Here is a 144,179-nt window from a genome sequence, read left to right as displayed (position 1 = left end):
CCTTGTTCGTGATTTTGATCTGTGCAATGTTAGTCACAGCTCGTCAGCGTGTTGTCAGAGTACTGTTTGATGAATTCCTGCAGCTCGTTGGGGAGATTTTCTTCAATCAACACAGGGATTGTGTGGGACTTATTGAGTATAGACTGGACTGTGTTAAAACTCAGGCATCTCATACGTTACTCCTTCTCGATGTCCCAAAATTTCCCTATCATTTTAGAGGGCCCACAGCCGTCTGCTAGAGCAATGACGATGCACTTGAAGACGAGGTCTGAGTCCTCCTGATCGTGAAAAGACACTCCGCTGTACGTGCTCATCGAGTCTACGAGAAAGCTCGGGTTGCATGGTAAGGGGTTTCTTTGGTCATCTCGTAGATGAGACACTTGGGCGTCCTGGCCACTGAATTAGGAGCCCAGCAATCCTGCTCGTCGACTTGTCAAATGAGATCCCGTAGCTCGCGTGTCTTGTACAGCACTTGGACAACGCTGTTGATGCTGCAATAGGTACCGTAATAGATCAAGCCAGGCATGGTTGAAGGTGGACAGAGAGATCTCGAACAGTGCAGCCAGCAGGCTCAGTAGTGTGATGGTAAGGACTGGTTTTGTAAAACTGAACATCATACGGTGTGCATTTTAGTAGCTGAATGTCGCCAAGCTCTGGAAAAGCTCTCTGAGAGATCTCACTGATCCCTGTGGGCTCAGTAGAACCATGAGGATTGTCATCCTGTAATATTCGACAGTGAATCCTTGCACAGGTCGCTGTCTTTTAACTCCAATTGTCCGCATATTATGTATACACCCCGTGTCCTCCGGGTCAAACTGACCCGCCTTCACTAAACCCCCAATGAGCACATGTGGGACAGTATGCGTGTGCACAGCCTTTGCAGATATATTTCTTACACCTGCAGCACACAGTATGTGTTTTACAGTCCTTCTTTGGTGGGACGATCTGACTCCTGGCAGATCTGGCAGGTGGCTCCTCAGATTGATCACAAGTGCTGCAGATGCTTCTGTGCGGGGGAGATGCTCCCTTCTTTCGATGAATGGAGTTACAAGTGCCTTTCCCAGCTGCTCCAGGAACACCCTCCTCTTGTTGCGCTTACGAGGCATCCAGCTAGGGTTGATCTCTCTCCATATCACAAAGGCATTGTAGGAGGAATCATCAATGATGTTGTGGAAGATGACCAGCGGCCAGCGGGCAGTCATCCTTCTGCAGCTGTATGTTCCAATCACCTTATCTATGTTGTCCACACCTCCTTTCAGCCTCTGTCTGCAGTGTGCTCAGAAGTAACACGTACTTTGGGAGGTAGGAAACTAGAGTGGTGGTGGGCTTGAAGGCAAACCTTGATGAGAAGACCTCTCTTTCCTTTGACGCAAGCAGAGCATGTGGGAGCTCAGACTTGTTCTTTTGAACCGTGCCAACCATGGTGACCTTCCTCTTCAGGAGCTGCTGTCCGAGTTCATAAGAGGTGAAGAAATTGTTACATGTGACCCCTCAGTCCCTCTGTCACATCAAGCACAACCCGCCTCCCCTGGTTCTTCTCTGGGCCTCCACTGGTCGGCTTCCCGGTGTAGACTTGCATCTTCCAAGCGTAGCTGGATTTGGCGTCGCAGGCCACTCATGACTTGATCCCATATTTTGCTGGCTTGCTGGGCATGTACTGCCGGAAAGGACAACGACCTTTGGCAAGAAGAGATTAGCATCATCGGTAATAATTTGTATCGGTGTCGGCAGAAGCAGTCACAGACGTCAGTAGTCCAAATCATATTTATAAAGCCCTTCTTACATCGGCTGATATTACATCAGCTGATGTCTCAAAGTGTTTGCGTAGAAGCCCGGTGGCTAGGAAAAAACCCTAGAAAGGACAGTACCTAGGAAGAACCCTAGATATACTACCTCTGAATGGAATCAGTTGCTCATCCACTCTCACGTCAGGCCCTGGGTTGTAAACGACTGGCAGCCGCTTGACCCACTTGTCCCAGACCTCTCTTATGGCTGCCAGTTTGTCCGTCTTGTGGGTCTCGACTCAAGGTTATTAAATCATAGCAGTCCTGCACTCTCTGCATTCCATAGACTAGCTGCAGTCTAACCTCGGGACCTGTATACACCTGCTAAGATGTGCAGCCCTATGTAGGCATGCAGGTCAGTCTCATCCATCCCTTTCCAGCTGTCTCCATATTTTCAAAACCCCTCCAGATTTGTCATGTGTCGTGGAAATGTCCTCTATTTACCAAATCATGAGAGCAAACCACACACAAGTCAGAGTTAGTTTTCACAAAGTCCATCTTTAATTATATGAGCTCACAACCCTGTGACTCAGATCAATTCAGTGTCTATCAATGAATTCTCTGAGAGTCCCTTACACATTGCAACTGAGATCCTTTATAGCAGTTCAGCTTTGTCTCCCGAACTATGTTCTTTTCTCAAACTCAGAACCATAAACAAATCCTCCATATCAACAGCCATATCTCAAATCCATCCTATCTTGACAAGATCACAGAGACACACTGACTGGCACACAGACATTGTGGAGCCAAGAGATACACGCTTGACCTCTCCCCTCTCTCCGGCCCAAGCAACTTAGTCTTGACATAGAACAGATACTGTAACCCCGCCACAGTATTATACAAACACATTCTGATGAGAAGTAACTTACAAACATATGATGAATATAAAACATCTTACCTATGTTACCAACTAATTCTGATTATTCCCCAACACATGTCCAGGATGATTGTCTCTGTTGTTGGTGTGATGAACAGGTATAATGTTGAGGCGATGTCATGAGCATGGGAAACGGCATATGTTGTGGGTCCTGGGGTCATTTCCACGACCTTATGCTCTGCCATCCTTCCCTGTTTGTGATATGCTAGGACCATTTGACAGGTCATCGCATTACAAGTTGAATAATATCATGGAGGGGATTGGTTTCACTGATTCACATGTCTGGACATGTACGAACGTGTACCAATGACCCAAGGACAGCGGGAGGATTGATCCCATTGGCGGGTCAACATGACCCAAGGACAGCGGGAGGATTTTAAACACCAGGGCGGGTCATTTTAACCCAAGGACAGCGGGAGGGTTGATCACAGTGGCGGGTCAACATCACCCGAGGGTTAAACGTATTGACTAACAAAAACATCCAGGACCCATGATGGAAGGACACATAGTGACACTCGGGAAACCAGCAGTGAGGACAGCTCCGGGGGGAATTTCTTCTCTGGTGGCCAGTTTTCACCACCAATAGAAGGACTCCCCTAACCTTAACCTCACTCTTACCCTAACCCCCACCCCTATCCCCTACCTGGACTTAAAATGGATGAAAGACATCTAAAACCAATGCACCCCAAAACCAACTCTACTAAAGTAGGCAACTATAGGGTTCTACAACCTGGGCAGATCTGTGCCCGGACCCCTCGACTCCCCCTTTCGGCAAGCGGAATGCAACCCTCCCCCCCAGGCTCTGCATTGGCTTGAAGGCATCAGATCAACCTTGTGGATTCCTTAACAAACCTAACCCTCTAACCCCAACCTAACCCTTAACCCCAAACCCTTTTCCTAATCCCCCTAACCCGAAACTAACCCGTTAACCCCCTAACATGCACCTGGATAATCACGTCATGAATTGGGATGGGCTCCTATGTCCTCATAGACACATTATGACAAAATAAAGACAGAAGCATATCCCAATTATACAGGTTCTACACATTCCATTTCTCCATGGCAATAGAATATAAACATTCTATTTGGCGCCAAACAACGCCTATAAGTCCATTCTAAGTGCAGCATATTGGACGACTCCACAGTCATTGATCATTCGTGACTTTAATAGTCATTAGTCATTCCTGTTATCTCTAGAGCATCCCGTATATCTATAGCGCTGCATTTCTTCCCCATCTTACCATGGATAGGGTTTGGTGCATTTCGGAGTTCACTTATGGTCCCACAAAGGTAATCTTAGGAGAAATTCATTTTAGCGTACTGTAAATGTCTGTACATAACAAAGCATAATTATCTTCAAAGGTATTCTGTAGAAGCAGCCTTTATTTTCAGACTCTGCAGGCCTGGAGGGAGGAAATATATTACAATAAACAGGTAAGATTCAAGACAGTTTAGAGAAGGTGGTCATAAGAGTTCTTAATATCACTTGCAAATTGTCAGGCATGAGCAGTTGTGAAATTTTGCGAGAGGCCCTTCTGAAAGCACATGATATGGTTTTTCGTGGCACGGTCTCACACCTTACCTTATCTTGTAGAAGAAGCTCATGGTCCACTATCTGCTTCTCCAGAGTCAAGGCCAGGTCCCGCCCTATGTCACCACAGAGCACATGAGCAACTGTCTGGTATCTCAGGGCAAAGAGGTGAGTACCACGTCAGCACTCACCTTCACTGCCACCAGCAGCACTCCAGGAGATGTGGGTAAAATAAACATCAGAAAACTCAGAAGCCAGGAAAGTTTAATTGATCTGTGTTTTATTTGAAGGATGTGGAAGGAAACCCTGGAGGGGGAAATGACCTCGCTCGGCTGGTAAGAGAATGAGAGTTAGAGACATACTACAAGTTAGTGAGCTCTTTAATAGCCTTTCAGCAACGAGATAGCACAGCAGAGTAAATATGTTGTGAAATTACACTAATGGGACTTCCTGTTTCATACTGCAGGCCTGGGAAGTAAACACTTGCCTAAAAATTATGGACATAGAGCACGAGGCTTTCTGCAAGCTCTGCCGCTCCATGCACCCCACCTCGCCAGCTGACATGTGAGTTCCATGTACTGCCCTGCATATGACTTGCTCCATTTATATACACATCTGGAACTACGCAGAAACAGACTAAGACAGTGTTCCCTGTGAGCACATTGCACATCGTTTAGCTTTGTCTTCTCCTTTTTGTTGATTTCGGCGATCCTAAATTCCACAGCATCGTGGAGAGAGCTGTGAGGAGCATTCTGGGCGAGCAGTCCAATGAGCCCCGTAGCAACCTGCTCAGCCCATCTCGGGTGGTGGTGCCCAGGCTCCTCCTGGCCCTGTGGCTTCAGCCAGAGGAAGGCCATTCAGAGCACCCAATCCTAATAAGCGGGAAGGCCGTAGGCATGGTGGCGGCTGTAGTGGAGAAGCTCTCCTGCATTTTAAAGGACCCTACCCCTCACATCCATTTCTCCCAGGCTGCTGCTTTTGACTCTGTGCGGTCGATCCTCGGGAGAATCAGTCAGTCCTTCTCCACGGATGACCTCCAGAGCCATTTTTATATGAGCTCTGTCTGAGCCTTTGTGGTTGGAGTGGTAATTTATCCACTGTTACAGGTGATGTTCTCTTGTACCTGTTTTCATTTCGAGGACCTGTGTCCTGTATTACTCATACAGACTTCCCAGAGCTGAGATTTAGAATTGTGCAGCTACATTGTAATGATCTAATAGGTAATTTCTTATTACATGGGATTTCCCCAGTGCCAACTTCACATGATGGCCGCTATCTACTGTCATGTGGGGCTGGATGATCGCTATGCCGATATCGCTGCTGTCCATGGTCCTGAAATATACAATCTTGGCTATTTGCATATGTACGACCATCCAAACTTGACCACGCACACATACACACACATTAATGCTAATCTCTTACACACTTTTGAACATTGCACAACCTGCAACAAGACACTGAAAGAACATTTTATTCCAAGTGTGTTTGTGTTTGAATAAAGACCCGAAGAGTGAAATCAATGTGTGGATGATTATTGGACAATGTATATGTGCTTTGCAGAAGCCTATTTTTTTTGCATTCCCTGTAGCGTGTATTTTACTGGAGAATGATCAGATTGCTTTGTTTAAACCAGAATGAAGATTTGGTCTGAGAAACTATGCCGATTATAGCAGGATAGCTTTTTTTTTTAAATAAGGCAATGTACAGTGGGGCAAAAAAGTATTTAGTCAGCCACCAATTGTGCAAGTTCTCCCACTTAAAAAAATGAGGCCTGTAATTTTCATTATAGGTACACTTCAACTATGACAGACAAAATTAGAAAAAAATCCAGAAAATCACATTTTTAGGATTTTTAATGAATTTATTTGCAAATTATGGTGGAAAATAAGTATTTGGTCACCTACAAACATGCAAGATTTCTGGCTCTCACAGACCTGTAACTTCTTCTTTAAAACATCTTGGTGTTAGGGGGCAGTATTATCATTTTTGGGAAAAAAACGTTCCCGTTTTAAACGGGATATTTTGACAGGAAAAGATGCTAGAATATGCATATAATTGACAGCTTTGGATAGAAAACACTCTAACGTTTCCAAAACTGTATAGCCAGGGCACATATTTCAGCCTTGTGGGAAAAAACGGACAAAGAGGTTTAATTCTACAAGGTATGTTGCTGATGAAATGATACAAGAGCACCCCCTAGTGGACCCCCTAGCGGTCTCCCATCCAGGTTCTAACCAGGCCTGACCCTGCTTAGCTTCCGTGATCTGACATACTTTTTTTGTAGTTTTTCTTTCATAAAAAAGTTGCAATATTTTATAAAATGCACAATACACAAAACCCAAGACTAACATAGGCAGGATAACAATTCACCCCCTATCAACTCAAATAAATAAAATACAACAAAAATGAACAATAAAAACCTAACCTAAATTCCAATCTCACAAAACAGGCATGTTGAAATCAACTCCCGAACAACTATGAAAACCAAAACGAAATAAACATACCAATACATTCAAAATTATTAGTGATTCTTTCACCATCCACCCTTGAAAACATTCCCTTCCATAACAATAAAACATATCTGTATGCTTCTTAAACAACACTACAAAAATATCCCACACCCTTCCCCTCTTCCCCTCAAAGAAAGCCTGATTCCTCCTACAAAAAAATAGCATACCTCACAAAACTCAAAACAACATTCAACAAACCCACATTAACACCCTCACATTTACCAGACACACCAAATAACACCATCCCACACAGTTTTTCAAAATATCACCCCCCCCTCCAGTTTCTATGTATCATTCCCTGTTACATCAAAAAACGGAACACTCAAGACATGAGCACAATGGCAGCTCTTCCTTTAAAGAACTCCAGGCCTCAAGAGGGCAGATAACCCAAAAACACAGGTGGAACTAAAAAATTGAGCCAGGATTTCTGGAGGAAATACTTTTACATGCGCACCTGGCAGATAAGCATGGGTATAAAATGTTTGGGCTTAGCTTTGCTTGGGTTCTCAACATACAAACAGCTCATTGTTCAACCCTAAAGATGCAACTGGTATGTAATGTTTGGAATTATTTATTATGTTGCATCCAGTGCTTAGCACAATTTACATGTTTAACTCTGGTAGGAGTGGTGACTTCTTTTGTGGATATTTTCTGACTGCAGAAGTAATTGCTTGAAGTGCTAGATTAAATTGTTTAAACGTTTACTTTATTCAAAGCCATGCTTTGTTGCTGTGTCATGCATTGTTTATTGTGTAAAATAATGCATGTTTATTCTCTGTTTAAGGTTATCAACCTTATCAACCAATTCTTATTCCCTATTCCATTCAACAAATCAACTGTTTCAACATATTCAATAAATGGCATCAAAACCATAATAAAACACTAAAAAGGAATTGAGTTCTCCCTTTGCATCCTTCACGTGTTGAGCAAGCCGTTTTCAAGTTTGGGCAGAGCTGAAATAATTAAAACACCTAGACAACTTGACATTCCCTTTACCCTAACAAAATAAATCTTATATTTTACATTTAAAGTTTCCGTATCTTTTTTACGTCCAAAGTTGGAAAAATTCCTTTCCAAACTTGTTTTTCTTTTTTCTGGCATTTAAACACCAGACCGATAGGGATATTTTCTAGGGATATTTATGTCTTGCGTTATGCTAATTATTGTCAGGCGCGGGTTTGGGAGTCACTAGAGTTAAATTGCTTTCGTTTTTCAAGCACCAGAAAAAAAGAAGTACATTTCTCTCCCAAGGCATACTGTGCCTTACTCCTAACAATAGCACCTAAACATTTTTTTTCATAAAACCCTAGCTCTGCATGGATTTTCAAATAATTCACAACATCATAGTCTGGATCAGCATCAGGCTTTTCAAGTTCATGTAACATCCTATTTCTAAGCATTTTTTTTCTTTCTGCTTATCTACATTGTTACGATTTTTAAAGTACCGAATACTCCTGTTTTTTACTTTAACTTTCACTTCCTCCCACCATAAACGCACATGCTCTTCTAACAGTACATTAGACATTTCATCCTCGATACATTCAACAATTTCCTTGAACAGACTTTCCTCCTTTAAAAGAAAAGGCATTTAAACACCAGACACCTCCATCTCCACAGCAAAACCTATTTGAAATGTCATTACTGCATGATCACTGTATGCTGTTAAGTTATGACATCTTCTGAACATGCTGTACCACATCTTCCTTTGCTAGACATAAATCAATTCTGCTTTGTTTTAATTCATTAAAACAAAGCAGCCTTCTCAAACTCTATTTAAATTTTCAGCCCTCCATATATCTACAAGATTCTCCTTATTCATTCATTTCCATAAAGCATTTCTAGACGAATCATGTCTGAAACTATCACATCGCGAGACATCCATTCTAGTACACTTCACGTTAATCTCCTACCAGTATAGTATTCTGAACAAAGTTTTTAGGTTGTTAAACATATCTCTCCTTTCGGAGTCAATGTTTGAAGCGTAAACTTTAATTAGACAAAGTGACATTTTGAACTTCAAACTCAATTACAATGAGTCTGCCATGATTATCTGCATATACTTGTTTGACTTTTTTAACCACATCATTTTTATCAAAATAGCCACTCCACAAGTTTTTTTCACATCCGTGACAACAAAAAATTAACACAGACCATCTCCTGCAAACACATGTCTGCTTTAACAGACACCAAAACCTGCTCAAATGTTCTCATATTTCTCAAACTGTTAGCGTCATGTCATTTCAAATATACTTTCTTTTTTCCAGATCCCATCACCTCCCTAGCTTTCGCCAATGACCTCTTATTTCTTCATCTGACTCATTACTTGGAATTGTGAGGGGAGCAACATTCAAGCCTTTGGTAAAATGCGCTTTAACCGTGCCATTGTCTTCAGTGGACCAAGCCCTCTCCTTGGTGTCATTTTCACACAGGCTTAAAGCTGGTTCAGGTACCTGAGAAGCACCTTGCACCATCTCTACCTGTGTATCTAATTCACCAATCATGTGCTGCTGTTCCACCTTGTCAGCAGCAGAGACTAAGACTGCATCTCGAGTATTGCCAGAAGGCATTACATACACTCCAAGTATATCTATAGCTGTCTCTGGAATCACCTGCGACACACTTTCCATATCACTCTTCCTCTCTCTCCATAGCTACACCCCCCTCATCTTCAGAAATGAGGTCCATTGTTTGCAGAAATAAGATATAATTTCCCTTACATTTACATCTGTCTTCAGATCTGCCACACCTTCTACACACATCACCGATGTTTGAACATTCTCTGGCATAATGCCCTTGTTCACCACATATGACATATAAATTCTGGACATTCCTTAAGTATGTGTCCCGGTTGAGTCCATAGTCTACATACCTTAACTTGGTTATCATGGATCACTCGGAAATATTCAAATCACTCGACTGTAGGAAATTTGGTTGAGTAAGGCAATGATTGCACACAGTCTGTAAACTTCACCTTACAAAATCTCGTCCTGTCCACAATGTCAGTTCCTGGCCACATCCACCTCTTGATTAGTGTTGTCGCATTCACTTGCCAGCCTTGTAATTTCTCATGTATTTCATCATCCGTAATATATGCGGGCAAGTTCAAAAACGACACCACAAGTTCATTGTTCCCCAGTTCTTTAGCCATGACAGCTCTTTGTTTTTAGCCCGTCTATTAGTTTTTCTTTTCCCTTCGCGTGCGACATGGTTATTTCTGTCTTTTGTTCTACATCCCAGTATCGTTCCACATACTTATTTTATTCCTCTCAGCAATTCTATTGTTATTTTTTCTTCTCCAATAATTTCCACGTTCACCGTCAGTTCTCTCTCATATTTTCTTCTACTCAACTCTTCATCTGACACTCTTTTTTTCTCTGTTGTCCATTCTCGTTGTTGTTATTCTCGATGTCGAAGCCATGGAATCCGTCCGGTTATTTTACGTAGAATCGCCCAAACAGCTCACGCCGTTGGGGGATAAAAACGCAAATATTTACAAAGAAAATAAACTACACTCCCCACACAAACTTCCGAACTTAAAGTATATTAAACCACCAAAAACAAAAACGATTTTCTCTCAAACAATCAAACACCTGCTGCTCACTCACTTCCTGAAACTTCCAAAAAGGGGCGTACTCAGGCTGGTATGGCAGTAAGCAAGAAACAATCTCTTGGTGCACTATATAAAGTATAAGTGAGTCGGAATAACAGCTGTTGCTATTTCTGTTGCTATTTCCAATTAGAAGAGCAGCTCCAACTTTGTGTCACTGAAAAAGAGGAAGAAATTGCATAGACTGTAGCCATCACTTTGTAGCACAAATCGTTGGATGAAATACAAACTAACCTTGCTTACTTATTTCAAAGCGAGGGCACATGTTTCAGCCTTGTGGGAAAAAACGGACAATGAGTTTTAATTCTAAAAAGGTAGTGTTGCTGATGAAATGATGCAAGAGCACCCCCGGGTGGACAAAAACCTTACAGCACCTGTTATTCCTGTCTCCAATCCAAATACTAACCAGGCCCAACCCTGCTTCGCTTCCGAGGTCTGACGAGATCGGGCGTATTTTTTTTTTTTTTTTTTCTTTTATTAAGGGTGAACAATTCACCCTTTTACAAAATCAAAAAAGAAAAGAAAAGAAAACCTATTAAAACCCCAATCATCCACCAAAACCAATTAATAATTAAAACCAAGTTTTCCATTCGACTTAATTTCAATAAAAGTGCTCCCCCACACAAACAATTTTTCAAAATTACATCCACCATATTTATATATTACTTCTATATCTTTCTCTAAAATACTTCTAAATAAAACCTCCACACTCACAATTTTTCCTTCATAATGTCCCAAATTCCTTCTTAGTCTTACAGCGTATCTGGCATGACTAAGAACAAAATTCATCAAATTAAAATTAAAAACTTTGCTTTTCCCAGTTAAACCAAAAAGAAACAACCTCCTCCACTCAACCCCAGCAACAATCTCTTCTCCCCAATGTTGTACTAAAATCCCCTTTAAAAACTTATGAAACTCTTCTAATCTACTACATTCAACAAAAAAGTGCATAAAATTTTCCACCCCCGTACCACAAATATCACATTCTCTTTTAACATCTCTATTTATTTGATGTAAAACCACGTTCGTAAATATCCTATTATGTTTCAATTTAAAATCATTGTCTTCACATTCTATAGAATTATATTTTACATTTACATTCTTCCATATTGATTTCACATCTATATTTGTAAACACCCTAGACCACACTTTTTCCGAAGCAGGAGTTTTTATCTCTCTTAAAATACATTTACTATAAACCATTTTAACTTTCAACCCTGACAAATCATACTTCTTCCCATTACTTTCATAATATAAAACCGGTAAACCCTTAGCTCTTGTAGCCACCTCTTTATTTATTAACACACCCCACTCCCCAGGAAGACATCCTAATATTCTCTTATACATGTTCTCCACAGTAGTTCTACTTATTTCATCATTTTCTTCATCCACGTTATCAAATATTGCCTCACATGGAAGGAACCCCGGAATGACCTCATATAAAATGTCCCCAATCTGTCTCATCCCAGCCCTCATAAAATATTTACAAAACAACATCTTATTATTGTACTGTATCTTGGGATTTAAAAAAATTGGCTGATTTAAAATATTGTCTAAAATGGTACACTCATAATAAATATTTGGTAAAAACTCCCCCCAAGCCTCAAACACTTCTCTATAAAACAAAGGTATATTACCCAACATTTCCTTTTTCATACACATCAATAAACCATTGTCCCCCATCCTCCCAGCCTCCTGCAAATACTCCTTAAAAAATCTTTTCCATCCATAATCTAATTCACCATATAAATATTTACGTACCATTTTAACTCTAATTGCTTTTTCCTCACATTTAAATCCACCAACTTCAAACCCCCCTCCTCATAACCTGCAATCAAAGTTTTAAAAGAAATTTTCGCACCTTTCCCATCCCATAAAAAATCAACTAAAATCTTATTTATTTCCGATAAAACCCATTCTGGTACGTCTAAAACATTCATGACATGAATAAAAATTGACATCAGCAAGGAATTTACAACAATTACTTTCCCTTTTAATTTCAAAGACCTTCCCCTCCACATATTTACCACCTTTCTAACTTTATTTATTACACCACTCCATGTCAGATCCCTAGCTTCCTGTTCCTTCACCCCTAAAAACACACCTAACACCTTAAAATAATCATTTACTGTTTTAAAAGGAAAAATCCCCTCATTAATCTTCCCAACATACATTATTACTGACTTCTCCATATTCACTTTTGCTCCTGAGGCTTGCTCATATACTTTAAAACACTCCATCACCCTTTTAACACTTCCCTCATCTCTAACTGTTATTGTGGTATCGTCTGCATATTGATGAATTAAACTAAAACCTCCTTGCGGAGTCTCTACACAATTTATAAAATTATCTTTTTTAAGGTATGCCGCTAAGGGTTCTACCGATAAAACATACAATAATGCTGATAAAGGGCACCCCTGTCTCACCGATCTCTCAAGAATAAAATAATCTGTTAAAACCCCATTACATTTTACTCTACTTTTTGCCTTTCTATATAATAATTTTATCCATCCTATTATTCTGTTTCCAAACCCATATTTTTCCAGTACCCTAAACATAAAATCATGTTCCACCCTGTCAAAAGCTTTATTAAAATCTATACTTAAAACAATTCCCCCTCTCTTATCGCTATTCATTTTATTTATCACATTTTTAAGTGTAATAATAGTATCAGCTATGTCTCTTCCAGGCACACTATAATTTTGTGTAGGTGCTATAATATCATTTAAAACCATCTTCATCCTATTTGCCAATATCTTAGCTAAAATCTTATAATCTGAGTTTAATAAACTAATTGGCCTATAATTCTCCAATTTTAATTTGCTCCCCTTATTTTTATATAAAATCGTTATCAGCCCTGTCACCATGGAGTCTGAAACAGTATTATTATCTTCCATATATTGATACACTTCCATTAAAATCGGTGCTAAAAAACTTTCATACATTTTATAAAACTCTGCAATTAGTCCATCTACCCCAGGACTTTTATTTATTTTTAAACCCTTAATTGCATCTTTCACTTCATCCACTGTTATCTTCCTATCACATCTTTGCTTATCCTCAACACCAATTTGCACATCCACACTACCTAAAATCTCCTTTACACACCCCTCATCCACTTCCCCTTTCTTAAATAAATCCTTATAAAAATTCTGTACGGTTTCTAATATCTCAACATAATCATTTACCACTTCACCCTTTACATTTTCTATCTCACTAATATATGATTTCGTCTGTTTAGTTTTCTCTAAACCAAGAAAAAAAGACGTACATTTCTCCCCTTCTAACACATACTTTGCCCTACTTCTAATAGATGCCCCCTTACACTTATCTATTTCACATTTGCTCAATTGTGCCTTTAAATCTAAAAACCTTTCAATATTATAAATAGGATCAATATCACATTTCCTCATTTCTTCATTCAATTTTTCTCTTAAAAAATGTTCTTCTCTTGTCATCCTACTCCTCTTCTTCCTTGCATATCTAATACTAAAACCTTTTATTTTTTTCTTTACATTTTCCCACCACTGACACTTATCATTCCCTTTTTGCTTATCCTTCATTTCATGTTCTATCAAAGATTTAAGCTGTATTCCATATTCTTCATCACCTAGATACCCTGCATTCATGCACCATATTCCTCCCCCTTTCCCTTCCTTATCTAACCCCACCGAAAATGTTAACCCAGCATGATCACTAAAAGTTGTAAAAATATAATTAATATCCTTCATAAAATTCCTTAACCCTTCATTTACTAAAACCAGATCTATCCGTGTCTGTTTCAACTCCCCTAAAACCACCTGCCTTCTAGAAAACCCTCTCTTATTCGGGTTCTCGTCTCTCCATATATCAATCAGACTGTTTTCACACATAATCTTCCTTAAAACCCCCCTTGATACGTCACTTCTAAAAATAGCTCCCCTTGACATATCTAATCTATTCATTTTAACATTAAAATCCCCAACTAAAATACAATTACCCTTGCACCATTTCCCTAATTCTAAAAATAAGCGTGTAAATATTTATAATTCTAAAAACCATATTCATATATTCAAAATTTAAAATTAAAATCCTCCCATTTATCATTATATATATGTTTCACATTCTCTACCACATCCTTCCTCAATAAAATAGCAACACCACTTGAATTCCCCCTGCCATTGTTAACAAAAATAAAATCTCCCCATATTTTTTTAACTTCAAAAATACATACATTGTCCCAATGTGTTTCTTGAAGGCATAAATTCTTCATTTTGACTATTTGAAATGTTTCCATTGTTCTTAAACCATTCAAATCAAATCAAATTTTATTTGTCACATACACATGGTTAGCAGATGTTAATGCGAGTGTAGCGAAATGCTTGTGCTTCTAGTTCCGACAATGCAGTAATAACCAACAAGTAATCTAACAATTTCAAAACTACTGTCTTATACACAGTGTAAGGGGATAAAGAATATGTACATAAAGATATATGAATGAGTGATGGTACAGAGCAACATAGGCAAGATACAGTAGATGGTATCGAGTACAGTATATACATATGAGATGAGTATGTAAACAAAGTGGCATAGTTAGTGGCTAGTGATACATGTATTACATAAGGATGCAGTAGATGATATAGAGTACAGTATATACGTATGCGATGAATAATGTAGGGTATGTAACATTATATTAGGTAGCATTGTTTAAAGTGGCTAGTGATATATTTTACATGATTTCCCATCAATTCCCATTATTAAAGTGGCTGGAGTTGAGTCAGTGTGTTGGCAGCAGCCACTCAATGTTAGTGGTGGCTGTTTAACAGTCTGATGGCCTTGAGATAGAAGCTGTTTTTCAGTCTCTTGGTCCCAGCTTTGATGCACCTGTACTGACCTCGCCTTCTGGATGATAGCGGGGTGAACAGGCAGTGGCTCGGGTGGTTGTTGTCCTTGATGATCTTTATGGCCTTCCTGTGACATCGGGTGGTGTAGGTGTCCTGGAGGGCAGGTAGTTTGCCCCCGGTGATGCGTTGTGCTGACCTCACTACCCTCTGGAGAGCCTTACGGTTGTGGGCGGAGCAGTTGCCGTACCAGGCGGTGATACAGCCCGTCAGGATGCTCTCGATTGTGCATCTATAGAAGTTTGTGTGCTTTTGGTGACAAGCCAAATTTCTTCAGCCTACTGAGGTTGAAGAAGCGCTGCTGCGCCGCCTTCGCGATGCTGTCTGTGTGGGTGGACCAATTCAGTCTGTCTGTGATGTGTACGCCGAGGAACTTAATTTACTACCCTCTCCACTGCTGTTCCATCGATGTGGATAGGGGGGTGTTCCCTTTGCTGTTTCCTGAAGTCCACAATCATCTCCTTAGTTTTGTTGACGTTGAGTGTGAGGTTATTTTCCTGACACCACACTCCGAGGGCCCTCAACTCCTCCCTGTAGGCCGTCTCGTCGTTGTTGGTAATCAAGCCTACCACTGTTGTGACGTCTTCAAACTTGATGATTGAGTTGGAGGCGTGCGTGGCCACGCAGTCGTGGGTGAACAGGGAGTACAGGAGAGGGCTCAGAACGCACCCTTATGGGGCCCCAGTGTTGAGGATCAGCGGGGTGGAGATGTTGTTACCTACCCTCACCACCTGGGGGCGGCCCGTCAGGAAGTCCAGTACCCAGTTGCACAGGGCGGGGTCGAGACACAGGGTCTCGAGCTTGATGACGAGTTTGGAGGGTAATATGGTGTTAAATACTGAGCTGTAGTCGATGAACAGCATTCTCACGTAGGTATTCCTCTTGTCCAGATGGGTTAGGGCAGTGTGCAGTGTTTAGCTCAGTTACCTTAGCTTTCTTGGGAACAGGAACAATGGTGGCCCTCCTGAAGCATGTGGGAACAGCAGACTGGGATAGGGATTGATTGAATATTTCCGTAAACACACCAGCCAGCTGGCCTGCGCATGCTCTGAGGGCGCGGCTGGGGATGCCGTCTGGGCCTGCAGCCTTGCGAGGGTTAACACGTTTAAATGTTTTACTCACCTCTGCTGCAGTGAAGGAGAGTCCGCATGCTTTGGTTGCGGGCTGTGTCAGTGGCACTGTATTGTCCTCAAAGCGGGCAAAAAAGTTATTTAGTCTGCCTGGGAGCAAGGCATCCTGGTCCGTGACTGGGCTGGTTTTCTTTTTGTAATCCGTGATTGACTGTAGACCCTGCCACATACCTCTTGTGTCTGAGCCGTTGAATTGCGATTCTACTTTGTCTCTATATTGACACTTAGCTTAGTTTGATTGCCTTGCGGAGGGAATAGCTACACTGTTTGTATTCGGTCATGTTTCCGGTCACCTTGCCTTGATTAAAAGCAGTGGTGCACGGTTTCTGGTTTGGGTATATTTTACTCGTTGCTATGGGAACGACATCTTCAACACGTTCTAATGAACTCGCTCACCGAATCAGCGTATTCGTCAATGTTGTTGTCTGACGCAATACGAAACATATCCCAGTCCACGTGATGGAAGCAGTCGGAGTGTGGAATCAGATTGGTCGGACCAGCGTTGAACAGACCTCAGCGCGGGAGCTTCTTGTTTTAGTTTCTGTTTGTAGGCAGGGAGCAACAAAATGGAGTCGTGGTCAGCTTTTCCGAAAGGAGAGCGGGAGAGGGCCTTATATGCGTCGCGGAAGTTAGAATAGCAATGATCCAAGGTTTTGCCAGCCCTGGTTGCGCAATCGATATGCTGATAAAATTTAGGGAGTCTTGTTTTCAGATTAGCCTTGTTAAAATCCCCAGCTACAATGAATGCAGCCTCAGGATATGTGGATTCCAGTTTGCAAAGGGTCAAATAAAGTTTGTTCAGAGCCATCGATGTGTCTGCTTGGGGGGGAATATATACGGCTGTGATTATAATCGAAGAGAATTCCCTTGGTAGATAATGCGGTCGACATTTGATTGTGAGGAATTCTAAATCAGGTGAACAGAAGGACTTGAGTTCCTGTATGTTGTTGTGACCACACCACGTCTCGTTAACCATAAAGCATACGCCCACGCTCTTACCAGAAAGATGTTTGTTTCTGTCTGCGCGATGCGTGGAGAAACCAGCTGGCTGCACCGACTCCGATAGCGTCTCTCCAGTGAGCCGTGAAGCAAAGAATGTTACAGTCTCTGATGTCCCTCTGGAATGCTACCCTTGCTCGGATTTCATCAACCCTGTTGTCAAGAGACTGGACATTGGTGCGAAGTATGCTAGGGAGTGGTGCGCGATGTGCCCGTCTCTGACCAGAAGACCGCTTCGTTTCCCTCTTTTACGAAGTCGTTTTTTTGGTTCGCTGGCTGGGATCCATTCCGTTGTCTTGGATGGAAGGCAGAACGCAGGATCCGCTTCGCGAAAGTCATATTCTTGGTCGTACTGATGGTGAGTTGACGCTGCTCTTATACTCATTAGTTCTTCTCGACTGTATGTAATGAAACCTAAGATGACCTGGGGTACCAATGTAAGAAATAACACGTAAAAAACAAACTGCATAGTTTCCTAGGAACGCGAAGCGAGGCCCTGATTTCGCCTGTCATAAATGTGGTGAGCAGGGGCATTACGCAAGAATGTAATGGGAGAAGAGAGCGCGGTTGTGTTGGTTGCGGTAGGAGTGTTGCGCAGTGCTCCTGTTCCCTTGGTGATGGTGCTCATGACTTGACATCACAGGTCTTCAGTGGAAATAGTGTCGTGGAGAAGAGCGAGGTGGAGGAAACTGGGGAGGAGATCGGCATGAGCGAGCAGTCCCAGGGAGAGATGGAGGGCGAAGAAGACCAGAGGAAGTCGGAGGATGAAGTAGAGACGGGGCCTTGTCCTGTAGGAAATGAGGCATCCAAGGATGGAGAGATCAGTACAAGCCTAGACGATGTGGAGTTGGAGGGCGTTCCTCGTGGAGAGGGGGGGGGGGTAGAGTGGATTGAAGAAGAAGCACATGGAGAGGCATTGGTTCCGGTTTCTGGGGGTGAAGTGGAGATCCCGACTGTGTCTGAAGTCCCGAGAGGCTCCTCTAGGGTGGTAGATTCTGCAAGGGATGACTCTTACAAACGTAAAGGGTCTGAAGAAGAGCTGACGGAGGAAGATATGGAGTATACACAATCTCTGCGGAGGGATAGTAAAAGGAACATGATAACCAAGAAGAAAAATAAGGTAAAAGATCAATCATGATGGGCTGGATTCATGCCCTCCTCTTTATATTCATAATGGTGAGTTGTATCTATCAACACCAATGGACTTCGTAGCAAAGAAAATCTAGATCTGGTGTTGGAAGCCTTCTCTGCGGACATTATGTCTTCAGGAGACTCATTGGACTGAGCTGTATATGGATAATGTAAGGCAGAGATGGAATGGACAAATGTACGTGAGTAATGGTACTGTGCGGGCATGTGGGGTAGATATTTTGTTAAACATAATGTTGTGTCTAATTTAAATGTTATGTGCTGACACTATGGGTCGAATGGTGGGAGTGGGTTTCACTTTTCAAGATGTGGAGTACCTGTTGTACAATGTATGCTCCTAATACAGATATTGAGAGCAGGGTTAGGTATATGTCTATGGGGGGATTATGTGGGAAGAACTGTCTGCTTGTTGGGGATTTTAATGTATGGATGGATAGGCTTGATGCCTCAAGTAGCGCACATTTTGGCTCTGACTCATCTCAGGGCCCGCTATTAAGGCTAATGTGGGATGAGGATTGGGTGGATATATGGAGGGAGAGGAATCCAGATAAGCGGGTGTTCTCTCGAAGACAAGTGGTGAGGGGTGAGCTCAAGCAGTCACGTATAGATTTGTGTCTCGCTCATAGAGAGGTTGCGCACTTGGTTGCGGGGGTAGAGTATTCACACATTTTTTGTGACCATGATGCTCTGCTTTTCCGGCTGGGTGCGTCAGGGGAGGGGGGGGGTTGTGGTTTCTTAATGCCAGTCTGCTGAAGGATGAGTGGTTTAAGGTAGCAGTGAAAGTGTGTGAATGACGCAGTGTCAGATCCTCTATTTGAGTGTGTGGTGGGAAGGATTAAAAGGGGAGTTCAAGCGGCTGGCAATATCCTGTGCAAGACAGACAAATGTGTTAACCTCTTACAGTGTACAATTTCCGCCTGAAGACATAACCTAACAGCCTGTAGCTCAGGCACAGAACCAAGGATATGCATATTCTTGGTACCATTTGAAAGAAAACACTCTGAAGTTTGAACATGTGAATTGAATGTAGGAGAATATAACACAATAGATCTAGTTTAGATAAAACAATGAAAAATACCATACGTTTTTTAAATGTATTTTTGTATCTTTAAAATGAACAAGATAAAACAAACATTCAGATAGGATGATGGGGACAATTTCACTGAAAAATATGAGTACTTGTACAAAGTTTCAGAATGATAACTTCCAAAATGAGTGTGCTACATGACATTTATCATGAAGTCACCCAGGTGTCCCACACAAGTAGCCCAAATGTACCCAAGTGGCCAAATTGGTGAAGGTATACATTTTGGAACAAATAACTATATACAAAATACCATATAAAAAATATATTATTAAAATATATTATTATTGATTAAAAAATATGAAAAAAATATAGAGGGGTGGGGTGAGGTGTGTATGAGAAGAGTGCTAGACGCAGTGGAGGCTAGGGTGTCGACTGATGATGTAGAGATGTGTGATGCTGATTTTACATTGGCAGAGGTTAAAGCTGCTATCTCGGGCCTGAACTTGAATAAGAGCCTGGGTTCAGATGGTCTTACTGCAGAGTTTTACCGTGAGTTTAGTGACATACTGGCCCCACCGATGCTGTGTGTGTATGGAGGAGAAGAGGGTAGTCCCTGAATCCTTAGCTATGGGTGTGTTGACTGTGTTATCTTGTTAGGGAGGATGTTCCCTCGTGGGGATCAAATCAGCGGGTAGTCAGCGGATATTTTAGAGCGTCACTGATCGTTTTTCGTTAAAATTCAAACTTTCATTAAAACACACAAGCAAGGTATTGAATTAAAGCTACACTCGTTGTGAATCTAGCCACCGAGTCAGATTTGTAAAATGCTTTTCGGCGAAAGCATGAGAAGCTATTATCTGATAGCATGTAACACCCCAAAAGACCCGTAGAGGATGTAAACAAAAATAATTAGCGTAGTCGGCGCTACACAAACCGCACAATAAAATATAAAACATTCATTACCTTTGACCATCTTCTTTCTTGGCACTCCTTGATGTCCCATAATCAATACTGGGTCTTTTTTTGGATTAAATCGGTCCATATATAGCCTAGATATCGATCTATGAAGACTGTGTGATAAACGGAAAAAATAGCGTTTCATAACGTAACGTCATTTTTAAAAGTTAAAAAGTCGACGATAAACTTTCACAAAACACTTGAAATACCTTTCTAATGCAACTTTAGGTATTACTACACGTCAATAAGCTATAAAAATCATCAGTGGGCGATGTAAATTCGATAGCCTGCCGTGTGGAAAAATGTCCGGAAAAAGACAGACAATGCCTCGGGTTGGTGGTCAGAGAGAATCGGTTCCCTTTGGTCGGATCTACCAAGAATCAATTCAGATTCAAATGAGGAGACTCTATACATCCTGTGGAAGCTGTAGGTACTGCAAGCTCGGCCCCATATATTACGGTTCACCTTTAACAATTCATGGAAGTGGCGCATGGATATTTTTTTCCATCTCCAGTGATCAGATTTTCCTGCGCTTTTCGATGAAACAGACGTTCTGTTATAGTCACAGCCGTGATTTAAACAGTTTTAGAAACGTCTGAGTGTTTTCTATCCACACATACTAATCATATGCATATACTATATTCCTGGAATGAGTAGCAGGGCGCTGAAATGTTGCGCGATTTTTAACAAAAAGCTGCGAAAATTCGCAGCATCCCAAAGATTAAACAAAGGGAAGGGGAGTAGACTGAAATTGGAGAACTACAGACCAATAACCCTTTTGAACTGACAATAAGGTGTTTGCTAAGATAATGGCCAATAGGTTGAATAAGGTGATGGGAAGCATCATAGCACCTACTCAGGCCTATGGAGTTCCGGGGCGGGATGTAGTGGACACCCTCTGCACTATCTGGGATGTAGTAAAGTAGATGGGGGAGGTGGGTGGGGCGGTGCTCTGTCTAAATCTGAATAAAGCCTTTGATCGGGTGGAGCATCGGTTCCTGATAGAGGCATTGGCAAGATTTGGGTTTGGGCCTCGTCTAAAAGAATGGGTGAAGCTTTTGTATGGGTCAGCTTCCAGTGTTGTTAAATGTAATGGTGTGCTAACTGATCCTTTTACCCTGGGCAGGTCTGTTAGGCAGGGTTGTCCATTGTCTGCATTGCTATACAGCATCTCAGAGCCTTTAGCTGCGTTTGTAAAGCATGATGGAGGAGTGCATGGAGTGGACCTCCTGGGGGGAGGCGTCAGTGTACTGCATCATTATGCTGATGATACCACCTGTACTGTGCGGGATGGAGGGAGTGTGAATTGTCTGATGAAGTGTTTTGATGTGTATGGGAGAGCTTCTGGGGCTAAGGTGAATGTAGAAAAGTCTCAAATGTTATGTGCTGATGATATTGTTATGTCTACATGTAACATTCCTTTTAAGACTTAAGGGGCATGTTAGAATTTTGGGTGTGAATATTGGGGTAGATGAGCGGGAGGCGAGGGACTTAACTTGGACAGGGGTGATTAATAAAATAAAGACGACTCTGAATTACTGGAAACAAAGGAAATTTAAAATTGAGGGGGAAAGTGGTGCTAGTGAATGCATTGTTGATGTCAAAATGTGTGTATACCTTAGGGTTTGTGGACATGCCTGTATGGGTTCTGAAGGGAATTCATAATTAGTGTCTGATTTCCTGTGGGGTGGGAAGCGGGCTCATGATAGCAGATTATGATAGGTCTGGGTTGTGATTAATAGATCTGGATGTGAAGTTAAAAGCCATGAGGGTGAAGAGAGTGCAACGGTTTTTGTATGGGGAGGAGGGTCAGGGGTGGAAGGAGTTTCAGGCATTGGTTGCATAGGAGTGGAGGTTGTGGAGACTATGGGTTGTTAATGTGTCTAAAGCCTAGCATGTATGCAGAGGTGCCTGAGTTTTATCAGGTGTTCAGGGCCTGGGCGGAGTTCTTACCGCAGGTAAGTTATGAGTGTGACTCTATTGGGGTGATTTTGAATATACCGTTTTTTCGGAACCCAGTGCTGAAATCTGAGGGAAAGATGCTGGAGAGTAAGGTAATAATGAAGGCGGGTATGATAAGACTGAGGGACTTTAGGTATGAGGTGGTTCCGGGGTTCCTGCCTGATCAGGCGATCTTAGATACTGTCTGGGGTGTATAATGAGGATGTCAGGAAAGGGGCGGTGTTGAGAATGTATGAGAGGATAAAGGAGTGTGTTCCAGGGGAGTGGGTGAGGCTGCTGGACAATCATTTGAGTAATGGAGTCTTAGAGACCTTGCCTGAGATGCAGGGATACTGGGCTCTAATTACCAATAAGTTTTTCCAGGGATGGACGTTGAGCGGTTGTGGGAGAACATGGTAGTGAGGCTCAACAGTCTTGAATGTACCCATTTTGATTTTATGTTGAGGCACAACAGTGTTTTTACCAAGGTGGTGTTACATCAGGTGGACAGGTCAGTGTCTCGTGTGTCTGTATGTAGAGATAAGGATGAAAATCTGATGCACATGATGTTTGAATGTGTTGATGTAGCTGGCTTCTATGTGAGGTTGAGGGACATGTTAGAAAGGTACTGGGGGGGGGGGACAAAATGGTGCCGTAGAGAGAACAGTGTTTCAGCGAGCTCTCGTGGCATTCATAAATTTATATTCTTACATTAATCTCCTAGCTTGAAAAAGTGGTAGAATTGGCTAAATAAGTTACCATATAAGGAGTCTTGACGACTATTTCGCAAAAATCTCCGACAACATGCCCAATAGAACTACTAAGAAGTCGACCAAAACCACCACCCCTGTGGATGTGCATGAGGAGCTAGCTAACGTTAGCGAAGCTAACACCATTGCGGATCCAGGCACAATGGACCTGGTGATTCAAAAGATGACTGATAGCATCGATTACTTTAGTAATGTTAAGATAAGAACGGTCTTGGAAGCAATAGCAGGCCATTCAGCTGAAATACAGAGCGTTGTGAAACGTGTTGTTGAGGCGGAAGGAAGAATTGCTGCAGTGGAAACTTCAACTACATCTATGGAAGCTAAGATAAAAGCACTTGAGAAACAGGTGCGCGAAATGGCGGAGCACATTGACGACTTGGATAATCGAGGACGCAGATGCAATATTCGTGTTGTGGGACTCCCGGAAAATTCTGAAGGGACACGTTCAGTAAAATTCTTTGAGGAATGGATCCCTGGCTACCTACAAATGGACACTAAGGCTGTCGTGTGAAGCTGGACAGAGCCCATCGCTCTCAAGCACGATACCCGGTCCCAATCAGCGCCCACGGCCGGTGGTTATAAAGTTCCACAACTTCACCGACAAGCAGCGCGTCATGGATGCGGCTAGAAACATCGGCTCTGATGGTAGTCAATATAAAGGTCCAAAGGTCTCATTCTTCAATGATTATTCCACAGCGGTCGTACGAAGACGCAAAGCGTTTGATGAGGCGAAGGCTCGACTCAGGAGAATGAAGATGGACTACGCACTGTTGTACCCGGCCACACTGAAGATTATGGTCAACGGATCACCTAAAAAGCTCTACACACCTGAAGAGGCTGCTGCGTTTATTGACTCTCTCGGGTAAATAACATTAAGCTGCACCTCAACAGCATTGAATAACTTTGTTTATTTTTGGTTGAATCTGATCATGAAACAGTGGTGTGAGTCCTCATGTACTCCGGCTCAGTAATATTCGTATCTTTATTATTTTTCTTGCTAAAGTAATAGCCGCTATAGCTCAAGCTGAGATATGTGTGAATCCATATTGGTGCCCAGGCTTGGTTTTAGGTGGAAGAGCCTCAATCTTCTTCTATTGATTTTCTTTTCCATATATGTAAAGGATGAGGCTATTGAGCGGCAATGCGGACTTAAGAGTCTACATTGGAGAGTTGAAATCCCCTGCATGTTAGCTAGTGGGAAAACCCCCTTTTGGATCTTTACATGTTTAGTATAGTTCGAGTTCAGGGTTCATATTTTTTGTTTATGCTCAGTGAGACAGAGGAGAGTTCAACACATGGAAAAAGGTACCACCCCACTTTTACAGTAGAATCCAGTCTGGATATTGAATGGTCAAGATACAATGGCAGATAACAGACTGCGTGTATGTACGTGGAACATTAGAGGGAGCCATAACCCCATTAAAAGGAAGAAAGTACTGTCTTTTTTTGAAAAAAGAAAATATTGATATTGCCCTGTTGCAGGAAACTCATTCGGATGATAAGGAGCACCTGAAATTACAACAAGGAGGGTTTGGTCAAGTGTTTTTCTCATCATTTACATCCAGAAGTAGAGGTGTAGCAATTCTGGTGAAAAAAAACTTACCACTTAAGGTCTTGAATTGTGTGAAAGATAAATTTGGTCGCTTTGTTATAATTAATGGTACTTTACAAGGGCAGAACATTTCCATAATGAATATTTACTTCCCCCCTGCTCACCCCCCTGATTTCCTCACCAAGGCATTTCTAGACTTCTCAGAATTAAACTCAGACATTGCAGTGGTTGGAGGAGATTTTAACTGCTTGTTGAACCCCCTTATTGATAAGTTTCCCAGTGGTATAGCTTCACTCTCTCCTCAAGCTAAGTCACTTAAAGTTATTTGTGATGATCTGGGGTATGCGGATGTCTGGAGAGCTTTTCATCCCTCCAACAGAGTTCACTTTTTTCTCTGCACCTCATGGATGTCAGACTAGAATAGATAATTTTTTTATGCCCAAGACGTCTTTGCAGTCTGTTTTATCCACTAGGATAGGAAGCATAGTCATATCTGATCATGCTGAGGTGATCCTGGACATAAAACTCAACGGGGCATTCAATCGGTCAAGACATTGGAGGTTGAACACAACCATTCTTAAAGACCATACATTCACATCATATTTTATAACAGAGTTTAAAGCATTTTTCTCTATTAACTCTCAATCAACAGATAACCCCTCGCTCCTTTGGGAGACCTGTAAAGCGTATGCCAGGGGTCTGATTATGTCATACACAGCTACTAAGAGACGGAAAAAGCGGGAAAAGCAAAAAATGTTAGAGGGTGAATTAGGAACTAAAGAGAAGGACTACATTAAAACGCCCACTCCTGCCCTATTAAAGGAAATATCAGTCATTAGATCAACGTTAGGAGAGAGTCTAACACAGGACGCTGAAAAGAAAATGAGATTTGTCAAGCAAAAGCTATATGAACATGGCGATAAGCCAGGAAAATACTTGGCATACCTAGCTAAAAAGAGGGCTGACTCTCAGTCAATTGCTACTATTACTGATTCTGATGGTAATCATTTATATGAAAATAAATTGATAAGTGACTCATTTAAGAAATTTTATACAAACCTTTATGCCTCAGAACTGCCAAACGATGCACCCAAATTATTGGAGAACTTCTTTTGTAAGATTGAGCTCCCTACTATCTCTGAAGAGCAGAGGTCCCTCCTTAATGCCCCTATTACCAAGGAAGAGATAATGTTCGCAATTAAGAATCTGCAAAATGTTAAGGCCCCAGGACCAGATGGGTTTTGTAGTGAGTTCTATAAAGAGTTCCATGGCCTGATCCTTGAGCCATTGCGTGATATGTTTAACCACTCATTTTCAAATGACCAACTCCCTCAAACGCTGAGAGAAGCCAACATTTCACTTATTCTCAAAAAGCGAAAATGTCCAGAGTCTTGTTCCTTGTACAGACCAATTTCCCTTCTGAATGTGGATAGAAAATTGCTTTCTAAAATTCTAGCCACAAGATTAGAGGACTCACTGCCACTAATTGTGAAAGGAGACCAAACTGGCTTCATTAGGGGCCGTAAGTCATGCAACAACGTCAGGCGGCTTCTTAATGTAATTCAAGCCTACCAATAAAGTGCTGTGGATGGTCTTGTGCTCTCCCTAGATGCTGAGAAAGCATTTGATCGTGTGGAGTGGTCTTACCCATTATTTGCTCTAAATAAATTTGGTCTGGGGGACAACTTTATAAAATGGGTGAAAGTTTTATATGATGATCCTCAGGCTGCTGTCCTTACTAATGGGCTACGGTCAAATAGCTTCTCTATACACAGAGGTACCAGACAGGGCTGTCCTTTATCCCCCCTGTTTGCACTCGTTATGGAACCACTGGCCGAGGCCATCAGGGTAACGCCTGCTATACAGGGGCTGCTCATTGGTGATGTTCACCATAAAATAAGCTTGTATGCTGATGATGTCCTGATATTCATCTCTTATTAATATTATTGAATTATTCAGCGAATTCTCAGGCTACAAGATTAACCTTACTAAGTCAGAGGCTATGCCACTTGGTAGCCTACACTCTGTACCTAATACTTCTCCCCCCTTCCCTTTTAAATGGTCTCCCTCAGGTTTCATGTATCTGGGTATATTTGTAACTCCTAAATTCCAGCTAATGTACAAAGTCAATTTTGTTCCCTTGTTTGATACAATAAGACAGGATCTGGAGCGCTGGAACTCTCTCCCGATTTCTTGGTTGGGTAGAATATCCCTCTTGAAAATGAACATTTTACCTAGACTACTTTACCCAATCCAAATGATCCCAGTATTACTCTCCAATAAGGTAATAAAGGATGTAAATGGATGGCTAAGTTCCTTTTATATGGAGTAAACGCAAGCCAAGACTTAAGATGGCAATATTGCAGCTGCCAAGTTCTATGGGCGGCTTGGACCTGCCCAATATCAGGTTCTAGCAATGGTGTGCCCACCTTTGTTATATTTCTGACTGGATAACAAATGATGACTCCTCTATTTGGTTAGACATTGAGACTTCTCTTTCAAAATACCCCTTACAGGATCTTTTATTTTTCAGAAGTTTCAAGTCTGTAGAAGATCACTGCAATAATCCCGTTACACTTAACACACTCAAAGTATGGAGGTCAGTTCAACGCTTCCTGGGAAGGTCCAAACTAACCTCTGCTCTTACCCCAATTCTTAACAACCCAGATTTCAGTCCAGGATTGCTGGATGCTGGCTTTAACTTATGGCTTAATAAGGGCATACGCAGGCTAAATGACTTATTTGCTGATAAGATTTTGTTGTCATTTGAGCAGATGGTCGAGAAATATCGACTCCCAAAGCAGGACTTTTTCCGCTTCCTACAAGTAAGACATTATATTCTGAAGAGCACCACCTTAATTGGTAACCCTGATGTGTCTGTCATTGAAAGAATGCTTTTTTTCCCACAAAGGAAAATGTCTAAGTCTGTTTTATGATACTTTAAGGTCCTTTTCTGCTGCCAACACACAGAGGGTGAAACAAGTGTGGGAGAAAGAATTGTCTGTTACTATTGACGAAGAGATGTGGGAGGACATTTGGAGATATGCAAAAACAATATCTATATGTAACCGTACTAGAGCAATCCAATTAAGAATAATACACAGATTGCATATATCCCCAAATCGCAGACATGCTTTTAGCCCCACTTCCTCTTCCCCTCAGTGTCTTAAATGCAAAACTGATACAGGCCCCTAACACATTGTTTATGGTCATGTACCAAAATACAAAGTTACTGGTCTGGTGTTCTGCAAGAAATTGAAAAGATCCTAGGGGTTGATCTAGAATTGGACCCAGTTTCTTTACTGTTAGGTCTCCCTAGTAGGCATGTTACTTCTGTCGGTAAAAGGAGGCTTTACAACATCCTTACCTTCGCAGCGAGGAAAAACATCCTTTTACAGTGGATTAGTGATAAGGTTCCTTCTATTAAAGATTGGCATAAGATACTATTTAAATGGGTGCCTCTGGAATATCTGACATGTACATTGCATTCTAAAACAGACCAGTTCTACAAAGTATGGGAACCTTATCGAAATTACCTAGAACCTGAGGTATCAGCTATTATGCTGCAAGGATTCTCTTAGAATGGCGGGGATCTATGTATTTCAGAACTACACTGTACGTTCCATGTGTGGAACCTAACCTCTTGGTTTAAACTGAACTTTTTTGTTTAATTTCTGTTTAAGTTTGTTTAAAATGTATGTATTGAGAGACGCAATGATGGTGATGGGGTGAGAGAAGCACCGAGCGGGAAGAGGAAAATGGTGTACGTATGTATCGGGGTGTGTGTGTGTGTGTGCGTGTATGTGTGTGTGTGTGTGTGTGTGTGCGTGTGTGTGTATATGCATGGGTATATGTGTGTATATATATATGCACGTAGATGTGTAAGTGGGTGCTGTTTTTCTTGTTTTGGTTCTGTGTGCTTTGTTTCTGTTGTTGTATCTTAATATGGGTGAAAATTGTGAAATTCCAATAAAAACACTGTTACAAAGAAAAAGAAAGGTACTGGGGAGAAGAGTTAATAGGCGGGTTGATTGGAGGTGTTTGGTATTGTTTGGAGTGGGTCAGCATGTGAGGGGGGTGAATATTGTATTATTGAATTTTATGCTGTCACATGCAAGGTATGCAGTATATATAAGGAGGAACTTGGCAAGGTTTGAGGGAAAGAGGGTGACAGTGTGGAATGTGTGAAGGTTTGGTAAGGAAGGATGTAGGATTGATGTATAGGTCTAAGAAGGAGGATTTTGGATTTATTGCTGTGGGGGAGGATGGTGGTTTGTTGTATGGTTTTGATGTGTAAAGTTTGGGAGATATCATTAAAAATATATAAATAAATAAAAAATGGTTTTGTCTTAGTTCTTATTTGATAAGGAGGTGCTTTTATCCTCTCTTTTTGTAGAATATGTATGCAATGGTGGTATAATTTTGGTTTTGGTATTTTAATTTTATAGGGGGTGAATTGTTTGCCTGCCTATGTTTAGTAATGTGTTGATTGAAATGTTTTTTGCATATTGAATGTATACACTGTAAAATAAGAATGTTTATAATAAATGTTTTTTTTAAAGTACGCCTGATCTCGGAAGCTAAGCAGGGTCGGGCCTGGTCAGCACTTGGATGGGAAACCGCCTGGGAATACCAGGTGCTGTAAGCTTTGTCCACTAGGGGGTGTTCTTGCATCATTTCATCAGCATCACTGCCTTGAAGAATTAAAACTCTGTCCATTTTTTCTAACAAGGCTGAAATATGTGCCCTCTCTTTGAAATAAGTAAGCAAGGTTAGTTTGCATTTCATCCAACGATCTGTGCTACAAAGTGATGGCTACAGTATATGCAATTTCTTCCACTTTTTGAGTGACACGAAAATGCAACATCTGTTAACCTGTTGCGTCGAGCCATCCCGGATCCGGGATCGTGAATACAGCCTTAAGCTCATTACCATAACGCAACGTTAACTATTCATGAAAATCGCAAATTAAATGAAATTAATATGCTAGCTCTCAAGCTTAGCCTTTTGTTATTAACAACACTGTCATCTCAGATTTTCAAAATATGCTTTTCAACCATTGCAAAATAAGCATTTGTGTAAAAGCTAGCGCACCTAGCGTAGCATTTAGCGTTAGCATTAGCAGGCAACATTTTCACAAATCAAATCATTCAAATAAAATCATTACCTTTGAAGAACTTCAGATGTTTTCAATGAGGAGACTCTCAGTTAGATAGCAAATGCTCAGTTTTTCCTGAAAGAATATTTGTTTAGGAGAAATCGCTCCGTTTGGTGCGTCACGTTTAGCTACGAAAAAAACCTGTATCCAGGAGTGTAATTATCCCCGCAGCTCATTAGCATAACACAACGTTAACTATTCATGAAAATCGCAAATGAAATTAATATGCTCTAGCTCTCAAGCTTAGCCTTTTGTTAACACTGTCATCTCAGATTTTCAAAATATGCTTCTCAACCATAGCAAAACAAGCATTTGTGTAACAGCTAGCGCACCTAGCGTAGCATTTAGCGTTAGCATTAGCAGGCAACATTTTCACAAAAACCAGAAAATCATTCAAAGAAAATCATTACCTTTGAAGAACTTCAGATGTTTTCAATGAGGAGACTCTCAGTTAGATAGCAAATGCTCCGTTTTTCCTGAAAGATGATTTGTTTAGGAGAAATTGCTCCATTTTGTGCGTCACGTTTGGTTACCAAAAAAAAACGAAAATTCAGTCTTCAAAACGCCGAACATTTTTCCAAATTAACTCCATAATATCGACTGAAACATGGCAAACATTGTTTAGAACCAATCCTCAAGGTGTTTTTCACATATCTCTTCGATGATATATCGTTCGTGGAAGTGTGCTTTCCCCTCTGAATCCCAGGAGAAAATGCCTGCGGCTGAAGATTACGCACCAATTTACACAAAGGACACCGGGCGGACCCGTGGTAAATGTAGTCTCTTATGGCCAATCTTCCAATGATATGCCTACAAATACGTCATAATGCTGCAGACACCTTGGAGAAACGATAGAAAGGGCAGGCTCATTCCCGGCGCATTCACATCCATATAAGGAGACAATGGAAAACAGAGCCTCAGAAATTCTGCTGATTTCCTGTTTGAGGTTTCATCTTGGTTTCGCCTGTAGCATGAGTTCTGTGGCACTCACAGCTAATATCTTTGCAGTTTTGGAAACCTTAGAGTGTTTTCTTTCAAAAGCTGCCAATTATATGCATAGTCGAGCATCTTTTCGTGACAAAATATTGCGCTTAAAACGGGCACGTTTTTTTTATCCATAAATTAAAAGAGCGCCTCCTATATCCAAGAAGTTAATCAGACTCACTTTGACTTTATATAGTGCACCAAGAGGTAGTTCCTCGCTTACGACCATACCAGCCTGAGTACGTCAGATCTCGGAATCTAAGCAGGGTCGGGCCTGGTTAGTACTTGGATGGGAGACCACTGAGGTCTACCTGTGTTGATTCTAAGCTTCCTGGAGCAGCCGGAAGTGGTTAAATTCACCCAAAAGGTATTTTGATGTACATAACCTGCAAATGTGAAAATGACTGCATTCAACCCTATGTGGATGAGTCAATTCTTAACATAAAGACTTAAAACTCAGGATTTTGTAAGAGCATACCCCAAGCAAGATATGTGTTTACTTATAGCTTCCTGTGCCAACCGGAAGTACCTTTAATTGGGTCAAAGTGTCTGTTTCGAAGGGTTAAAAAAGTCACATCTTTCCAAAACTTCATACATGTGACTAGGTAACCCTCATGAACTGTAAATCAGTAATTTCTCCCAACAAATGTCAAAGAAAAACCTCTCACACGCACAAACACACAGCAAGGATGGAGTGACAAAGTGAAGTGCTTAAAGACACACAGAGCCTACAATGGCATTTCCATCATCTCTAGGCTGTGCCGAGTTCAACGAGATGCCCCGCTTGACCGTAGCTCGCTCGGTCTAAGCACAGCGAGCATGAGATGACAATCCATCAGGCCACTATGAGGTCTACCTGTGTTGATTCTAAGCTTCCTGAAGCAACCGGAAGTGATTAAATTCACCCTAAAAGTGTTTTGATAAACATAACTTGCAATTTTGAAAATCACTCCATTCAACCCTGTGTAGATCAGTCAATTCTAAACATAAACACTGAAAACTCAGGATTCCGTAAGAGCCTACCCCGATGAGGATATGTGTTCACGTTCAGCTTCCTGTGTCAACCGGAAGTGCCTTAAAATGGTGTCATAGGTGCTGTTTCGAAGGGTTAAGTTACCTTTGCCTTCTGGGGTACAGGAACAATGTGGGAACAGCAGAATAGGATAGGGATTGATTGAATATGTCTGTAAACACTCCAGCAAGCTGGTCTGTACATGCTCTGAGGATGCGGCTAGAGATGCCGTCTGGGCAGGCAGCCTTGCGAGGGTTAATTACAACTCCACTTCATCTCTATACTGACATTTAGCTTGTTTGATTGCCTTGTGGAGTGAATAACTACACTTTATATTCTGCCATATTCTCAGTCACCTTGCCATGGTTAAATGCGGTGGTTCGCGCTTTCAGTTTCGCACGAATGCTACCATGTATCCACAGTTTCTGGTTTGGGTAGGTGTTAATAAATGTAAATCAATTGCCAGTGTTAAGGAAAAGCACCTTTAGTAAATCCGCTTTCTCTGTGAGAGCTTCCCATGTCTGGAATACACTGCCATCAGACACACACAACTGCACCACCTATCATACTTTCACAAAATGTATGAATACATGGCTAAAGGTCAATCACGTTTGTGATCATAATCCCTTGTTGTCTGTTGTCTGTAGCTTGTGAGGTGTGGAAACACTGTTGCTTTTATGAATTTTGTCTTGCTGCTTTTTGTTCTGTTGCTCTTTCTGTATGCTACATCTTGCTTGTCCTGTGTTGCTCTGTCTGTATGCTATGTCTTGCTTGTCCTGTGTTGCTCTGTCTGTATGCTATGTCTTGCTTGTCCTATGTTGCTCTGTCTGTATGCTATGTCTTGCTTGTCCTATGTTGCTCTGCGTGTGCTCACTGCTCAATGATTGTCTATATTGTAATTATTTTTAATAACCTGCCCAGGGACTGCGGTTGAAAATTAGCCTGCTGGCTAAAACCAGCACTTTTACTGAAACATTGATTAATGTGCACTGTCCCTGTAAAAATAAACTCAAACCACTCTGCCTGACCCTGAGCCTGCCTGCCGTCCTGTACCTTTGCCCCTATCTGGATTTACGACCTCTGCCTGACCTGACCCTGAACCTGCCTGCCATCCTGTACCTATGCCCCTCTGGATTTACAACCTCTGCCTGACCTGACCCTGAGCCTGCCTGCCATCCTGTACCTTTGCCCCTATCTGGATTTACGACCTCTGCCTGACCTGACTCCGAGTCTGCTTGCCATCCTGTACCTTTGCCCCTGTAATAAACATTGTTACTTCGACACGGTCTGCATCTGGGTCTTACCTAATCCTGATATAGTGTGAATACTTACTTAATGCACTGTAAATATTCAGCTCCCTGAGTCAATACATGGTAGAAACAACTTTGGCATCAATTACAACTGTGAGTCTTCATGGGTGTGGATATGTATAAAAATGAGATATTTCAGTAAATGTGCAAAAATGTCTAAAAATATGCTTTCACTTTGACATTATGGGCATTATGTGTAGATGGGTAAGAAAAACATCTATTTAATTCATTTTTAATTCAGGCTGTAACACAACAAAATGTGGAATAAGTATGAATACTTCCTGAACATACCACATTATTTAGTATACACTGAGTACCCCAAACATTAGGAACACCTTACTAATATAGAGTTTCACCGCCCCCCCCCCCTTTTGCCCACAGAACAGCCTCAATTTTTTTAGTCTAAAGCAAGAAATAGCACATACATTTTTTTAACATAATTTTTAAATCATAGTTGCATGCATCATGTAGCCAAGCCCATAGGCCTATATTTTTCAATAAGGTTTGTGTCACAAGTAAAGTTTGTATCCAAATGTTGTTTCAGAGCAATGTGAGTTTGTATTAGTCAGTATAACAATGTAACGTTATTGATCTGTCTGCTTCCCTAGCTAATTCCCTTACTTTTTACACCCTTACTTTTTACACTGACACAGTAATAAACATCCCTACAGGTTTCACTGTCATGGTGCACAGTCAGTACACAACACTGCTCATCATGTCTTAGCAGGATCAGAAGGTGACAGGCATCCCAGCAGGTCGACAGCCAGGGAAGACCAGTCTATGGAGCTCAGGTGAATGTTGCAGTGTATTAACAATGTAAGTGAATGATACAAAGTTCCATCTTGAGTTGATGGGTAGACCTACAGTAGGTACAGGACAGCAGCTTAAAGCTATAGTCTGGGATCTGGGAATATTGGTAATTTCAATAATTGAACCATCGATTCTATTATTGGATAATATAATGTAGAAATGTATACCAAGATAATTATTTGTCATGCCCCTTAGGAGGAACAGATGGTGACAGGGGTCTCAGCAGGGTTAAGCAGCTAGGGAAGACCAGTCTGTGATGAAGCCAAGGTGAATTTTTGCAGATACAACACGTATGCCGGGCGGCCATCCAACAGTGAAGGGGTCGGTGGACCAGGTGTGGGGGGAGAGAATGGACTGGTCCTTACCAGCTTGAGACAGGAGACATGAAAGGACGGACAGACCCTCATGGACCTTGGAAGCTGGAGACAATAGGTGACTGGGTTGATACGACTCAGGATCTTGAATGGTCTTATGTAGCGAGCTTCCGCGAGTTCACCTTTATGGGAAGATCACGGGTGGACAGCCACACCCTTTGAGCCGGTCAGAGGAGCCAAAGAGGTCTTTGGTGCCAGTTTTTCTGATATAGGTTTCGGACAGAGTAGCGGAGCAAAGAGGATTGCGCTCTGATCCAGGTGCGACGACGTCATCGAATGAACGCCGCCTCAGCTGATGGCACCGCCACTTCAGTCTCTTGTTCAAGAAAAACGGTGACAGTCCAGTGGATGAGTTCATCAGTGTTTTATGAGCATACCCCTCCCAGACGTGGAACTTGCTCCAGTTACTGGCCTGAGTGGAGACAAAGCAGCTGAGGAACTTCTCCAGGTCCTGGTTGGCCCATTCAGTTTTCCCATTCGAGTGAGAGTGGAACCCAGAGGAGAGACTCACCGATGCCCCCATCAGTGAAAAGAAGGCCTTCCATTACCGTGCAACAAACTGGGGCCCACAATCTGAGACAGTCCTGGGGAAGTCCGTGTAGTTGAAAGACATGGGTAATCATGAGATCAGCGGTCTTCTTCACTGAAGGCAACTTGGGTAAGGCGATGAAATGAGCTGCCTTGGAGAACCGATCGACGACCACCAGGATAGTGGTAAGCCCTTGAGATGGAGGTAACCCTGTGATAAAGTCTACAGACAGATGAAACCAGGGCCGGCTAGGGATGGGCAGAGGTTGGAGCACCCCGGCCGGTCTCTGATGTGAAGACTTGCTTTGGACACAGATGGAACAGACCGCAACAAAGGATCTCACATCCTCAAGATGTCGTCAAGGTAACAAAGACGAACCGATTCAACATAGCCCTCAGGGTATCATTGACCAATGCTTGAAAGACTGAAGGTTATGACTAAATACTCATAGTGGCCACTAGGGGTGTTAAAGGCAGTCTTCCACTCATCTCCCTCCATGAGTCTCACCAGATTGTAAGTGTTAGCAAGTTTGGTGAATGTCCTCATGGACCATGGACCAACTCCTCATGGACCCCATGGACCAACTCCAATGTGGAGGACATAAGGGGTAGGGGGTAACAATTCTTCAGCCCTCTAATCGATGCCTCCATCCTTATTACCCACGAAGAAGAAGGGGATGTGGAGGAGCGAATGAAACCTGCATCCAGCGACTCCCAGATGTAATTGTCCATGACGGCTTCTTCAGGGGTTGAGAGGGAGTAAAGATGACCCCGGAGCCACAGAAGTTTTATGGCACAGTTGTAAGGATGATGAGGGAGAAGGGTGGTGGCTTGCCTTTTACCGAAGGCCTCCCGGTGGTCGAAGTATTCGGGAGGGAGGGGGGAGAACTCTTGGTCTTCAATGGATGCAGGGGGACGCTGCAAGGCTTTTGGTTTTTTTCTTAGGCATTTAGTCTGACAGTTCTTCCCCCAGTCTAGTAGGTGTCCCGTGGACCAGGAGAATAGTAGGTTATGTAGAACTAGGCAAGGGTACCCTAGGATATCGAGGTTCTTAGGAGCAGTGATAAAAAGAAAACGAAGAGTCTCTGAATGGTTCACCCCAAGCTGCAGTAGAATGGGCTTGGTCTGATATTCCACCTGGCTGGAGTCGATTGGGCATCCATCGGGGGCTTGAATCTGCAGAGATGTAATTATGTAATTATCTTTGTAAATCTTGCTCAATTAAATTATCCTGGCTAGCCGGGGTGTAACTCTACAGCTTATCAGGGTCTACCCTTGTCCTGGCGAGCCCCGGCATTTCCCGTCAGCTCTGGGAATGTAGAACGGAGATGGCCGAGACCTCCGCATTAGAAGTAGCAGCCTTAGCGCATGTGCCTGTCACATTCCTGTGTGCTCAGACATGGGCATCCCAGCTGCACGGGCTCCTCAATGATGGCCTAGGGGAGCTTGGGGTGCTCAGGTACTTGGGTCGTGTCAAAAAGGCGCTGTCTCTAAAGGTTCTCGGATGCGGTTGTCAACCCTGATTGCACGCGTTATCAGGGACAAGGTCCTCCCCCAGTTCCCGAAAGTGATGACCAGTGCCTCAGTATTCCACCCACTCTCGGCTGCGAGTGTGCGGAACTCAATGGCGAAGTCAGCCACTGATCTGGCCCCTTGGCGGATGTTGAAAAGTCGGCTGGCCGCTTCTCGTCCGCTGACTGGGTGGTCGAAGACTCGTCGCAAACTAGGCTGTGAAGACCTCTTATGGAACGGCAGGATGGTGGCTGCTGTTCCCACACCACTGTTACCCATGCCAGGTCTTTGCCCGAGATCAGAGAGATGATGTAGGAAATCATGGACCAATCGTTCTGGAATGAGGAGGATTGTAACTTGAATACCAGAGAGAACTGAGTGAAGAATCCCTTGCATCCTCCCGAGTGGCCGTCATACTGCTCGGGGGCTGGGATCTTGGGTTCCCAGTGCATGTTCCGTGGAGGAACTACAGCGACGCCTGTAGCACTGGGCGATGAGACTTGGGCATTGGCTCCTCCTGGGATGGGGTTGTGCCATGGCTGGAGGGAATTGGTAAGTGCCTGGAGGGTCTCTGATATTTGGGAGAGGAGTTCTTCCTGCCGCCCCAGCAGTGCTCCTTGGTGGGTTATAAAATTCTTGATCCATGTTGGAGGCAGAAGCTTGCTGTGACGTGATGAGGTTTAACACAGGAGGAGAGAAGAGACCAGATGAGGAATCAGTGGTTCAGGAAAAACGTAAATACTTTACTGAGAAACGGTAACAGAACGATCACAGTAACACTGGGAATATTATAAACACTAGGGCTAGAAAAATCACATGGCAGACGTATCCAGCTTCTGCAAAGGGAAACAGAAAACACACCTGAGTGTCATTAATGTCTCTAGGACAGTCTATGCCTTCCTCTGGTGACAGGTGGAACCATGACACATGGATCTAGATCATTTTTTTTAGACCCTCTGGATTACAACTCAATTATGATGTTGTGTACTATATTACATATTATACAACAGGTCGGTCTAATCCTGAATGCTGATTGGTTAAAACCGCATTCCAGCCAGTGTCTATTCCACAAGTTACCACCGCTACCACCGTTACCACCTATACCACAAGTTACCACCGGCTAAATCTGTGACATCAAAATGCCTATTTTGTTCCATCTGTTGGAATCGGCTAAACTTTGAACATTGAGATATTAAATAAATGATAGAGAAGAAGCCTTGAATAGAAAGAGTGAGAGAGACTGAGTTTTACGTCAGAAGTTAATGGTTCTCTGTAGGAATACAGATAGCTTTGGAATGTGTTGGGTTGAGATAGGAGAGACAGATGGACATCTGTGGACTAGGGGAAGTAGGGGTTGAGGTCAGGAGGTGAGGTCAGTTCCCCTTAATTAAAACCTCTTGAAACTAGGGGGCACTATTTTTTGAAAAATAACATTCCCAAAGTAAACCGCCTATTTCTCAGGACCAGATGATAGAATATGTATATAATTGACAGCTTAGGATAGAAAACACTCTAAAGTTTCCAAAACTGTCAAAATATTGTCTGTGAGTATAACAGAACTGATATTGCAGGCGAAACCCTGAGGAAAATCCAATCAGGAAGTGCCTCTTATTTTGAAACCGTTGTGTTCGTATGCACCCCTATTGGCCATTGAAAGGGATAGGAACGAGATTCCTTTTTCTACGTATTCCCGAAGGTGTCTACAGCATTTTGACGTAGTTTCACGCCTTTATGTTGAAGAATGAGCGTAAACGACTACATTGTGTGAGTGGCCAGCTGAGGGCTCTCAGTGATTCTTGCGTAAAAGACAGAGGTGGTCATTTTTCCTCTCGCTCCTACTGAAAAGCCAATTGTCCCGGTTGATATATAATCGAATAGATATTTGAAAAACACCTTGAGGATTGATTATAAAAAACATTTGCCATGTTTCTTTGTAATATTATGGATAGAATTTTGAATTTTTTTCCGCGTTGTCGTGACCGCTATTTCCGTTGGATTTCTCAACATAACGTGACCAACAAACGGAGGTATTTTGGGTATAAAAATAATATTTATGGAACAAAAGGAACATTTGCTGTCTAACTGGGGGTCTCGTGAGTGAAAACATCCGAAGATCATCAAAGGAATACGGTTATTTTGATTGCTTTTCTGATTTGTGACCAAGCGTCCTGCAGCTAGCTGGACATAATGCTATGCTAGGCTATCGATAAACTTACAAACGCTTGTCTTGCTTTGGCTGTAAAGCATAATTTCAAAATCTGAGATGACAGGGTGATTAACAAAAGGCTAAGCTGTGTTTCACTATGTTTCACTTGTGATTTCATGAATAGGAATATTTTCTAGTAATATTTTTGGACCGTTGCGCTGTGCTAATTAGTGTAGTTGATGACAATTCTCCCGGATCCGGGATGGGTAGTTCCAAAAGGTTTTAAGGCATTCAAGACGTTTTGGCTTGAGATATTGACGATACAACAATGCAACAAATACATTGATCATCTCAGCAAGGCTTTACCCATGGTTGTGGAGCTGGGGGGGAAGTGCAGCTAAAATGTTGTTTAAATAAACATCTACATTTTGAATGTCTTTTTTTCTCATTATTGTATTAATGAAAGCATAAATATGTTGATGAAGAACTGTTGGGGCCAGATTGGGGGATTTTCACACCTACAGCAGCCGGCCTATGAAGAGTTGTGCGTCAATTCATAAACCATGTGTCATGGAATCTCTTCCCAACTATTTATATGGCTGTATGGCATTTTGCGGTTGCATGGAAGTTAGAAATGTAACATTTTAGAGAACTTAAGCATCGAATACATTGCAAATTGGGGGATTTTCACACCTACATTAGCATGGCTGTGAAGAGTCTATTGTTTGCATGATGGGCTACACCTGCTACAGTACTACAGTACACTTGTGAAAATCAACAGCGTCCAGCTGTCCATCACTACTGTAAATAAAAACACAGCATCTTGTTTACATCTTGTTTACGTTCTTTATTGTAACCACAATGTCACAAATAATTTGTATCTATCTTTTCAATTACTTTTATAGTTTGGGATTTACAAATGTGCGCTTTTCATGTTATTTTTAGTAAGTAATATGCTACAGTCCAGTTACAGCTTGTTCTGATCAAGTAGAAGCAAAAAAATAATTTTTTTTAGGGTGTGTGTGCAGGACAGAGGAATAGCAATTATTACACTATTGTTCAGGAGGAACGGTAAATTGAGTGTCAATTCATAAACAATGTGCCATCAAATCTCTTCCGAACTATTTTGCAATCTATATGGCTCTCCTCCAATAATTACATTTAGAGGATTGGAGGATTCTAAATTGATATCTAAGGGGCTGTGACGATCGTCTGAAGAAGTAGACCAAGGTGCAGCATGGTAAGTGTTCATGATCTTTAATACTCAGAACACCAAACAAAAGGCATAACGAACGTCACGTTCTGAAGGCTTCACTGAGCTAACAAAAAACAAGATCCCAAAACATAGGTGGGAAAACAGGCTACCTAAGTATGATTCCCAATCAGAGGCAACGATAGACAGCTGCCTCTGATTGGGAACCACACTCAGCCAAAACCAAAGAAATACAAAACATAGAATGCCCACCCCACATCACACCCTGACCTCACCAAATAGAGAAATAAAACAGCTCACTAAGGTCAGAGCGTGACAGGGGCATTTTTTGTTAGGGAAAATCTGATCTGTGAGAAAATCTAAGGGGATTTTATATAATTATAATGCAGGGTTGATAATAATAATAATTGTTTTGCTTAAAAAAAGAACAATATTTTGGAGATTATTTCATTTTCAAATAACTGAAAGTGAGCGACTGTAATTTGAATGAAAGGAAAAAGGCCATTCTTGAACATGGGGTGAGACATTCTTACTGATTTGTAAATAAAGCCAGTTTGTTATTTAGATTTCTTTATGTCTGTTTTTAGAGAGAGAGAAACCAAAACCCCACCATGCCTATTTTTTGGACAAGGACATCCTGACCGGCTAAACCCTCCCCTAACCCAGACGACGCTGGGCCAATTGTATGTCGCCTCATGGGTCTCCAAGTCGTGGATGGCACAGTTATCGAACCAGCGTCTGTAGCAACGCAGTTTGTACTACGATGCAATGTCTTAGACCACTGCGCCACTCGGGAGGCCTCTTCCACAAAATGTTTTATGCTGATCAATTGCCTTGCACAAAGTATCAAAATACAGAGAGGTGTTTTTGGGACCATATCGTGTTATTTGTCCTCCTAATAGCCCTTCAAACAACTGTTTGAAAACATTAACAATATTTTGGAGATTATTTCATTTTCAAATAACCAAAAGTTGTTGGCTGTACTAGAGAATTTAAAACCTTTTTTGTAAGAACATAGTATATAGGATTGATTTTAAGAAATGTAGCTTGATTAATATTATGGTGTTTCTATTCCAAGAAAAACAAAAAAACCCTCAGGGTTTCCGGAAAATATGGTGTTGTACGATGTGACCTTTATTTAACATGGCATGTCAGTTAAGAACAAATTCTTATTTACAATGAAGCCTACACCGGCCAAACCTGGACAATGCGGGGCCAATTGTGCGCCACCCTATGGGACTTCCAATCACGGCCGGTTGTGATACAGCCGACCTAAGTAAGAAATACATTTGACGATACAATTTTCCCCCAACCCTCCTTCTTGGCAAGAATCTATTCTCCTGCTAATAGCCCATAACGTCACCGGTCGGGAGTAGGCTACAGTACTACAGTAAGAGCAAAATAGTCCTAACATTTCCATACCCTATTTGTAGTCTAACCAGTACCCAAACGGCTAGCTAGTTGCTATCCGTGTGACTATTGGCTTACGTCGGTCCAGGAGCAAACTTCAATTATTCAGGAGCTAGCCAGCTGAAGAGTTCTATCAACCACTCCTGGGCTACAATCACTTATCCGGACCCGTTTTACTGCCGATGCGGAGCCCCACCGGGCCTTCACGACTGTGCTACCGACGTTATCTGCACGAGGGCGTTATCCAACTGGCTCCTCCATCGCGACGTTACCTGAACAGCCATCTGCGGCTCGCTAATCGTTAGCTGTCTTATCGGCTGCTATCTGAACATTTTCTACACAATTTTTCTTGGGTCACTATAACTATATCTATTTTGCCAATTGGATTGATCCCCTCTACCACACAGAACCCCACTAACCTACTAACGGAAATACACAAAGTGGCTAAAAACAGAACACTGTCCTACGCTAGCTTGCTACCGATGGCCCGGCTAGCTGTCTGAATCTCCGTTACCCCAACCAACCTCACTACTCACTGGACCCTTATGATCACTCGACTAAGCATGCCTCTCCTCAATGTCAATATGCCTTGTCCATTGCTGTTCTGGGTAGTGTTTATTGGCTTATTTCACTATCAAGCCTCTGCTCATATTACCTTATCCAACCTTTCAGTTCCACCAACCACACATGCGATGACATCAACAGGTTTCAATGATGTTTCTAGAGACAATATCTCTCTCATCATCACTCAATACCTAGGTTTACCTCCACTGTATTCACATCCTACCATACCTTTGTCCGTACATTATACCTTGAAGCTATTTTATCGCTCCCAGAAACCTCCTTTTGCTCTCTATTCCGGACGTTCTAAACGATCAATTCTCATAGCTTTTAGCCGTACCCTTATCCTACTCCTCCTCTGTTCCTCTGGTGATATAGAGGTGAATCCAGGCCCTGCAGTGCCTAGCTCCACTCCTATTCCCGAGGCGCTCTCTTTTGATGACCATAATAACCGTAATAGCCTTGGTTTCATGCATGTTATTAACATTAGAAGCCTCCTCCCTAAGCTTGTTTTATGCACTGCTTTAGCACACTCTGCAAACCCGGATGTTCTAGCCGTGTCTGAATCCTGGCTTAGGAAGACCACCAAAAATTCTGAAATCTCCATTCCGAACTACAATATTTTCAGACAAGAGAGAACGGCCAAAGGGGGCGGTGTTGCAATCTACTGCAGAGAGAGCCTGCAGAGTTCTGTCCTACTATCCAGGTCTGTACCCAAACAATTTGAACTTCGACTTTTAAAAATCATCCTCTCTAAAAACAAGTGTCTCACTGTTGCCACCTACTATAGACCACCCTCCGCCCCCAGCTGTGCTCTGGACACCATATGTGAACTGATTGCCCCCCTTCTATCTTCAGAGTTCGTGCTGCTAGGCGACCTAAACTGGAACATGCTTAACACCCCAGCCATCCTACAATATAATCTTGATGTCCTCAATCTCACACAAATTATCAATGAACCTACCAGGTACCACCCCAAAGCCGTAAACACGGGCACCCTCATCATCCTAACCAACTTGCTCTCTAAATACACCTCTGCTGTTTTCAACCAAGACCTCAGCGATCACTGCCTCATTGCCTGCATCCGTAATGGGTCAGCAGTCAAACGACCTCTACTCATCACTGTCAAACGCTCCCTAAAACACTTCAGCGAGCAGGTCTTTCTAATCGACCTGGCCGGGGTATCCTGGAAGGACATTGACCTCATCCCGCCAGTAGAGGATGCCTGTTTTTTTTTAAATGCCTTCCTCACCATATTAAATAAGCATGCCCCTTTCAAGAAATGTAGAACCAGGAACAGATATAGCCCCTGGTTCTCTCCAGACCTGACTGCCCTTAACCAACACAAAAACAACCTATGGCGTTCTGCATTAGCATCGAACAGCCCCCGTGATAGAGTCAAACTTTTCAGGGAAGCTAGAAACTAATACACACAAGCAGTTAGAAAAGCCAAGGCTAGCTTTTTCAAACAGAAATTTGTTTCCTGCAACACAAACTCAAAAAAGTTCTGGGACACTGTAAAGTCCATGGAGAATAAGAACACCTCCTCCCAGCTGCCCACTGCACTGAGGATAGGAAACACTGTCACCACTGATAAATCCACTATAATTGAGAATTTCAATAGGTATTTTTCTACGGCTGGCCATGCTTTCCACCTGGCTACTCCTACCCCCCACAGCAACTCGCCCAAGCCTTCCCGATTTCTCCTTCTCCCAAATCGAGTCAGCTGATATTCTGAAAGAGCTGCAAAATCTGGACCCCGACAAATCAGCCGGGCTAGACAATCTGGACCCTTTCTTTCTAAAATTATCTGCCGAAATTGTTGCAACCCCTATTACTAGCAAGTTCAACCTCTCTTTCGTGTCATCTGAGATTCCCAAAGATTGGAAAGCAGCTGCGGTCATCCTCTCTTCAAAGGGGGGGACACTCTTGACCCAAACTGCTACAGACCTATATCTATCCTACCCTGCCTTTCTAAAGTCTTCGAAAGCCAAGTCAACAAACAGATTACCAACCATTTCGAATCCCACCATACCTTCTCCGCTATGCAATCTGGTTTCAGAGCTGGTCATGGGTGCACCTCAGCCATGCTCAAGGTCCTAAATGATATGTTAACCGCCATCGTTAAGAATACTATATAATAATAATATATAATATAACTTTTTGAAGTTTTTGTCTAAAATTATGCGGGACCTGCACGAGCGTTTGGATATGTGTGCCTAACGCGGTAACAAAAGTAGCTACTTGGACATAAATAATGGACATTATCAAACAAATCAAGCATTTATTGTGTAACTAGGATTCCTGGGATTGCAGTCTGATGAAGATCATCAAAGGTAAGGGAATATTTCCAATGTGATTTCTGGTTTCTGTTGACTCCAACATGGTGGTTAATGTTATTTATTTTCTGAGTGCCGTCTCAGATTATTGCATGGTTTGCTTTTTCCGTAAAGGTTTGAAATCTAACACAGCAGTTGCATTAAGGAGAGGTATATCTATAATTACATGTGTATAACTTGTATTATCATCTACATTTATGATGAGTATTTCTGTTGAATCGATGCGGCTATGCAAAATCACTGGATGTTTTTGGAACTAGTGAACGTAACGCGCCAATGTAAACTCAGATTTCTTTTATATAAATATGAACTTTATCAAACAAAACGTATATGTATTGTGTAACATGAAGTCCTATGAGTGTCATCTGATGAGGTTAGTGATTGATTTTATCTCTTTGTGACTCCTCTCTTTGGCTAGAAAAATGGCTGAGTTTTTCTTTGGCTTGGTGGTGACCTAACATAATCATTTGTGGTGCTTTCGCTGTAAAGCCTATTTGAAATCTGACACTGTGGTGGGATTAACAACAAGATTACATTTAAAACGGTATAAGATACATGTATGTTTGAGGAATTTTAATTATGAGATTTCTGTTGTTTTGAAGTTGGCGCCCTGCACTTTCACTGGATGTTGTTATATCATCCCGTTAATGGGATTGCAGCCCTAAGAAGTTGTTAACCAGTTCATCTTTGCTTGTAGGCTTGGCAGAGTTACTGATGAATGTTTTCAGTTGATGTCAAACAAGTTCAATCGTGTTTCAATCAGGAGATATATACATGTAAAAAATATTTTTAGATACACTGTAGGCCTACTGTAGGTGTTGTAGGTCTTTTATTTATTGATATTGCTACATGAAGTTCTACTTACTCTGTTGGCGTCTTGAACCAGTTTATGCCCTCATCTGCAATGCAAACCCGGGTGGCTGTGTGTTTTGGGTCTGTCTGCATTTGAAGAAGAAAATAAGACATTAAGCCTAACAGCCAAAAATACTAGAAATATACATGTAAATAAGCCTCAACATAACAAAATATTGATATAATCCTACCTTGAAAAAAACGGTCCCGGAAACACCTCTCTGATATAGAGTCCAGCATATCTCTTGATGATTTCTTCCTCAATGAAATATCGAGCCATGATACCTGAAAAAGGCGGCAACAGTGAATTATTGTGGAACACATAGTGTAGGCTACTTTTGTAAACTTACCACTAAAAATCAAATATGGTCACTCGTGACCAGGTAACCCCCCACACATGGACTTTGAGGGGATGCTTGGGACTCGGCTTTCATGATCTTCTTCCTTTTTTTCGGTAGCAATTTTGAGCAAATTGCTCAAGGGCCATGGTTGATTCGTCTGTGAAGATGACGTCAATTAATGTCTCACCAGCTTTGATCCATGCCTGGGCCTGCAGGATGCGAAGGTCTTTGTTTGACATTCGAATCATTGGGTCGAAACTACAGAACAGTACAAAACAAGAGAAATGTGCTAGCGCTAGCGTCCCACCTGGACAACATCCAGTGAGATTACAGAGCTCTAAATTCAAAAACAGAAATACTCATTATAAAAATTCAGAAAAGATACAACTATTTTACATTGGTTTAAAGATTAACTTCTTGTGAATCCAACCACTGTGTCAGATTTCAAAAAAGCTTTACGGCGAAAGCATACCTAACGATTATTTGAGAACATAGCCCAGCAGACAAATCATTACAAACAGTAACCAGCCAAGTAGAAGAGTTACACAAGTCAGAAATAGAGATAAAATTAATCCCTTACCTTTGATGATCTTCATATGGTTGCACTCAGAAGACTTTCATTTATTCAATAAATATTCCTTTTGTTCGATAAAGTCTCTCTTTATATCCAAAAACCTCAATTTTGTTTGCATACAAAAGAATTCAAATTGTATCCGTAAAGTTCATAGAAACATGTCAAATGATGTTTATATTCAATCCTCAGGTTGTTTTTAGCCTAAATAATCTATAATATTTAAACCGGACAATAACATCGTCAATATAAAAGGTAAACAAGAAAGGCACTCTCTCTGGTGGCGCGCATGAAAAAGATATGTGACACGGCAGGGTCCATTCATTCAGACTGCTCTTACTCCCTCATTTATAGGAATACAAGCCTGAAACCATTTCTAAAGACTGTTGACATCTAGTGGAAGGCATAGGAACTGCAATTTGAGTCCTAAATCAACGGATACTGTAACGGCATTGAATCGGAAAAAATTTATAAAAAATGAAATTCTTTCTCAGTTTTTCGTCTGCCAAATCAGTTCTGTTATACTCACAGACAGGTTTTGAAACCTTAGAGTGTTTTCAATCCAAATCTACTAATTATATGCACATCCTAACTTCTGGGACTGAGTAGAAAGCTGTTAAATTTGGGCATGCTTTTCATCCAAAATTCTAAATGCTGCCCCCTACCCTAGAGAATTTAATGTTCTGAAAATAATAATATATACATATTAAATGTCTTACTGAGCATTCTCGTAAATCCACGCAAGTTTCTTCACCTGTCTTCTGTCCTTTGACTGTGATTACAGCGATGTTGAGATGTGATGCCAGCAGATTACAAATGGCCTTTGCCGAGCGCTCATCATCTTCATTCGTCAGTGAGTTGATCCCTTGAATAGTCTTGCTGGAAATGGAATACAATGTAAAAATGTGCAACATGCAGTAAAGACCAGCAGTCGGTTTATTTTTAGCATTATTAAGCCTACTTGTAGTATGGTAGCCTACTGTACCTGTTCATATTCCTGGGATTTCGCATTTGCCGTAACACAGGCATCTGATGATAGTGTTTGCCAATAGCACTGTCCGTGACCAAAATCCCCAAGTCTACCAGTATTTTTGAAATGTAGATTTTCCATTCCTCCTGAAAGCCCTAATCTGCTCACTTAATTAAATAGAGATCCTGGTCAAATCGAAATCGAATCAAATCAAATTGTATTTGTCACATGTGCCGAATACAACAGGTGTAGACCTTACAGTGAAATGCTTACTTACAAGCCCTTAACCAACAATGCAGTTTCAAGAAAATACCCCCCCAAAAGTAAGGGATAAGAATAAGAAATAATTAAAGAGCAGCAGTAAATAACAATAGTGGGGCTATATACAGGGGATACCGGTACAGAGTCAATGTGTGGGAGCACCGGTGTTAAGGTAATTGAGGTAATATGTACATGTAGGTAGAGTTATTAAAGTGACTATCCATAGGTAATAACAGGGAGTAGCAGCAGCGTAGAAGGGGGGAGTCAATGCAAATAGTCTGGGTAGATGTTGATTAGATTTTCAGGAGTCAGGACTCTTATGGCTTGGGGGTAGAAGCTGTTTAGAAGCCTCTTGGACCTAGACTTGGTGCTCCAGTACCTCTTGCCGTGTGGTAGCAGAGAGAACAGTCCATGACTAGGGTGGCTGGAGTCTTTGAAAATTTGTAGGGTCTCGTGAGCTCGTGTCACTGGGCAGCTCGTGGCTGTGATTCCCTTTGTAGTCTGTAAAAATTTGCAAGCCCTGCCACAACTGACGAGCGTCGGAGTCATTGTAGTACGATTCAATCTTAGTCCTGTATTGACGCTTGGTCTGTTTGATGGTTCGGTGGAAGGCATAGCGGGATTTCTTAGAAGCTTCCGGGTTAGAGTCCTACTCCTTGATAGCGGCATCTCTACCCTTTAACTCAGTGTGGATATTGCCTGTAATCCATGGCTTGTGGTATGTATGCACAGTCACTGTGGGGACGACGTCATCGATGCACTTAATTAGCCAGTGACTGATGTGGTGTACTCCTCAATGCCATCGGAGGTATCCCGGAACATATTCCAGTCTGTGCTAGCAAAACAGTACTGTAGCTTAGCATCTGCTTCATCTCATCACTTTCTTAATGACCGAGTCACTGGTGTTTCCTGCTTTAGTTTTTGCTTGTAAGCCAGAATCAGGTTAGGATTATGGTCAGATTTGCCAAATGGATGGCGAGGGAGAGCTTTGTACGTGGAGTAAAGGTAGTCTAGAGTTTTTTCCCTCTGGTTGCATATTTAACATGCTGATAGAAATTAGGTAAAACTGATTTGAGTTTACCTGCATTAAAGTTCCCGGCCACTAGGAGCGCCGCCTCTGGATGAGCGTTTTCCTGTTTGCTTATGGCCATATTCAGCTCATTGAGTGAGGTATTAGTGCCAGCATCGGTCTGCGGTGGTATGTAGACAGCAGGTGAAACAGATCAAGGTGTGACACCTTATTCCGCGTACTATGTCCTTGTTAGTACAAAATTCATGGAATTCATAAAGTAAATAGTTACTTAATACTTAGGATAGAATTCCTTATTAGTCGTACATAGATTGCATGAAAATTGACTGAATTGAAACTCACACACCGGAGAATTCAGATGCCCTTGCTGTTCTTTTACAAGACTAAAGTTGAAATTTGTGTTTACCTGAATTGTGGCTACACATTTACTGTCAGTTTTTTCAGACACACAATGTGGTGGAAATTGTAATCAAGTGAGAGAGACTTTGTCATTTCTTCAAACAATCATCTTTATTTAATATCGATTAATTATTGCAATAATGAACCTGGTCAACCTCACATTCTGAAGTGTGTTGCCGAGAGCTCCACGAGCAGAACTAAAGCACAGCATTTTATGGCAAAGTCAAACAACAGATTTGCAGAATTATACAAAGGTACATTGTGATATCAAGCAACAGACAGCAAGATTTACATCTGTTGACCAAATACTTATTTTCCACCATAATTTGCAAATAAATTCATTAAAAATCCTACAATGTGATTTTCTGGACTTTTTTTCTCATTTCGTCTGTCATAGTTGAAGTGTACCTATGATGACAATTACAGGCCTCTCTCATATTTTTAAGTGGGAGAACTTGCACAATTGGTGGCTCACTAAATACTTTTTTGCCCCACTGGACATGCACACACACCTCTTTGAATACTTGTTTAATTTTTTGAAACATTGTTATAACACACATACATTACCTGTCATGTTCTTTCCTGTACTTGAGTACTTATTAAATTCAAAATGTTTCATAGTCAGTTGTTTCATCTGTTTATTAGTGTCTCATTTAGACTTAAACTCCTTATTTCCTCCCTACACAATTGCAGATCTAAGACAAGATGAAAGTAAAAACCCATTCTAGTTCTAATTCTTTTTTTTCCACCTGCATTTTGTCAGACCAGTGAAGATGGTGGTAAACTGTACTATTTGTATGAACGCTAGGTTACCTTTTCCCATTGTTATCATACTAATTGTATGTCATATAACCTTAATTAGAGCTCTTGCTCACCTGATGTACCATGCCAGGTGTGTATAATACGGATGTTAATGGGAGAAGGAAGGTGTTAAGGTGTGGTCTTTACTCCAAAATTTCACTTAATATAACTTCCAATTGAAGAGAGACTATGAGATGCCCTCTGCAGGTAGTTGTGGAGAACACGTGACCTTCACGCAGACATCGGCATTTGAGGGGCTGAGACGAAGCACTCTCCGATACATTTTCCACCGGGCTGCCAGAATCCCAAAGGCACATTAAACAACTAACCTTGCCCTAGACAGTCGTTTGTTGAAGATCCTTACAGACCTTGGTAATTGCAGCTGGCATCTCATGGGATTGGGTTTCAAAGGGAAGACCACGTCGCCGACAAAGACGTTGGGAATGGGTCCCAGGTCTTCAGCCCATGGAGTGATACAGGTGGTGGACTCTCCAGGGTGCCATCCTGAAGTGCCTGGCCAAAGGCAGAGTCCCGGGGGGTCCCGCCATCACTTCCCTTGCCGTAAGCACCGACATCAATGTCATGAAAACAGTAAATGGAATCCACACACTATCAACAAGGCAGGTCCTAGTTTTGTCGCACCTGGACTACGGTTCAGTGGGGTGGTCAGGTGCCACAAACAGGGACTTAGGAAAATTGCAATTGGCTCAGCATGGCTGGCCCTTGTATGTCCACAGAGAATAATAATATGCATGTCAATCTCTCCTGGCTCAAAGTGGAGGAGAGATTGACTTCATCACAACTTGTATTTAGCAGTGAAGCAACACAAACATAGGCACAGACACATACATACACACACACACACACAATAACATACTCACTATACACACATGTACACATGGATTTTGTGTTGTAGATATGGAGTAGGGGCCTGAGGGCACACACTTAGTGTGTTGTGAAATCTGTTATGAATGTACTGTAATGTTTTAAAAATTGTATAACTGCCTTTATTTTGCCGGACCCCAGGAAATGTAGCTGCTGCCTTGGATCCATAATAAATACAAATAGAATATTCTATCTACTCATATAGCTACCTCACTATTGTTTATTAGGCTCTACTGATTATATTGTAATAGTCATCAACAGTCATGAACAATACCTTGAACAGTACAATTCAGTCTATGACTGTACCAATAAACTAGACAAGGATGACTACTCTTAAAAAGGTGATATCTAGAACCTAAAAGGGTTCTCTGGCTGTCCCCATAGGAGAACCCTTTGAATAACCTTAATGGTTGTACAGTCGTCTCAAATAAAACTGTAAAGGACCTCGGCGTTACTCTGGACCCTGATCTCTCTTTTGAAGAACATATCAAGACCATTTCAAGGACAGCTTTTTTCCATCTACGTAACATTACAAAAATCTGAAACTTTCTGTCCAAAAATGATGCAGAAAAATTAATCCATGCTTTTGTCACTTCTAGGTTAGACTACTGCAATGCTCTACTTTCCGGCTACCCGGATAAAGCACTAAATAAACTTCAGTTGGTGCTAAATACGGCTGCTAGAATCCTGACTACAACCAAAAAATGTGATCATATTACTCCAGTGCTAGCCTCTCTACACTGGCTTCCTGTCAAAGCAAGGGCTGATTTCAAGGTTTTACTGCTAACCTACAAAGCATTACATGGGCTTGCTCCTACCTATCTCTCTGATTTGGTCCTGCCGTACATACCTATACGTACGCTACGGTCACAAGACGCAGGCCTCCTAATTGTCCCTAGAATTTCTAAGCATACAGCTGGAGGCAGGGCTTTCTCCTATAGAGCTCCATTTTTATGGAACGGTCTGCCTACCCATGTCAGAGACACAAACTCGGTCTCAACCTTTTAGTCTTTACTGAAGACTCATCTCTTCAGTGGGTCATATGATTGAGTGTAGTCTGGCCCAGGAGTGGGAAGGTGAACGGAAAGGCTCTGGAGCACCAAACCGCCCTTGCTGTCTCTGCCTGGCCGGTTCCCCTCTTTCCACTGGGATTCTCTGCCTCTAACCCTATTACAGGGGCTGAGTCACTGGCTTACTGGGGCTCTCTCATGCCGTCCCTGGAAGGGGTGCGTCACCTGAGTGGGTTGATTCACTGATGTGGTCATCCTGTCTGGGTTGGCGCCCCCCTTGGGTTGTGCCATGGCACATTTCATTCCAAAACTATGCATGTTGGAGGGAAATTATATTATAGGCTGTCACAATAAATAATATGTATACTACTTGGCAAATAAATTAATAAAACATTAAAAGAAATTCAGCTGTCTAAACTTTTTTGTTATGTAATCTCACTATTTCTGTACTGGATATGTGTGCTACAAAAGTTCAACATTCACATTTTGCTACTTTCTGATGCATTCGATAAATCCAACATATGCACCACATAGAACGCAATGCAACTGCCTCTGCAACGCAATGCTGAAAGGCAAACGCAGCGTTCCATTGGAAATGAAAGTACTTCTGCTGTACCAAAACAAATAAAACAGTCGGTGTGTTCAAGGTATCAGTCTTTTCACCCTCCTATCTTTCCATCCAATCCCCCTCCCTTAACCAAACACAGTACCATATAGAGTCATGACTACATGGAACTCTATTCCACATCAGGTAACTGATGCAACTGATTTAAAACCAGATAAAAATACACCTTATGGAACAGTGGGGACTGTGATGCAACACAAACATAGGCACGGAGGAGATGGGTGGCGTTTTAAGGACTCCTAACCAATTGGACAATTGTGTGTGTTTTTTTCGCATTATTTGTAACTTATTTTGTACATTTCTGCCAAAAAGAGCTTCTGGATATCAGGACAGCGATTACCCACCTCGTACTGGACAAAGAATTTTTCTTTAACGAGTCGTCCACAAAGGATTTACTACAAACACCCGACAAGTTCCATTTGCATGAGAAAGAAACTGAGATATCGGGGACGTAGGTCGGGGTGCCATGTAAGGACCCGACGGCGAGTGGGTAATCTGCCTCTACCATCAGTCCTATTAGCCAACGTAAAAAAATCATTGGATAACAAAATAGACGAGCTACGATCATGAATATCCTACCAACGGGACATTACAAACTGTAATATCTTATGTTTCATCGAGTTGTGGCTGAAAGACAACACGGATAACATACAGCTGGCGGGGTTTACGCTGCCTCGGCAATATAGAACAGCTGACTCCGGTACGACAAGGGGTGGCGGTCTGTGTATATTTGTAAACAACAGCCGGTCACGAAATCTAATATTAAGGAAGTCTCAAAGTGTTGCTCGCCTGAGGTAGAGTATCTCATGATAAGCTGTAGACCACACTATTGACCAAGAGAGTTTTCATCTATATTTTTCGTAACTGTACATTTACCACCACAAACCGATGCTGGCACTAAGACCGCACTCAATGAGCTGTATATGGTCATAAGCAAACAGGAAAACGCTCATCCAGAGGCGGTGCTCCTAGTGGCCGGGGACTTTAATGCAATCAACTCTGTTTTACCACATTTGTACCAGCATGTTAAATGTGCAACCGGAGGAAGAAAAACTCTACCCACCTTTACTCCACACCCTGAAACGTGTACAAAGCTCTCCTCGCCCAAATCTGACCATAATTCTATCCTCCTGATTCCCGCTTACAAGCAAAAACTAAAGCAGGAAGAACCAGTGACTCATTCACTATAGAAGTGATCTGATGATGCAGACTCTAAGCTACAGGACTGTTTTGCTAGCACAGACTGGAATACGTTCCGGAATTATTCCGATAGCATTGAGGAGTACACCACATCAGTCACTGGCTTCATCAATAAGTGCATCGATGGAGTCGTCCCTACAGTGACCGTTCGTACATTTCCCAACCACAAGTCATGGATTACGGGCAACATCCACACTGAGCTAAAGGGTGGAGCTGCAGCTTTCAAGAAGTGGGACTCTAACCCGGACGCTTATTTTTAATTTTATTTTTTATTTCACCTTTATTTAACCAGGTAGGCTAGTTGAGAACAAGTTCTCATTTACAACTGTGGCCTGGCCAAGATGAAGCATAGCAGTGTGAACAGACAACAACACAGAGTTACACATGGAGTAAACAATAAACAAGTCAATAACACAGTAGAAAAAAAAGAGAAAAAAAAACATTTAAAAAAAGAGTCTATATACATTGTGTGCAAAAGGCATGAGGAGGTAGGCGAATAATTACAATTTAGCAGATTAACACTGGAGTGATAAATGATCAGATGGTCATGTGCATGTAGAGATACTGGTGTGCAAAAGAGCAGAAAGTAAATAAATAAAAACAGTAAGAAATCCAGCTACGCCCTCCGATGAACCATCAAACAGGCAAAGTATCAGGACTAAGATTGAATCGTACTACACAGGCTCCGGCGCTCATTGGATGTGGCAGGGCTTGCAAACTATTACTATTACCACAAAGGAAAGCACAGACGTGAGCTGTCCAGTGACACAAGCCTACTAGACGAGCTAAATTACTTCAATGCTTCGAGGCAAGCAACACTGAAGCATGCATGAGAGAATCAACTATTCCAGATGACTGTGTGATCACGCTCTCCGTAGCTGACATAGATAATACCTTTAAACAGGTCAAGACGGATGACCAGGACGGCCAGACGGATTACCAGGAAGTGTATTCCCGAGCATGCGTTGACCAACTGGCAAGTGTCTTCACTGATATTTCCAACCTGTCCATGACAGAGTCTGTAATACCAACATGTTTCAAGCAAACCACTATAGTCCCTGTGCCTAAGAACACTAAGGTAACTTGCCTAAATGACTTCTGACCCGTAGCACTCAAGTCTGTAGCCATTAAAGTGCTTTGAAAAGCTGATCATGGCTCACATCAACACCATCATCCCTGTAACCCTAGACCCACTCTAATTTGCATACCACCCCAACAGATCAAGAGATGAAGCAATCTCTATTGCACTCCACACTGTTCTTTCCCACCTGGACAAAAGGTACACCTACATGAGAATGCTATTCATTGGCTACAGCTCAGCGTTCAACAGCATAGTTTTCTCAAAGCTCATTACTAAGCTAAGGACCCTGGGACTAAACATCTCCCTTTGCAACTGGATCCTGGACCTCCTGACAGGCCTCCTCCAGGTGGTAAGGATAGGTAACAACACATCTGCCATGCTGATCCTCAACACGGGGGCCCCTCAGGGGTGCGTGCTCAGTCCCCTCCTGTACTCCCTGTCCACCCCCATGACTGCATGGCCAGGAACAACTCTAACGCCATCATTAAGATTTCCGACGACACAACTGTGGTAGGCCTGATCACCGACAACAGCCTATAGGGAGGAGGTCAGAGACCTGGCCTCAACCTGATCAAGACAAAGGAGATGATTGCACTTGCTTGACTGACTACAGGAAAAGGAGGACTGAGCACTGGATTCTCATCAACGGGGCATAGATGTGGCAGCAATGGAGCAGGTTTAGAGCTTCAAGTTTTAAGGTGTCCACCACCAATCAACCATCATGGTCCAAACACACTAAGACGGTTTTGAAGAGAGCACGGCAAAGCCTATTCCCCCTCAGGAGACTGAAAAGATTTTGCATGGGTCTTCAGATCATCTAAAAGTTCTACAGCTACACCATCGAGAGCATCCTGACCGGTTGCATCACAGCCTGGTACGGCAACTGCTTGGTCCGACTGCAAGGTACTACAGAGGGTAGTGCGTACAGCCCAGTACATCACTGGGGCAAAGCTTCCTGCCATCCTGGACCTCTATACCAGGTGGTGTCAGAGGAATCGCCTAAAAATTGTTATAGACCCTATCCACCATAGTCATAGACTATACGGAGCGGCAAGTCTAGGTCCAAAACACTTCTTAACATCTTCTACCTCCAACCCATAAGACTTCTGAACAGCTAGTCAAATGTCTACCCAGACTATTTGCATTGTCCCCCCCCCACCACCTCTTTTACTGGAGCAACAAACCGCCCTTGCTGTCTCTGACTGGCCGGTTCCCCTGTTTCCACTGGGATTCTCTGCCTCTAACCCTATTACAAGGGCCGAGTCACTGGCTTACTGGTGCTCTTCCATGCCGTCCCTAAGATGGGTGCGTCACTTGAGTGGGTTGAGTCACTGACGTGGTCTTCCTGTCTTGGTTGCCCCCCTTGGGTTGTGCTGTGGCGGAGATCTTTGTGGGCTATACTTGGCCTTGTCTCAGGATGGTAAGTTGGTGGTTGAAGATATCCCTCTAGTGGTGTGGGGGCTGTGCTTTGGCAAAGTGGGTGGGGTTATATCCTGCCTGTTTGGCCCTGTCTGGAGGTATCATCGGATGGGGCCACAGTGTCTCCTGACCCCTCCTGTCTCGGCCTCCAGTATTTATGCTGCAGTAGTTTATGTGTTGGGGGGCTAGGATCAGCCTATCTGGAGTATTTCTCCTGTCTTATCCGGTGTCCCGTGTGAATTTAAGTATGCTCTCTCTAATTCTCTCTTTCTCTATTACTTTCCCTCTCTCAGAGGACCTGAGCCCTAGGACCATGCCTCAGGACTACCTGGCATGATGACTCCGTGCTGGTGCTCCAGTTTCAACTGTTCTGCCTGCGGCTATGGAACTCTGACCTGTTCACCGGATGTGCTACCTGTCCCAGGCCTGCTGTTTTCAACTCTCTAGAGACAGCAGGAGAGGTAGAGATACTCTCAATGATCGGCTATGAAAAGCCAACTGACATTTACTCCTGAGGTGCTGACCTGTTGCACCCTCGACAACTACTGTGATTATTATTATTTGACACTGCTGGTCATCTATGAACATTTGAACATCTTGGCCATGTTCTGTTATAATCTCCACCCGGCACAGCCAGAAGAGGACTGGCTACCCCTCATAGCCTGGTTCCTCTCTAGGTTTCTTCCTAGGTTTTTCCTAACCACCGTGCTTCTACACCTGCATTGCTTGCTGTTTGGGGTTTTAGGCTGGGTTTCTGTACAGCACTTTGAGATATCAGCTGATCTAAGAAGGGCTATATAAATACATGTGATTTCACGCTGTTGCTACTCTCTGTTTATTATCTATGCATATATTACCTCAATTACCTTGACTAACCTGTGCCCCCGCACATTGACTCAGTACTCCCCCCCCCCTGTATATAGCCTTGCTATTGTTATTTTACTGCTGCTCTTTAATTATTTGTTATTTTAATTTTTTACTTCTCTATTTTTACTGAATACTTAATTTTTTCTTAAAGCTTTATTGTTGGTTAAGGGCTCGTAAATAAGCATTTCACTGCCAATTACAGCACCTGTTGTATTTGGCGCATTTGACGAATACAATTTGATTTGAGACACATACATACACACACATGATAACATATGCACTATACACACATACACATGCATTGTAGATATGTGATAGTGGAGTATGGGCCTGAGGGCATACACTTAGTGTGTTGTGAATTCTGTAATTAATGTATTGTAATGTTTTTAAAATTGTATAACTACCTTATTTGTCTGGACCCCAGGAAGAGTAACTGCTGCCTTGGAAGCAGCTAATTGGGATCCATAATTAATACAAACACAAATCATAATAGCTTGCAAACGGAGTTTGAATAAGACATCCGATTACTACTTTACAGTTAGAACAGCTGGTTTTATTATAGCTAATAAATAACATAAAACAAATGCATGTTTTTTATTTATTTTTATTTTTATCAATAAACAGAAGAGGAATAGTCACATGCAAACAAGCATACATAAACTATTTACATTGCCAGGATTCCTAAACAAAGTTTTAATTGCCTTTTTGTATTTCATTTTAGTTAGTGTTGCCATATTGTTACAATTAATTTATAAAGTGAAAAAAGTTAGGTCTCGAATTAGACCATTTGCATTTGTGAATATGAAATGTACCTACTATTATTAGCAGTTGAATGAAATATTCTACATCTTTATCAATGTCAGAATTTCTGAAATAAATCATATCAAAACCATGAAACTGTTGCAATGCGTTCGGCATCACACACTCCATCTGATTGGTCGAGTAGAATTGACTCTGTGGCTGTGGTAACTAGAGACGGCTCCCCGGTTCATGTTTTCTAGCAGGCGTTGCATTGTTGTACTTGCTCCCAAATGGATTTTGCTGGTAAGGATTTCGTTGTTTGTTTTGAACATTTGTCTTAAGCAGTTGTATGTAGTTAGCTAACCAGCAACATAACGTTAGCTGGAACGGAGGTCATGAAATAGCTAGCTAGCTACGTTAACGTAGTTAGCTAACCGGTACATAATGAATCAATGTACTAGTAGCTTGCAGCTAGCCAAATCCCAAAAGCGAACTGCTGCTAGCCAGCAGGCCCAGTTAACTGTGTTGTGATCTAGTTTTCTAATTGTATTGCGCCGTGTAATGACAGTTTACCACCAATTGGTGTTTTGGTGATCTCTTAATATTCAACTTCGCTTGCTTGCGCGGTATTATGCAAGCTCGTCAATGTCTTATTCGATAGGCAGCGAAGGCCTCGTACTCCTTAGCCGATCGAATAAATGATTGAATCGCTTTTGCCAGATACTAGTTGGCTAAATCTTTTGTAGCAGCAGGAATGGTCTAATTAGTTATTGCTAAAGCATGTACCGTAACTATGGTGTTCACTAACGTTAGCCCGTTGGTGTTGGTTTCTCATCAACAGTTAAGCCAGCTAACGCTAGCTTACCTACCTGTCATGATGTTCATGATAACAAGCAGCTTGCTATTGAACGCTGGACCTTGTAATAAGCTATAAGTAACCACATTATCACTACTGCTTGAAACAGAGTTACAACGCCCGTGACAACGGCAGTATTCTACATTGAGCTACAATGTTGTTAGACTAAGCTTCGGACACACCGACAGCATCATCTGGATATGCAACAAAAGTTCAACATATACCTTCTGCTGCCCTTTCTGTCAAGCCGTTTTCGCATACAGTTTGTATTGACCACACCGAATGCACTGCATGTGCAACGCAATGCTGCATGGAAAACGCAGCGTTTTCTTGGGTATGAATGTAATGCTGGTGTACCAAAATACAATGACACTGTCGGTGTGTTGGAAGTGAGCACCGTGGCACCACGACCTTTTCCCGAACGTCCTACTCCGGTTGTGAAGCATTGTTCTGCTTCACAACGCCTGCTTCGCTATAGCTGTCAATAAGACATGCCTACGTTAACCTTGTTATGTACCTCGCAGAGTTGCCTCACGTAGCTAATTATTAACATGGTTACGACTCCTTTGTGAGTACGCTCACTGTTTGCCCGGGTACACGTTTTGGCGATGGCTGGCGCATACCAATCAAACGGTAAACATTTTCTGGTCATGGTTAACCATATTTGTTTTTTAAAAATGGTGTAAAGACAACAAAAAACGTGTCCCAGTCCTCTCTTTCAAGATGTGGCCGATTTTAAACATTTTATAATTAAGAAATAACCGAATAACCAACGATTTGTGGTTTCTTGTTAATTTGATATGCGTCGAAATCTGTTCATTCATAGACATCGAATTGAGCGAATGCTGAGCAGGTTCACTGAGTTGCAAATCAAATGGATAGGTCTAGCTCATTGATTTGTAGATCTGAAGCAGTTGCTACCTCAGATGAGCCTAGCAAGTGTCACAAATTAGTTATGTAGTACCCACAGAAGGCCACAGGGAGGAGCAAGAGCTAGCTGTTTTTTGCCTTAAAAAACCTGATCCCACGCTTAACCTATATTAGCCTCAACCATAGGTTTCACCTATTTTAGACTTAACCACTAATTTTAGGGTTAGGATTATACAATAGGGATAACCTAGAACATTTATAGAAAATATTTTAGAACTAATATTATGTTATTAAATACCATTATAGTACTAAATAGCATTGATTGTTATTTAAAAAAAAAATCAACCTATGTAAGCATTTTGCCGTTTTTTTGTTATTAGTTATTTTAGGATATTTATTATTGCAAAGCAGAACACTTGATAAACAACCCACATTTGCTTTATTTTTTAAATGTGGTTTGAATTGGGTGTGACCTAGTAACCACTATGTGAAAGTCCAGAAATTGGCGTGGGGCAGGGTTGAGACTGATCTCGGGAATTACTAAGAAAAATACCCTTTATTTCTCTGCTGCCTCACCAATGTCTTTATGTGAATTAATAACTTTTAATTGCTAAATATTTCCAATAGATGGCAGCATAAAATCACAAAGTATCAGTTATAATTTAGGCTATGAGCAGCAATATGATTGACATAAAATAGCATGCAACTAAATACTATATGTCCCATGATTTTCTAGAAGGGTCACCCATTGCTTTACAGTTAGCTATTTGTGCGAGAAGGCAGAGCGTCTCGAAGCTGATTGATGAATTTGACAAATGTTCTAGAACAATACATTTCTCGACCAGAGGTGACTGAATTAATGTTCAGGATTATTGATTATCGTTATTGAAATAGTAATCAAGTTTAATTTCAAAACATGAGCATGAAAATAGGTAATAATAAACGTTAATCATCATCATAATAATTCACAGTAATCTGTTAAAAGGGTGTTTTGGTCCTTCATCTTGAGTTAGCTGTGTGGAAGGGACAGAAAAAAGTGTTTGAGTTGTTCTGTGAGTGGGGGGGTGTATTCAGGGAGAACTGGTCATATAAAATCTCATTAGTGATCTTATGCTGCCATCTATTGGAATTCAGCAATTGCAACAACAAAAAAATTAAAAGAGATTACATCATGCAACCCGAAGCCCCTCCCTTGCACAAGAAGGCTGAGTGGTTGCTGTCGGCAAGATCTTGAGTTGGCTACTTGCATGAGAAGGCAGAGCTGCTCGATGCCTTTTCCTCGCTTTGGCATCAAACCAGGTTGAATAAACAATGAACGCTATCAGCAATGACGTTCATTCACGGACGGTCCAGATTATCAATACATAACATACAGATTAACAATACATAAAATTCTGAAAACTTGTTTTATCCATAAACAGTCTTGCATTTTAATTGATAAACTCATCATTACTGCCGGGCTATCCAGGCTGTATCACATCCAGCCGTGATTGGGATTCCCATAGGGCGGCGCACAATTGGCCCAGCTTCGTCCAGGTTTGGCCGTGTTAAGCCATCATTGTAAATAAGAATGTGTTCTTAACTGACCTGCCTAGTTAAATAAAGGTAGCAGTCAATAGCCGATTGGCCCTGGGTATTTGTTTTGCATACTGTAAGGTAGGGGTTCCCAAACATTTTATAGTCCCGTACCCCTTCAAACATTCAACCTCCAGTTCCTACCCCCTCTAGCACCAGGGTCAGCGCACTCTCAAATGTTGTTTTTTTGCAATCATTGTAAGCCTGCCACACACACTATACGATACATTTATTAAACATAATAATGAGTGTGAGGTTTTGTCACAACAAACAAACCAATTCTTAATTTGGCTGCCTCTCCTTCCAGTTCTCTGCTGCCAATGACTGGAACGAACTACAAAAATCTCTGAAACTGGAAACACTTATCTCCCTCACTAGCTTTAAGCACCAACTGTCAGAGCAGCTCACAGATTACTGCACCTGCACATAGCTCATCTATAATTTAGCCCAAACAACTACCTCTTTCCCTACTGTATTTATTTATTTAATTATTTTGCTCCTTTGCACCCCATTATTTCTATATCTACTTTGCACATTCTTCCTCTGCAAATCAACCATTCCAGTGTTTTACATGCTATATTGTATTTACTTCACCACCATGGCCTTTTTTTTTTTTGTTGCCTTTACCTCCCTTATCTCACCTCACTTGCATATAGACTTATTTTTCGACTGTATTATTGACTGTGTTTGTTTTACTCCATGTGTAACTCTGTGTTGTTGTATGTGTCGAACTGCTTTGCTTTATATTGGCCAGGTCGAAATTGTAAATGAGAACTTGTTCTCAAAGTGCCTACCTGGTTAAATAAAGGTGAAATAAATAAACAACCTGGCATGTGGGAAGTGACAAGCTCTTATAGGACCAGGGCACAAATAATAATCAATCATTTTGCTCTTTATTGCGCCATCTTACATATAAAAGCTTATTTGTTCATCGAAAATTGTGAATAACTTACCACAGGTTATTGAGAAGGTTGTGCTTGAAAGGATGCACATAACTCTGCAATGCTGGGTTGTATTGGAGAGAGTCTGTCTTAAATCATTTTCCACACAGAGTCTATGCCTGTATTTAGTTTTCATGCTAGTGAGGGCCGAAAATCCACTCTCACATAGGTACGTGGTTGAACGGGATAACAAATCCAGTTGTTTTTGTCATCCGTTTTGGGAAAGTACCTGCGTAATAAACCACCCAACTCACTCTGGTTCTTTGCTATATCACATTTGACATTGTACGTAAGCTTGAGTTCAAGAGCTCCAACTTCTTAATCAAAGCCTCAATTTTGTTTCACACATTGAATATAGTTGCGGAGAGTCCCTGTAATCCTAGATTCAGATCATTCAGGTAGGCCAGTTGTGTGAGAAACTCGTCATCATGCAAGCGTTCAGACAAGTGAAAATTATGGTCAGTGAAGAAAACTTTAAGCTCATCTCTCAATTTAAAAAAAAGTCTCAATACTTTGCCCCTTGATAACCAGCGCACTTCTGTATTTTGTAAAAGCGTTACATGGTCGCTGCCCATATCATTGCATAGTGCAGAAAATACACAAGAGTTCAGGGGCCTTGCTTTAACAAAGTTAACCATTTTCACTGTAGTGTCCAAAATGTCTTTCAAGCTGATAGGCATTCCCTTGGCAGCAAGAGCCTCTCCGTGGATGCTGCAGTGTACCAAAGTGGCGTCGGGAGCCACTGCTTGCACGCTCGTTACCACTCCAATATGTCTCCCTGTCATGGCTTTTGCGCCATCAATACAGATACCAACATGAGCATGAGCAGGAGTTTGGCTACATACGGGCCGTTAGTAGAATTCCCGTGAGAGAGTAACTTTTAATGTGATTGGATGTTAATTATTTGACTAGGCTACCTGTATTTGATATTGTGTTGTTATTTCGCCGAACACTAGATGTGTCACGCTCTGGTCTAAGTATTTTGTGTTTTTCTTCATGTATTGGGTCAGGCCAGGGTGTGGCATGGGGTTTTTGTATTGTGGTGTGTTTTGTCTTGGGGTTTTGGTGTGTATTGTAACGGTTTTGACTTGAGGTTATTATTTATAGGGGTGCCAGGTAGGTTGTGCCTACCAGAGAAAACATTGGTTTCTCCTTTTAGTTTGGGTGGGAATGAGTCCCATCTGGTCCGTCAAGTCTACACCAATACAAAGGACTTATGTAAAAGTCAGGATGGAAATAAACTTTTCATAAACCCTTAAAACATTGGAAAGAACTTCAAAAACAACTATATTCTTTTGCGTGGGTGGTATTAGCAACAACAATGATTACACACATATAATAATATCACAATGAGTTCTGGTTCCTCCAGAAATGTCCTGTACCTCGGGCCTAAAAAAAGAGTCCAGCCCGGTAAAGGAGTTCAGTGAACTCAAGTGACTTTTGTCACGCAATGTTTGTCCGTTCATTCCGTGTAGCGTAAGCCCAGTATTAAACATACAATTATTTTACCACAGAACTTTAAAGCGTATCAACTCTTACTAAGTCCTCAACTACAACTAACTACATAAATCACAGTATACATCACATCAAAACAAATGAAATACCGTATACAAAAAGGTGGTAGTCAGTCGGTCAGTCAGACAATCCAATCCGCCAATAGATCTCCAGCGGAGAAAGGCCACGAAGAACGGAGAGGTGTAGTCCACGGACGCAAAGAGTGGATCTGATCCTGGGTAAACTCTCTTAGGCTACAAAACACACGTTTAACGGCAACAAAACAAACGGAATAGAGAAGCTTCGGCACTGAGGGTTGAACACATCCTCATTCACGTCTCCATCACAACCCCACTTGCGCAGCTGATGCTGGCTATTTAATTGGGAATTAAAGGGAAAGCGCCCTATTGGAAGGAGCTGCACTGAGACGGTTCAGAATAATTCAGGGCCGTCACAGTATGTATTGGGATTGTAGCTAGTGGGGTTATCTAGCAAAGTCTATGGCTGTCTGGAGTGGTTCTCAATCAGAGGCAGGTGTTTATCGTTGTCTCTGATTGGGAACCATATTTAGGCAGCCATATTCTTTGAGTTTGTCGTGGGTGATTGTCCTTAGTGTCCTTGTTCCGATCTCTTTATTTATTTACACAAGTATAGGCTGTTTCGGTTTTCGTTACGTTCTTAGTTTTGTAGTGTTTTGTGTTTATTTCGTGTTTCACGTTGTTCATTAAACATGGATCGCAATCTACACGCTGCATTTTGGTCCGACAATCCTTCACCACAAGAGAACCGTAACAAGATGGTTGAATTTTTGGGGGGCATTGAAACAAGGCTACTCAGGCAAGAAAAAAACTGTATAGCAACAAACAAATGTATAGCCCCGTTGGAAAATATAAATGGACTGTTTGAAAATGTGAAGATAAAATGCAAGACCGAAGATGCACCCCACATGTCCCTATGGGCTTTAGAGAAGCTTGGCGCTGGCACGTTGCCTTCAGAGGGTCAGGTAGGGTTGCAAAGGATCGGAAACTTTCCGGGTAAATTTTAGAAATGTTTTAGAATGTTGTGAATTTTGCTTAAATTCATAAAAAAATTAGTTTATACCAGTGAACCTTTTTTGTGGGATACACATAAGGAAATTTATTGTGGCATATTTTGGTTAAACTATCCCCTAGTGATGCACCGATATGACATATTTGGCCAACACCGATATCCAGTATTTTCCTTGCCAGCAAAACCCAATACCGAAAACCGATATTTAAAATTTTAGCGGTCTTTTAAGCATACTAGTACAATTAAATAGTTAACACACACACATGGACTCAGCGGTCTAAGGCACTGCATCTCAGTGCAAGAGGCGTCACTTCAGTCCCTGGTTCGAATCCAGGCGTGATTGGTAGTCCCATAGTGCAGCGCACAGTTGGCCCAGCATCGTCCGGGCCATCATTGTAAATAAGAATTTGTTCTTGCCTCGTTAAATATAGGTTACACACACACACCACACTGAGTTATTTTGTTGGCATTTATTGATGTCCCCATTACCGGTAAAACATAATCAAAACCTATTTATTTCACTTACTTGCTGTGCTGTTTCGTTGTTCATTTGTTCAGTCGTTTCATTCTCAACCAGTATTTCTATGGAACGCCGTTTGGGTCTTTGCATGTCAAAAGATCAAATAAGCTTGTTGGCCAAACAGGACCTGAATATGACTGCACGTCACATAATAATTTAATGTATTTATACATTTCTTACATAGTTATTACATATTGATTATCACTCATATTTCATGTGTCACATTGATTCATCGATACATATGCTATGATGCTGGTAAAGTTGTCTCGAGCACCTACAGTGATGGTCTTAAAAAAAGCTAGCTAGCTCATGGATGCAAACAATGTTCTTCCCCAAAAACGTAGAAAAACAACATAATCTGTTTCAATAGCTATATCGCTATTGTGTCTTATTAATGGTGGTTGGACCCATATATGGGAAGCTAACAGTGGACTTTGCGATTAGCCTTCAAAATAAAAGTATGGCATAATTTTACTATTTGTTTTCATTTGCATCACTGTCAATGACATACGTTTATTTTGAAGGCAAACTGCAAATTCCACTATTGTGCCTAATCCTTATTGTGGCTAGCTTCACAACACAACCCGGTCCGGTCGAGCCTCATTAGACAGATGAAGCTAGCTGGCTGCTTATAACGTTAGCTTTGGGCAACAGGGTTAAGTAGCTGGTTAGATTTTCTGGTGCATGTGTTGCGCATCTCGGAATGGTGAGTACAATCAGTGTGGGCTTGGGGGGAGGCCATTGTGGGCTTGTGGGAGGCCATTGCCTAGTCTTGTGGGTGTCCTTGGACATGCACCTGCATTATGAATGCATGTCTATTATTTTTTCTATCGTCGCTATGGTTACGCCCAATATAATCTATGCCCTGGAGTATGTGCCAAGAAGGGGAGGAGAAACCAAGTAAAAATGGTTGTAGACAGACTAGAAGTAAGATTAGAAACAATAGTGGCAGAATGCTAAAAGATGTGGATCATTTATATAAAGAGGAGTGACTATGTATGTTGTGTCAAACTTGTACTGTATATAAAGTGATCTTTGAGTTTGGGACTGGCATGGACCAGCTCGGCTTGTTACTTTGTAATAAAGTCTATATTGAATTCACAGGCTCCGGTATTTTTAAGAAGTATTTCCACGACACACCCCTCAACGAGATTCTACAAGAGTACAGACACAAGGGACAACAGACACACCGGTCTCTACATTGCAGATGAGCTGAAAACAGTCATCAATGACCTTGGACCACAGAAGGTATTTGCAATGGTGACCGGCAATGCTGCGAACATGAAGGCTGCTTGGTCTAAAGTGGAGGAGTCCTACCCTCACATCACACCCATTGGCTGTGCTGCTCATGCATTGAATCTGCTCCTCAAGGACATCATGGCACGGAAAACAATGGATGCACTCTACAAGAGAGCCAAGGAAATGGTTAGGTACAGTGGGGCAAAAAAATATTTAGTCAGCCACAAATTGTGCAAGTTCTCCCACTTAAAAAGATGAGAGAGGCCTGTAATTTTCATCATAGGTACACTTCAACTATGACAGACCAAATGAGAAAAAAAATCCAGAAAATCACATTGTAGGATTTTTAATGAATTTATCTGCAAATTAATGTGGAAAATAAACTTTTACTTATCTCAATACTTTGTTATATACCCTTTGTTGGCAATGACAGAGGTCAAACGTTTTCTGTAAGTCTTCACAAGGTTTTCACACACTGTTGCTGGTATTTTGGCCCATTCCTCCATGCAGATCTCCTCTAGAGCAGTGATGTTTTGGGGCTGTTGCTGGGCAACACGGACTTTCAACTCCCTCCAAAGATTTTCTATGGGGTTGAGATCTCGAGACTGACTAGGCCACTCCAGGACCTTGAAATGCTTCTTACGAAGCCACTCCTTCGTTGCCCGGGCGGTGTGTTTGGGATCATTGTCATGCTGAAAGACCCAGCCACGTTTCATCTTCAATGCCCTTGCTGATGGAAGGAGGTTTTCACTCAAAATCTCACAATACATGGCCCCATTCTTTCTTTCCTATACACGGATCAGTCGTCCTGGTCCCTTTGCAGAAAAACTGCCACAAAGCATGATGTTTTCACCCCCATGCTTCACAGTAGGTATAGTGTTCTTTGGATGCAACTCAGCATTCTTCGTCCTCCAAACACGACAAGTTGAGTTTTTACTAAAAAGTTATATTTTGGTTTCATCTGACCATATGACATTCTCCCAATCTTCTTCTGGATCATCCAAATGCTCTCTAGCAAACTTTAGATGGGCCTGGACATGTACTGGTTTAAGCAGGGGGACACGTCTGGCACTGAAGGATTTGAGTCCCTGGCGGCGTAGTGTGTTTACTGATGGTAGGCTTTGTTACTTTGGTCCCAGTTCTCTGTAGGTCATTCACTAGGTCCCCCCGTGTGGTTCTGGGATTTTTGCTCACCGTTCTTGTGATCATTTTGACCCCACGGGGTGAGATCTTGCGTGGAGCCCCAGATCGAGGGAGATTATCAGTGGTCTTGTATGTCTTCCATTTCCTAATTTTTTTAATTTATTTTTTATTTCACCTTTATTTAACCAGGTAGGCTAGTTGAGAACAAGTTCTCATTTACAACTGCGACCTGGCCAAGGTAAAGCATAGCAGTGTGAGCAGACAACACAGAGTTACACATGGAATAAACAATTAACAAGTCAATAACACAGTAGAAAACAAAGGGGGAGTCTATATACAATGTGTGCAAAAGGCATGAGGAGGTAGACGAATAGTTACAATTTTGCAGATTAACACTGGAGTGATAAATGATCAGACGGTCATGTACAGGTAGAGATATTGGTGTGCAAAAGAGCAGAAAAGTAAGTAAATAAAAACAGTATGGGGATGAGGTAGGTGAAAATGGGTGGGCTATTTACCAATAGACTATGTACAGCTGCAGCGATCGGTTAGCTGCTCAGATAGCTGATGTTTGAAGTTGGTGAGGGAGATAAAAGTCTCCAACTTCAGCGATTTTTGCAATTCGTTCCAGTCACAGGCAGCAGAGTACTGGAACGAAAGGCGGCCAAATGAGGTGTTGGCTTTAGGGATGATCAGTGAGATACACCTGCTGGAGCGCGTGCTACGGATGGGTGTTGCCATCGTGACCAGTGAACTGAGATAAGGCGGAGCTTTACCTAGCATGGACTTGTAGATGACCTGGAGCCAGTGCGTCTGGCGACGAATATGTAGCGAGGGCCAGCCGACTAGAGCATACAAGTCGCAGTGGTGGGTGGTATAAGGTGCTTTAGTGACAAAACGGATGGCACTGTGATATACTGCATCCAGTTTGCTGAGTAGAGTGTTGGAAGCCATTTTGTAGATGACATCGCCGAAGTCGAGGATTGGTAGGATAGTCAGTTTTACTAGGGTAAGCTTGGCGGCGTGAGTGAAGGAGGCTTTGTTGCGGAATAGAAAGCCGACTCTTGATTTGATTTTTGATTGGAGATGTTTGATATGAGTCTGGAAGGAGAGTTTGCAGTCTAGCCAGACACCTAGGTACTTATAGATGTCCACATATTCAAGGTCGGAACCATCCAGGGTGGTGATGCTAGTCGGGCATGCGGGTGCAGGCAGCGATCGGTTGAAAAGCATGCATTTGGTTTTACTAGCGTTTAAGAGCAGTTGGAGGCCACGGAAGGAGTGTTGTATGGCATTGAAGCTTGTTTGGAGGTTAGATAGCACAGTGTCCAATGACGGGCCGAAAGTATATAGAATGGTGTCGTCTGCGTAAAGGTGGATCAGGGAATCGGCCGCAGCAAGAGCAACATCATTGATATACACAGAGAAAAGAGTCGGCCCGAGAATTGAACCCTGTGGCACCCCCATAGAGACTGCCAGAGGACCGGACAGCATGCCCTCCGATTTGACACACTGAACTCTGTCTGCAAAGTAATTGGTGAACCAGGCAAGGCAGTCATCCGAAAAACCGAGGCTACTGAGTCTGCCGATGAGAATATGGTGATTGACAGAGTCGAAAGCCTTGGCAAGGTCAATGAAGACGGCTGCACAGTACTGTCTTTTATCGATGGCGGTTATGATATCGTTTAGTACCTTGAGTGTGGCTGAGGTGCACCCGTGACCGGCTCGGAAGCCAGATTGCACAGCGGAGAAGGTACGGTGGGATTCGAGATGGTCAGTGACCTGTTTGTTGACTTGGCTTTCGAAGACCTTAGATAGGCAGGGCAGGATGGATATAGGTCTGTAACAGTTTGGGCCAGGGTGTCTCCCCCTTTGAAGAGGGGGATGACTGCGGCAGCTTTCCAATCCTAATAATTGCTCCCACAGTTGATTTCTTCAAACCAAGCTGCTTACCTATTGCAGATTCAGTCTTCCCAGCCTGGTGCAGGTCTACAATTTTGTTTCTGGTGTCCTTTGACAGCTCTTTGGTCTTGGCCATAGTGGAGTTTGGAGTGTGATTGTTTGAGGTTGTGGACAGGTGTCTTTTATACTGATAACAAGTTCAAACCGGTGCCATTAATACAGGTAACGAGTGGAGGACAGAGGAGCCTCTTAAAGAAGAAGTTACAGGTCTGTGAGAGCCAGAAATCATGCTTGTTTGTAGGTGACCAAATACTTATTTTCCACCATAATTTGCAAATAAATTCATTAAAAATCTTACAATGTGATTTTCAGGATTTGTTTCTTCTCATTTTGTCTGTCATAGTTGAAGTGTACCTATGATGAAATTACAGTCCTCATCTTTTTAAGTGGGTGAACTTGCACAATTGGTGGCTGACTAAATACTTTTTTGCCCCAGTGTATGTCATCAAGTTATAGCAGCAATCTACCTCACCACGCAAAGTGAGAAGAATAAAAGCACCACATTGAAGCTGCCCAGCAACACCCGTTGGGGTGGAGGGGAAGGAGTCTCCAAGAAATGGCCATATCACAGTCTGCCGATATGGACAGCCACATCAAGAGGATCCTCCTGGATGATGTATTTTGGGAGAGAGTGGTAAGCAGCCTGAAATTCCTGAAACCTATAGCAGTAGCCATTGCACGGCTTGAGGTAGACAATGCCACCCTCTCTGATGTTCAGAGTCTGCTTGCAGATGTAAGAGAAGAAATACGTACTGCCCTGTCCACTTCACTGTGGCTCCAAGCAGAGGAAACTGCAGTTCTGAAAAACATCAAAAAGTGTGACGATTTCTGCCTGAAGCCCATACACGCCGCAAGCGTACATGTTGGAACCCAAGTATACGGGCAAGAGCATCCTGTCTGGTGCAGAGATCAACAAGGACTATGGTGTCATCACTACTGTGTCTCGTCACCTTGGCCTGGATGAGGGCAAGGTTCTTGGCAGTCTGGCAAAGTACACTTCCAAGCAAGGGCTTTGGGATGGAGATGCAATATGGCAGTCATGCCAACATATCTCATCAGCCATCTTGTGGAAGAGACTTTGTGAATCTGAGGCTCTTTCCCCTGTTGCCTCCATCATTCTCCAAATCCCATCAACATCAGCCGCCTCAGAGCGCAACTGGTCCTTGTTTGGGAACACGCATACCAAAGCATGCAACAGGCAGACCAAATCAAGGGTTGAAAGATTGGTGGCCATCCGGGCAAATTTGAGGCTTTTTGAGCCTGACAACGAGCCATCCTCAACAAGGTTGGAAGGTGGCAGTGAAGATGAGGTGTGTCTGATGTTCAAGAGGTGGACATTGAGGAGGTCCAGGGAGAAGACATGGAAGACAACCAAGACTTTAGTTTGTAGACTATCATTTTATAGATCTATGTTGAAAACATTTTTGGGAGATGCGATGCATAATTCAATATTCCCTTTTGTTGTGAAATCATCCCATGTGAAGAGTTAACTCATTTAATTAAAGTTCTATTCGTTACTAAAAAAAAAAAAATTATTGGAAGGATTTAATAATTTGGATTTATGTCTACTTATGATAAGGTAAAAGGTTTATGTTTCTGTCTGCATATGATATGGTAAATATATCCAATGCAAAAAAAAACATTACATTTAAATGATAGTAATTTGCATATATTTCCATTAATTCCAATATATTCTTGTTAATTCCCACGGAAAATGTCCACCTCTGAATATTCCCCAAAATGTGCAAGCCTACGGGCGGATGCAGGTATGTCGCCTAATATTCGATAGAGATGGCCGCCTCGCTTCGCGTTCCTAGGAAACTATGCAGTATTTAGTTTTTTTTTTACGTGTTATTTCTTACATTGGTACCCCAGGTAATCTTAGGTTTCATTACATACAGTCGTGAAGAATATAAAAGCAACGTCAACTCCCCGTCATTGCGACAAGGAATATGACTTTCGCGAAACGGATCCTGTGTTCTGCCTTCCACCCAGGACAAAGGAATGGATCCCAGCCGGCGACTCAAAGCAACGACGTCGTAAAAGAGGCAAACAAAGCGGTCTTCTGGTCAGTCTCCGGAGACGGGCACATCGCGCACTACTCCCTAGCATACTACTCGCTAATGTCCAGTCTCTTGACAACAGGGTTGATGAAATCCGAGCAAGGGTAGCATTCCAGAGAGACATCAGAGACTGTAACGTTCTTTGCTTCACGGAAACATGGCTCACTTGAGAGACGCTAACGGAGTCGGTGCAGCCAGCTGTTTTTTTTCACGCATCACGCCGACAGAAACAACCATCTTTCTGGTAAGAAGAGGGGCGGGGGGGGGTATGCCTTAAGATTAACGAGACGACGTGTGATCATAACAACATACAGGAACTCAAGTCCTTCTGTTCACCTGACTTAGAGTTCCTCACAATCAAATGTCGTCCGCATTATCTACCAAGGGAATTCTCTTCGATTATAATCACAGCCGTATATATTCCCCCCACAAGCAGACACATCGATGGCTCTGAACAAACTTTATTTGAGTCTTTGCAAACCACATATCCTGAGGCTGCATTCATTGTAGCTGGGGATTTTAACAAGGCTAATCTGAAAACAAGACTCCCTAAATTGTATCATCATATCGATTGTGCAACCAGGGCTGGTAAAACCCTGGATCATTGCTATTCTAACTTCCGCGACGCATATAAGGCCCTTCCCCACCCTCCTTTTGGAAAAGCTGACCACGACTTTTCATTTTGTTGCTCCCTGCCCTACAGACAGAAACTAAAACAAGAAGCTCACGTGCTCAGGTCTGTTCAACGCTGGTCCGACCAATCTGATTCCACACTCCAAGACTGCTTCCATCACGTGGACTGGGATATGTTTCGTATTGCGTCAGACAACAACAGTGACGAATACGCTGATTCGGTGAGCGAGTTCATTAGAAAGTGCATTGATGATGTCGTTCCCATAGCAACAATTAAAACATTCCCAAACCAGAAACCGTGGATTGATGGCAGCATTCGCGTGAAACTGAAAGCGCGAACCACTGCTTTTAACCAGGGCAAGATGACCGGAAACGTGAATACAAACAGTGTAGCTATTCCCTCCGCAAGGCAATCAAACAAGCTAAGCATCAGTATAGAGACCAAGTAGAGTCGCAATTCAACGGCGCAGACACGAGGTATGTGGCAGGGTCTACAGTCAATCATGGATTACAAAAAGAAAACCAGCCCCGTCACGGACCAGGATGTCTTGCTCCCAGACAGACTAAATAACTTTTTGGCCCGCTTTGAGGACAATACAGTGCCACTGACACGGCCCGCAATCAAAACCTGCGGTCTCTCCTTCACTGCAGCCACCGTGAGTAAAACATTTAAACGTGTTAACCCTCGCAAGGCTGCAGGCCCAGACGGCATCCCCAGCCGCGTCCTCCGAGCATGCGCAGACCAGCTGGCTGGTGTGTTTACGGACATATTCAATCAATCCTTATCTCAGTCTGCTGTTCCCACATGCTTCAAGAGGGCCACCATTGTCCCTGTTCCCAAGAAAGCTAAGGTAACTGAGCTAAACGACTACCGCCCCGTAGCACTCACTTCCGTCATCATGAAGTGCTTTGAGAGACTAGTCAAGGACCATATCACCTCCACCCTACCTGACACCCTAGACCCACTCCAATTTGCTTACCGCCCAAATAGGTCCACAGACGACGCAATCGCAACCACACTGCCCTAACCCATCTGGACAAGAGGAATACCTACTGTGGGACAAAAAGTATTTAGTCAGCCACCAATTGTGCAAGTTCTCCCACTTAAAAAGATGAGTGGCCTGTAATTTTCATCATAGGTACACTTCAACTATGACAGACAAAATGAGAAAATAAAATCACATTGTAGGATTTTTTATGAATTTATTTGCAAATTATGGTGGAAAATAAGTATTTGGTCACCTACAAACTAGTAAGATTTCTGGCTCTCACAGACCTGTAACTTCTTTAAGAGGCTCCTCTGTCCTCCACTCGTTACCTGTATTAATGGCACCTGTTTGAACTTGTTATCAGTATAAAAGACACCTGTCCACAACCTCAAACAGTCACACTCCAAACTCCACTATGGCCAAGACCAAAGAGCTGTCAAAGGACACCAGAAACAAAATTGTAGACCTGCACCAGGCTGGGAAGACTGAATCTACAATAGGTAAGCAGCTTGGTTTGAAGAAATCAACTGTGGGAGCAATTATTAGGAAATGGAAGACATACAAGACCACTTAATCTCCCTCGATCTGGGGCTCCACGCAAGATCTCACCCCGTGGGGTCAAAATGATCACAAGAACGGTGAGCAAAAATCCCAGAACCACACGGGGGGACCTAGTGAATGACCTACAGAGAACTGGGACCAAAATAACAAAGCCTACCATCAGTAACACACTACGCCGCCAGGGACTCAAATCCTGCAGTGCCAGACGTGTCCCCCTGCTTAAGCCAGTACATGTCCAGGCCCGTCTGAAGTTTGCTAGAGAGCATTTATGATGATCCAGAAGAAGATTGCGAGAATGTCATATGGTCAGATGAAACCAAAATATAACTTTTTGGTAAAAACTGGTTGTGTTTGGAGGACAAAGTATGCTGAGTTCCATCCAAAGAACACCATACCTACTGTGAAGCATGGGGGTGGAAACATCATGCTTTGGGGCTGTTTCTCTGCAAAGGGACTGATCCGTGTATAGGAAAGAAAGAATGGGGCCATGTATCGTGAGATTTTGAGTGAAAACCTCCTTCCATCAGCAAGGGCATTGAAGATGAAACGTGGCTGGGTCTTTCAGCATGACAATGATCCCAAACACACCGCCCGGGCAACGAAGGAGTGGCTTCGTAAGAAGACCTGAACCCAATAGAAATTCTTTGCAGGGAGCTGAAAGTCCGTATTGCCCAGCGACAGCCCCGAAACCTGAAGGATCTGGAGAAGGTCTGTATGGAGGAGTTGGCCAAAATCCCTGCTGCAGTGTGTGCAAACCTGGTCAAAAACTACAGGAAACGCATGATCTCTGTAATTGCAAACAAAGGTTTCTGTACCAAGTATTAACCATGTGTATGTGACAAATAAATTTGCTTTGATTTGTTACTTTTATTTGGGCTGCAATTTCTGAGGCTGTTAACTCTCTAATGAACTTATCCTCTGCGTCAGAGAACTCTGGTTCTTCCTTTCCTGTGGCGGTCCTCATGAGTCAGTTTCATCATAGCACTTGATGGTTTTTGCGACTGCACTTGAAGAAACTTTCAAAGTTGTTGACATTTTCCGTATTGACTGACCTTCATGTCTTAAAGTAATGAAGGACTGTTGTTTATTTTTGCTTATTTGAGCAGTTCTTGCCATAATATGGATTTAGCCCTACTTGGTAAAATACCATCTTCTGTCCTTGTCACAACACAACTGATGGGCACAAATGCAATAAGAAGGAAAGCAATTCCACAAAATAACTTTTAAGAAGGCACACCTGTTAATTGTAATGCATTCCAGGGTGCAAAGCTGTCATCAAGGCAAAGGGTGGCTACTTTTAAGAATCTCAAATATAACGTACATTTTTATTTGTTTAACATGTCTTCATTATTATTCTACAATGTAGAATAGTAAAGATAAAGAAAAACCTTTTGAATGAGTAGGTGTTCTAAAACTGTTGACTGGTGCTGAAGATTGACACTTATGTTCTTTCCATTGAAAAACATGACATTTCATGGATTTACATGTAATTGATCACATACAATATTTGTCTCAATTGGGCATATCTTTAGAAGTAAAGTTATCTTTTGGTTCTACAGCATAAACGGTTCCAGTCTTCCCCACGCCAGTCCCACTAAGAGGGGTGGATGGCACATCAACACCCCCCATCAGAGCTTCCCCAGTGGACAGCAGTCCCAGATGGGGACCCTGACTCAGATTCTGACCAGGACTCTGGAGTTGGAGAGGATGCTGGTGTTCACTGGCAGGAGGGAGTTGGAGAGCGGGATTTCAACATCTTTGTTGCCTTTCGGGGAAACATGGATGACGAGGACTTCCAAGAGAAACTTGACAACATACTTAACAGGATGCCTAGTATGCTTGAATTGGGTTAGTAATGGTTGGTGATGTGGTGCACCGTTCTAACTGGCTAAACACTTTCCAACTTTTGAATGTATTATGAAAGTAAAATGTTGAAAGTCATGATTTCAAAGCTCTGTATTATTTATATACTGATAAGAACAGTGATATTGAGGTATTGTACTCCTACCACTCCCCCCTCATCACCGAACTCTCATCCTCTTTCTTCATGTCTACCTATCCCTCTCCAGACTCAGAGAGACTGCAGCTCCAGCATGTGGAGCCATGGAACAGTGTGCGAGTCACCTTTAACATTCCTCGGGACGCGGCAGAGCGCCTCAGGCTGCTGGCCCAGAACAACCAGCAGCAGCTCCGAGACCTGGGCATCCTCTCTGTACAGATAGAGGGTATGTACAGTACCAAATAGCAGCAGCCATGGGTATGGTCAGGCCCAAAAACTATTGTTTATTTTATAGTAAGCATCCTGAAAAGTACTTAGATTGTTGTTAATATTTTTATTTACATTTTTCATCCAGGTGAAGGAGCCATAAACGTGGCCATTGGGCAGAATAGAGGTCAGGAGGTCAGGGTAAATGGACCAATTGGTCCGTCCGGTCAGATGAGGATGGATTTGGGATTCCCGGGACAAGCAAGCCCAGGTGATTTGGGGCAGTACAGTGACAAGTTGAACTCTATGCATTGATTGATCGACTTTTAGTTGTTAATATAAACCAACTCCCATACCAATCTCTTGTAGGAGGCATGAGAATGAGCAACCCGTCGATGGTACCCCCTTGCCCCAGTATGTCTGGACAGGCCATGGTTCCCGGCAGCAGTGGACAGATGCACCCCAGAGCCGCCAGACCCCCCTCACAGACTGGTGAGGTCATATGCTCATTCACACATCAACACATCATATGCTCATTAACTCATTCACACATCCAAAATATGTGCAACATGTTCAAAGGTATTGACCATATACGTTTTTACCCTTCCTTCAGATGCGATGGGCCCAATGATGTCGTTGCAGCAGCAGCTTCAGCATCCTCAGGCTGGCCCCTATGGCCAAGGACCCATACCCCCCCAGGCAGCTCACCACATGCAGGTACACAATCACTAATGGAGCTCAACAATAACCATGCATTATAATCACTATCAATACTACCAATTAATGCAAGGATTAAATGTATCAGGAGTTGACTGTATTTATAAAGGCTGTATTTTGACCACAGACCATGCAGGTGGGGAGGCAACTCAACCCGGCTGCCCTCCATCAGCTGCAGCAACAGCAGCAGCAGGCCCAGCAACAAGCCCAGCTCTCCCAGCTTGGTGGCCCCCGTCCCCCCTTCAACACCTCTGGCCAGATGCCTGTACCCTCCGGCTGGAACCAGCTCCCCTCAGGGGTCCTCCAGCCGCCGCCAGCCCAGGGAGGACCCATGGGCTCAGCCTGGAGGAAGGCCCCTTCCCAAGCTCAGATGACTCAACGTCCCCCCTCCCTGGCTATGGTCCAGACCCCCAGCCACCCTCCACCTCCGTACCCATTTGGTAGCCAGCAGGCTGGCCAGGTGTTTAATGCTATGGTGCAGGGGCAGCTCCAGCAGCAGCCAGGGGCTGGTCAGTTTGCAGCCCCCCAGCCTAAAGGTCCCCAGGGTGGGCCTGGAGGGGTGGCAGGACCCCTTAGACCTCCACCACCTCTGCCTCCTTCAGCAGGGCCTCAGGGAAACCTCACAGCCAAGTCTCCTGGGTCTTCACCTTCCCTCTTCCAGCAGGGTTCTCCAGGGACTCCTCCCATGATGGGGCAGGGTCAGGCCCAGCTGGGACCGAGACCTATGACCCCACAAGGTTTCTCTCAAGGGGTAGGCTCACCGGGCAGGGCGATACTGGGACAGCAGGGTAACCTGCAGCAAGGGTTCATGGTAATGCCCCAAAATGGGCAGGCTGGACCTCCGGTTCATCAAGGAGGAATGGGAGGTAAGAAATTGAACTACTGCTGATGACTACAAATGATGCATTCACTTTCACAGTGTAGGTTTGTTCCATGGTCACAAATGATCTCCTGATGCATTGCCTTATTAGTTAGAATTACTTATTAGTTAGTAACACAATTCATTCAGAAATCAAAGTAATATTCAGACAGTTAGCTAATCCAAGTTTATCATTTTAAAAGTCTAATTGATCATTAGAAAACCATTTTGCAATTATGTTAGCACAGCTGAACATTTTTGTTCTCATTAAAGAAGCAAATAAACTCTCCTTCTTTAAACTATTTGAGTATCTGGAGCATCAGCATTTGTGAGTTAGATAACAGGCTAAAAAAGGCCAGAAACAAAGACCTTTCTTATTAAACTCGTCAGTCTATTCTCATTCTGAGAAATAAAGGGTAATCCATGCGAGAAACTGAAGATCTTGTACAACGCTGTGTACTACTCCCTTCACAGAACAGCGCAAACTGGCTTCAACCAGAATAGAAAGAGTGGGAGGCCCCGGTGCACAACTGAGCAAGAGGACATTAGTGTTTAGTTTGAGAAACAAGACGCCTCACAAGTCCTCAACTGGCAGTTTCATTAAATGTACCCGCAAAACACCAGTCTCAACGTCAACAGTGAAGAGGCGACTCCGGGATACTGACCTAGACAGAGTTGCAAAGAAAAAGCCATATCTCATAGTCAGTCTGGCCAATAAAAAGAAAAGACACTGGACAGAGGAAGATTGGAAAAAAGTGTTTTGGACATACAAATCTAAGTTTGAGGATCACAAAGAAGAACATTCGTGAGACACAGAAAAAGTTTAAAGATGCTGGAGGAGTGCTTGACGCAACTAAGCATGGAGGGAATGTGATGGTCTGGGGAGTTTTGCTGGTGGTAAAGTGGGAGATTTTTACAGGGTAAAGGGATCTTGAAGAAGGAAGGCTATCACTCTTTTTTCAATGCCATGCCATACCCTGTGGACGGAGCTTAATTTGAGGCAATTTTTTCCTACAACAGGACATTGACCCAAAGCACAGCTCCAAACTATTTATTTATTTATTTATTTATCTGTTATTTTACCAGGTAAGTTAACTGAGAACACGTTCTCATTTGCAGCAACGACCTGAGGAATAGTTACAGGGGAGAGGAGGGGGATGAATGAGCCAATTGTAAACTGGGGATTATTAGGTGACCGGGATGGTTTGAGGGCCAGATTGGGAATTTAGCCAGGACACCGGGGTTAACACCCCTACTCTTACGATAAGTGCCATGGGATCTTTAATGACCTCAGAGAGTCAGGACACCTGTTTAATGTCCCATCTGAAAGACAGCACCCTACACAGGGCAGGGCATTGGGATATTTTTTTAGACCAGAGGAAAGAGTGCCTCCTACTGGCCCTCCAACACCACTTCCAGCAGCATCTGGTCTCCCATCCAGGAACTGAACAGGACCAATTTGATTGATTAACTATTTAGGGAAGAAGCAGTCGGCTGGTATTCTGTCTATAATGGAGTGTCCAGCACAGTGACCGGATCTCAACCCTATTGAACTGTTGTGGGAGCAGCTTGACCATAAGAAGTGCTTCAGTAAGCATGGGGTGACATCTCTTCAGATTACCTCAACAAAATGACAATTAGAATGCAAAAGGTCTGGAAGGCTGTAATTGCTGCAAATGAAGGATTCTTTGACGAAAGCACTTTGATGGACAATTATTATTTGTAACCTTGTCAACATCTTGACTATATTTCCTGTTCATTTTGCAACTCATTTCATGTATGGTTTCTTGGAAAAGGACATTTCTAAGTGACCACAAACTTTTGAACGGTAGTGAGAGAAAAAGCCCTAGCAGGGTCGTTCAATGTGATTTCAATCACTTTTTGACTGCACACCGTTACATTTTTTATTTTAATCTAAATTTTAACTTCCAATTGCTACCACAAAGATGGCCTCCGGTCCGCACACGGTTGACTGTTAATTTAAATGGTCATGTCTATTCTATTATCTATATTTCTATGATTTAATTTGGAAGATTGACAGTGTAATTTACCGTTTGAAAGTTGAAATGCCAATGCTTTTCCCATTTTAGTGCATTTATCAGCCAAAACTTGACACCCACCCTCTATTCAAGAGCATGCTTTGTCTCAACCGCGGGCAGGCACAACCCAAACACCTCAGATTATGTAAAATGGGTTATCAGCTACAATGTATACGAAAAAAAAGTTAATAATGACAGATTTTTTTTATATAATTGATGTTGAAAGTTTTATATATACAGTTGAAGTCGGAAGTTTACATACCGTAAGGGAACATTTTGACATTTGCCATATGGTTAGTGAGAAAGTCCACATTTCTAATGTACTGTCCTTTACTAGACGTCCGAAAACGTTTGTAAAATTCGCGGACGGCGTCGGGCCGTGCGACAGGGCCGGATCCTCCAGGAAGTCATCAAACGAACTCTCTCGGACATTCGGTTTCCGTTTTATAAAATAATCAAATTTTGGTCAATTTTCCACTGTCCCGGTAAATCCCACAAGCGGGCGAATGGAATCATATTGCAAATGTACAAAACATCACGAATAACGATGTGGCCTTATCTCCTAAACGGAAAGTATTTCAAAGCCGAAACTTGGTGTGCATAGGTTTGGCATAATGGGCAGTTGGCCCAGAACAAGATGGCGTCTAGGCCACAACAGTTTTTGAGCTATGGCCATTTTTCTGGGATTAAAGGTCCAAAATGAAAATAAAGCAATCATTTTTCTGCTTCACGTCAAAGTAATGGAACCTACGGTGTCAATAAAAAAAGAACCAGCCATTTATCTATCGTCATTTAAGAGAAATCGTACAATGTCAAATTCGTGATGATCAAAAAAATATATATATATTTTTTAAACAGATCCAGTTGCAGCGTGTTCATACGAATCTTTTTAAAGTGTGCTCTGCGAGATTTCTGTGATTTTCTGAAATAACACACACTCACTAAACCCTCTGTAAATAAGTCAGTTCTTAACATAGACTTAAATCTCAAAATTCTATAATTGCCTTCCCCAAGGAGGATATGTGTCACTTTCAGCTTCCTGTGTAAACCGGAAGTGCCTTAAAATGGTGTCATAGGTGCTGTTTCGAAGGGTTAAAAAGGTCAGATCTTTTCAAAACTTCATATGTGTGATTAGGCAACCCTCATGAACTGTAAGTCAGTCATTTCTCCCAACAGATGTCAAAGAAAAGGCAAGGATGGAGTGACAAAGTGCGGTGCTTAAAGACGCACAGAGCCTGCAATGGCATTTCCATATTCTCTAGGCCGTGCCGAGTTCAACAAGATGCCCCGCTTGACCGTAGCTCGCTCTGAGTGAGGTCCTCCCGATCTGTGCAAGCCTAACCTTGACTGTGTGGCATTAACCCTTAACAGTTAATCAGGGTTTTTTGATCTCACAGATTACAATGACACCTCTCCCCATAGTAATACATTGCCTGCTCCTCTAAAGTCAACCTGAAGCCTATATGGGTTATGAATGCCTTATGAACCGGTCTTCAATGACAGTCCATCAGGACACTATGAGGTCTACCTGTGTTGATTCTAAGCTTCCTGAAGCAACCCGGAAGTGGTTAAAATCACCCTAAAAGTGTTTTTCCATACCCAACCATCAGTTTGTGATAAATAGTGCATTCAACCCTGTGTAAATCGGTCAGTTCTTAACTTAAACACTTAAAATTTAGGATTCTGTAATCTTATGTTCTGTTTACTTATAGCTTCCTGTGCCAACCGGAAGTTCCTTAAATTATGTCATAGGGGCTGTTTCAAAGGGTTAAAAAGGTTAGATCTTTTCAAAACTTCATATGTGTGATAGGCAACCCCCATAAACTGTAAATTAGTCATTTCTCCCATAAAATTTCCAAGAAAAAATCCCACACACACACACACACAGCTAGGACAGAGGGACACAGTGTGGTGTGTAGAGACAGACAGTGCCTGCAATAGTTACCTTTGTTCAAACTAAAAAAGAACCGTCTGACCTAGAGTTCTGAAACTTTAGAAACCTGTTCTAGACCTCAGGTCGATAGTGCGTGGTGAGTTACTTGGCTCTAGAAGGTTCTCGGACCGAAAAACAGCCTCGTACATTTGCAATGACTTCAATTTATTTTGACCATTACGAAAATGACGAAATTTAGAAAAGTGTCAAAAACGCAAGACTAGGTTCATTGACACCGGCTCGGCCCATAGAGACGGACCCCAACGTTGCTGTCAGATAGCTCATTCAATGACCCCGTAGCAAGGCATGGAAAAAAGTGGATTTTCAGCACCAATTAGGGTCTTGCTCGGGCACCAAATGACCTATCGAGCTGAAACTTGGGATTTGGGGTCGCCTCACATAGGCCTACACATAATGTCAGAATTGGACCTGCAGCTAGAACGTAACTACGTGTTTTATGTTTTTATTATGGTTTGAACAGAAGGTGCTGTGAATTTTGGGCCAGCTCTGAAGTATTTGATAGTTGGCTTCTAAACGAGTTGGAAAAAGTGGGTGTGGTGTCAGAATGATATCTAATTGACTGATGGACAGTGACTTGCTGGTTACTTTTGTCAATTTGCAATATGTTTAAACAGTGAGGGACCATCACCAAAGTGACATTCTGAAATCAACCCCAACGAGTGATGAAGAGGAACCAGAATCATTGCCCAGCCATCCTGAGTTCATCTGGCCAGTCAATTTTGCCTTCCTGCAGGATTTTTGAGCATGCCAAATTTGTGATGGCAAATGGACATAACATCCTGCTTTGGCATTTTCAAATCTTTTATATTGCATTGGGACATTTCTTATGGCATTTGGCCCAAAAAAAGTGACTTTTGACTTCCTATGAAATGATATTGCAAATGGACAAACATATACCTTGTGCACAAGTGTGTATATAAATATATATATATTTTTAAATGATGATAATAAAATATGACTAAAGTATGTTGATACAGCTCTTATACATGTGTAATTGACACACAATTTGAAAGAATTTCAAAAAACGGTCCAGAAAGCACTTTTTTAAGGGGGTGATAAGTTTTTCAAAATGTTACTTTTGGATGTTGACTTGTATTACATTTGCAATATGAAAATCCACGGTGGAGCGCACTCGAAATCTGTTGGATTTTTAAAGTGTTACACTTGGCATTTGCCAAAAACTTTGAATGAAACGACGCCGAATTGAGTGGTATTGGACACCGTGTATATGGTTTGTCCAGTGCCAATGACTTCCCATTCATTTTTGTACATTTCAGGGGAGGTGTTCCCTTACATACGCTTAGGTTGGAGTCATTAAAACTACCTTTTCAACCAATCCACACATTTCTTGTTAACAAACTATAGTTTTGGCAAGTCGGTTAGGACATCTACTTTGTGCATGACACAAGTCATTTTTCCAACAATTGTTTACATACAGTGAATTACAAGTGAAATAATCTGTATCTCAATTCCAGTTGGACAGAAATTTGTGAAATGCTATGGTGCAGGGAATTTTTACAAGGATTAAATGTCAGGAATTGTGAAACTGAGTTTAAATGTATTTGGCTAAGGTATGTAAACTTCCGACTTAAACTATATACAGTGGGGCAAAAAAGTATTTAGTCAGCCACCAATTGTGCAAGTTCTCCCAGTAATTTTCATCATAGGTGCCCTTCAACCATGACAGGCAAAAGGAGAAAAAAATCCAGAAAATCACATTGTAGGATTTTTAATAAATGTATTTGCAAATTATGGTGGAAAATAAGTATTTTGGCACTTACAAACAAGCAAGATTTCTGGCTCTCACAGACCTGTAACTTCTTCTTTAAAACCTGTTATGGCTGCGATCCCTGTACAGGGACCAACATCAGGGGATCGCAGCCATAATAAGAGGCTCCTCTGTCCTCCACTCGTTACCTGTATTAATGGCACCTGTTTGAACTTGTTATCAGTATAAAAGACACCTGTCCACAACCTCAAACAGTCACACTCCAAACTCCACTATGGCCAAGACCAAAGAGCTGTCAAAGGACACCAGAAACAAAATTGTAGACCTGCACTAGGCTGGGAAGACTGAATCTGCAATAGGTAAGCAGCTTGGTTTGAAGAAATCAACTGTGGGAGCAATTATTAGGAAATGGAAGACATAAATGACCACTGATAATCCCCCTCGATCTGGGCCTCCACGCAAGATCTCACCCCGTGGGGTCAAAATGATCACAAGAACGGTGAGCAAAAATCCCAGAACCACACGGGGGGACCGAGTGAATGACCTGCAGAGAGCTGGGACCAAAGTAACAAAACCTACCATCAGCAAGGGCATTGAAGATGAAACGTGGCTGGGTCTTTCAGCATGACAATGATCCCAAACACACCGCCCGGGCAACGAAGGAGTGGCTTCGTAAGAAGCATTTCAAGGTCCTGGAGTGGCCTAGCCAGTCTCCAGATCTCAACCCCATAGAAAATCTTTGGAGGGAGTTGAAAGTCCGTGTTGCCCAGCAGCAGCCCCAAAACATCACTGCTCTAGAGGAGATCTGCATGGAGGAATGGGCCGAAATACCAGCAACAGTGTGTGAAAACCTTGTGAAGACTTACAGAAAACGTTTGACCTTTGTCATTGCCAACAAAGGCTATATAACAAAGTATTGAGAGAAACTTTTGTTATTGACCAAATACTTATTTTCCACCATAATTTGCAAATAAATTCATTAAAAATCCTACAATGTGATTTTCTGGATTTGTCTTCTTATTTTATCTGTCATAGTTGAAGTGTACCTATGATGAAAATTGCAGGCCTGTCTCATCTTGTTAAGTGGGAGAACTTGCACAATTGGTGGCTGACTAAATACTTTTTTGCCCCACTGTGTGTATGTGTATATATATATACTGCTCAAAAAAAATAAAGGGAACACTTAAACAACACAATGTAACTCCAAGTCAATCACACTTCTGTGAAATCAAACTGTCCACTTAGGAAGCAACACTGATTGACAATAAATTTCACATGCTGTTGTGCAAATGGAATAGACAACAGGTGGAAATTATAGGCAATTAGCAAGACACCCCCAATAAAGGAGTGGTTCTGCAGGTGGGGACCACTTCTCAGTTCCTATGCTTCCTGGCTGATGTTTTGGTCACTTTTGAATGCTGGCGGTGCTTTCACTCTAGTGGTAGCATGAGACGGAGTCTACAACCCACACAAGTGGCTCAGATAGTGAAGCTCATCCGGGATGGCACATCAATGCGAGCTGTGGCAAGAAGTTTTGCTGTGTCTGTCAGCGTAGTGTCCAGAGCATGGAGGCGCTACCAGGAGACAGGCCAGAACATCAGGAGACGTGGAGGAGGGCAACAACCCAGCAGCAGGACCGCTACCTCCGCCAGATCCCTGCAAAATTACCTCCAGCAGGCCACAAATGTGCATGTGTCTGCTCAAACGGTCAGAAACAGACTCCATGAGGGTGGTATGAGGGCCCAATGTCCACAGGTGAGGGTTGTGCTTACAGCCCAACACCGTGCAGCATGTTTGGCATTTGCCAGAGAACACCAAGATTGGCAAATTCCCCACTGGCGCCCTGTGCTCTTCACAGATGAAAGCAGGTTCACACTGAGCACATGTGACAGATGTTATAGTCTGGAGACGCTGTGGAGAACGTTCTGCTGCCTGCAACATCCTCCAGCAGGAACGGTTTGGCGGTGGGTCAGTCATGGTGTGGGGTGGCATTCCTCCATGTGCTCGCCAGAGGTACTGCTATTAGGTACCTGACTGCTATTAGGTACCGAGATGAGATCCTCAGACCCCTTGTGAGACCATATGCTGGTGCCGTTGGCCCTGGGTTCATCCTAATGCAAGACAATGCTAGACCTCATGTGGCTGGAGTGTGTCAGCAGTTCCTGCAAGAGGAAGGCATTGATGCTATGGACTGGCCCGCCCGTTCCCCAGACCTGAATCCAATTGAGCACATCTGGGACATCATGTCTCGCTCCATCCACCAACGCCTTTGCACCACAGACTGTCCAGGAGTTGGCGGATGCTTTAGTCCAGGTCTGGGAGGAGATCCCTCAGGAGACCATCCGCCACCTCATCAGGAGCATGCCCAGGTGTTGTAGGGAGGTCATACAGGCACGTGGAGGCCACACACACTACTGAGCCTCATTTTGACTTGTTTTAAGGACATTACATCAAAGTTGGATCAGCCTGTAGTGTGGTTTTCCACTTTAATTTTGAGTGTGACTCCAAATCCAGACCTCCATGGGTTGATAAATTTGATTTCTATTGATAATTTTTGTGTGATTTTGTTGTCAGCACATTCAACTATGTAAAGAAAAAAGTATTTAATAAGAATATTTCATTCATTCAGATCTAGGATGTGTTATTTTAGTGTTCCCTTTATTTTTTTGAGCAGTGTATTATACACAGTTCAAGTCGAAAGTTTACATACACCTTAGCCAAATACATTTAAACTCAGTTTTTCCCAAACCTTTACATTTTATCCTACTAATAATTCCCTGTTTTAGGTCAGTTAGGATCGCCACTTCATTTTAAGAATGTGAAATGTCAGCATAATAGAGTGATTTATTTCAGCTTGTATTATATTTTATTTCTTTCATCACATTCCCAGTGGTTCAGAAGTTTACATACACTCAATTAGTATTTGGGTAAATTGTTTAACTTGGGTCAAACGTTTCAGGTAGCCTTCCACAAGCTTCCCACAATAAGTTGGGTGAATTTTGGCCCATTCCTCCCGACAGGGCTGTGGTAACTGAGTCAGGTGTGTAGGCCTCCTTGCTCGCACACACTTTTTCAGTTCTGCCCACAAATTTTTTATAGGATTGAGGTCAGGGCTTTGTGATGGCCACTCCAATACCTTGACATGGTTGTCCTTAAGCCATTTTGCCACAACTTTGGAAGTATGCTTGGCGTTATTGTCCATTTGGAAGAACCATTTGGCCAAACAGTTCTATTTTGGTTCATCAGACCAGCGGACATTTCCCCAAAAAGTATGATCTTTGTCCCCATGTGCAGTTGCAAACTGTAGTCTGGCTTTTTTATGGCGGTTTTGGAGTAGTGTCTTCTTCCTTGCTGAGCGGCCTTTCGGGTTATGTCGATATAGGACTCGTTTTACTGTGGATCTAGATACTTTTGTTCCTGTTTCCTCCAGCATCTTCACAAGGTCCTTTTTTGCTGTTCTGGGATTGATTTGCACTTTTCGCACCACAGTACGTTCATCTCTAAGAGACAGAACACATCTCCTTCCTGAGCGGTATGACGGCTGCGTTGTCCCATGGTGTTTATACTTGCGTACTATTGTTTGTACAGATGAACGTGATACCTTCTGATACCTTCTGAGGTCTTGGCTGATTTCTTTTGATTTTCCCATGATGTCAAGCAAAGAGGCACTGAGTTTGAAGGTAGGCCTTGAAATACATCCACAGGTACACATCCAACTGACTCAAATTATTTCAATTAGCCTATCAGAAGCATCTAAAGCCATGACATCATTTTCTGGTCTATTACAAGCTGTTTAACTTCTCTCGGATATGTGGGACGGTAGCGTCCCATCTTGCCAGTGAAATTGAAGGACGCCAAATCAAAACAACAGAAATCCCATAATTAAAATTCCTCAAACATACAAGTATTATACACCATTTTAAAGATAAACTTCTTGCAAATCCAGCCACAGTGTCCGATTTCAAATAGGCTTTACGGCAAAAGCACACCAAACGATTATGTTAGGTCAGCACCTAGTAGAAAAAAATCTGATCTGTAGCCATTCTTGTGACTATTGTGACTTTGCCATTGTAATTGTTTGTAAACTTGTGTAGTTAAATTAATCTATGATCGTATGCTAACCATTTGTTTTTTGTATGCTGCTTTGTATGACATTTTAATATTTGATTATTAACCAATGATATTAGGCCACTCTTGGCCATGATTACAGACACCTGTGTCTTTTGACACTATATAAACGAGTCATCCCGCAGTGTTTGTGATTATACCCTGATGAAGACAGCTTGGCTGTCAAAACGTTGGTATTACATTTTTGCATCTGAGCTCTTAGAGTGTGCGGCTCTCTTTTATTTTCAGGTCAGCACCTAGTCACAGAAAACCATACAGCCATTTTCCAGCCAAGGAGAGGGCTCACAAAAGACAGAAATAGCGTTAAAATGAATCACTAACCTTTGATGATCTTCACCGGATGGCACTCACAGGACTTCATGTTACACAAATGTGTGTTTTGGTTCGATAAAGTTAATCTTTATGTCCAAAAACCTCATTTGAAATTGGTGTGTTATGTTTAGAAATGCATTGTCTCAAACAAACATCTGGTGAAAGTGCAGAGAACCACATCAAATGACAGAAATACTCATAATAAACATTGATGAATGACACAAGTGTTATGCATGGAATTATAGATAAACTTCTCCTTAATTCAACCGCTGTGTCAGATTTCAAAAAGGCTTTATGGCGAAAGGATACCTTGCGATTTATATTAGGTCAGCACCTAGCCACAGAAAAAACATACAGCCTATTTCCAAAGAAGGAGAGGTGTCAGAAATAGCGTTATAAATATTCACTTACCTTTGATGATCTTGATCGGAATGCACTCCCAGGAATCCCAGTTCCACCATAAATGTTTTGTTTTGTTCTATAAAGTCCATTTATGTCCAAATACATCCTTTTTGTTTGCGCGTTTAGCCCAGTAATCCAAATGTTCAATGCGCGATCACTTAGTTCTGACGAAAAGTTTAAAAAGTTATATTACAGTTCGTAGAAACATGTCAAACGATGTATAGAATCGATCTTTAGGATGTTTTATCATAAATCTTCAATAATGTTTCAACCGAACAATTAAAAGGAACGCAGCTACCTCTCACGGGCGAGCGCATGATTTAGCTCATGGCATTCTGCCAGACACCTGACTCAAACAGCTCTCATTCGCTCCCCCTCACAATAGAAGCCTGAAACAAGGTTCTAAAGACTGTTGGCATCTAGTGGAAGCCTTGGGAAGTGCAATATGACCCCATAGACACTGTATATTCGATTGGCAATGACTTGAAAAACTACAAACCTCAGATATCCCAATTTCTGGTTGGATTTTTTTCTCAGGGTTTTGCCTGCCATATGAGTTCTGTTATACTCACAAACTTCAGTGTGTTTCCTAACCAAATCTACTAATTATATGCATATTCTAGCTTTTGAGCCTGAGTAGCAGGCAGTTTACTCTGAGCACCTTATTATCCAAGCTACTCAATACTGCCCCCCAGTCCCAAAGAAGTTAAAGGCACAGTCAATTTAGTGTATGTAATCTTCTGACCCACTGGATTTGTGATACAGTGAATTATAAGTGAAATAATCTCTCTGTAAACAATTGTTAGAAAAATGACTTGTTTCGTTCACAAAACAGATGTCCTAACCGACTTGCCAAAACTATAGTTTGTTAATAAGAAATGTGGTGGAGTGGTTGAAAAACAAGTTTTAATGACTTCAACCTAAGTGTATGTAAACTTCTGACTTCAGCTGTGTGTGTGTGTGTGTATATATATATATATATATATATATATATATATATTTTTTCTTCAGGAAATTATTCTTTATTCAGGAAATTTTCTAGTTTATTCTTTGTAAGCTTTTAAATTATGTCAAACTCTATCGTTGTATCTTTTCCAGTGCTGAAGACATGGATGTCTCATATACCATGAGTGGGGTATGCAAAAAGGTTCAACTTTGGGCACCTCTATCTCTTGAATGTTTTGGCATTCAGGTCCAAAAAGTTACTTTCTGACCACTGGGCGAGTATGTATGGAGAGTTTAGTTAAAATCAAAAGAGGTGTTGTCAAAAAGTGATTAAAATCAAGTGGACTAACTCAGCAGACAATACAGTGATATGATTTAATCTGTATCAGGCCAACTTCAGTGTCATTCTCTTATGATCTGAATTCAGGAGCCCAGTCATCAGCCTCCACCCCCAACAACATGCAAGGTCCGTGCCACTCCCAGCCCAATGTCATGGGCCTCCACGGTGGCATGGCCGGCCAGCCCCCAGGCACCACCTCAGGCCCCAGTATGGGCCAGCCCAGCCTCCAGAACCAGATGATGGGCCTCCAGGGCCAACCTGTGTCCTCGTCCCCCAGCCAGATGGTCCAGGGTGGGGGTCCGGGGCAAACGGTCCTCTCCAGACCCCTCAACCCAGGGCAGAGAGGAGGCATGACCCCACCCAAGCAGCTGGTGCCCCAGCAGGGCCAGGGGGTGATGCACAGCCAGGTGGTTGGAGGGCAGGGGCACCAGGCGATGCTCCTACAACAGCATCATCAGCAGCAACAACAGCAAAACTCCATGATGGAACAGATGCAAGGAAACAAACATGCGTTTGGAGTGAAAGGTCAAGCTGGGGTCATGCGGGGTCCGTCTCCTAACGGGCCCGGTAACATGTCTCAGTTCCAGCAAGCTCAGGTGGGCCAACAACAGCAGCAGCAGCAAATGGCTCAGCTCCAACAACAGCAGCAGCAACATCAGCTACAACAACATCAACAGATGACCCAGCAGCAGCCCCAACAGGTATTCCATTTCTTTAAAAAAAAATGTTATTTGCATTGTGGCAATAGGTGGAAAACCCCATTTCCCTGTGATGGGAAATATTGTTTCACTTGCTCATTCCTAAATTTGTTCAGGTCCCCATGGGTGGCAACCCAAACCAGGTCATGGGTATGCACAGTCAGATGAGACTCCCCAGTGGTCATCCTCTGGTCCAGCAGCAGCTACAGCAGCAGCAGCTCCAACAACAGAAACAACAACAAGCCATTCTACAAAAGCAGCAACAACAGGCGACACAGCAACACCCACACGCTCTCGGAGACCCCAGTGGCTGTACAGGCGACATGGGCAGTGTCCAACAGATGCTCCAGGACATACAGGGTCAGCAACAGCAGCAAGGCATGACAGGAATTGGAGCACCCCAGCACATGCAGGTGGGCAACGGCCACTTCCCGGGTCACGGGATGAACTTCAATCCCCAGTTCGGGGGTCAAATGCCTTTGAGTGGGTTGTGCGCTCAGGCAGGGGGATTTCCAGTGAACAAGGACGTGACGCTCACCAGTCCTCTCCTGGTCAACCTGCTCCAGAGTGACATCTCGGCTAGTCAGTTTGGACCTGGGGGGAAGCAGGGGGCTGGAGGACCTGGCCAGGCCAAACCCAAGAAGAAGAAACCACCACGCAAGAAGAAGCCCAAAGTAGGGGAGGGACAGCAGCCGATGGAGGGGCTAGGGTAAGGAGCTGAATGTTATTGAAATCTTAAGCTATATCCACACAAAGTATTTGGTATTGGACATGGTTAGTCATTTGAGGTATTATTTTCTTCTACCCAGGGGTCTGGATGTGGGTGTTGGCCTGGAGGACCCAGAGCTGCCAGCACTGAGTGGGGAACAGGGGGTGGGCATGGACCATTCTGGACCCAAACTTTCAGACTTCACCAACAGGCCTGCAGGTATGCAATGTTCATGATTCTTGGTTTGCTCACTCACACTTGTATCTTTTAGTTGAGTGGCTTCTTATCATTCCTTTTTTCTCATGTCAGGTTTCCCAGGTCAGCCTGGAGACCAGAGAGTCCTACAGCAGGTGCCTATGCAGTTCATGCAGCAGCATCAACAACAGCAGCATATACAGCAGCAGCAGCATCAGCAGCAGCTGCAACAACAGCAGCTACAGCAACAACAGCAAATGCAACAACAGCAGCAACAGATGCAACAGCAGATGCAGGGAATGCAAGTTCCTCCAGGACAGCAACAGGGGGTGGCTGGAGCTCTGGGTCAGACTCAAGGCCAGCCACAGATGCACCCTCATCATCTACAACAACAACAAAAGCAGCAACAACCACACCATCAACAGCAGCAGCAGCAACAACAGGTACCATCGACTGCGTGTGTGTCGTCACGACACATTTTCCATGATAACTATGGATTATATAGCTAATTTGTTCCGGTTGTGTTATAGCAGCAGATGGTCATGAAGATGCAGCAGGAGCAGGCTAAAAACCGGATGCCCCTCCATCCAGGTGGGCAGAACCCCCCCAGGGGCATGATGAACCCCGGGGAGGCCCAGAGGATGCCTGGCACCCAGCAGGGCAACATACCCGTCATGATCAACCTCCAGGGGCACGGAGGAGTGCCCCCCTCCCCAGACAAACCCAGAGGGATGCCCCTCATGGTCAACCCACAGGTTGGACACAATCTGATAGATGTTTGAATTATATCATATTTATTATTGTCTTGTTAATATTCTATGCCTGTTAATTCCCTGGGGTGTGTGTATATCATCTATCCCTACCTATGTAGATGACTGGGGCAGCCCGGCAGATGTCTCACCCTGAGGCAGGGCCTGGTTCCCAAGGAACGGGGGCTGAGGAGGCCCCTGGAGGTCCCAACTCACTGCAGGACAGATCTGGAGGCCAGGAGATGGGGATGCAGTCTGGGAATGGAGCCCAACAGTTGGTGGTGAACCAGGGCACAAACGCCCACATGATGAAGCAGGGCCCCAGCCCCTCGCCCATGCCCCAGCACCCTGGAGCCAGTCCCCAGCAACAGATGCCCCCTCAGCCCCTGCAGGGTGGCCCCATGCCTGGCCTCCACTTCCCTAACGTTGCCACCACCTCCCAGAGCTCCAGGCCCAAAACACCCAACCGGGCCAGTCCCAGGCCCTACCACCACCCTCTCACACCTACCAACCGTCCTCCAAGCACTGAGCCCTCTGAGATCAACCTCTCCCCTGAGAGGCTGAACGCCTCCATTGCAGGCCTGTTTCCCCCCAAGATCAACATCCCTCTGCCACCCAGGCAGCCCAACCTCAGCCGGGGCTTTGAACAGCAGGGTGGGCTCAACCCCACCACTCTCAAAGCCATAGGGCAGGCCCCTCCCAGCCTAACTATGTCCAGCAACAATGGAAGTGGTGGAGGTAACTCTGGTCAGCAGTCTTTCCCTATAGGCAGTGGAGCGGCCAACTTGGGCCAAGGGAAACAGGACAAGCAGTCTGGAGGAGGGCAGGCTAAAAGGGCCAGTCCCAGTAACAGCCGCAGATCCAGCCCTGCCTCCAGCCGCAAATCCACTACCCCCAGCCCGGGGAGGCAGAAGGGGGCTAAGATTGCCCTAACCTCCCCTCACCAGCAACACATGGTCAACCCCCAGACAGGGCAGACCATGATGTTGAGCCCTACCCCAGTGCCTCCTAGCCCGGTCTCACTCGCGGTTGGGGTGGGCCTGGATGCCCATCAGATCCAGAGCCCCTTCCAAGGGTTCCAGGATAACACAGCTGAGATGCCCAGGGAAGGGCAGGGAATGGCAGGTGTAGAGCAGCGGCAGATGCCTCAGCCTTTGAGGGAGCTCTCTGCCCCCCGGATGGCTAGCCTTCGTGTCCCAACTCCTCAGGAGGCTAAAGCTGGGCTTGAGCGCACAATGGTAGCAGGGGAGAGGCAGCCTGTACAGATGGCTCCTCAGCAGGAGTTTGTATCTGTATATGAGGCCTCTCCTGCTCTCAGGGATGTTCCTACCTCCCTTAACCAGCTACTGGATAACGCAGCCACCCCCAGCGTGCCTGCCAGGCCCACTCAGAGTGCTCCAGCTGGGGATTCTGTCTACAAGGAGAGCACTAAAGCCTCCATAGATCAAGAGAACCCATCCAGTGCTTTTCAGAGCTTGGAAGTGGGGGATACTGCTGTTGCTACTACTGGTGCTGCTGTGAACGAGCCAGAAGCTAAACCCAAGCCCAGCCCAACCCCCCGCCCCAAACTCCCAAATCCAGCCAGTAGTCCTATTCTGCAGCCTAAAGGAAGCCCCAATCTTAATGTGAATCACAGCCCTAGCCCCAATCTAAACTCGACTGCTAGCCCCAACCCTACTCTAAACCCTGCTCCTAGTCTTCGTGTCAATGTGGGCGCTAGCCCCAACACAGCCACAGTCAGTCATAGTTGTCCCAGCCTCAATGTTTCCCCCAGGCCAAACTCTAACTCAAACCCTGCAGTTAGTCCCAAATTAATCCCCAGCCCTAAACCCCTGGCCAGTGTCTCCACAGTCCTGCAGATCCCTGCGTCCTCTCCCACCATCTCCCCCAACCAGATAACCGTGTTTGTCACCTCCAACCCTATCAGTTCCACCCCTCAGGCCCCCCCAGCCATCGTCTCCACTATGGTGGCCATGCCCAGTAAGAACATCAGAGCACAGCAGCTCAGCCAGCAGACCACTGCCCCCCGGCCCCAATTCATTACCACGCCTGTGTTTATTAATACTGGTACCCCAATCTTCCAGGTCCCCGCTGCGTCTGTGGCCCCCAACACCACAATGGTGTCCCAGCCAATCACCATGGTAGGGCCCATAAAGGTGTCCACAACTAATATCCAGCTCACCACCGCTCCAACCCAGGCCCAAGCCCCAGGCTCTGCCTGGACCCAGGCTTCTGTGGTCAGTGTGGCTGGCACCCAGCCTGCCCGAACGCTAGTTGAGCAGGTCCAGATGGCCAGTAGACAGGCTTCCCCTGTTAGTAACTTGCCTCCTCCCCAGCAGCAAAGCCCTACCACTCCCAAACCAGAGACCTCTACCTCACCAGTTGGGCAGCCTTCCCGCCGTCCAAGCCCCTATCCCACAGCCTCTACGTTTGCCTCGTCTCCCTTCCAGCAGCCCCTAGGGTCCCCCTTTCCATGCTCCCCCTCCTTGGCTGCCCAGGGCAAGCCTTTCCAGGCTCCTGGCTCTGTACCAGTGAGCAGTCCACCAGATTCCCAGCAGGTTTCTAAGGAATGGCCAGCCCAGACTTTAGGGTTGGCTTACCAGCACCAGACAGGTCTGAACGCTGGGGGTGTGCCCATTCATACATCCCCTGCATCTCTCACCCAGACTGAGGCCACAGTGTCTGGAGCACAGACTCGGACTACTTCTGCTGCTGCTCCGAAAGCCACCACTCCTCCACCTTTTCATGCTCAACCTGCTACACCAGCCCAGTCCCTTGTTCCTGCCCCAGCCTCTAAACCTACCACCCCTCCGCCAGTCTCAGTCCCTGTCACCACCCCAATCACTACTACTGCCCCTGTTCCTACCACTGCTACATTTCTCCCTGATCCGGCTCCTCCTTCAGCCCCAGTCCCGATACCAAATCTGTCCCCATCTACATCTCCTGTTGTTGCCACCACTGGACCCTCCAACCCCCCCAGGGACTCCTCAGCCATATCCTCCCCAGCCATATCCTCCCCAGCGGCCCTTACCCCTACTGTGGCTCAGCCTGTCCCCACAGCCATGGAGCCTCCAAGCCAGCCAGCCCCACCAGAGGCCACAGCACCTTCGGAGAATACCCAGATCACCCCAGGTACATATCAATCAATCCATGATTGAGTAACTTATCCCCCACATATCGACCTTTCAGTGATAATAACAACCTCCACCATCTCCTTCCTCCCAGTGTCAATCCAACCTGAAGCTCTACAGCAAGAGGAGCCTTCTGCTACTGAAAATACTGGTAAGTACTGTCACACTAACTGATCTATAACAAAATGGTGGATGTTCCGGACCCTTTATGTAATGACATGGCAATGACATAATATGACTTGGTAACCGAGTACAAATGGAATATATGCAAAGATGGTGGTATATCTAGAGGGCACCATAAAATGTAACAACTACAGCATAGAAGCACAAGTTACACTACATGAACAAAAGTATGCATTTACCTGCTCGTCAAACATCTCATTCCAAAATCATGGGCATTAATATGGAGTTGGTCCCCCCTTTGCTGCTATAACAGCCTGGGAAGGCTTTCCACTAAGGTGTTCGATGGGGTTGAGGTCAGGGCTCTGTGCAGGCCAGTCATGTTCTTCCAGACTAATCTCAACAAACCATTTTAGTATGGACCTCGCTTTGTGCATGCTGAAGTGAGATAGGGCCTTCCAACTTTGTGGCAACAGTTTGGGGAAGCACAGAATTGTCTAGAATGTAATTGTATGCAGGTAGCGTTCTCTTGGCATCCCCCAAACCCAGATTCGTCCATTGGACTCCCAGATGGTGAAGCGTGATTCATCACTCCAGAGAACCCGTTTCCACTGCTCCAGAGTCCAATGGCGGCAAGCTTTACACCACTCCAGTTGACAAGTTGCATTGACCATGTTGATCTTAGGCTTGTGTGCGGCTGCTCGGCCATGGAAACCCATTTCATGAAGCTCCAGACTAACAGTTCTTGTGCTGACGTTGCTTCCAGAGGCAGTTTGGAACTCGGTAGTGAGCGTTGCAACCGAGGACAGATGTTTTTTACGTACTTCTGCAGTCGGCGGTCCCGTTCTCTGAGCTTGTGTGGCCTACCACTTCACGGCTGAGCCGTTGTTGCGCCTAGACATTTCTACTTCACAATAACAGCACTTACAGTTGACTAGGGCAGCTCTAGCATGGCAGAAATTTGACAAACCTACTTTTTGGAAAGGTGGTATTGTATCACAGAGCCACATTGAAAGTCAATTGAGCTCTTCAGTAAGGCCATTCTACTGCCAATGTTTGTATAAAACATTATATGGCTGTGTGCTTGATTTTACATACCTGTCAGCAACGTGTGTAGCTTAAATAGCCGAATCCACTAAAGTGAAGGGGTGTCCACATACTTTTGTATATACAGTATTAAATAATGTTATAGTCTGAGACCAAATCTGAAAATGGTTTTGTTATAAGATACTTGTACAGGTCTTGGACCATGCTTTTATATGATGCACTGTATGCCGTGAACATAGCATGCATCTTGTGATATTTAGTAACTTTTTTGTTTGTCTTTTTTTCCTTCTACAGCAGAAGAAGTTGCCACTGTGACTGAACAAGGGTGAGGTTCTCAAGACATTTCAGACAAACAAAATGTCAGTATGAAAGAAATAATTGTCATGCCAGAGGTAATTGGGTTATTCCATTGCCTGTAAAAGGTTACTTCACTATTCTTTAAGTATTTGTTAGTAATTGGCCTAGTCTACAGTAAGTGCCATGTTTGTAAACAGAAATGCTTTGCCATTTGTAACTACTGAAACTCAGGGAGTTCATTTGGTTGGGCGGTGGGAGGAAAATCGATGAGCCACTTGTTAAACTACATGACCAAAGGTATGTGGACACCTCGACGGTTCTGTTCTCTGAGCTTGTGTGGCCTACCTCTTTGCGGCTGAGCTGTTGTTGCTCCTAGAAGTTTCTACTTCACAATATTAGCACTTACAGTTGACAGGGGCAGCTCTAGCAGGGCAGAAATATGACGAACTGACTTGTTGCAAAGGTGGCATCCTATGACAGTGCCACTTCTACTATTTTGAAAAGTTTGCTGTATAAAGTATTTTGGAAAGTTCTCGGTAGCTACCTAGCGTCTTATGTTGGATCCCACGACGTAGTTGGCATCAGTTGCTGGGACTGCTTGTATCTTTCCAGTGATACTGCCGACCAAGGACGGGTCTGAGGAGCTATTTGGAGTCGCAGCTAGCCTAACTGCTAGATAGCTGGACATCAACCTAGCGAGGTGTTCTTGAACGCAGCCTGCGACCTGGTTAGCCATTGTGGCTGGGACTGCGGATTGTCCCGGGTTTGTGGCTGTCTAGAGCCTTGCTGTTTGTTGTTTTCAATTTTCTCTGTGACCTGCCCTGTCTGGAAAAGTGAGGAGTAACAGCCTAACATATGTTGCTAGCTACCATGACAAAGACCAAAGCCGGCGGCTGTACCATTGAGGACAGTGCCATTGGTGTCTCTCTATCACGCGAGAGTGATCTTTTAAACAAACAAAAAGAGACCTACAAGGAGTTACAACAAAAAGAAAATAGCTTAAAGTTTTTTGTCCAAATACTGGTGGATTCTACTAATAAAAGAATGGACGACCTGATGAACAGTTTGCAGTTCTCCCAGGGTCAGCTCAACGAGTTGAAACAGGAGAATGGCAAGATGGCAGCAGTCTGTAAGTCATTGAGAGAGGACATCAGTCCTGTGTGTGAATCCATGATAGTCTGATTTATCTGTTATCATGTTATCTTGAGGGACAATCAAGGCGAAACAACATGGTTGTGGACGGAATTGCAGAATCTCCACCTGAGACCTACCTGGGTGGAGTCTTGAGGACAAAGTGAGGGAAATGATCTCTGAGAAATTGAAGATGGACCACATGAAGATTGAGGTGGAGCGTGTCCACAGGACTGGAAAACCCACTACCGGCCCTGGTGATAGGCCCAGGCCGATAGTGGTCAAGTTCCTGAGGTTCAAGAACAAGGTAGCTGTTCTGGAAAGAGCCAAGAACTTGAGAGGAATGCATATCTTAACCAGGACTATCCTGAAGCTGTGCGCCAGAAGAGGAAAGAACTGATCCCAGTCATGATAGCTGCCAGAGCGCGTGGGGACATTGCGTACATCCGCTATGACAGGCTCATTGTCCACCCTCCCTCCCAGAAGCCTGGAAGGGATGAGAGCCAAGCCTATGGGTTCGTAGCCTCAACCCCGCAACACACGCACACCAATTGATTAATGGAATGTATATATGTGCTGAATGTATATTTTTTTTCTCTTGCTTTGTCTGCTCTTTTCAATAGTATGTCTATCTCTGTTAAGCTACCCAGGAAAGGGCTGAAAATAGCCCATATTAATATATGTAGCCTTAGAAATAAGGTTCAGGAAATCAATAACTTGCTAACATCAGATAACATTCATATATTAGTCATTTATGAGACTCACTTAGTTAATTTATTTGATGATACAGCAGTAGCAATACAAGGATACAACATTTATAGAAGAGACAAGAATTATTATGGGGGAGGTGTTGCCGTATATACACTGCTCAAAAAAATAAAGGGAACACTAAAATAACACATCCTAGATCTGAATGAATGAAATATTCTTATTAAATACTTTTTTCTTTACATAGTTGAATGTGCTGACAACAAAATCACACAAATTATCAATGAAAATCACATTTATCAACTCATGGAGGTCTGGATTTGGAGTCACACTCAAAATTAAAGTGGAAAACCACATTACAGGCTGATCCAACTTTGATGTAATGTCCTTAAAACAAGTCAAAATGAGGCTCAGTAGTGTGTGTGGCCTCCACGTGCCTGTATGACCTCCCTACAATGCCTAGGCATGCTCCTGATGAGGTGGCGGATGGTCTCCTGAGGGATCTCCTCCCAGACCTGGACTAAAGCATCCGCCAACTCCTGGACAGTCTGTGGTGCAACATGGCATTGGTGGATGGAGCGAGACATGATGTCCCAGATGTGCTCAATTGGATTCAGGTCTGGGGAACGGGCGGGCCAGTCCATAGCATCAATGCCTTCCTCTTGCAGGAACTGCTGACACACTCCAGCCATATGAGGTCTAGCATTGTCTTGCATTAGGAGGAACCCAGGGCCAACCGCACCAGCATATGGTCTCCCAAGGGGTCTGAGGATCTCATATCGGTACCTAATGGCAGTCAGGCTACCTCTGGTGAGCACATGGAGGGCTGTGAGGCCCCCCAAAGAAATGCCACCCCCACACCATGACTGACCCACCGCCAAACCGGTCATGCTGGTGGATGTTGCAGGCAGCAGAACGTTCTCCACGGCGTCTCCAGACTCTGTCACGTCTGTCATGTGCTCAGTGTGAACCTGCTTTCATCTGTGAAGAGCACAGGGCGCCAGTGGTGAATTTGCCAATCTTGAGGTTCTCTGGCAAATGCCAAACGTCCTGCACGGTGTTTGGCTGTAAGCACAACCCCCATCTGTGGACTTGGGGCCCTCATACCACCCTCATGGAGTCTGTTTTTGACCGTTTGAGCAGACACATGCACATTTGTGGCCTGCTCGAGGTCATTTTGTAGGGATCTGGCAGTGCTCCTCCTTGCACAAAGACAGAGGTAGCGGTCCTGCTGCTGGGATGTTGCCCTCCTACGGCCTCCTCCACGTCTCCTGATGTACTGGCTTGTCTCCTGGTAGCGCCTCCATGCTCTGGACACTACGCTGACAGACACAGCAAACCTTCTTGCCACATCTCGCATTGATGTGCCATCCTGGATGAGCTGCACTACCTGAGCCACTTGTGTGGGTTGTAGACTCCGTCTCATGCTACCACTAGAGTGAAAGCACCGCCAGCATTCAAAAGTGACCAAATCATCAGCCAGGAAGCATAGGAACTGAGAAGTGGTCTGTGGTCACCACCTGCAGAACCACTCCTTTATTGGGGGTGTCTTGCTAATTGCCTATAATTTCCACCTGCTGTCTATTCCATTTGCACAACAACATGTGACATTTATTGTCAATCAGTGTTGCTTCCTAAGTGGACAGTTTGATTTCACAGAAGTGTGATTGACTTGGAGTTACATTGTGTTGTTTAAGTGTTCCCTTTATTTTTTTGAGCAGTGTATTCAGAGCCATATCCCTGTAATGCTTAGAGAAGATCTTATTAATCAACCTACCAGGGTGTTTACACACAATACAGGAACAAGATCATATATAAGATATATATATACAAGATATAAAATAGTGTATCATACAAAAGATTTTGCTGTGACTCTTGTGGATTATGTTAAAAACATTTGTTGGTCTGATATGATTTTTAAGCATCCAGATGCTGCACTCGATGAATTTATGAAATTGCTTCTTCCAATTATTGATAAACATGCACCGGTTAAGAAACATACTGTTAAGGCTCCATGGATTGATGAGGAAAATGCAAAATGAGAAATGATGTGACTGAACTCAACAAAAAAGAAGAAACTGTATTATGAAGATCAGTGATATAAAAAATGATTGATAAAAAACTTTGAAGTACTTTAAATAATATTAATGGCAGAAAGACAAATTCAGCTCCATCTTTCATCGAATCAGATGGCTTATTCATCACAAAACCATTTGATGATGGCAATTATTCAAATGATTACTTCATTGGCAAATCAACCGTATTCATACATTAAAAAAAACAAATAATTAAAGAAAACCATTACAAGTTTGAATTTTGTAAAGTTAGTGTGGGAGAGGTGGATTTTTTTGTTGTTGTTAATGATCAATAATGACAAACCTCTTGGCATTGACAACTTAGATGGAAAGCTACTGAGGATGGTAGCTGACTATATCCACTCCTATCTGTCATTTTTAATATGAGCCTAGAGGAAAGTCTTTGTCTTCAGGCCTGGAGGGAAGCTAAAGTAATTCCGCTACCTAAGAGTGGTCTTTACTCATTCTAACAGCAGACCTATAAGCTTGCTGCCAGCTTTTAGCAAACTGTTGGAAAAAACAACAACATTTCAGCATGCTTATAGAGAAGGGCACTCAACATGTACTGCACTGACACAAATGACTGATGATTGGTTGAAAGAAATTGATATGAAGATTGTGGGAGCTGTACTGTTAGATTTCAGTGCAGCCTTTGATATTATTCACCATAACCTGTTTTTGAAAACACATAATTAAGTGCTATGGCTTTTCAACCTCAGCTCTGAATCCACGATATGGTAATCTATCTAATAGAACTCAAAGGTTCTGATGCATGCCAGTCTCTCTTGGCTAAGAGTTGAGGAGAGACTGGATTGCATTACTTTTTCATTTTATAAGAAACATTGATGTGTTAAATCACAAATTGATTGGATAGTCAATTTACACACTGCTCTGACACACACACTTATCCCACCAGACATGCCACCAGGGGTCTTTTCATAGTCTCCAAATCCAGAACAAATTCAAGAAAACATACAGTATTATATAGAGCCCTTATTGCATGGAACTTCAATCCATCTCATATTGCTCAAATAAACAACAAACATGGTTTCAAAAAACAGATAAAGCAACACCTCACTGCACAACTTCTTTCCCCTATTTGACCCAGATAGTTTATATGTATGCATTGTAGGCTACGTGTGCCTTTTTTTTTATGAATGTGGTTCTTCTCTAATGATGTTCTGTATTATGTAATTCTGTATTATGTTTTGTGGGGACCCCAGGAAGAGTAGCTGCTGATTTTGCAACAGCTAATGGGGATCCCAATCAAATACCAAATACGTTGAAAGTCACTGAGCTCTTCAGTAAGGCCATTCTACTGCCAATGATTGTCTATGGAGATTGCATGGCTGTGTGCTCAATTGTCAGCAACGGGTGTGGATGAAATAGCCGAAGCCATTCATTTGAAGGGGTGTCCACATACTTTTGTGTATGTGTGTATATATATATATATATCGTGCATGTATGCTTAGCATGTAAATTATATCCAAACGTCAAAAGACGACAAGTACTACCACGGCATAAGAACTGACTGCTAATTGAGTATGAATATGGCTATGTCTGATGATTTCTTTCTTCTGGAGATGATTGTCACTAAGAGTATGTTGGGGGAATAAAAACATTTTTGTTAAGCATTATCACAGTTTAGTTGACTGCTGTTTTTCCACTTCTATCACAGATGGGCAAAGAAAAGAAAGACACCCGTTAACTTAGTCTCAAGGTATGTATTTACACGTGAGCACTGCCAGGACGCACGCAGCAGCCCTGTCGTGTCCACCATTTTGTTATCTATCGGATACTATTTACGGTGAAGACGGACAGTATCTGTGGTGGACAGGCTCCGCGAGTGGCGCTAAGGCACTGCATCGCAGTGCTTTGGGCGTCCCTACAGACCCTGGTTCGATTCCAGGCTGTATCACAACCGGCCGTGATTTCCCATAAGGTGGCGCACAATTGGCCTAGCGTCATCTGGGTTTGGCCGTGGTAGGCCATCATTGTAAATAAGAATTTGTTCTTAACTGACTTGCCTAGTTAAAGGTTAAATAAAAAAATAGATGAGGAAAGCCCAGTCCGAAGCGATTTTCCCAACTTGAAGGAATACCGGAGCGATATTCCAACTTTTACTGAGTAGCTACGGAAGTTTCTTCTTTTATCTTTGTAACTGACCTCTCCTGCTTCTCTTTTCTATCTCCTCTGCTGTGTCTCTTGCTCTGTTTTCTGTCGGGCATCTATCAGGGCTGCCGTGGAGAAGTCGAAGGGTCCTAGCAGACGGAGCTCACGGGCCGACAAGGAGGTGGAGGAGGAGACTGTGGCAGACAGCATGCAGAGGAAGAGACCGGCCAGGCCAGGAGCCGGTGCTGCTGCTAAAGGTACACGCCCATGCACGCGGACTTGATTTAGAGCACAAACACTCTCTCATACACAACTTACTCTTACATATAGTTTACGCTTTTATTGTAAAGGGATTTGTCTCATCAAACATGTCCCACTCTCTCTCCTCTGTGTCCTTTCAGAAACGGGTGCCAGCCCTACCCAGGCTAAGAGAAGGAAGTCTAAATGACCACAGTAGTGAAACCCTGTGATCTGAACTGTAAATGTATTTTTCTTTGTCAATCATTTGATGAGCTTCTTTTCTCCAGGATTACACATTTTTGATGGTGAAAATAACCATGTACAGATAATTGTTTGAAAAATAATTGTTGATGTTTTGTCCCTGCTATCATGTGAGGTTGTAGCTTGTGTGTGTGTGTGTGTGTGTGTTTAATTAATTATGTGAAGACTGATAATAAAACTTGACTCAATTGTATAATTATGTTGTAAAACTTCATTAAATTTTCTACTACTTTTTTTTTTTAAATGGTTTAATGTGCTGTACTTCCAAAGTTGTACTGTGATATTCTGTGAAAGTTGGCTGCATTAATTGTTTCATATACCGTTTTAACATGGTTCAATGCTGTCACCTTTTGCATTGCAGGCTGAAAATGGAGTATTTACTGTAGTTCAGAAAGTGATCCTATTTCTCATCGGTTTCCATGTTTCGAACATGACCTTACCAGAAATCAGTGAATTACAACTGTTTTAGAGAAGAACCATGTAGGACAGTAGGCAACATTATTTTAATAAATTTGAGTATGCACAGTGACCAGAAATTCGGACCCAGTGCGCAACGATTCCAGTCTATCCAGACGACTCCATCAACCTCATCTTCTGACCTTGGGCGTCTGTCTTGTGTATGCTTTACAAGCAACCTCATCTTCTGACCTTGGGCGTCTGTCTTGTGTATGCTTTACAAGCAAACCTCATCTTCTGACCTTGGGCGTCTGTCTTGTGTATGCTTTACAAGCAAACCTCATCTTCTGACCTTGGGCGTCTGTCTTGTGTATGCTTTACAAGCAAACCTCATCTTCTGACCTTGGGCGTCTGTCTTGTGTATGCTTTACAAGCAACCTCATCTTCTGACCTTGGGCGTCTGTCTTGTGTATGCTTTACAAGCAACCTCATCTTCTGACCTTGGGCGTCTGTCTTGTGTATGCTTTACAAGCAAATTGACAATGAGCAGAGATCATGGTCAAAGAGACTCACAGGTAGTGTTATTATGCTTTATAATTTTTATATTTAGTAGGCTAGATAGTTATTTGAATTGTGACAATTGGTTTTGTTGACTATATAATGACATGGCATTTTTAATATGTTCACATGGATACAATCGATATGTAAATAAAGTTGAATTAGTTGTCATTCAGGAAGCAACTTCATTTCAAATGCGCTAGCGATCGCTGTGCTTCATGTAGAATTGTTCTTATTTCTCTGTCTGAATCTTGACATTCTCCTTTCTACTGGCATACATAACATATTTGTATTTATTCTGTACAGTTTGCAGGTCAGTTCTGAGCCTCGAGCCAATGGTAAATTGTCTTTTGATGTAGATTTATAATATTTATCATGGTTTTGCTTTTGTTCCTCTCATTATCTTCGTCCGTCTATTGTTCGTTTTTCAAAGGACAGATGGCAAAGCTGTGTTCAAATACCCATACTATAGTGTATACTACATACTTAATGAGAATATATTACATGTTATAAATTCATTTTAGGGTGGGTTCGTAAATTCACTCTGGCTATCTACTCTAACTTCAGAGCACTCTTGTCTGAGTGTGCCAGAGCACAGAATAACTGATGAATTTACGAATGCTCAACACCCGTTGAATAGGGCCAGTGTCACTAAACGTCGGCAAAAAAAAACTAATAAAATGTTGCCCACCAACACACTTAGTCACCAACGTCCTGGGTGCGTTTGTAAATTCAATCTGGGGTGCCAGAGTGCCTTCTCGGTGTTTGTAAATTCAGAGAGTTGTCAGATTGTCCGTTGGTAAATCCAGAGCGCCCATTGGTATAAACCTAATGGTGTAAACCTGAACAAAACACATGTCCATGGCCGATTTTAAACAGCCAGAAGACATTTTTTAAATAAACCTTTTCTGACGATTTGTTTCTAAATGGCAGCTGGGTAATTTGATTTGCGTCAATCCGTTTTTCCGTATGCATCGAATTGAGTGAATGCTGCGCAGGTTCACCGATTTGCAAACCAACTGTATTCGTCTCTAGCTCATTGATTTGTAGATCTGATGCAGTTTCTACCTCAGATTATCAGCCGAGCAAAAATCGCAAATGAGTTGTACACAGAATGCCACTGGGAGGAGCAAGAGAGCTATAACTATAGCTACAACTCTCAGGTCAATGAAGGTGTGGATGAAAGACCACCAGATCAAGACCCTGTCATGGCCAGCCCAATCTCCAGACCTGAACCCCATTGAAAACCTCTGAAATGTGATCAAGAGGAAGATGGATGGTCACAAGCCAGGCGTGGCATAAAGTCACCCAACATCAATGTGAAAGACTGGTGGAGAGCATGCCAAGACGCATGAAAGCTGTGATTGAAAACCAGGGTTATTCCACCAAATATTGATTTCTGAACTTTTCCTAAATTAAAACATTGGTATTGTGTTGTTTAAAAATGAATATGAACTTATTTTCATTGCATTATTCAAGGACTGAAAACACAGCATCTTTATTATTATTTTGACCAGTTGTCATTTTCTGTAAATAAATGCTCTAAATGACAATATTTTAGTTTGGAATTTGGGAGTAATGTTGATAGTAGTTTATAGAATAAAACTAAAATGTTAATTTTACCCAAACACATACCTATAAATAGTACAACCAGAGAAACTGATAATTTTTCAGTGGTCTCAATTTTTTCCAGAGATGTATATATCTAAATATACATATAAACTCAACAAAAAAAGTGTCCTTTTTACAGAACCATGTCTTTCAAAGATAATTCGTAAAAATCCAAATAACTTCACAGATCTTCATTTTAAAGGGTTTAAACACTGTTTCCCATGCTTGTTCAATGAACCATAAACAATTAATGAACATGCACCTGTAGAACTGTTGTTAAGACACTAACAGCTTACAGACGGTAGGCAATTAAGGTCACAGTTATGAAAACTTAGGACACTAAAGAGGCCTTTCTACTGACTCTGAAAAACACCAAAAGAAAGATGCCCAGGGTCCCTGCTAATCTGCATGAATGTGCCTTGGGCATGCTGCAAGGAAGCATGAGGACTGCAGATGTGGCCAGGGCAATAAATTGCAATGTCTACTGTGAGACGCCTAAGACACCGCTACGGGGAGACAGGACGGACAGCTGATCGTCCTCGCAGTGGCAGACCATGTGTAACAACACCTACACAGGATCGGTACATCCGAACATCACACCTGCGGGACAGGTACAGGATGGCAACAACAACTGTCCGAGTTAGACCAGGAATGCACAATCCCTCCATCAGTGCTCAGACTGTCCGCAATAGGCTGAGAGGGGCTGGACTTAGGGCTTGTAGGCCTGTTGTCGCCTATGGGCACAACGTCGCCTATGGGCACAAACCCACCGTCGCTGGACCAGACAGGACTGGCAAAAAGTGTTCTTCACTGACGAGTCGCAGTTTTGTCTCACCAGGGGTGTTGGTTGGATTCACGTTTATCGTCGAAGGAATGAGCATTACACCGAGGCCTGTACTCTGGAGTGGGATCGATTTGGAGTTGGAGGGTCTGTCATGGTCTGGGGCGGCGTGTCACAGCATCATCGGACTGAGCTTGTTGTCATTGCAGGCAATCTCAACGCTGTGCGTTACAGGGAAGACATCCTCCTCCTTCATGTGGTATCCTTCCTGCAGGCTCATCCTGACATGACCCTCCAGCATGACAATGCCACCAGCTATACTGCTCGTTCTGTGCGCGATTTCCTGCAAGACAGGAATGTCAGATTGTCAGTGTTCTGCCACTCCTGTGTTCCAATTTCATTTAGTGTTAGCTAATCCAAGTTGATCAATTTTCCATTGAAAGTGATAATTAGAAAACCCTTTTTCAATTATGTTAGCACAGCTGAAAACTTGTGTTCTGATTAAAGAAGCAATAAAACTGACCTTTTTTAGACTAGTTGAGTATCTGGAGCATCAGCATTTGTGGCTTTGATTACAGGCTCAAAATGGCCAGAAACAAAGACTTTCTTCTGACACTAAGGCTATTCCATGTGAGTATTTGCCAAAAAACTTTATTAACTCCTTTTTTTCAATTTTCGCCTAAAATGTCATACCCAAATCTGCCTGTAGCTCAGGCCCTGAAGCAAGGATATGCATATTCTTGCTACCATTTGAAAGGAAACACTTTGAAGTTTATGGAAATGTGAAAGGAATATAACACAATAGATCTGGTAAATGATAATGCAAAGAAAAAGACAACCGTTCTTTTATATTTTATTTGCACCATCGTCTTTGAAATGTAATCGATAGGCCATAATGTATTATTCCAGCCCATGTGCAATTAAGATTTTGGCCACTAGATGGCATCAGTGTATGTGCAAAGGTTTAGACTGATCCAATGAACCATTATATTTCTTTTCAAAATGCTGTATCAAGACTGCCCAAATATACCTCATTTGTTTATTAAAAATGTTTCATGTTCCTCAAACAATAGCCTGGTATTCTTTCACTGTAATAGCTACTGTAAATTGGACAGTGCAGTTAGATTAACAAGAATTTAAGCTTTCTGTCAATATCAGATATGTCTATGTCCAGGGAAATTGTCTTGTTCCTTACAACCTCATGCTAATTGCATCAGCCTACATTAGCTCAACCATCCTGTGGAAGAGACATCGATCCCGAAGACGTTAAACATAATTATTGTGACTGTTTTGCGGGTTTTGCACTTTTGCCTCAATAAAGTGTACGCCTGTTCACAAATCTCTGCTCTCCTGCACCTGACTTCGCTACCAGTACGCACACACCTGACACACTCAAACGAGAGTGCTCTGAAAACGGGAGTAGATAGACATAGCTGGTAAATTCGCTCTGGCTGTCTATCAACAGTTGTCGCAGTGACATTCTATTGAAATGATTCCTTGCATAGTGGGTCTTTTTTTATTAAGACATGTAGCTAGCTAGGTAAACAATGAACCATAATCCCAACTCATGACATTACTATCTTGCATGAATCTGCAGATAGCTAACCAACCATGTTCAATGTTAGCCAGCTAACATTAGGCTATATCTAGAGAGCCAGATAGCTAAAGTTAGCTCGCTAGCACTAACTTGCAATTTAAACGGCTTTCTGTCAAAATTAGAAATGTGTAATATCTGAAAATGTATCTAGCTAGACTATGTTACCCGTTTACATCCTGGGTGGATGCCTCTCCCTGCCACAGTTACTCTTACTTTGAAGATGTAATCCGGAGAAAGGTATTTCTCCATCTCCTTATGTATCATACTCTAATTACACTGATTTCAAAACTCGGTCCTCCAGAATGTGGAGAGCAACACTTATGCAGTTCTACCATGCAATAAAAAAAAATGTTTAAAGCATTGTTAGACAAGATTACCTACACCTAGACATACTGACCAGCTGAAATAGACAGAATCGTGCTATATGGCAGACCAATCCAAACTCAACTCTCGGCATGTCCAGCCCACTCATTATCTCAGCCAATCATGGCTAGTGGGAAGGTAGCTGATATTTTCTGTGGCTAAACCAACTAGGCTTGTAATTTAACAATTGTATTCGTATTTAAAGATGGCATAGAAGTCTGTAATTAAGGCACATAAAAGTTCAAATGTTCCAGAAGAAATTTCTGCCGAAAAACGCATTTTGATTTTAAAAAATGTTTTACGTTTAAATGGCTCTCCTTTACAAGTAGTGACCGGCGACATACACCTAGTTTCCTGAAACAAGTCACATATTGACACAACAGTACCTAACATAGGTAGAAGTCTGTCCATAATAAAGTGCTGCTCTGCCTTGTCTCCCAGAGGGATCAGCCGAGCACTGACCGGCGGTGTGCCCACAGATGGCGCACGTGAAGGCCCCTCCTCCAGCCTCCCTACGCGCAGACCCACCCAACTCCATGGGCACCGGAGCGGGAGTGCTGGGAGATGGTACCCACAGAGCCCCCTCAGGACGTCCACGGATGACCAGCAGGTTATCCAACCGGATGGACATATCCACCAGTTGGTCAAAGGTGATGGTGGCATCCCTGCAGGCCATCTTCCGTCAGACGTCCTCACGTAGGCTGCATTGATAGTGGTCGTTGAGGGCCCTGTTGTTCCATCCTGCTCCGGTAGCCAAGGTCCGGAACTCCAGCGTGAAATCCTGTGCACTCCTCGTCCCCTGCCTCAAATGGTAGAGTCGTTCCCCCGCCGCTCTACCTTCGGCGGATGGTCAAAGACGGCCCAGAATTGGTGGGTGAACTCCTCGAAGTGGTCCAACGCCGCGTCTTCCTCTCTCCACATGGCGTTTTCCCACTCCAGAGCTCTCCCCGAGAAGCAAGAGACGAGGGTGGATACTCTCTCCCTTCCTGAGGGAGCTGGGTGAACGGTGGCCAGGTATAGGTCCAGTTGTAAAAGGAACCCCTGGTACTGTGTGGCCGTACGGTCATACTCCCTGGGAAGGGAGAGATGCATCCCACTGGAGCTGGATCCGGACGGGACGGGTAGAGGTAACCCCGGTTGCGCTGGTCGACGTGCTGGACAGACTCCCTGTCTCTCCCAGGGGTCCATGGTCTGGACAACGTGATCCATCATGGCACCGAGATGTGTTCCTGGACTCGTTCCTCGACTCCTCTGACCGGGGTACCTGCTCCTGCTGAATCCATGGTTTGGTGTAAGATTCTGTCAGGTGTATGTGTACTGGTAGCGAAGTCAGGTGCAGGAGAGCAGAGATTTGTGAACCGGCGTACACGTTATTGAGGCAAAACGCACTAAACGCACAAAACAGTCACAAGAATTATGTTTAACAATAAACATCTACGTGAAATACCACGGAAAATACAAACCAGTCTAGCACGTCAACAACAAACACGGAACACAAACAATCTTACACAAAGACATGATGGGGAACAAATGCATGTAGATTGATTGGGGAATGAAAACCAGGTGAGCAGGGAACAAGACAAAACAAATGGATACGTGAAAAATGGAGCGGCGATGGCTAGAAAGCCGGTGACGTCGACCGCCAAACGCCGCCCGAACAAGGAGAGAAGCCGACTTCGGCAGAAGCCGTGACAGAATGTGCCAAAGCGCAGAATAACTGACAAATTTACGAACGCTCAACACCAGTTGAATATGGCCGTTGTCAGTAAATGTTGGAAAAAAAGCATGAATTATTGCCAGCAGCACAGTTGCAGTCACCAACGCTCTAGATAACAGCCTAACCAGCTCTGCTAGGGCGAGTAAAATGGTCAGTGAACGATTCCCTCCCTCTAGCCAGTTAGCTTGAGTGCTTGACTTGTTAGGACAGATCAACCCTTAAAGGGATGGGTCGGGCTAAAGCTTAAGAAATCAAATCAAATCAAATTTTATTTGTCACATACACATGGTTAGCAGATGTTAGTGCGAGTATAGCGAAATGCTTGTGCTTCTAGTTCCGACAATGCAGTAATAACCAACAAGTAATCTAGCTAACAATTCCAAAACTACTACCTTATAGACACAAGTGTAAGGGGATAAAGAATATGTACATAAAGATATATGAATGAGTGATGGTACAGAGCGGCATAGGCAAGATACAGTAGATGGTATCGAGTACAGTATATACATATGAGATGAGTATGTAAACAAAGTGGCATAGTTAAAGTGGCTAGTGATACATGTATTACATAAGGATGCAGTCGATGATATAGAGTACAGTATATACGTATACATATGAGATGAATAATGTAGGGTATGTAAACATTATATTAGGAAGCATTGTTTAAAGTGGCTAGTGATATATTTTACATCATTTCCCATCAATTCCCATTATTAAAGTGGCTGGAGTTGAGTCAGTGTGTTGGCAGCAGCCACTCAATGTTAGTGGTGGCTGTTTAACAGTCTGATGGCCTTGAGATAGAAGCTGTTTTTCAGTCTCTCGGTCCCAGCTTTGATGCACCTGTACTGACCTCGCCTTCTGGATGATAGCGGGGTGAACAGGCAGTGGCTCAGGTGATTGTTGTCCTTGATGATCTTTATGGCCTTCCTGTGACATCGGGTGGTGTAGGTGTCCTGGAGGGCAGGTAGTTTGCCCCCGGTGATGTGTTGTGCAGACCTCACTACCCTCTGGAGAGCCTTACGGTTGTGGGCGGAGCAGTTGCCGTACCAGGCGGTGATACAGCCCAACAGGATGCTCTCGATTGTGCATCTGTAGAGGTTTGTGAGTGCTTTTGGTGACAAGCCGAATTTCTTCAGCCTCCTGAGGTTGAAGAGGCGCTGCTGCGCCTTCTTCACGATGCTGTCTGTGTGGGTGGACCAATTCAGTTTGTCTGTGATGTGTACGCCGAGGAACTTAAAACTTACTACCCTCTCCACTACTGTTCCATCCATTTGTGGATAGGGGGGTGTTCCCTCTGCTGTTTCCTGAAGTCCACAATCATCTCCTTAGTTTTGTTGACGTTGAGTGTGAGGTTATTTTCCTGACACCACACTCCGTGGGCCCTCACCTCCTCCCTGTAGGCCGTCTCGTCGTTGTTGGTAATCAAGCCTACCACTGCTGTGTCGTCCGCAAACTTGATGATTGAGTTGGAGGCGTGCGTGGCCACGCAGTCGTGGGTGAACAGGGAGTACAGGAGAGGGCTCAGAACGCACCCTTGTGGGGCCCCAGTGTTGAGGATCAGCGGGGTGGAGATGTTGTTGCCTACCCTCACCACCTGGGGGTGGCCCGTCAGGAACTCCAGTACCCAGTTGCACAGGGCGGGGTCGAGACCCAGAGCTTGATGATGAGCTTGGAGGGCACTATGGTGTTAAATGCCGAGCTGTAGTCGATGAACAGCATTCTCACGTAGGTATTCCTCTTGTCCAGATGAGTTAGGTCAGTGTGCAGTGTGGTTGAGATTGCATCGTCTGTGGATCTATTTGGGCGGTAAGCAAATTGAAGTGGGTCTAGGGTGTCAGGTAGGGTGGAGGTGATATGGTCCTTGACTAGTCTCTCAAAGCACTTCATGATGACGGAAGCGAGTGCTACGGGGCGGTAGTCGTTTAGCTCAGTTACCTTAGCTTTCTTGGGAACAGGAACAATGGTGGCCCTCTTGAAGCATGTGGGAACAACAGACTGGGATAGGGATTGATTGAAAATGTCCGTAAACACACCAGCCAGCTGGTCTGCGCATGCTCTGAGGGCCCGGCTGGGGATGCCGTCTGGGCCTCCAGCCTTGCGAGGGTTGACACGTTTAAATGTTTCCCTCACGTCGGCTGCAGTGAAGGAGAGTCCTCATGTTTTAGTTGCGGGCAGTGTCAGTGGCACTGTATTGTCCTCAAAGCGGGCAAAAAAGTTATTTAGAATGCCTGGGAGCAAGACATCCTGGTCCGTGACGGTGCTGGTTTTCTTTTTGTAATCCGTGATTGACTGTAGACCCTGCCACATACCTCTTGTGTCTGAGCCGTTGAATTGAGATTCTACTTTGTCTCTATACTGACGCTTAGCTTGTTTGATTGCCTTGCGGAGGGAATAGTTACACTGTTTGTATTCGGTCATGTTTCCAGTCACCTTGCCCTGATTAAAAGCAGTGGTTCGCGCTTTCAGTTTCACGCGAATGCTGCCATCAATCCACGGTTTCTGGTTTGGGAATGTTTTAATCGTTGCTATGGGAACGACGCACGTTCTTCAACGCACATTCTAATGAACTCGCTCACCGAATCAGCGTATTCGTCAATGTTGTTTTCTGACGCAATACGGAACATATCCCAGTCCACGTGATGGAAGCAGTCTTGGAGTGTGGAATCAGATTGGTCGGACCAGCGTTGAACAGACCTCAGCGCGGGAGCTTCTTGTTTTAGTTTCTGTCTGTAGGCAGGGATCAACAAAATGTAGTCGTGGTCAGCTTTTCCGAAAGGAGGGCGGGGCAGGGCCTTATATGCGTCGCGGAAGTTGGAATAGCAATGATCCAAGATTTTTCCAGCCCTGGTTGCGCAATCGATATGCTGATCAAATTTAGGGAGTCTTGTTTTCAGATTAGCCTTGTTAAAATCCCCAGCTACAATGAATGCAGCCTCCGGATATATGGATTCCAGTTTGCAAAGAGTCAAATAAAGTTCGTTCAGAGCCATCGATGTGTCTGCTTGGGGGGGAATATATACGGCTGTGATTATAATCGAAGACAATTCCCTTGTTAGATAATGCGGTCTACATTTGATTGTGAGGAATTCTAAATCAGGTGAACAGAAGGACTTGAGTTCCTGTATGTTGTTATGGCCACACCACGTCACGTTAACCATAAAGCATACACCCCCGCCCCTCTTCTTACCAGAAAGGTGTTTATTTCTGTCTGCGCGATGCGTGGAGAAACCAGCTGGCTGCACCGTCTCCGATAGCGTCTCTCCAGTGAGCCATGTTTCCGTGAAGCAAAGAACGTTACAGTCTCTGATGTCCCTCTGGAATGCTACCCTTGCTCGGATTTCATCAACCTTGTTGTCAAGAGACTGGACATTGGCGAGGAGAATGCTAGGGAGTGGTGCACGATGTGCCCGTCTTCGGAGTCTGACCAGAAGACCGCTTCGTTTACCCCTTTTTTAGAAGTCGTTTTTTGGGGTCGTCGGCTGGGATCCATTCCGTTGTCCTGGGTGAAAGGCAGAACACAGGATCCGCTTCGCGAAAGTCATATTCTTGGTCGTACTGATGGTGAGTTGACGCTGCTCTTCTGTTCAGTAGTTCTTCTCGACTGTATGTAATGAAACCTAAGATGACCTGGGGTACCAATGTAAGAAATAACACGTAAAAAAAAACAAAAAACTGCACAGTTTCCTTAGAACGCGAAGGGAGGCGGCCATCTCTGTCGGCGCCGGAAGTGAGGGTGTGAACTATGCTGAATGAGTGTAGACAAAGAAGAGCTCTCCAGTATGTACCAAAATATTCAAAGTCCATTTTCTGAAAAGTGAATTTACAACTTTCAAAGAAGAATTACTTTCCCATTGTTCCTCAAATGCTGTGTTTACTCCCCCTTGGAGTAAAGATGGATTGATGTTTCTAATTTCGCATTTTAAACATACTTTTTTATTCTGTAGATTATACGATAGGCTATGCTCTTTGGCCGGACTGAAATGTACTTCTTCCAGAGCAACCTTCATTTGACGGACATGAATGATTGTCCCTCTTTCTTCCCTCTAGTCTATGACAGGCCTATTCATATTTGTAATAATATTTTGTTAAAGCCTAAAGGCAATAGGATACATTCCGGTATTGAACTTGTACATTAACTTTTAATTGGATTAAAATTATTTGTTGTCAATCAATCTTGAAATAGAAAAACATCAATTTTCAGACGCCTTCACTTTTCCCACATTTTGTTACGTTACAGAATTCTTCTAAATTTGATTAAATTGTATTTTCCCTCATCAATCTACAAACAATACCCCATAATGACTAAGAAAAAACAGTTTTGTTTGCACATTTATTAAAAAAAACACAGAAGTATCACATTAACAGAAGTATTCAGACCCTTTACTCAGAACTTTGAGTCTTCTTGGCACACCTGTATTTGGGGGGGGGGGGTTTCCCTTCCCTTTCTTCCCTTTCTTCCCTTTCTTACAAATCATCTCAAGCTCTGTCAGGTTGGATAGGGAGCGTCACTGCACAGCTATTTTCAGGTCTCTCCAGCGATGTTCGATCGGGTTCAAGTCCGGGCTCAGTTGAAAAATATATGACAAATAGAAATCAAAACTAGATGGTCTTCAGAGATAGATGGGAGGGGTTGAGGGAAGCTGAAGGAAGGGACTAAAAACAACAAAACATTTGATTGGAAGTGATGCAGACAACTCCGTTGATGGAAGCCACAATCTATCTGCAATATTAAAGCTGATCTACAGCTTTAGGAGACAAACAGGGTGAAATAAACTGTTATTGGGTTTTGTCATTAGCATTAACTGAATGCCATTTTCCCTGTCTCTCCCTCCCTCCCTTCATTTCACTCTCAATCTCTCTCTCCCTCCCCCTTTCCCCCTCTCCTTCCTCCTTCTACCGCTCCTCTCCTACAGCAGCTGACAGAGAACAGTTCTCTGGGAGACCTGCTGAGAGGAAGTATTGATGTGTCTTCCTGTCAGATTGGTGAGTGACTCCTCCCCTTCCTGTTTCCCTCCTTCTGTAGGGGGGTAGAGAGCATGGTCAACCTTGCCTCTGGATGACCTCTAGATGTCTGTCTCTCATCCCCTCTTTATCTCGTCACTCTTCACCTCCCACTCTCTCTAGTTGTATCACTGTTCCTATATTCCTCTCTGCATTGTATCTACTCTGTATTGATACACTCTAAAGGTTCAATACACAGCAATCACATTACTACAGGCACATGCTGGGCCATATACCACTCTGTTTGTTATGAGTGAGCACCAAAACAGCCAGACTAGCATGTGTTCATTGCTGCCTCTCTCTTGTGCTCTTGCAGGGTGTATCTGTTCTCCCTCCTCCCTGCAGCTTCTCCCAGGGCAGGGCAAGTTATTCACATTGCTGCCAACACCCAGGAGGAGCTCAAAGATTGGGTCATCAAGATCAGAGAGGTCACCATGACATCAGAAGCCAAGGTATGGACTTCACAGAAGGGGAAGATAGGGAGGCATTTAGATTAAGGTTTAAAGGAATAGTTTATAAGAGTAAGATTATTCATTTGTAGTGTCCTACTGATAGTCTGTGAAGTAATGTGTGTGTGTATGTGCGCGTGCGTGCGTGCGTGTGTGTGTGTGTGTGTGCCAGTCAGCTGGAGGAGGGGAAGATGATAGAGAGGAGGAAGAAGATTGCTCTGGAGCTGTCTGACCTGGTCATCTACAGTAAACATGTACCCTTAGTAAGGACACATCTGTGCTACACACACCAGCATATCTCACCCCCATCTCCTCTTTTTCCCTGTAAAGATTGGGATGGAGCGGGTGTGTTTCCGGGACATGCCGTCATTCCCGGAGACCAAGGCAGAGAAATATGTGAACTGGATCAAGCGGAAGATGTTCCTGCAGTACAACCGGCAGCAGCTGTCTTGTATCTACCCCCGTAGACAGAGGCTGGACTCCTTCAACTACGACCCTCTGCCCATGTTGCTCTGTGGATCCCAGCTGGTCGCACTCAACTTTCAGACCGCAGGTACAGAGGGAGGGAGGAAAGATGAGTTGTTTGAGGGAGGGAGTTACTGGGGGATGGTTACACTCTGGTAGGAAAGGGGATTTTTCCCAATGAAGAATAACTGGTTTACCTTTTTGAAAATGACTGAACTTCCCCCCCCCCTCTGTCCTCCTTTCTTCCATCTCCAGACAAGCCCATGCAGATGAACCAGGCTCTGTTCAAGTTGAATGGGAGGAGTGGCTATGTCCCCCAGCCACCAATCATGAGAGACGACAACTTTGACCGACACACACTCGGGGGCCTGGGGTCTGTCACCCTGCAGATAGTGTGTGTGGGTGTTTAGTTGGAGTGAAAGTGTTTAAATTGATGTCCTTTCCCAGGTGTTGGGTGCTCGTCACCTGCCTAAACATCAAATCAAATGTATTTATATAGCCCTTCATACATCAGCTGATATCTCAAAGTGCTGTACAGAAACCCAGCCTAAAACCCCAAACAGCAAGCAATGCAGGTGTAGAAGCACAGTGGCTAGGAAAAACTCCCTAGAAAGGCCAAAACCTAGGAAGAAACCTAGAGAGGAACCAGGCTATGTGGGGTGTGGCATGGGCGTGGCATCATGTGCCCGCTAATTGAGATTGAGGTGTGTAGAAGACCGACTCAGAGGGTGTGTAACAGACCTGACATTAATACAACTGATTCAACCAATCAGTTTCTCTTTATATCTCATTGTTGAATAGTTGACACAGGTGTTATTTCATCAGGCTAAGAGAAGAGTCCAAGGTGTTAGGACAAATAATGGTGTGAAAACATTTCAGATTATCATTCTGTTTGCATTCCTAGACCTATGACTGTCTGTGTTATCTCAGGTTGCTGGTCGGTCGCTCTGAAGAACAGTTATAACGAGGATCTGGAGCTGGCCTCTGTTGGTGTACATGGACATCACTAGGGCAGGGTGCATACACTCACTGGACTCCACCACCCCTGTCAGAGTGCCCATCACAAATTGGCTGGGAAGGACAGTTATTCACCCCTCCTCACTCTTCTCCTTCAACTTATTTTCTCTCCCTTTGCTAGGATGAGAATGGGGAGGTGCTAAGCCTGTTCCTGCCGGTAGGAGGTGCATCTGTGGCAGTGGTCACGCAGACAGGGCATAAGCGTCTGGGGGATACAGGCTCCACGTCTTCAGCCTCCTCCATGCCCCAGTCCCCAGCAGCTCAGACCAACAGAGGCAGCAAGGGCTCCTTCAAGGCCCGCTACCAGACACACTCTCATAGTATCACAGGAGGCTCTGCTGGACCTGGACTCTCAGAACAGGAGGTATGTGTAAGGGTGCGTACTTCTATGTATAAACATGTGTTTCTATCTGTCTGTGTTAGAGCATTTAAGTGTTCTGTTTTGTGTGAAATTCTAGCGTGTTGTCTCTCTCCCACGCTCAGGATGGTGTGCAGATGGGCGGAGAGAATCGTGTTTAGGTTGGACCAATCAGGGTGTATTCCAAGGCCCAGTCTCTCCCTATTACCGATGATGTCACCGACTGCTGTGAACACTGTTTCTATAGAAATGCTCACCACCGCTTTGGCCTACATTTCAGGCAGCTCTCTCTCCCTCTGCTCTCTCTCTCTCTCCTCTGCGTGTCCCTCTCCCCCTCCATGTAGTAAGTGGGTGGTGAAAGAGAAGCTGTCAGTCGCAGGCAGGAAAGAGAAAAGACAAAAACAACACAAGAAACAAATAAAATGCTAAAAAGTTTCAGCCCTCGGCTAAGATGTCAGGGGATGGGGAATTTTTTGTTGTGGTCTACTCAATCGCAAAAGTTTGTAAGCGAAAGGAGAGAGGAGGATGAGAGAGAGGGAGGGAGGGAAGAGATGAGGTAGAGTGAGTGAGCAAGAGGAAAAGATAACAGTTTGAAACTGTTTTCCAGGTTGGGTTATTATTATTCTCTTAGCTATACTGTGAGTAAATATATTTATTCCTGTTGTGCTGTTGGTCAGACAATGGCAGCAGAGCTTCTGTCTCCATGTTTTTTATTTTATTTAAACATTCATAATGTGATTACATTTTTGTGTAAAACACTAGGGATCTCTGTGGCTATTTTAAACGTGTCTTTCCTCCACATTTATCAATGGAGTAACTGTTGGGAAAATTCTGATAAAATTTCCATTTCTACCAACGTCATGTAAAATCCATAGATTAGGGCCTAATTAATTTATTTAAATTGACTGATTTTCTTATATGAACTGTAACTCAGCAAAATCTTTTGAATTGTAGCAAGTTGTGTTTATAATTTTGATCAGGATATATTATTTACAACCTCTCGGTCTGTTGTAACAGCTATTGCAGTTGCACAAGCAGTATGCAGTCCCAACACATTTCCATGGCACAAAAACAATCAGTGTTTTGTGTGATGATGTAGGCTAATCTTTATACTTCCTGCCATATCATAGACACTGGCCAGAGTTCCTGAAAAATAACAACTTTGACTGCATGTCTACAGCCTACTTAACTAACGCTTGCAATGATAATGAAACTACATTAAATTAGCTAATTAGACTGTGTGTCTAAGTCTCACTTGTGTTTGATATGCTGCCTATATAGCTGCATGTACAGTTGAAGTCGGAAGTTTACATACACCTTAGCCAAATACATTTAAACTCAGTTTTTCACAATTCCTGACATTTAATCCTAGTAAAAATTCCATGTTTTAGGTCAGTTAGGATCACTACTTTAGTTTTAGAATGTGAAATGTCAGAATAATAGCAGAGAAAATGATTTACTTCAGCTTTTATCACATTCCCAGTGGTTCAGAAGTTTACATACACTCAATTAGTATTCGGTAGCACTGCCTTTAAATTGTTTAATTTGGGTCAAACATTTTGGGTAGCCTTCCACAAGCTTGCCTGTCACACAGCCAGGAGTGGTAGGTTGCGGAGTCAAGTGCAGAGAGCAGAGGAAAATGGGGGAAACCGATCTTTATTGCGGTATCCACAATAAACTCCAAAAACAACAGGCGAAGACAAAAGTGTCCAACCCAAAACGGGGCACAAACAGACGGAAAACACAACCAACCTAGACTAACAGAAAACAAGCCTGCTCAAAAGCAGGCGGGCCTAACAGGCTTAAATAGTTCTGAAACAAAACTCAAACAAGAAACAGGTGCAACCAATAAGACATAACAAACAGAAAAGGGGATCGGTGGCAGCTAGTAGATCGGCGACGACGACCGCTGAGAGCCGCCCGAACAGGCAGGGGAGCCACCTGTGGTGGAAGTCGTGACATTCCCACAATATGTTGGGTGAAATTTGGCCCATTCCTCCTGACAAAGCTGGTGTAACTGAGTCAGGATTGTAGGCCTCCTTGCTCGCACACGCCTTTTCAGTTCTGCCCACACATTTTCTATGGGATTGAGGTCAGAGCTTTGTGATGGCCACTCCAATACATTGACTTTGTTGTCCTTAAGCCATTTTTACACAACTTTGGAAGTATGCTTGGGGTCATTGTCCATTTGGAAGACCAATTTGCAACCAAGCTGTAACTTCCTGACTGATGTCTTGACATGTTGCCTCACTATATCCACAAAATGTCCCTCCCTCATGATGCCATCTATTTTGTGAAGTGCACCAGTCCCTCCTGTAGCAAAGCACCCCCACAACATGATGCTGCCACCCGTGCTTCACGGTTGGGATGGTGTTCTTCGGCTTGCAAGCCTCCCCCTTTTTCCTCCAAACATAAATGGTCATTATGGCCAAACAGTTCAATTTTTCACACCAAAGTACTTTCATCTCTAGGAGACAGAACGCATCTCCTTTCTGAGTGGTATGATGGCTGCATGGTCCCATGGTGTTAATACTTGCATACTATTGTAGTACAGATGAACGTGGTACCTTCAGACATTTGGAAATTGCTCCCAAGGATGAACCAGACTTGTTGAGGTCTACAATTTATTTTATGAGGTCTTGGCTGATTTATTTCGATTTTCTCATGATGTCAAGCAAAGAGGCACTGAGTTTGAAGGTAGGCATTGAAATGCATCCACAGGAACACCTCCAAATGACTCAAATGATGTCAATTTGCCTATCAGAAGCTTCTAAAGCCATAATTTTCTGGAATTTTCCAAGCTGTTTTAAGGCACAGTCAACTTAGTGGATGTAAACTTCTGACCCACTGGAAATGTGATACAGTGAATTATAAGTGAAATAATCTGCCTGTTAATTAACAATTGTTGGAAAAATGTCTTGTTTTATGCACAAAATAGATGTCCTAACTGACTTGCCAAAACTATAGTTTGTTAACAAGAAATGTGTGGACTTGTTGAAAAACAAGTTTTAATGACTCCAACTTAACTGTATGTAAACTTCCGACTTCAACTGTAACTCCCCACTTGAGTTTTGCATTGGGGCAAACAAACGATGTGAGTTTTAACCACACATAGGGTCTCCCGTACTCGGTACTCTGAACCCCAAGAGGTGCACATTTTGTTTTTTTGCCCTAGCACTACACAGCTGATTTAAATAATAAACTAATCATCAAGCTTTGATAATTTGATCAACTGTGTAGTGTTAGGGCAAAAACTAAAACATGCACCCCTTGGGGTCTCAAGGACTGAGTTTGGAAAACGCTGCCCTACTAACTGCTATTTCACTTCTCAATAATCATGCAAATACCGCACGAGTAGGTTACCTAGCTGGTGGAACAGACAGCCGAACGTTTTAGGCTCACTATTATTCTTTGCATGTCGATTGTGTACAACTGAAAAAAAAGGGTGTAAGGCAGATAGACAAGTCGACCATGTCTTTAGCATCGACTTAAAAAATATATTATTTTGTTTAGTAGGGGGAAGCGGCAGGGGAGCACTGAGCAGAAGCTATGTTGGCAGCGGAATAAATAACTAGGTAAAGTGAAAATCCTGCGCATGTGCAGAAATATCCGTATCATTAGCCATGGCAAGTCGTGTTCTAGAAAATCCAGAACAGCAGCCACTCCGTAATATAAAACTCTGGATCCAAGATAATGGGAGAGTTGTACCTGTTCCTTCTCCAGACACCCATGAGCCTCTAGATGGGCCTTGAGAATCTGAGTGTCTCCCCTCTGAATTCCTCCTCCAGGACCATGGTCTGGTAGGCCTCTAGCCACTTCAGCTGGCCGTTCTTCTGCACGTAGCGACAGTCACCGAACCAGCGCACCACTTCGGGCCTGGGCAGCCCCATGGAAGAGATCAGCTTGTCATATTGGACAGCACTGGGCCACTGGGTCCGGGCAAACACCTGCTTCAGGAGGTGGAGCTGCTCTAACTTCTTCTTGCCCCGGATAGGGGAGAGTTTGGTGGATGTGGAGGGCTTGAGGGCATGGGTGGAAGATTGTGCTGCTGGTTTTGGGGTTGTAGAGGCAGAGGGTTTGGGTGACGGGGTTGGATTTGGGGTTAGAGATGGAATTGTGGCTGGAACAGGGGTGAGGGTTGGGGCTGGGGTAAGGGTTGGGGGAAATAGGGTAGGCATCGTAGGGCTGTCTGCCTGCCCTGCCTCAGTCTCCATTTTGCCATTGGACTCAGTCACTTTGAGCATCTTCAGGTTGATCTTAATGGGGTTCACCTTCAGCTCTGAGCCTGAACCATACTCCTTCTGCCTCTCCTCCGCATCTTCCTCTTTCTTCACCCCGGCACCATAATTACTCTTACCTCCCACCTCCCCTGCATCCATCTCCTCCTCCTCTTCCTTCATCTCTAATTCCTCTTTCTTCTTCTCAGCAGCGACTCTCTTCCTGCGTTCAACAAACCAGCCGTGGATCTCTCTGCGGGTCATCTTGGTTTCAGACCGGAGGTGGTCCACCTCCTCTCCGGAGGGGTCAGGGTCCTGGCTGAAGCTGGCCTCCAGCACCCTCACCTGGTGGGGTAGAGAGGAGATTACTGTAGGGTAGACGAGCGTAAGTTTCTCATGTCACAGTGAGCAAATTTGATTGGCAGTAAATAAACATTAAAGGGATAGTTAACCGATATGAGATTTTAAAAAATCTTATGGAACACTAAGCTATGTGTAAATAAACTAAGTCATAATCATCACAGTCGCACCACCACTCACCTGCTGAGAGTCCCTCTCTTTGTAGCGGATGGCTGTGAAGTTTGGGGAGGGGGGTCTGGGGTGCCATCTGGACAGGGTGGTTGGGGAAGTGGGCATCTGTGAGGGAGGGGAGCTGAGGGCTGCCAACCCCTGCTGTGTTTTTGGGGGAGGTTCATTGGCAGTGGCAGTGTCCAACAGGTCCATGGGGATACCATTGTTACCACTGGGGGTCCCAGATCGGGTGGTTGCACTAGCCGACCCGGGTGTGGTTGGAGTGCTAGCACCACCCTGAACGCTCATACTTGAACGCCCCCCCTTGAGGTTGCGGAAGTGATAGCGGCGGTCGCTGAACCACTTGCGGACCTCGCGCACGGTCAGGCCGGTGAAGGAGATGAGACGGTCCACCTCCTCCTGGTTGGGGAACTGGTTGTTAGTGAAGCTCTTTTTGAGCGTACACAGTTGCTCCACTGACTTCTTGCTCTTGTAGAAGCTAGGGTCCAGGAAGGTGTTGGGGAGCGTTCGGGAACTTGAGGTTCCGCTGGTGACCGTGCTCCCACTTGGTGCTGGGGAATAATGTTTGGTGGAGGGGGAAGAAGCCACCTCAGTTTTGGTGGTGGTGGGGTTACTGGTGGTGTTTGTGGAGGCTGTAGGGGGAGGAGTAGCTGTGGGACCACAGGTCGGGGTGGTGGTTGTTTTGTTGTTGCTCAAGCTGCTGCTGTTTGTATCATTGTTGTCGATGGTGCTTTTGATATCAGCGATGACTCTCTCACGGATCATTTTAGCAATAGTACTGTTGTGGCTTTTGTTGCCGACATTGCGCCTACTGTGAGTGCTGATGCTTTTAACCATGTTGATAGCATTGCTGTTGCTTTTACCATTAAGATTAGCAAGATTGATTTTGGTGTTGATGGCTTTGCCATTGCTATGAATGTTGTTCCCTCGGTTGTTTCCAAGGCTAAAGTTAATAACACTACTACAACTACTGATGTTGCTTCCACTACTACTGCTCCCCACTGTCCCCCCCACCATGCTGATCCCCTTATCCACCACCAGGGCGGCGGCAGGCCAGGCCTGCAACATAGGCCTGGCCGCAGCTTGATGCTTGGGTGTGACCGCCAGGGCCATGGGGGCACTGCTGACCTGGATGCCATTGGCCATCATGGGATGGGCGACAATCACCCCTCCCTGGCCCACCAGAGAGCCCTGGAGGATGTGAGGGATCCCCGTAGGACCCAGAGAGGCAGGCAGGACCGTGATGGTATGCTGGGCTTGGGTCTGGCCACGGTGTAGTGTCTGGTGCAGAGTGCTAGGTGGCGCAGTCTGTATGATGGTGTTGAACATCTTCCTCCTGGCCTCCTCAATCTCTTCTGGAGACCAGCTAATGCCTTGCTTGAGTCTCTGGGCGGTGAACCAGATTTTGATCTGCTCCTTTGGGAACTTGGTAACCACGGTGAGGTAGCAGAGCTCTGCATTGGTGGAGTAGGGGAACTTACTGAAGGAAGTCTTGAGGAAGGAGGACGAGTCCATGGAGGCATTGTAGGTTGGGATACTGCTCAGAGGGATCATCACCTGGACCACAGAAGGTAGAAACATATTTTATTTTACCAAAATCATAATTACAGAATTTACACTACTTCATGGAACTATTTCATATGAAATAGAAGATTTACACTCAGCTCAAAAGACACTAAAAAACATGTATTTGTACCATGTAATAATGTCTACCTACACTGCCTATAAAGTCTTCATATAAAGTGGGACTGACACAATTTAATCAAAGGGGGAATTGAACCTTGGGCATGTTCTTGAAGGAGGTGGAGTAAGAGGAGGTGGAGGAGAAAGCTGAGGAGACAGCAATGGGAGCTGTCTGATGGTGAGAGTTCCTGTTCTGGATCACGGACACAACCTGGTTCAGAGAATAGAAAAAAACTTTGAACTGTATTCAACTCCCCTGAGGGAAGTTGTACACATTCTGGCAAAGTAATGAAATAAAACATTGAACCAAATAAGTTCAATAATTCTCATTTGCCGTAATGAACTTACCAGTACCCGAAATGCAGCAAAAATGTACATACTAAGTACCTGTGTGATGGCGGTCTTGAGCATGGGCAGAGCCCCCAAGTCGTTCACTATCTGGATAGCTGAGGGCAGCGTGACCTTGGTGACCGTCCCATTGTGCATTATGGTAGGGACGTGGGTAACCGTCACTATGGGTGTCTCTTTTCTCTCAGTCTCTTTGGAGGTAGAGATGGAGAGGGGAGGAGGGTCTGAGGAGGGTTCATCAGGGGAAGAATGGGTCACCACAATCCTCTTGGACTCTGACTTGTCCTTCAGCATCCTCATTATGGGGGTCTTGGTGATGGAGATCTCTGTGTCCCTCATTGTCTCTGTCCCTGTGACCAGACTCTGCTCCACCACCAACCTCATGTCCCTCTTCCTCAGCTGCAGGGTGGTGCTCACAGTGCTGAGATGGACCCGAGCGTTGTGCAGGGCCAGGCCCTCGAACTTGGCTGCCGATACCCCACAGTCCATGCACTGGAAGCTGGGGTCAGCTCTGAAGTCCGGGTGGCCACTGTAGACGTAGTCCAGGAACAGGTTGAGGTCCCGGGTCTCAAAGCTACAATGCCTGCATGTGTAGGTGCCACCCCAGTCTTTGACAATGTCGCCCACCCCAAGCCTGGAGGACTCAACTGGGGATCGCTCCATCGGGATCTGCCTGTTACCGCCCATGGGGTAGTCTTGGTCCCGGGCCTGTCTGAGGAGGAAAGGAGGTTCTGACAGCCATGAGTCCTGCTCCAGCTCCTCACGGAGGTGAATGGTCTTATTGGGGATCATACACGGGGTGGTGGACTTCCTCCTGCTGGCCATGGTTGGAGTAGAGGGTGGGGGTTGGTTGTGGTAGCCGGCCGAAGAGTACGGGGGTCGGGTTGTGGTTCAGTTGGGGTTGGGCTCCTGATTACAGACAAGCCAAGGAGGGGAGCGTGGCAGAACATGACCATGCGTTGTTTTCTCACGTCACAGTGATATATATATATAGGGAGCCAGAGAAGAACCTGCAAATAAGATGGAGAGAAAAAAAAATATATATATATTTCAAGTCACCATCATAAATCATGTGTGATTAATTAAACTATGTGCGTCTGTATATACAGTACATGTCAGAAGTTTGGACACCTACTCATTAAAGTTTTTTTTCTTCTATATTGTAGAATAATAGTGAAGACATCAAAACTATGAATTAACACAAATGGAATCATGTAGTAACCAAAAAAGTCTTAAACAAGAGGCAGAACGGCAGATTTTTACCTTGTCAGCTCTGGGAATCGATCCAGCAACCTTCTGGTTACTGGCCTAACACTCTAACCAAAGAAACCACGACTAAACGACACCAATAACAAGAAGAGACTTGCTTGGGCCAAGAAACACGAGCAATGGACATTAGACCGATGAAATTCTGTCCAAATTAGATTTTTGGTTCCAACCACCGTGTCTCTGTGAGACACAGAGCAGGTGAACGAATGAACTCTGCATGTGTGGTTCCCACCGTGCAGCATGGAGGAGGTGTGATGGTGTGGATGTGCTTTGCTGGTGATACTGTCTGTGAATTATTTTGAATTCAAGGCACACTTAACCAACATGGCTACCAGAGCATTCTGCAGCGATACGCCATCCCATCTGGTTTGGTCTTAGTAGGACTAGCATTTGTTTGTCAACAGGAAAATGACCCAACACAACTCCAGGCTGTGTAAGGGCTATTTTAGGGTGAAGGAGTGCTATATACCAGATGACCTGTCCTGCACAATCACCCGACCTCAATCCAAGTGAGCCGGTTTGGGATGAGTTGGACCGCAGAATGAAGGAAAAGCAGCCAACAAGTGCTCAGCATATGTGGGAAAAGTAGCATGTTGTACAAGACATCTGTCTGAGTGGACTGATCCATTTGTATTTGTATTTATTATGGATCCCCATTAGCAGCTGCCAAGGCAACAGCTACTCTTCCCGGGGTCCAGCAAAATTAGGGCGGTTACACAATTTTAAAAACATTACAATACATTCACAGATTTCACAACACAGTGTGTCCTCAGGCCCCTAGTCCACTACCACATATCTACAATACAAAGTCCACATGTGTATAGTGCTTATGTTATCGTGTGTGTATGCATGTGTCTGTGCCTATGTTTGTGTTGCTTCACAGTCTCCGCTGTTCCATAAGGTGTTTTTTATCTGCTTTTTAAATCAAATTCTACTGCTTGCATCAGTTACTTGATGTGGAATAGTTCCATGTAGTTATGGCTCTTTGTAGTACTGTGCGCCTCCCATAGTCTGTTATGGACTTGGGGACTGTGAAGAGACCTCTGGTGGCATGTCTTGTGGGGTATGTATGGGTGTCTGAGCTGTGTGCCAGTAGTTCAAACAGACAGCTCGGTGCATTCAACATGTCAATACCTCTCATAAATATAAGTAGTGATAAAGTCAATGTCTCCTCCACTTTTACATGTTAGCTCTCTGTTTACATCCAAGGGCCAGTCATCTGTCAATTGCAATTTTCCTAAGTCCTTTTCTTGTGGTACCTGACCACACGACTGAACAGTAGTCAAGGTGCGACAAAAGTAGGGCCTGTACGAACTGCCTTGTTGTTAGCGTTGCTCTTCCATATCATATCATGGTAGAATAGCACTTTATCATGGATATACTTCTCCACATCTTTGCTACTGTTGTATCAACATGTTTTGACCATGACAGTCTACAATCCATGGTAACTCCAAGCAGTTTAGTCTCCTCAACTTGCTCAATTTCAACAAGATTTATTACAGGATTTAGTTGAGGTTTAGGGTTTAGTGAATGATTTTTCCCAAATACAATGTTTTGCCATTGTGGAGGCAGTGGGGATTGCACAGTCCATCAGTCTAAGACATGTGCTACTGAAAATTAAATCTGGTTATATTACATAAGAACAATGGTGCAACACTAATAAAAAATATATTTTATAACAAATGCGCTGCCACCACCATAATTCACCGTAGGGATTGTGCCAGGTTTCCTCCAGACGTAACCCTAGGCATTCAGGCCAAATAGTTCAATCTTGGTTTCATCAGACCAAAGAATCTTGTTTCTCATGGTCTGAAAGTCCTTTAGGTGCCTTTTGGCAAACTACAAGCTGACTGTCATTTGCCTTTTACTGAGGAGTGGCTTCCGTCTGGCCACTCTACCATAAAGGCCTGATTGGTGGAGTGCTGCAGAGATCGTTGTCCTTCTGGAAGGTTCTCCCATCTCCTCAAAGAAACTCTAGAGCTCTGTCCTTAAGCCATTTTGCCACAACTTTGGAAGTATGCTTGGGGTCATTGTCCATTTGGAAGACCCATTTGTGACCCAGCTTTAACTTCCTGACTGATGTCTTGCGATGTTGCTTCAATATATCCACATACTTTTCCTGCCTCATGATGCCACCTATTTTGGGAAGTGCACCAGTCCCTCCTGCAGCAAAGCACCCCCACAACATGAGTCTGTCACCCCGTCCTTCACGGTTGGGATGGTGTTCTTCAGCTTGCAAGCCTCCCCCTTTTTCCTCCAAACATAACGATGGTCCTGTTTTGACCAAACAGTTCTATTTTTCTTTCATCAGACCAGAGGACATTTCTAGAAAAAGTACGATCTTTGTCCCCATGTGCAGTTGCAAAACTTAGTCTAGAGGTTTTAATGGCGGTTTTGGAGCAGTGGCTTCTTCCTTGCTTAGCGGCCTTTCAGGCTATGTCGATACAGGACTTGTTTTACTGTGGATATAGATACGTTTGTACCCGTTTAATCCAGCATCTTCACAAGGTCCTTTGCTGTTGTTCTGGGATTGAATTGCACTTTTCGCACCAAAGTACGTTCATCTCTAGGAGACAGAATGTGTCTCCTTCCTGAGCGGTATGATGGCTGCGTGGTCTCATGGTGTTTATACTTGCGTACTATTGTTTGTACAGATGAACATGGTACCTTCAGGCATTTGGAAATTGCTCCCAAGGATGAACCAGACTTGTGGAGGTCTACAATTATTTTTCTGAAGTCTTGGCTGATTTCTTTTGATTTTCTCATGATGTCAAGCAAAGAGGCACTGAGATACCTTGAAATACATCCACAGGTTCACCTCCAATTGACTCAAATGATGTCAATTAGCCTATCAGAAGCTTCTAAAGCCAATGTATAATTTTCGGGAATTTTCCAAGCTGTTTAAAGCCACAGTCATCTTAGCGTATGTAAACTTCTGACCCACTGGAATTGTGATAAAGTGAATTAACAATTGTTGGAAAAATTACTTGTGTCATGCATCCTAACCGACTTGCCAAAACTATAGTTTGTCAACAAACAATTTGTGGTTGAAAAACGAGTTTTAAATGACTCCAACCTAAGTGTATGTAAACTTCCGACTTCAACTGTAGCTGAACTAGGGTGTAATCATTTGTCCAACCATTGCAACGGAGAGTTTCTATTGAAAAAATGCAGGTATTTAGTTCCATTTGCTTATGTTTAAGAAACATTTTTCAATAGAATCGGCAGAATGAAAACCCCCCTGATGCAAACATAGTTCACTTTCATAGCATCCACATTCTAACAGCACGATCCTTTTGATCGTTGTATAATTCCTTCTCGCTCTCCTCCTCCACGTTTTCCCTTCACATCAGCTGTCTGTGACCTTTCAAAAAAACTTTAAGCCAAACATTCATACTGTATCATAACCGCAAACCGCTACACATCATTGTCAGCTACTAGAACTAATGCATTAGTATACCCGCTACAATCAAGCAGTACAGTATATAAGCAGCAAGCAGTTTAGCAGTTACACCGGGGGGCCCCGGGGGCAATAAATCAATAAAACTAAAAGCTTACTTTGACTTGGAAGAGTTCCAGTGTTGGATAGCCATAGCCAGCTAGCTAACATAGCAATCCCTCTCTGTTTGAGCCGGTTGTTTGAGTAGGCTAAACTAGGTAGTTGCATACGCTTACTAAGTGAAAGTGAAAAGTCAACTACTCACCACATGCTATGCACAGCAGTGCTACCTAGCTCATGCTTTCAGTACTAGATTCATTGTCTGATCCTTTGACTGGGTGGACAACATGTCAGTTCATTCTGCAAGAGCTCTGATAGGTTGGATGACGTCCTCCGGAAGTCATCATAATTACAGTGTATGTCTATGAAATGGGGTGAGAACCACGAGCCTCCTTGGTTATGTACTGAAGTCAATGTACCCAGAGGAGGTACGGAAACTAGCTGTACTCCAGCTTCGCCATGGTGCTACCCTACAGAGAACTGTTGAGGCTACAGTAGACCTTCATTGCTAAAAAAGTGTTTTAATAAATTATTTGTTGACATGAATATACTTAGACTAGATTTATCTAAAGGAAAACTTTAAAAAGTCTCCACTGGCCTATAGGCTTTCGGACATTAAGTGCATGCTCGGAGAAGCTCAGAGCAAGGTTACATATCTAAGATAACTGCTGTGATGGTGTAAATAAAATTAAGCTGCATTACACACTGCAATGGATATTCCAACCCTGAGCACTGGCCTGCTCTGCTCTCGCTGATCAAAAACGTTGTGTGCTGCTTAACCAATGTCTGTGCTGTGTTGGGCGGTTAGAGTGTTGGACTAGTAACCGAAAGGTTGCAAGTTCTAATCCCCGAGCTGACAAGGTAGGAATCTGTCGTTCTGCCCCTGAACAGGCAGTTAACCCACTGTTCCTAGGCTGTCATTGAAAATAAGAATTTGTTCTTAACTGACTTGCCAAGTTAAATAAAGGTAAAATAAATTAGGCCTAGTCCAAAAAACCTTGAGCGTGAAATAGCCTATGTTCTGTTCAGTTTGAGAAGGACAGAGCGAAGATGAAAAGGTTGGACCAGGTCAACTTTGATAGTGTCATGACGTTGCCCTCCGAGTACAGCGAGCACCATCCCCTGCTCTCTGCTTCTACAACCAGACTGCTGTGGTCAGAGGTTGTAAATTCCTCAGAAGACTCTGCCTCATGGCGACACAGTATTAGAGATAGAGTGAAGTTTCATGGAGCACAAAGGATTTCTTCCACCTCACAGAACTTGAGGTACGAACAAATTTCATGTTCCGGGGAAAGTATAAAAGATTGGTGAAGAACCCAGCTACGAACTGGTCCGTTTGTCACAACTTAGGAAGCTCATGGGAGACGGTGTGGAAATATTACCATAACGCGGTTATATAATAGCCTCAGATATGAGATGAATGAGTGAGTATGATACTGTTTGTATAATTGTGTAATATGATTGTGGACTGTTTAATGAAGAAAAATACAATTCTCTTTTGATTTGAACTAAATCAGAGGACCGCCCCTGAGCCCAGTTAGGGTCAGACATCCTGGGACAGCCCTCTTCGGCCCTTCTGAATAAAACCCCACTCGGGTTTTCGATCAGCAGACCGAGCTTACCTCAATTACGAGATGGCTAAAGGTTGCAGACCGTGTTTTTCTCCATTAGGATGAGGACAAAGGTTGTAGACCATTGCTGAATCTTTTAACCATACCACGTGGTTAAACTCTTAGACTATCGATACCAGACAGAATAAGAACAAGTCTTTGATACTAATTACTAGTCTGCAGCTAGGAATTCGGTATCATTGAACGTGAAGAATGACAACTGCCGAAACAACCATTCTATAACGAATGTCACTTTGAACTATTCCCTCTAACCAAGACAGAGGGAGAGAGACGGACTTTTCACCAGCGATCAAGACGACACACTGAGCGTAAATATATATATTGATTGCAATTGTTCCCGAATGAGTGAGCATTCATGTGTAAAGGATTAGCATTTTAATTGTTATAATTATCACTTTGTAGTGACTTCTTAGTCGACCCCCATTTCCCCTTTTGTCTAACAAGCCGCCATGCCGGTTTAGCCCACTAGGGTGCATTTTCCTATCATTACATTTACCTTTTTTGTTTACGCATTTCTGTGAATTACTTCGTTTGTAATAAATAAATGATTTAAGACAATTGATGTATGGATGATTCATAGTGAAGACTGGGTTCGTGCAGACCAACAATTTACAATGTTAATTCGAAGACTAATTGATCAGATAAAATATCTGAAAAGTTATTTTAGTAAATGATAACTTTGTAATCTGAATATTTTTCCTTGGTGCCCCGACTTCCTAGTTAATTAGTTACGTGATTAATCAGTTGGTCGCGTAGTAACTAATTACAGAGAATCTTTGATAAAAACTATCAGTCTTCAGTTAATGATAGTAAAGACACGACAATAGTGTGCTACTAATATAATTGATTTTATTAAAAACAATATGTTTCTTGCCCTTGATGTACACTACCATTCAAAAGCATTTTTTGTCCATTAAAATAACATAAAATTGATCAGAAATACAGTGCAGACATTGTTAATGTTGTAAAAGACTATTGTAGCTGGAAACGGCAGATTTGTTATGGAATATATACATAGACGTACAGAGGCCCATTATCAGCAACCATAACTCCTGTGTTCTTATGGCACATTGGGTTAGCTAATCCAAGTCTATAATTTTAAAAGGCTTCTGAAACTCGCCAGTCTATTCTCGTTCTGAGGAATGAAGGCTATTCCATGCAAAAAATTGCCAAGATCCTGAAGATCTCGTACAATGCTGTGTACTACAGCGCAAACTGGCCCTAACCAGAATAGAAAGAGGAGTTGGAGGCTCCGGTGCACTACTGAGCAAGAGGACAAGTACATTAGTGTCTAGTTTGAGAAACAGACACCTCACAAGTCCTCAACTGGCAGCTTCATTAAATAGTACCTGCAAAACACCAGTCTCAACGTCAACAGTGAAGAGGCGACTCCGGGATGTTGGCCTTCTTGTTTGCTTAAGATTGAAGAACATAAAATGAATTTGATTATATACTGATCTATAACAACAACTTGGTACAAAGAACAACCAACAGGTAGGATGTTGTTTAATCTGAATCATAGTGTTATTATCTGTTTACAAGGACAGGGGGAGATGCATATTGTAGCCTCAATTAGCTAGCGGGCCGGCTGGCTTAGCTAGCTAGCTTGCTTAGCCATCTTTTTAGATCGATCTGATGCAGCCAAGATGGGAACTATTACTATCAGCAGCTAACGTTACAAGTTTCTTTAACTAGTGCGAGTCAGCATGGATACTTTCTAGTCACACTCACTCACGACACACACACACAGGCTCTCCTCCGGAACCGTCTGCGTCTCAGTATTTCCACTATTCGGATAAAAATCCTGATATTATGCGAATACTTAAATTATTTCAAATTCCCATCCCTAAACTGTTCATCTTCTGTTTCAACAATGATTATTCTATGGATGTTGCAAGCCAATGACCAGTCCTTTCCGCAACGAATTCGCCAACAGAAATATCTTAACCCCTTACACTCATGAAATTGGCCTATATGGATAGGGCCAAATTTAAATGTTTCTAACAGAACAATCACAAGCATACCACGGTAACATTTGAAAGAAACCCCTTCCGAGATTATGGGGAAATTACAGCAGTTCACCTGACGTGGCTAAATGCAATCATATACACTTGACTAAGTGCATCATACTTTTCACAGCATTTGTCAATATCGAAATAAGAAAATACCCTGGATAAATTGAGTAGCATAATAATAATAATAATAACTCTTCATTGAAATTTTGGAGTAGGTTAAAGATTACAAGTATTACAAGGGTTTCAGTGAGAGGTCTCCAAGTGGCCACACACACCTCACCAAACTGTGCACAGTTCCTAAGTCATTTTAATGAACTTTTATGATTCTAGGAAAGAGCCTTCAACTAGAATGCACTTTTTTGAGCCCTCGTAGCTTTGCTCTTGAGGAACTGAAGGAAGCACGTTTTTTTGTTTGGAACACAGCTTTGCATCCCCACCATCACACAATTACTGTTTACTCAATCCCAAATAATTCCATTATAAATATGGATCAGGTGGGCATCATTTGAAAGCATATTATATTGCCACATGGCTAGTTAAGTTTGAACATGACTTTCATACAAAAGGCACTTCAGACAGATTGTATTTTTGGTGCACAGAATGGTCATGAGTGCATGTTCTGCGGATCATTTTCTTCACAATACGACATACAGTGCATTCGGAAAGTATTCAGACCCCTTCACTGTTTACACATTTTGTTACAGCTTTATTCTGAAATGTATTAAATATTATTTTTTTCATCAATCTACACACAATACCCCATAATGACAAAGCAAAAACAGGTTTAGACATTTTAGCAAATGTATTACAAATTAAAGCAGAAATACCTTATTCAGACACTTTGCTATGAGACTCAAATTGAGCTCAGGTGCATCCTGTTTCCATTGATCATCCTTGAGATGTTTCTACAAATTGATTGGAAAAGCGCACACCTGTCTATATAAAAGGTCTCACGGTTGACAGTGCATGTCAGAGCAAAAACAAAGCCATGAGGTCAAAAGAATTGTCCGTAGAGCTCCAAGACAGGATTGTGTCGAGGCACAGATCTGGGGAAAGAGTACCAAAACATTTCTACAGCATTAAAGGTCCCCAAGAACACAGTGGCTTCCATCATTCTTAAATGGAAGAAGTTTGGAACCATCAACACTCTTCCTAGAGCTGGCTGCACTGAGCAATCTGGGTAGAAGCGCCTTGGGCAGGGAGGTGACTAAGAACCCGAAGGTCACTCTGACAGAGCTCTAGAGCTAGTCTGTGGAGATGGGAGAACCTTCCAGAACGTCAACCATCTCTGCAGAACTCCACCAATCAGGCCTTTATGGTAGAGTGGCCAGACTGAAGACACTCCTCAGTAAAAAAGGTACATGACAGCCCGCTTGAAGTTTGCCAAAGGGCATCTAAAGGACTCTCAGACGTGAGAAACAAGATTCTCTAGACTGATGAAACCAAGATTGAACTATTTGGCCTGAATGCCAATGGTCATGTCTGGAGGAGACCTGGCACCATCCCTATGGTGAATCATGGTGGTGGCAGCATCATGCTGTGAGGATGTTTTTCAGCGGCAGGGACAGGGAGACTAGTCAGGATCGAGGGAAAGATGAATGGAGCAAAGTACAGAGAGATTCTTGATGAAAACCTGCTTTAGTCCTCAGGACCTTCGAATGGGGTGAAGGCTCACCTTCCAACAGGACAACGACCCTAAGCGCACAGCCAAGACAAAACAGGAGTGGCTTCGGGACAAGTCTATAAATGTCCTTGAGTGGCCCAGCCAGAGCCCAGACTTGAACATCTCTTGAGATACTTGAAAATAGCTCTGCAGCAACACTCCCCTTCCAACCTAATAGAGTTTGAGAGGACCTGCAGAGAAGAATGGGAGAAACTCCCCAAATACAGGTGCGCATAACCAAGCATCATACCCAAGAAGACTCAATACCGTAATTGCTGCCAAAGGTGCTTCAGCAAAATACTGTGAACATACAGTACCAATCCAAAGTTTGGACACACCTACTCATTCAATGGTTTTTCTTTATTTTTACTATTTTCTACATTGTAGAATATTAATGAAGACATCAAAACTATGAAATAACACACCCAATTTTTCAGTTTTTGATTTGTTAAAAAAGTTTGAAATATCCAATAAATGTCGTTCCACTTCATGATTGTGTCCCACTTGTTGTTGATTCTTCACAAAAAATACAGTTTTATATCTTTATGTTTGAAGCCTGAAATGTGGCAAAAGGTCACAAAGTTCAAAGGGGCCGAATACTTTCGCAAGGCACTGTATATATGTGTATGTATTTATGTGTATGTATATATGTGTATGTGTATATATATGTGTATATGCAAGTAGAGATATTGGGTTGCAAAGGAGCAAGATAAATAAATAAATAAATAAATAGAGTATGGGGATGAGGTAGTTGGATGGGTTAATTACAGATGGGCTATGTACAGGTGCAGTGATCTGTGAGCTGCTCTGACAGCTGGTGCTTAACGCTAGTGAGGGAGATATGAGTCTCCAGTTTCATTGATTTTTGCAGTTCGTTCCAGTCATTGGCAGCAGAGAACTGGAAGGAAAGGCGGCCAAACGAGGAATTGGCTTTGGGGGTGACCAGTGAGATATACCTGCTGGAGCACGTGCTGTGGTTGGGTGCTGCTATGGTGACCAGTGAGCTGAGATAAGGCAGGGCTTTACCTAGCAGAGACTTGTAGATGACCTGGAGCCAGTGGGTTTGGCAATGAGTATGAAGCGAGGGCCAGCCAATGAGAGCGTACAGGTCAGAGTGGTGGGTTGTATATGGGGCTTTGGTGACAAAACGGATGGCATTGTGATAGATTGCATCCAATTTGTTGAAGAGAGTGTTGGAGGCTATTTTGTAAATGACATCCCCAAAGTCGAGGATCGGTAGGATGATCAGTTTTACAAGGGTATGTTTGGCAGCATGAGTGAAGGATGCTTTGTTGCGAAATAGGAAGCCAATTCTAGATTTAATTTTGGATTGGAGATGCTTAATGTGAGTCTGGAAGGAGAGTTTACAGTCTAACCAAACACCTACAAATTTGTAGTTGTCCACATATTCTAAGTCAGAACCGTCCACAGTAGTGATGCTGGATGGGCGGGCAGGTGCGGGCAGCAATCGATTGAAGAGCATATATTTAATTTTTGAACCCTGTGGCACCCCCATAGAGACTACCAGAGATCCGCACAACCAGCCCTCCAGTTTGACACACTGAACTCTATCAGAGAAGTAGTTGGTGAACCAAGCGAGGCAATAATTTGAGAAACCAAGGCTGTTGAGCCTGGCGATAAGAATGTTGTGATTGACAGAGTCGAAAGCCTTGGCCAGGTCGATGAATACGGCTGCACAGTAATGCCTCTTATCGATGGCGGTTATGATATCGTTTAGGACCTTGAGCGTGGCTGAGGTGCACCCATGACCAGCTCGGAAACCAGATTGCATAGCGGAGAAGGTACGGTGGTATTCGAAATGGTCGGTAATCTGTTTGCTAACTTGGCTTTCGAAGACCTTAGAAAGGCAGGGTAGGATAAATATAGGTTGGTATCAATTTGTGTTTAGAGTGTCTCCCCCTTTGAAGAGGGGGATGAGGGGGATGACCGCGGCAGAAACACGGCCCCAGTGATGTACTGCACGGAGCAATTCCTGTACCAGGCCGTGACTTCTCATCTTCCACATTATGAGAAGGTCTTTTCTCATCATGTCTATCTATAGAATTTGGAGTAAGTTGTCAGACAGTGACACATTCAATACCGCCTTGCACACTCTTGCCTGCATCAAGCTGATCTAGGGTGTAATCATTATTTCAACAATTGCAAATGAGAGTTTCTATTGGACAAATTCAGTTATGTTTGCTTCTGTTTGACCTCTTGAATCTAGGGGGCACTATTTTCATTTTTGGAAAAAATAACGTCCCCAAAGTAAACGGCTATTTTGTCAGGACAAGATGTTAGAATATGCATATAATTGACAGCTTAGGATAGAAAACACTCTAAAGTTTCCAAAACTGTAAAAATATTGTCTGTGAGTATAACAGAACTGATATTGCAGGCGAAAGCCTGAGAAAAATCCAATCAGGAAGGGACTCTTATTTAGAAAGCTCTGCGTTCCTATGTGTCCCTATTGAGCAGTGAATGAGATATCAACCAGATTCCCTTTTCGATGGCTTCCCTAATGTGTCTAGTGTCACAATACATAGTTTCAGGGTTTTATTTTGAAAAATGAGCCTGAACGTCAACATTGCGTCAGTGGTCAGCTGAAGTCTCTCAGAGTGTTTTGTGCGTAAAGGACAAATGCGGCCATTGTTTCTCTCGCCCCTACTAAGAAGCCACCAGTCCCGGTTGATATATTATCAAATAGATATTTGAAAAACACCTTGAGGATTGATTATAAACAACGTTTTCCATGTTTCTGTTGATATTATGGAGCTAATTTGGAATATTTTTCAGCGTTGTAGTGACCGCAATTTCCGATCGATTTCTCAGCTAAACGTGAATAACAAACGGAGCTATTTCGCCTACAAAAATAATATTTTTGGAAAAAAGGAACATTTGCTATCTAACTGAGTCTCGTGAGTGAAAACAACCGAAGCTCATCAAAGTTAAACGATTTAATTTGATTGCTTTTCTGATTTTCGTGACCAGGTTGCCTGCTGCTAGCTAGGCATAATGCTATGCTAGGTTATCGATAAACTTACACAAATGCTTGTCTTGCTTTGGCTGTAAAGCATATTTTCAAAATCTGAGATGACAGGGTGATTAACAAAAGGCTAAGCTGTGTTTCAATATATTTCACTTGTGATTTCATGAATAGGAATATTTTCTAGTAATATCTATGTCCGTTGCGTTATGCTAATTGGTGTCAGTTGATGATTACACTCCCGGACCCGGGATGGGTAGTATCAAGATTAATGAAGTTTCTAGTAAATTTAATCAATTCAGTTGATTTTCTACTAAGTTCAATATAGTTTTGAATTTTGTTGATATCCTTTAAAATGTCTGGATTCCGTGATTCCGTCCGCATTCTCCACAACGCAGATTTTATTGGGCCCTATACACTTCAGTATGTAGGTGGTTGTCACGTTCTGACCTTAGTTCTTTTATTATGTCTTTGTTTTAGTATGGTCAGGGCGTGAGTTGGGTGGGTTGTCTATGTTCCGTTTTCTATGTTGTGTTTGCGTTTGGCCTGGTATGGTTCTCAATCAGAGGCAGGTGTCGTTAGTTGTCTCTGATTGAGAATCATACTTAGGTACCCTTTTCCCACTTGTGTTTCGTTTATGTGTGTATGTCACCAGACAGGACTGTTTCGTTTCATATCATTCTCGTTGTTATTTTAGTTTTAGTGTTCTGAGTTTAATAAATATCGTCATGAACACGTCCACGCTGCGCTTTGGTCTGATCCTTGCTACTCCTCGTCAGAAGAAGAGTACGAGCGTTACAGTGGTGGTCAGCCTTCTGTTACCCCTACACCCCCAGGAGTGAGGTGCAGATCTGACCTGGCCAAAATGATCTTTAGCCCCTGGTCCTCTTTTTAATTTTTAATTTCTTTGTAATTAAAAAAAAATCTCACCAATTTCGTGATGTCCAAATGTCGGTTACGATCTTGTCTCATCACTTCAACATGCTCGGGAGATATGAGCCTGACATGCGTTCTCCGAAACATGACCCCCCAAGCCCCACTGCTTCTTAACACACTGCTCGCTTAACCCAGAAGCCAGCCACACCAACGTGTCGGAGGAAACACCGTTCAAATGACGACGAGAGTCAGCTTGCAAGTGCCCGGCCCACCACCAGGAGTCACTAGAGTGCAATGAGCCAAGAATAGGCCCCTGGCCAAACCCTCCCCTAACACGGACAGCGCGGGGCCAATTGTGGGGATCCTGGTCAAGGGATTGAATCCCAGGCTCTAGTGGTGCCTTAGGCCGCTGCGCCACTTGGGAGGCCAGCCCGTGGTCCTCTGCGGACTCTCTCCCCCTACTACTCCTCTTGTCCATGCTGTTGTGAGAGATGGTTAGACATGAGTTTTGGACATACCTGTTGTGGGCTGTAAACTGTTTTATAAGGCTATCTATCTACTGTATCATACCAGGCCCAATCTAAACCTGATTCTACTGGAACACCTTGTAATATTTGTGGCTGTACTTTAGCAATATATTGTAGCACCGTGGATCAGTTGGTCTCTACACTTTGGCCCCATTCCCCATGCTGAGTCTGAACCACTGAACAAGGCCTGGACCATGAGCCCCAATACACTCCAAACCCACCCAGCTTGCATGGATACGTTTCGGTGATCTGATGGTGTTGGGGTTGGAATGTGTATGTGAGGGCAGTACAGGGTTATGAATGAGTTGACAGGACAGTGTAGTGTAGCATGCGGACAGTACCTCTTGGCCTTATCCAAATTTTCTTCCCCCAATCTCTTCTCAATTTCCCCTGGTCCCCCTATGCCCCACCTTTGTAATCCACTCCCCCTTCTCCGTCCACTGGTCATTATGGTAACGGGGCCTTATTTAACAGACAGACCCATCCATGTCTATGGCCGGCAATTTGTCCTTGTCTAATTACTGCTGCCGTCTGCTGCACATAACTAATGGTCAGACGGCAGAGGATGGGAGAGGGAGGAAGGGGGGGAGCAGCCGATGGTGGTGATTTGTAGACCAGCCACTCTGTCATCGCCCTGGACCCATTTGTCTTCAAGAGGACTGTGGTTTGGTGGGGGAGGAGGGGAGTAGAGGGGTGGAGGATTGGGGTGGAGAGGACAGTGGCTTGTGGGCAGAAAATGGTTTACAATTATACCCATTTTCAAGCACTTCTTGGCTACATTCTTGGCTACAACAGGATGGCTTGCCATGTCAGGGACGAGACAGGTGGGATGGGGTGGTAGATGTGACGTAAGGTATGACATATTGTAAGCCTTGACGGCTTGCAGCTGCTATTTCTTTTTCAGGTGGACTGGCTTGTTGGTTGGCTAGCTAGCCACCCTCCCTTCTCACAGTCTTATCTAATCTCTCCCTGTCTTATCAAGAGCATTGTAGAGATGGTCACTATAGATTTATATGTCCTCTATTTCTAGGTTATAACTCATGCCTGGCAAACACTTCCCTGCTTTGCCAGCAGTCATACCACCCTGCAACCTACTACTAGCTTGCCTCTGAAGCTAAGCAGGGTTGGTTATGGTTAATTCCTGAAGCTGCTGGTAGTTGTCTCCACAAGCATTTCGCTACACTCGCATTAACATCTGCTAACCATGTGTATGTGACAAATAACATTTGATTTGATCATCATTCAGTTTATGACCCCGCCAAGAAAAAGCATTGGTTTGATCTGTTTTAAACAGACACGGCCGAATTACACAAATTAAGTGCGTGCACTTGACTTGACAGACAACTTTGCGTGATAGGCAATTTGATTGAGCACAGGAAAAGGGCCAATGTTCATTTTATGATTTGCCTATTTTTCGAATTGAAGATCATTGTTTTTAACAGCCTATACAAGTGTACATTCTCTGTGAGATGTTCCCAGCCTTGCCCCAGCCCTATGCAGCCATCTGCGTCCTCTTACTCTGGCCCTTATTATAGCCCATCCACACATACCAGCAGAGCTTCCTTGGCCTCGAGCATTTAGCCTGTAAAACCATTTCCACCACCAGGGGTTAGCTCTGCTAGTTTTCTGTTGATCTTACACTGTTTTTATCTCCCCCTTTGCGCTTTTCTACAGGTCTTTTTAATCAAATAAACACCAGATTTGTCTTGATTGTGCAGGGAGGAGGTGGTAGGATGGTAGATGGGTGAAGGGGGGTTTGGAAGGAGGAAGCAAGGTACGAGTTGGGTTTGGGTCAGTCATGATTCATTCTGCCATCTTGCTCTCTTCAAATAGAATCAGGGGAGGGGTGGTAGTGGTAAAGGGAGTTGAAGGACGCCCGTGGAGCCTTCTTTCTGACCCCCTTTGCCCCTAACCCCCCTCCACCCCCACCTTGCCTGTGCCGCCTTGGTCCTAAATCACAGGCTGTCATTGTGTTGGCAGAACAATAGGCCTCAGCTCCAGTGGACTGGACACGATGGCTTTCCTCCGTCGTTAGTGTGAGTTAGCCCAGTGCCTTGCCTAGCTCTTCACTGCCCCTCCACAGGGACCCGACAGGCTGGCTGCAGGAGAGAGAGGGGGGGTTGTTATATTTCAGCCTTCTGTGATGTATATAAAGTGTAATATTGAGATGCATGTTACGCGTGTTTAATTTTTTAAAGCTCATAACCATGTGTGTAAGGTGTATACTTTGGTTTCAAAGTAGATTTGTTTAAGACTACCAACAGACATTCTGACCCTGAACACTTTGAGCTAACTTTTGACGCTACCCATCCCTGTAGCGGGATCATTTTCGTCAGCAACCGCTGAATAGCATAGCGCCACAGTAAAATAATATTACTAAAAAATCTTCATATTCAAGAAATCACAAGTGCAATATTGCCAAACACAGCTTAGCCTTTTGTTAATCCACCTGTCGTCTCAGATTTTGAAATTGTGCTTTACAGCGAAAGCAATCCAAGCGTTTGTGTAAGTTTATCGATAGCATAACATTATGTACACTAAGCATTAAGTAGCTAGTTCACGAAAATCAGAAAAGCAATCAAAATAATAATTTACCTTTGATGATCTTCGGATGTTTTCACTCACGAGACTCCCAGTTAGACAACAAATGTTCCTTTTGTTCCATAAAGATGATTTTTATACCCAAAATACCTCTGTTTGTTTGTCGCGTTATGTTCAGAAATCCACAGGAGAGAGCGGTCACGACAACGCAGACGAAAGTTCCAAATAATATCCATCATGTCCACAGAAACATGTCAAATGTTTTTTATAATAAATCCTCAGGTTGTTTTTAAAATATATATTCGATAACATATCAACCGGGTGTGTAGGTTTTTCAATAACAACGGGAGGAACAATGGCCACTTTACTCTGTAGCGCAAAACTAACTCTGAGTGCCCCCACCTATCCACTTACGTAATGTGATCTTTCACGTTCATTTTTCAAAAAAGCCTGAAACTATGTCTAATGACTGTTGACACCTTAGGGAAGCCATAGAAAGGGAATCTGGTTGATATCCCTTTAAATGGAGGATAGGCATGCATAGGAACAGAGAGGTTTCAAAATAAGAGGCACTTCCTGATTGGATTTTCCTCAGGTTTTCGCCTGCAATATCAGTTCTGTTATACTCACAGACAATATTCCTTACAGTTTTGGAAACTTTAGAGCGTTTTCTATCCTAAACTGACAATAATATGCATATTCTAGTTTCTGGGGCTGAGAAATAGGCAGTTACAAATGGGTATGTTTTTTAGCCAAAAACAAAAATACTGCCCCTACATGCAAAAGGTTAATGCTCGGCTATGAAAAGCCAATTGACATTTACTCCTGAGGTGCTGACTTGTTGGACCCTCTCTAACCACTATGATTATTATTTTCCCCTGCTGGGCATCTATGAACGTTTGAAAATCTTATAATCTCTACCAGGCACAGCCAGAAGAGGATGGTTCCTCTCTAGGTTTTTTCCCAGGTTCCTGCCTTTTTTAGGGAATTTTTCCTAGCCACCGTGCTTCTACATCTGCATTGCTTGCTCTTTGGGTTTTAGTCTAAGTACTGATGTAAAATGGGCTTCAAAATACATTTGATTGATTGATTGATTGTCTTACCAGGTCCTGTATCCTGTACCATTCTGAGTTTATCTCCATCTACACATTAGCAGCTCTGTTCACTATCTGATCACCGTCTCATTCCTCTCTCCTCCCTCCCTCCACTCCTCCCTCTCATTTCTGAATTCAGTCTACCCCTGTGACGTTTTAAAAATCTACAGTGGGTGGTCAATCTATCACATCTCCTTACTGAAGGCATATCAGTACGTCAGTCCCCAGACCCCCCCCCGCCCAGCAGTTATGATGATGTTGCCCTGGCCTGTGTTGCTGCTACAGTGCACTGAGCAACGGATCAAACCATCGTTGTCAGGGGGCCTGATGACAAGCATTAACAATTGTCTCACCTCACTCAATTAAGTGTCAATCGGCCCTTTGATCCACCCGAGACCCAGGAACCTGATACAGCCCAACCACCACCCCCCTACTCGTTAGCCCAGAGTGAGCACAATCTACTGGGCAGGGAGAGGCTTTGGTTACCTGTCTAATCTCATTGGGAAGATTTAGCCGCAGCTGGCAGATGCCTGCGTGCCCGACAATCAGCCCAAACGCTAATAGTCTAATAGCCCCATGACTGGTGGTAGTGGTGTGTGTTTACATGTTTGTATGTGTGGATAAGTGTATGTGTTTGTCTGTATTTGTGTATGGGGAGAGCAAGCGGGGTGAAGCTTGGTGTGTGACTCACTAATATTTGAATTTACAGGATGCAATTTGCCTTTAAAACAGCTGTCATAATGTAATTTGTGACCAACCAACTCGATTCGGTCTTATGTAGCAAAACTTGAAATTGTGTTTTTTACTTTGGATAAAAGTAGAGACTCAGAGCTAAAAAATGGTATATCATACAGTGCACTACAATTGAGGAACAATGGGAAAGTCATTCTGCTTTGAAAGTTGTTAATTGAGAAAATGGCCCTTAATGTTTTAGTAAACCTACTGGAGAGCTCTTCTTTGTCTACAACAATTCAGCATCATTCACACACTCTTAATCCTTAGCCCCACCCATCTCTTTACGGATTCACATGTGAGGCCATGTACTGAACAACTAAACATTTCAAGACTAAAGGCTGGTTTTACTAGGGGTGTGTTTGTAAATTCAATCTGGAGTGCCAGAATGTGCTCAGAGTGCGCTGAGAGTGAGCTCTGGGCGTTCGTAAACTCAGACAGTTGTCAGATTGTCCTTTCGTAAATTCAGAGTCTTTCACTCTCGGAGCGTTCAGAGTGCACACTGAACGGTCTGGCCTAGGAGTAGGGTTGATCCGAGCGTTCTGACCTAACAGTATCAGTCAATCACCCATGCTAACTGGCTAAATTGATAGCTACTTCCTGACACAAATGAGAGAACAGCTCACTCTGACTATTTTAGGGCTGTTGGCAACAATTCAATTACGCTTTTTTGCCAAAGTTTACTGACACCGGCCATATTCAACGGGTGTTGAGCTTTCGTAAAATTCGTCACTAATTCTGCACTCTTGCACAATCAGATGAGAGTGCTCTGAAATTGGAATAAATAGCTATCGCAAATTTATCAGCTACTTCTATCAACCATTGTCACAGTGACATCATAAACATTCTATTAAAATGGTTACTTGCAAAGTGGAGTCTTCTGTTTAGACATGTAGCTAGCTAGCTAAACAATGAACCATTATCCCAACTCATAATGTTACTCCCCAGCATGAATCTGCAGGTAGCTAAACAACCAGATTCAATGTTAGTTATATCCTAATGTTAGCTAGCTATCAATGCAAATGGCTCTGAGATACAAATAATATTACTCCACAGATCATACACGTAATGGTGTTAGCTAGCGATCCAGCTAGCTAATGTTAGCTAGTTGGCTAACAGTACTCTTTAACTTGAAATGAAAACAACTTTCGGACAAAATTTGAAAAGTGTAATATCTGAAAATGTAGCTAGCTAGACTGTCGTACCCGTATACTTGGACGGACACTTCTCACCCAGTCACGGATGCCACGGTTGCTCTTAGTTTGAAGATGTCATCCACAGACAGGTGTTTTATACAATACCGTTCCGTGTGTTCTCTTTCCGACTCCATCTGCATATTTGCAATCAAACGCATGCATTTTCTCCATCTCCTTAGCTATCATCTAATTCCACTGGTCATTACACTGATTTCAAAACTCGGTCCTACAGAAAGTGGAAAGCAACACTTTTGCAGGTCTACTATGTGATACCTTTTAAAAAAGCCAAGTTAGAAAGGATTATCTATATACAGTGGGGCAAAAAAGTCCTTCACTCGTTACCTGTATTAATGGCATCTGTTTGAACATGTTATCAGTATAAAAGACACCTGTCCACAACCTCAAACAGTCACACTCCAAACTCCACTATGGCCAAGACCAAAGAGCTGTCAAAGGACACCAGAAACAAAATTGTAGACCTGCACCAGGCTGGGAAGACTGAATCTGCAATAGGTAAGCAGCTTGGTTTGAAGAAATCAACTGTGGGAGCAATTATTAGGAAATGGAAGACATACAAGACCACTGATAATCTCCCTCGATCTGGGGCTCCATGCAAGATCTCACCCCGTGGGGTCAAAATGATCACAAGAACGGTGAGCAAAAATCCCAGAACCACACGGGGGGACCTAGTGAATGACCTGCAGAGAGAAAGCAAAGCCTACCATCAGCAAGGCCATTGAAGATGAAACGTGGCTGGGTCTTTCAGCATGACTATGATCCCAAACACACCGCCCGGGCAATGAAGGAGTGGCTTCGTAAGAAGCATTTCAAGGTCCTGGAGTGGCCTAGCCTGTCTCCAGATCTCAACCCCATAGAAAATCTTTGGAGGGAGTTGAAAGTCTGTGTTGCCCAGCAACAGCCCAAAACATCATTG

The 144,179-nt window shown here is 43.4% G+C and overlaps 2 protein-coding genes across 5 annotated transcripts; one reads left to right on the top strand and one right to left on the bottom strand.

The window, feature by feature from the left end:
* Nucleotides 1-57,311: 57,311 nt before the first annotated feature.
* On the top strand, nt 57,312-103,249 carry LOC112246262 (nuclear receptor coactivator 6). 4 transcript variants are annotated; one of them, XM_042307743.1, is made up of 19 exons: nt 57,314-57,427; nt 65,535-65,678; nt 74,580-74,868; nt 75,090-75,245; nt 75,375-75,497; nt 75,596-75,718; nt 75,840-75,943; nt 76,071-76,809; nt 88,739-89,352; nt 89,466-90,058; nt 90,159-90,277; nt 90,368-90,696; nt 90,784-91,008; nt 91,125-94,134; nt 94,228-94,284; nt 95,595-95,625; nt 101,190-101,231; nt 101,747-101,880; nt 102,025-103,249. In XM_042307743.1, exons 3-19 carry the CDS (start codon nt 74,628-74,630, stop codon nt 102,069-102,071), a joined length of 6,687 nt encoding a protein of 2,228 aa, XP_042163677.1. In that variant the 5' UTR covers nt 57,314-57,427; nt 65,535-65,678; nt 74,580-74,627; the 3' UTR covers nt 102,072-103,249. The 4 variants fall into 4 exon arrangements, 3 of the variants coding, with proteins under 3 accessions (XP_024270327.1, XP_042163677.1, XP_024270325.1); XM_024414559.2 differs by lacking the exon at nt 65,535-65,678 and having other exon boundaries at nt 57,313-57,427; nt 90,787-91,008; XM_024414557.2 differs by lacking the exon at nt 65,535-65,678.
* A 16,551-nt stretch (nt 103,250-119,800) lies between these two features.
* LOC112246258 (zinc fingers and homeoboxes protein 3-like) lies at nt 119,801-124,041 on the bottom strand. The gene is given in 8 exon segments (XM_024414555.1): nt 119,801-119,869; nt 120,146-120,210; nt 120,213-120,456; nt 120,631-121,009; nt 121,205-121,876; nt 121,994-122,742; nt 122,966-123,079; nt 123,256-124,041. Coding segments are annotated over 8 exon segments (3,078 nt in total).
* Between the last annotated feature and the right edge of the window lie 20,138 nt (nt 124,042-144,179).

The sequence above is a fragment of the Oncorhynchus tshawytscha genome, linkage group LG28 (genome assembly GCF_018296145.1).
Source record: "Oncorhynchus tshawytscha isolate Ot180627B linkage group LG28, Otsh_v2.0, whole genome shotgun sequence".
NCBI lineage: Eukaryota > Metazoa > Chordata > Actinopteri > Salmoniformes > Salmonidae > Oncorhynchus > Oncorhynchus tshawytscha.
This window is presented reverse-complemented; position numbering and strand designations above follow the sequence as displayed.

Bases quoted from the DNA above. Each gene is read 5' to 3' on its own strand.
- LOC112246262 (XM_024414557.2), top strand. From the start codon at position 74,628: ATGGCACATCAACACCCCCCATCAGAGCTTCCCCAGTGGACAGCAGTC. The intron at 74,869-75,089 runs GTTAGTAATGGT...ATCCCTCTCCAG, and splicing joins GCCTAGTATGCTTGAATTGG to ACTCAGAGAGACTGCAGCTC. The intron at 76,810-88,738 runs GTAAGAAATTGA...ATCTGAATTCAG, and splicing joins TCATCAAGGAGGAATGGGAG to GAGCCCAGTCATCAGCCTCC.